Here is a 138,093-nt window from a genome sequence, read left to right on the forward strand (position 1 = left end):
CATTGACTGCCAAGGATTAGAGGACAGCCGGGAGGAGGGAGTACGGCCAACACCAGAGTCCCCGTTTTACAGGTGTGGAAACCAAGATTCCACCGAGAGAGTAATCTGCCCAAAGTCTCAGCTCCTTCTTTCCATTACCCCCTCATCAGATACCTGGGGAGCGCCCGCTACATGCAGATGCTGTTATAAACGAGGCATACCCAGTGACAGAGCTGAACCAGAACCCAGGGCCAGTCACAGGAGCCCCCATTGTAAGACCGCTGTGAAACCTCCCAGGTGCTGCAGGTGATAAGCAGGGATTAAACCGTGTCTGGGGAAAGACACCACCCTGTAAGGATCATCTCCAACCTGTCAGTCTCGTTCCCCAACACGACTGAGAGGGGCACAATGGCGATGCTTCTCCAAAAGGTGGGCAAAGAAAAAGCAAAGTACAGAGGCCCTGAGCCAGCCTCCGCTCGGCCCCTTGGGTACATCTTTCCAGAGCCCAACCACAAAAGCCACAGCTGCCACCCAGAGGAAGACGGCTGTTCTCCCCCAACAATAGCAGCAGGAGCTTCCTCCCGGCCCAGGAGCCGGGACTCCTGACGCTCAGTCCACAGCAGGGCTCCAGAGACTTGGAGTGCACTACAGGACTAGAGGGGTGTGGCCGCTGCGCCCCACCCGCCTTCCTACTAGAGGGGTGTGGCCACTGTGCCCCATCCGCCTTCCTACTAGAGGGGTGTGGCCGCTGTACCCCATCCGCCCTCCTACTAGAGGGGTATGGCCGCTGCACCCCATCCGCCTTCCTACTAGAGGGGTATGGCCGCTGCACCCCATCCGCCTTCCCACTAGAGGGGTAGGGCCACTGCACCCCATCCGCCTTCCTGGGATGACGGAGTGATCTCCTGGCTTCTCCCTCACTGCTCTTCCAATTTCTTCTGCCATGAGGCAGGAGCATCCTTCACACCATGAGGCAGCGTGGGTGAAACACAGGGAGGGGCTTCAGGAGCTGTAAACTGGGCCATGTGTGAAAAAGGTGCTAGCTGAGTGGATGTGCCATTTTCCTAAATCTTATCTATAGTTCCACCCATCTACCCACCCATCCATTCATCCACCCATCTATCCACTCATCCATCCACCCATCCACCCACCCACGTACTTATTCATACACCCACCAAACTATCCATACACCCCCCTTCCATCCATACACCTACCCAAGCATCCATCCATCTACTCACTTAACCATCCATCCATCTGTCCACACACTTATCTATCAATCCATCCACCCATTCATCCATCCATCCACCCATCCACCCATCCCACTCATCTACCCACTCATTCATCCAAACATCCATGTACCTACTTACCTACCCACCCCAACCCATTGACCACCTATCCATTCACCCCCCAGTCTATGCACCCAATCACCCACCCACCCACTCACCCTATCCACCCATCTACCCACCCACCCACACATCTACCCCTCCACCTACCCACTCATCATCCATACATCCATCATCCAGCCCATTCGCCCATCCATCCATCCATCCATCTAACCATCCACCGCCCACCCCTCCATCCAGTCCATCTAATTTGGGGTACCTAAAACAAATGCTGACATCTCTCTCTTTCTCTTGCTTCTTTTTCTTCACAAGATCCACAGGCAAGGAGGAGAACTGATTTTTTAAGAGATCATTTGTCCTACCCACTGCCTCTAGGGAGAACCATGCTAACTTCCAAGCAGACGAAGCAAGTCCCCTGCCCTCCCAGCAGCTATGCCCGGAGTGGACGGTCACTGCTGCCGCGAAGCCTTTACCACATTGAACCTGAAGCCCTTCAGCACCGTCCAGGCTCCCCGATCCTTCTGCTCACCCCCCGTGCTGTGCTGTGTTTTATTTGCTTCCATATTCTCGTGGCCTTGCAGAAAAGCTGTGGACTCGGAGTGGGAGGACCTCACTGGGAATCCCAGCACTGTCCTTTACAGGTGAGAGAGCACAGCCTGGTGGGTTGGGTGGGCGGGGGGGGGGGTCAGCTTCCTCATCTGTCAGGGAGCACAGCCACCCCCAGGTGCTGTGAGGATCGAATGAGCTCCTGGGTGGGAAGCAATTTTGACAACTGTGAAGGGCCCAACTCACGCGAAAGCTGGCTGTGAACCCCCCTCCCCATTTCTCTGACACCAAAGAGGGCGGAGCCGGGGAGAGCAGCAGGACCCCAGGTCCAAGCCCGGGCCGAGGCCCCTGGATCCCGACTGCCCCCTGGCTCTGCAGGCGACTGTGGCTCTGGGCCTTGGTTTCCTCACGAGGAAGGGAGGAGCCGCCGGACCCACCTGCCCCACCAGCCACAGAGAAAAGTGGCTCATAAACCGTGATTGCTCACTCTCCATGTCAGAGACGCCCTGAGCTCACCACCCCCAATTACACTTTCTGCGGGCTCCCGGGCGGGTAAACAGACCTCCCAGCAAGTGCACATGCCCCAACCCAGCCCTGCCAAGGAGCAGAGCACGGCGGCCCCAAACATGCATTCCCTGCCTCCTCTGCCTCTGGATGACGACTCGAGCGGACAAGACTGCTGGGCCTCGTCCCCGGCAGAGGCCGCCACCCCCAGCGGGGCCCTGGATGATCACTAAAGGAACGGTTTCCTTCTGAGTGGCCGGGAGCCACTGATCTCTGCTTCTTTTGCATCCGTCACTCTTCCCTGCTTGTGCGGTCCTCCCAGAGGGGTCCCAAGTGGGCCTTGTCGCGCTGGCCTCCCACCAGCTCCCCCCCACACACACACCTTAGGTCTCACTTTGCTCCCATCTATTTCTCTCCCTGCTGTCGGACTGATCTTCCTAAAATGCTGCTTCAGCCTCTCGGGTTCCTGCTGGCCGTCTTCAGTGATTGCCCAAGCACCAAGTTCAAAAACAGCCACTTCAAGATCAGCCTGACCTGGTGCAAATCCTGGCTTTGCCCTTGATGGCCAGGTTACTTCAGCCTCTGGGGGCAACGGTTTTCTCAGCTGCAAAATGAGGCTGAGGGTACAGCTATCAGCTTACTGTGTACGGAGTGAAGCCCTGGGCCTGGCTGCTGGAGGCCGCTCAGGGCACCTGCATCCTTCTGCTTCCCCCGCCTCCTTTCCTTGCATAGTGTGAGCCCACCGCTGGCCCACTGCGGAATTCTGGGAAACCAGTGCCGGCAACAAGTCCATCCCGTAGATAAGGGCTAGGAGGGCCCTGGGGAACAGGTAAAGGGCTTTTGGACTGAGGATCAGGCTCCTGACACGTCCAGGCATAAGACTTCAAGCAAACAGGGCAACCTGCCCCAAGCCCTGCGTGCATGGGGAGTCCTGGGAAGGTGGTACACTCAGCCTGAGATTACAACACTGCTGTTTTCTATATACAAGAGAGGCCTTCTTGAGATAACATTGAGCGCATCACTTAAACAGCCTTGGCCAAGCCGCTGGGGAACCCACATTCTCCAAAGACATTGTGAAACCCAACTCTCAGCCAGAGAGCTGCCACTCCAGCAACCGGGAGCCTTGAGGTAGCACAGGCACAGGGCCACAGGTGCAGCAGAAGAACCAGCAACAACCGCAGGATGACTTCATTTACTGAGTTATCACCGCTGCAGCGCCGCGAGGAAGGGGATGAGTCAGCAGGATTCACAGGGACGGCCGGGGGTGGGGGGGCGCGTGGTGGGAACAGCTGGCGCTTGGCCACACCGTGGCTCTGGGGCCCTTGGCTCTCCGAGTCTTGGCCTCCCTATCCTTGAGCGTGGGGCACTTGGTGGGCTTGTTTAAGGACTGGGAGAGCAAGCGTGCCCAGAAGAAGCACTCGTTCATTCTTATTTCTTTCGGTGGCCACGTCCTTGGTTTTCCCCAGCGCTGGAGAAAGAAGCGTCACCCGCTTGCCTCCACTTCCCCCGCCCCTGGCGGGAGCCCTTGGCTTCCACTTTGGCATTCTTGGGGAATTAATCCTCTAAGGCTCAGCTGTTCCCTGGGAGGCCAGGCCTGGTCTGGATCCTCACAGCCTTCAAGACCCCACCCCAGTGCTTGGTGGGCTTGCCTACAGCCCCGGTGCCTCTCTGCACACCCACGGCACCTCCCCTCCACGCCACTACAAATCACAGACCATTCTGGAGCATTCTGCCATCATTCACACCTTGCTTTATCACGTTGTTAATTCAACAGCCATGTTGTTGAGTCATGGTTAGTTCTTCTTGAGTGTGCATTTTTACACTTGACCACCCCATAGCCTTTTCATAACTCTTCTTGTAAGTAGTACAAAGCCTGGCACATACCTACTGTGAAAACCGCTCTTATTTTAAATGAGCTTCGCTTATTAGAACATTGTGGGCCGGTGCCATGGCTCAATAGACTAACCCTCCGCCTGTGGCGCCAGCACACCAGGTTCTAGTGCCGGTCGGGGCGCCGGATTCTGTCCCAGTCACTCCTCTTCCTGTCCAGCTCTCTGCTATGGCCCAGGAGTGCAGTGGAGGATGGCCCAAGTCCTTGGGCCCTGCAGCCGCCTGGGAGACCAGGAGAAGCACCTGGCTCCTGGCTTCGGATCAGCACAGTGCGCCAGCTGCAGCGCACCGCCGGAGTAGCCACTGGGGGGTAAACCAATGGAAAAGGAAGACCTTTCTCTCTGTCTCTCTCTCTCTCACTGTCCACTCTGCCTGTCAAAAAAAGAAGAAAAAGAAGAAGAAGAAGAAGAAGAAGAACAACAACAACAACAACAACATTGTGGAGCGGGTGTCGCAGTGCAGCGGGGTAAACCTGCGTCCCATATCAGAGTGCCTGCAGTGGAGCCCCAGCTCTGTTTCTGACCCAGCTTCCTGCTAATTGCACCCTGGCAGGCAGCAGGTGAGGGCCCAAGTACTTGGGTCCCTGCCACCTCTGTGGGAGACCTGAACGGAGCTCCTGGCCACTGGCTTTGGCCTGGCCCAGCCCCAGTTGTTGCAGGCATTTGAGAAGTGAACCAGCCAATGGAAGATCTCTCTCTCTCTCTCTCTCCTTCTGCCTTATTTATTTATACATAAATAAATTTTTAAAAGAAGAACATTAGGTTAACACTTAGGTCAATCAGGCACGAGACAAGCAGGTGTGAGTAAGCAGCCCCCCCCCCCCCCCCCCCCCGCCAGCAGCACAGCCAGAACTGAGGCACACGCCCTGCACATCCTGCAGGTGGCTCAGCAACCTTTCGTTCCTTCCCCGACTGCTTCCCACGATACCGATCCAGGTCAAGGTGGCCGGGCCTTTAGGACAAGGAATAACCAGGTGGAACCAGACTGGGACAGCAACACAGATGCAGGTGCAGAGGCTGGGGCAGACCTAAGAGCAACAGGGATAGAGTCCAGGGGGACACAAGTGCTGATGTGGAAACACGTGATGCAGGATGCGTATATTTTACATATTTATTGATGTGAAAGGCTGGTTCACTCCCTCAAATGGCCACAGTGGCTGAGCTGGGCCAGGTGAAAGCCAGGCACCAGGCACTCCATCTGGTTCGCAGGCGTAGGGACCCAAGGAGTTGAGCCATCCTCTGTTGCTTTCCCATGCACATTGGCAGGAAGTTGGGTCAGACACAGAGCAGCCAGGACTCGAATCAGTGCTCGTATGGATGCTGGCAGCACAGGCGACAGCTGAATCCACTGAGCCACAACGCCGGTCCCGGTGCTGGACATGGAATCAGCCTAACAGGGCAGAGCAGTGGGCAGCCCATGGGGCAGCAGGTCGTCCACAGTCTACAAGGGCTGCACCCACGTGGGAGACCAGGGTGGAGCTCCTGACTCCTGGCTCCAGCCCGGCCCAGCCCTGGCCAGCTGTCGTGGCCATTTGGGGAATGAACCACTGAATAGAAGATATTCTCTCTCTCTTTCTCTCTCTCTTTCTCCCTCCTTCCCTCCTCTCTCTCTCTGTCTTTCTCTCTCTCTTCTCTCTCTCTTTCTCTCTCTCTCCCTCTCTCTGCTTTCAAATAAACAAAAAATAGTATTTTCTAAAAAGGAAAGATCAGTTTCTCTCCAGCTCAGAGGTCAGAGGTGGACATGCATTTACTTCTGATCCACTCGCAGGTGGGCACTGGTGGTGGCACCAGCACCCCGGGGATTACCCGAAATGACCTCTATGGATGCCACCGTGAGTCCCTGGCATCCACGCAACCCCACGGGGGGGGAAGCATTTCAATCAGTGCGGACAGGAGAGACTTCCTCCACAGAGCCAAGCAGTCTCATCCTCCTCTGTACCCCGAGTCTTACACTGCGTCCTGAATGAGATCAGTCCATTTGATCTAACTACCCACCCAGCATTCAGGAAAATGGGGGTCTCAATAAAAATGAAGAAGGTTTAGCATATTTATATATATATATATACAGTATATATACATATATATACATTATATATTTATATATACATTATATGTGTATATATATTTTATATATATATATATATAATGCGTAATGCTTCATGGTGGGGTACTCCACCCCAGACTTGCCCTCTCAAAGGTCTCTGAGTTTTCTCACACTCCTGCTGCCCCAGGAGGGAGGGTGCCTGCAAAGCAATCCTGGGTCTCACTCCTTGCTCCTTTGCTTGGTGTCCATGGCATCCAGTGAGTCAGAGCCCCACGGCCCTGCGCAGGCCTGGCAGAAGCCAAGGTCAGCCCAAGGCAGACAGATAGCATCGGTGCTCCTTCCTGAGGGCCCCCGAGACCAGGTTTCTTGGGCTGTCTACCTCTGAGGCTGTGCCCTAAACCCACCTCGCAGGTCCTGCAAGTTCAGTGAGAATTGCAACAAGGAAAATATGGCCATAAAGGGTGAGGCAGATGACATTTTTGGTTCCAAATGCATATGCTTAATCTGTGTAGTCATCTATGAAGTACAAAATAGCATTGCATCTAAAAAGCCTACAACCCTTATTTAAGAAATACTTTGTTGCTAAAAGCACCAGCCTTCCTCTGAGCCCTAGTGAGCTGTAACCTTTGTGCTGGTGGAGGGTCCTGCATCCGGCCCCGGCGCTGTCGGCGGCTGAGTGACCAGGGCGCGGCTGGGGTGGCAATTTCTGAAAGCAGACCACAGGGCGGCGGGCCGCATCGGCAGGCTCTGCCTCTCCCCAGAGGGCTCCCTGCCCCGTGCCGTGCAGCTCGGTGGCACTCACGGGGCCCACAGAGGAGCTTCTTTCAAAACAGGGGTCTGTCCGCCCCCCCCCCCCCGACACCCCGGCCACTGCGCTGTCGGCGAAGGTGGGAGAAAGTTCTAAATCCCTCGCTGGCACTGCAGCGACGCTCAGGGCGGGCGGCCCCCGGGACACCACTCTGCTCATCCCTGAGAGGCAGCCCCTGGTGTTACAGGTGCACCACGGGGTTGCAGCAGGGCAGGGCGGGCCCCTCTGCGGGCTCCGCTTCTCAGCCCCCCTCCCCCGCAGCCCCCGCCTCCACTGCGGTCTGAGAGTCAGCTGTGGGGGCTGGAATCAACTCCTCCAAACGCTGGCCAGGGTCCTGTGTGGACCTCCTCCCGGCATCTCCAGTCCCGAGTGGTGGCGCCCTCCCAGAGGGCTCAGCTCACTTGGCCCAGACCCTTCAGCAGCGGTCGCCCCAGGAGATGCGTCTCTAGCAAGACTCGGGGTGGGGTGGGGGGCACCATTGTCCTGAGCCCTGGGCTGCTGTGCGGCTGGGGCGTCAGCAGGGGGCACGCGGCCTTGGTCTCCTCGCCCATCTCCATCCCGGCTCCTGCGTGACCAGATGCAAGGCACAGTCCTATTGTGAAAGGAATCTTTTTTTTTTTCGTCTGAGCAGTTGGTCTCAACAGTGGGCTTAAAATATTCAGCAAACCGTGTTGTAAACAGATGCACAGTTATCCAGGCTTTGTTGTTCCATTTATAGAGCACAGACAGAGTAGGTTTAGTGTAACTCTTGGGGGCCCTAGGATTTCTGAATGGTGAATGAGCGTCGCCCGCCACACCAGCCCCTAACGAGAGGCGGCCTGAGTGTGGAAGCCTTGAAGCCAGGCCCTGACTTCTCCTCTGCAGCTATGGCCGCGCTACCCGCATCCTCCAGCAGGAGGTGCTGTTGCACGCACACTGCAAATCTGCTGCCTTCATTGGAGATTCTGGATCACTGGCTGCAGCGTCTACACCCGCAGCTGCTGCCTCACCTTGCACTCCTGTGTTGTGGCATCAGCTTCTGTCCTTAAACCTCACGAACCAACCTCTGTCAGCTTCAGACTTCGTGTGCCGCTTCCTCCACTCTCAGCTCTCATGGGATCGCAGAGCTAGGGTCCTGCTCCGGATTGGGCTTGGAGATTTAAAGGAATGTTGTGGCTGGTTTGATCTGTCCACACCACTGACACTTTCTCCACACCAGCAGTAGGCTGTTCCCTTTCTTATCATCCATGTGTTCACTGGAGCAGCACTTTTAATTTCCTTCAAGAACTTGCCTTTTGCCTTCAGAACTTAGTGAACTTAGTTGATGAGAGTGGTCTGGCTTTTGGCCTCTCTGGGTTTGTTTTTGTTTTTGTGTTTGCATTTTGCAAGGCAGAGTTTCAGAGAGAGAGAGAGGGAGAAGAAGAGGGAGAGGGGGAGAGAGAGAGAGAGAGAGAGAGGGAGAGAATTCTTCCACCCACTGGTTCACTCTTCAAATTACCAAAATAGGGGCCAGTGTTGTGGCATAGTGGGTGAAACCACCACCTGAAGTGCTGGCATCCCTTATGGGTGTGGGTTGGAGACCTGGCTGCTCCCCTTCCAATCCAGCTCTCTGCTATGGCCTAGGAAAGCAGTAGAAGATGGCCCAAGTCCTTGGGCCCCTGCAGCTGCGTGGGAGACCCAGAGGAAGCTCCTGGCTCCTGGCTTTGGATCGGCACAGCTCCAGCCGTTGTGGCCAATTGGGGAGCGAACCAATGGATGAAAGACCTCTCTCTCTCTCTCTCTCTCTGGGTGTGTGTGTGTGCCTCTCCTTCTCTCTGTGTAACTCTGACTTTCAAAGTAAATAAATATATATAATATATATATATATATTTTAATTGCCACAATAGCCAGGGCTGGGCCTGGCCAAGGACAGGAACCAGGCACTTCATCTAGTTCTCTCACATGAGTGCAGGGGTCCCAGGACATGGTCCACGCCAGCATCCCATCTTGGCTGCTCCACTTCTGATCCCACCCCCTGCTAATATGCCTGGGAAAGCAGTGGAAGATGGCCCGAATACTTGGACTTCTGTCACCCACATGCAAGACCTGGACAAAAGCTCCTGGCTTTGGCCTGATCCAGCCCCAGTCCCTGTGGCCGTGTGGGGAATGAACCAGTGGATAGATCTTTCTCTCCCTCTCTTTCAGTAACTGCCTTAAAATAAATAAATGCTTTTTAAAATATTTATTTGTTTATTTGACAGTCAGAGTTACACAGAGAGAGGAGAGGCAGAGAGAGAGAGAGATGTCTTCCATCCGCTGGTTCACTCCCCAATTGGCCTCAACGGCCAGGAGCCAGGAGCTTCTTCCAGGTCTCCCACGTGGGTGCAGGGGCCCAAGGACGTGGGCCATCTTCCACTGCTTTCCCAGGCCATAGCAGAGAGCTGGATCGGAAGTGGAGCAGCCGGGACTTGAACCGACATCCACGTTGGGATGCCGACACTACAGGCGGCGGCTTTACCCGCTACACCGCAGCGCCAGCCCCTAAATAAATACTTTTAAAAGCAAAACGAGGAAGAGCGTGTGGGAGGTGGCGTGGTGAGTGAGCCCTTACGGGGGAGAAGTTTGTCCCCTCCTTCTGCCAAATGAGCACTCAGGGAGAAGCTTCCCGGTAGGCAGCGGCCACCGAGCCCTCACCAGACGCTGGAGCTGCCGACGGCCGCACCTTGGACTCCCCAGCTCCAAACCGTGAGCAGAGCACTTCCACTTCCGTCTCAGAGTGCTGGGGTTCTAGTCCCGCCCCTGCTTTCAACCCAGCTTCCTGTTGATGTGCAGCCGGGAGGCAGCAGGTGAGCGCTCAAGCACGCTGGTCCACACCAGTCACGTGGGAGACCTGAGCTGAGTTGCAGGCTCCTGGTTTCAGCCGGCCCAGCCCTAGCTGTTGCAGGTATCTGGGCAGTGAACCAGCAAATCAAAAATCTGTGTCTGTCTCTGCCTTCCAATGAAAATAAAAGGTTTAAAGAATTTTAAAAAGAACTATTCACATGACTCACACAATTCTGCCTGAGTGTTTTTTTTAAAATATTTATATAGCAGAGTGACAGAGAGAGGGGGAGAGACATGGAGAGAGAGAGAGAGAGAGAGAGAGAGAGAGAGAGAGGTCTTCCATCTGCTGGTTCACCTTAAATGGTCACAACACCAGGGGCTAGGCCAGGTTGAAGCCAGGAGCCGGAAGCTCATCCAGGTCTCCCATGTGGGCAGCAAGGGATCAAATACTGGAACCATCATCTACTGCTTCCCAAGCACATTAGCAGGAAGCTGGATCAGAAGTAGAGGAGCCAGAACTCAAACTGGCACTCTGATATGAGACGCAGGCATCGCAAGCAGTGGCCTAACCTCGTTTTTATCTAAACAAACAAACAAAATCCCAGGCTAAGGCATTTTGCTGTGGGCAAGTGTAGCCACCGCTGGCAAGGCCGGCATCCCCTATCATCCCATGTCACAGCACAGCTCTGAGCCCCCGCTTCTGGGTGGAGCTCCTGCGTCCTGGCTTTGGTCTGGCCCAGCTGGGACTGTTGTGGCCATTTTGGGGAGTAAACCAGCAGAGAGAGGATCTCTCCCTCCATCCTCTTCCCCAGAGCCCCCTCCATCACTTTGCTTTCAAAGAAATAAATAAAATGAATCTTTAAAAACTGTCGGCAAGTAGCTCCCTCAGGCTGCCTCCTCTCTTGACTCTGTGGGGGCGCTGCATTTTCACTGTCCTGGGGTCCTGCCTCTGGGGGCTGGCTCACGCGTCTAGACACACCCTGGCAGCCCCTCTGTTCTCTGGGATGGGTCTGGATACCACCCTCTCTCCTGTCCTTTCTTGCCGGAAGCAGAGAGGACCAACCAGAGCCCGCCCAGCTACACAGCCCTCTAACTAACCGGCTTCTCTGAATTTCATTTCCCAAGGAACCAGCATGACACCTGCTTCCTAGGCTTCCCAAAGTGAGAGGGGAGAACGCAGTGCAGCTCGGTAAGTGGGAGCTGGTGCAGCGTTGTCTGTGGCCTCGGAGCGTTAGAATCCCGAGCTCACCGCCGGCGTGTTTGGAAGGGGTCAGGCAGATGGTGTTCAAGTCAGCAAACAGGAGAGATACGAGGTGTCTGGATCTGGGAGTACCCGGCCTGGGTCTGCCCCATTCCCAGTGCAAACTCCACCCTGGGCTGTGGCCTCCTCCCGCTGAGCCCCGGGAGGGGAGTTTCTGGACTCCAGGCTCCCCATCAGGGTGAGACCCAGAAGGGCTGCAGTTCAGTTCCACTCCGCACCCACTTCCTGCCTGCCACCCCTCTCAGCCAGGGCTGCCATCCCCAGCATTGCTGTGGTCTCCCTAGCACTCCGCAAGTCTACGGATCTGGGAGCCGAGAGTGTGGGGGAGCCAGGGAGCCTTCATCCCAAGCTGGGAGGAAGAAGAGCCTTGCACCTGCAATCCAAGGCCTCCTGTCACAGCCCTCCTGGGAACTGTGTCCCACGGAGCCATGCCATGACCGTTCTGAGCCTCAGTCTCCCCAACTGTAAAATGGGAATAGGAACCGGCGGCCTGTTCTTTCTACCATCCGGGACCACTGCAACGATGCAGCTGAACAGCCCACGTAGAACAAACACTTGTCAACAGCAGAGTGCTGTGCAAGACTTGGGGAGCAATTCAAACTCTGGAACGCGGCGAGGGCGACGGGAGAGTCGTAAATGCTTCCTGTTGAGCATGGCGGCCAGGAAGGAGCCTTCCAATCGGGTTCCCTTTGATCTTCATTTGAAACGTAATGAGTACTTAGGGCCATACTGACTCTCTAATTAGGATTAAAAATTAAATTTAAAAATCATCACCCGTTCCCTTCACTCCACACTCACTTCCTCATCTCTACTGAGAGCAGCCATCAACCAAAAACTATTTTTAAGTGGCACTAATTTGCTCTACCCTGAAACAAATGATGGACAAATATTTTGCGAGAAAAATCACAAACCAAGCTTGGATTCTTAAAAAAAAAAAAAATTAGTTAACGAGTTCAAAGTGAAATGAAAACCAAACTAGTGCAGCTTCCAAAACAAATGAACCAGGATGAAATTGGAGCAGCAAATGGACACCGAAGTAAATCAAACTGATTCTCCATGTCACCAAAGGATGCTTCTAGCCTCGCCGCCTCTGTTTTTGTTTGTTTGGTTGGTTTGGTTTGGTTTGGTTTGGTTCTGAAGATTTATTTATTTATGGGGCCGGCACTGCGGCACAGCGGTTTAACTCCCTGGCCTGAAGCACCAGCACCCCATATGGGCACCAGTTTGAGTCCTGGCTGCTCCATTTTCTTATCCAGCTCTCTGCTGTGGCCTGCGAAAGCAGTGGAAGATGGTCCAAGTGCTTGGGCCCCTGCACTCACATGGGAAGACCCGGAGGAAGCTCCAGGCTCCTGGCTTTGGATCGGCCCAGCTCCAGCCGTTGCGGCCAACTGGGGAGTGAAGCAGTGGATGGAAGACCTCTCTCTCTCTCTCTCTCTCTCTCTCTGTGCCTCTCCTCTCTCTTTGTAACTCTGACTTGCAGATAAATAAATAAATATTTACTAAAAATATTTATTTGAAAGACAGAATGACAGAGAGAGAGAGAGGGAGAGACACAGAGAAAGAGATCTTCCATCTGCAGCCTCTTTCCCCAGATGGCCACAACAGCTAGAGCGGGCCAGGTTGAAGCCAGGAACCAGGAACTCCATTTGGGTCTCCCACATGGGTGGCAGAAGCCCAGGCGCTTGGGTCACCTTCTGCTGCCTTTTCCGGGTGCATTAGCGGGGAGCTGGATCAGAAGTGGAGCAGCCCCCTGTATGGGCTGCAGGCACCCCACGTTGCAGCCTTGTGTGCTGTGCCGCCTTGCCTGCCCTACCTCCTCTGCTCCGAACGTTCCCACATCAGACTGTGCACTCGCCGATTTAACAGTGTGCTGTCCACGGGGGTGCAAAGGCGAGAGAGCAAGACGAAGAAGAGACCGTCCCTTTAGGAGCTCACAGGTTTTTCGTACAAAAACAACTCCCAGTGCCCAGCCCCACCCTCCTCTAACTGGAGATGGCAGAGTAAAATGGAACTCTTGGCGTCCTCACTAAGCCTCATTATTGCCAGAATCAGAGCATGAAACCAGCGACACAACAAAGAACCAAAAAAAAAAAAAAAAAAAAAAACAAAAACAAAAAAAAAAAACCAAAGAGAAGTGGAGCCACAAAGGCCTCTGGGGGACAGTGACTAGGTGGTCCTCCGAGACCAGCTCCCCCACCCAGCAGACAACGTGTCCGTTGAAGTACTCCCTACATCCACCCTTCCAGATTCAGACACGCTGCCTAATGATCCCAGCAAAGCTCAGCCCTTCCAGGCCTCTCCACCAGAGCCCCTGCAAGTGGGAGAAATGAAATTGGTGCTTGTCAAGGATAGCCACCCACACTCAGCAAGGGGTGAGCTGGGAGCCAGTCCCCGCCCATCCCCACCCTGCCACCCCACCAAGGGCCCAGCAGGGTCCCTGCTGTGGAGAAGTGGCCCCAGTGAGCGGCTGCTACTTGCTTAGAAGGCCGCAAGGACACATCCTTGTCTTCCCTGGAGTCTTCTCTTCTTGGTTCCTGATGCAGTCCTGACCGTGGACTTGCCACTTAATTGTTTTGATGGTGGATGAGGCTGCCTTGGGCTGGGGGGATCCCAGCTGCGTTCCCACCTGGTTGCAGTTTTCCTTTGTCTCCTCCCTCTCTCAGCCCAGGTCAAGTCCATGGACGTCTGCCTTGCTGCCTCTGCCTAGCATTCTGCCCCCAGGTCCTTTGCGGGAGCTCCCTGCTGTGCAGCAGCCTTTGGGGCCAGCCTGCAGCTACCATAGTTTCCCAAGCCCTGTCTTCCCATATGAACTGTCTTCCCTATCAGAATCCTTGTCTTGGGCTTTGTGCTCTAAAGACAGACAGAGGTCACGGGGGCAGGTGTTACTTGATCAAATGCTTCTGTCTATCCTGCCTACACTACTGGCAAGGTTGACATGCAAAGAAAAACCCTGGGCAGAGAGTTTCAAATTCTCGCTGGCTGGGCCAGCACAGAGGCCTGGTAGGTACAGCTGCCACCTGCAATGCAATACGGGCGCTGGCTTAAGTCTCAGCGGCTCCACTTCCGATCCAGCTCCCTGCGGGTGCACCTGAGAAAGCAGAAGAAAATGGACCAAGTGCTTGGGCCCCTGCACCCAACTGGGAGACCTGGAAGAAGCTCGTTGGCTCCTGGTTTTGGTCCAGCCCAGATCCAGCTATTGCTGCCATTTGGGGAGTGAATCAGGGATGGAAGATTTCTCTCTCTCTTTCTCACTCTCTGTTACTCTGCCTGTCAAATGAATAAATAAACATTTTTAAAAAATCAACGTCCCGCTGGAGGCCCCCGGACTCTAAGAAGCCGTTCTCGCTCCAGCCCTTCCTCGGCCTCCCTTTCACTAAACTTCCAATGGAGTTTGCGCCTGGGCCCTGGTTTTAGGGTTCATCCTGCACTGCCTTCGCCGCTGGCTGTTTTTTTTATAGCTTCACAAAATGTCTCTGAAGGCAAGAACCACGTCATACTTGTTGAAAAACAAAGTTCAACAAGCTCAGTGTCTTGAATGACACTATTTGCCATCCTAGAATCAAGAAACATTTCATTCCATAACATAGAGTGAGTGTCACAGTGAGTCAGGCAGAGGAGCCTGGTTTTAAGACAGAGACGAGCTAAAACGAGCAGAAACAAAGAACAGAACTCAGATCGGTCATTACATTACTGTCCTGTGTAAGGCGAGGAATGGGGAGAGAGAATAAGAGGAAAATAACTGATTGGTTAGCATCAGGGTGCTTTAGGTTATTTTTTGTTTTTTAAAGGTTTATTTATTTATTTGAAAGGCAGAGTTACAGAGAAGCAGAGAGAGAGAGAGAGAGAGATGTCTTTGATCTGCTGGTTCACTCCCCAGATGGCCACAATGGCTGGAGCTGAAGCCAGGAGCCAGGAACTTCTTCCCGGTCTCCCATGCAGGCACAGGGGCCCGAGCATTTGGGCCATCTTCCACTGCTTTCCCAGGCCATAGTACAGAGCTGGATCAGAAGTGGAGCAGCCAGGACTTGAACCAGTGCCCATATGGATGCCAGCACTGCAGGCGATAGCTTTACCTGCTATACCACAGTGCCAGCCCCATTTTTTTTTTTTTTTTGTACAGGATAAAAATAGAAGGACTTCCACAACCCCACTAGCGGAGCCGAGCCTGATTGGGGCATATTGATGATTATTTTCCTCTCCCAATTCCTCGGAAGGTCCGATGACCACTTGGTTTCAGTTTGGTGATGTGGAATTTTAGCATGGGTGACTCCATTTTGATTTTCAGTCTGGTCTGTGGGAGTCCTGGGCAGAAGCTCAGTCCAAAACAATGGGCTCCTGCAATTTTTATGTGACATGCATCACTGGGTCCTATAAAAGTATCTCCTGCCAGGTCTCCCATCCACCCCCCACGCTGCTAACCAGTGCACCAAATCCGGGCCTGATGAGGCTGCCCCAGGCCAGACCCCACCTCCCAGGCTCCCCCTCTGCTCTTTCTCTCCCTGGACCTTTGCTCACATCACTCCCCACCTCCCCGCCCCCTCCTCCCACTCCACTCCAAACCAGGGTAAAGCTCCCTCTTCAAGATTTTTCAGGTACTTCCAAAAACTGTCTCCTTACTGTCAGAAGTCATCACCCCTAGAATTTCTGCAGAAGAGTTTGCATATCTCCTCTTTTTTTTTTTATTTTTATTTTTTTGACAGGCAGAGTGGACAGTGAGAGAGAGAGAGACAGAGAGAAAGGTCTTCCTTTGCCGTTGCTTCACCCTCCAATGGCCGCCGCGGCCAGCGTGCTGCGGCCGGCGCACCGCACTGATCATTGGCAGGAGCCAGGATCCAGGTACTTTTCCTGGTCTCCCATGGGGTGCAGGGCCCAAGCACTTGGGCCATCCTCCACTGCACTCCCTGGCCACAGCAGAGAGCTGGCCTGGAAGAGGGGCAACCGGGACAGAATCCGGCGCCCCAACCGGGACTAGAACCCGGTGTGCCGGCGCCACAAGGCGGAGGATTAGCCTAGTGAGCCGCGGCGCCGGCCCCATATCTCCTCTTTTAACAGATACTACCTCGCCCACAGTAAGCAAGGGTGCCTTCTACTGTGGCTACCTATGTGTGAACACCCCCCACCCCCACAGATGCAAACACCAAACTGCAGATGCATCATCTCCCCACTCCTCCTCTGCACTCAGCGATGCTGAAACAGTAGCCATTCAATAAGTGTGTTCGGAATTAAATAGCAGGTGCTCAACAATACTTCTTGAATGAATATGGTGCAGGGAGATGAGTGCGTCTAAGTGGCAGCCATCCGCTCAAAGGCTTCTATATTACTTAGTACAAATGACCAGAAAACCCAGCTTCCTCTAGCACGTGCATGCGTAACAAGTCACCTAGCTCATCGCAGGAAAGGCAAGGGTGCAGTCCTACAGCGGTGCAAGTGGCCCACTGCTCTGGGCTCTCTCCCTGCCTCTCTGGCTGACACTACTCCTTGCCATTGGCCAGCTCCCTCCATGTGGCTGGGAACTTGGCCTCGGACCCTTTCAGATTCCCACTCTTCCTGCTGTTCACTGCTGGAATCAAGGTTTGCTCTCTCTTGGTCTAAAGTTCAAAAATCCCAAGAAAGGATGCAATGGCTCAGCCTGGGACAGGTCGGGGCGGGCCCTCAAGTCAAATGACAGTCTCCTTCTGCATGGCGAGAAGACAGAGAACTTTCAAGAGCGGGCTTTGGGCCTAGGGAGGATGGCTGCTGCTCTCTCCACAGCCACAGGATGGGGAGCCCTGCAGTTTGCAACAAGGGAGGCGTGGCGAGACTGCAAGGGAGATTTGGGGGACTTGGGTGGGGAATGTGTTCTATGAAGGACGTAAGGAAGCAACAGTGCTGATTGCATTTTTAATAAAAGATCTATTTATTTATTTGAAAGGTAGAGTGAGAGAGAGAGTAACAAAGAGATCTTCCATCTGCTGGTTCATTCCCCAAATGGCTGCAACGGCCAGGGCTGGGCCAGGCTGAAGCCAGGAGGCAGGAGCTCCATCCGGGTCTCCCATGTGGGTGGCGGGGATGCAAGCACTCAGACCATGATCTGCTGCTTTAGCAAAGAGCTGGGGCAGAGGCAGAGCAGCGGAGACCCCAACCAGCCTCCCCGGACAGGATGCCGGCGCTCAAGGCTGAACCCGCTCTCCACGATGCCGGAGCCCGCTGACTGCATTTTCTTCAAGTGAGAGAGGAGAACAGTCCAACCATGAACTCCTGACACCAGGGGCAGTGCCCTCTCTCTGGTCCCATGAGGCAAAACATTCCCACATCTAGTGCTTATTTTTAAGGCCAGATTTAGTTTTACCCCTTGTAGACCTTAAACCTGCTGCTGGAAGAAATCAGCCAGCCACGGTTCTGGGCTTCCAGACAAATGGGGCTGTGGGGGGCTCAGCGACACAGATCAGGGTGCGGCCCTCCCTGGAGACACCTCGGCCACCGCCTGTCGCATCCCTCTCTCCTGTCTGCAGGTGGAGCGGGGTGGGACGGGATGAGCAGAGGGGTTCTCGTCTCTCAGAGAAGGGGGTGCCCTGTGACCACCACAGAGGTCATGACCCTGGGCCAGCCCATGGATCAGTGGGACAGCCTCTGGGCCTCCTCCACCAGCCCTCCCCTGCACAGCCCGTTCCCCCCCCCCCCCCATCCAGGGAGTTTGAAGAACAGATCTTGTCTCTCCAATAACAACCAGCCACTGAACGGCGCGGTTTCCCAGCTGCCCAGCGGCCAGGCAGCAGGAGCAGACATCTCCTTGACTGGGACCACACATCTGGCCTAAATTGTTATTCCCGCAAGACAAGTTTACTGAACGGTTAGGCGATGCCTCCACGCACAGCCTCGGCAGAAAAGCTTAAAATATACTTTAATACATTTAAAGAGCCATTTCAGAGACAGGCTTTCTCATGATAAAGATACAACTGACACTCATTGGGCACTAAAATGTCAAGTTGTTGCTATCCAGCAGGGAGCCTCACAGCCATCAGATCTGAAGCTCTGCTCTGCCCTTCCCCAACAACGGACTTGGGCTCCCAAAACGGGCGTCTTGGAAGGACCTGCACAAATCTTACTAGGCACCGTCTCTTCTTCCAGTGAGGTGCCCTAGGGAGCTGAGGGAGACAGGGGGAGCTGGGAGTGGGGGGCTGGGAGGAACAACGGAGAACAAAAGGCACCTTTGGTATCCATGGGCGCCCTCAATCCCCAAGAAGAAGGAGCTGCTGGGGAAACAGCTGCTAGGTGGGTTCCATAGAGGTGACCCCAAAGCCTCTCCCAGCCCTGCAACCTCCCTTAGCTGGGCTGGGTTGGGCTGGTGGGGACAAGAGGGACACCAGCACAGGCAGGGCCTTGCTTTGGACTGGGTTCCTAGGGCAGATGGAGGCGGGGGAACCCGGCAAGCGCCACCCCAAGGAGCCGTGAGTCCTGAGCCCGGCCCACTGTTCTAAGATAGTTGCTTTACTTTCATCTGTTTGACTTTCCTGAGCTCACAAATAGGGTGTGGATGAATTGCGGAGCAACAGTAGGAGAGGAAAATAAAAAAATAGAAAGGGCCCAAATGTTAGGAAATTTGAGGGGGGGGGGCGCTGATGAATAGAGGGAAGCCGAATCCCGGGCTCTTATTGCTGACTGTCCACGCACACACAACTCGGCATCTGGGGCAGGTGCACTGTGGGTGTCGGCTGGGGTGGTCACACCAAACGGGCCTTTTTGACAAAACCCTGTTAGTTGGGAAGCTGCCCAGCAGAGCCGACGGGGCAACCTGGGGGTGAACACCGGCCTGCCTTCCCTCAGTACATGAACAGGAGTGTGTTTGCTGAGGTGGGTGTGGGAATCCATCAGCCAGTGAAGCAGCTGGTGGTGCGTGTTTGTACTTGACAGCTGTAAGGTTCTATGCAAAATCTAGGGGTGGCACTGTTGCACAACGCAGGTGGGGGTGTGGCTGCGGGGGTGTGAGGAGTAGTTCACAGGCTGTGGACAACTGGGCACGGAGGTCCGAGTGTGTACAAATGAAGACCGAAATGAGTGCAGAGTAGGGGAGAGAGTAATGGGTTTTGGAGTCAGTCTGACGTGGCCCTGACTCCCAGCTCTGTCATTAAGCAGATGCGTAACCTTGGGAGAGCCACTCAATCTTCAATTTCCTCAGCCATAAAGCGAGGATGGCGAGGAGCACCTTTGAAGGTTGCCACGAAGACCAGAAATGACTGCAGGGGCCGGCACTGGCTGCAACAGCTGCGGCTGCCTCCCGAATCCTACAGGGAGTGCCTGGGTGGAGCCCTGGATACTCCCCTCCCCGCTAGTGCACCTTCCCAGGTGCATGGGTCCCTGCCACTCCTGGCTTTGGCCTGGTTCAGTCCTGGCTGCTGTGGGCATTTGGGTAGTGAATAAAACAACTTTTAACAGATTCTGTAGCTCACACGGCTAGGGCTCTGTTCTGTGCATGAAATGTGCGTGTGTGCACGACCAAAGCAAAGCCTTCTCCTCTCCCGCTCCAAGGAGCCGCCCGGTGCCAGTCCACACACACCCCGCAGGGCGCCCGGGTCCCAGCAGGAGGCTGAGAGGCCCCGCAGCCGCAAAGACTTCCTTTTTTTTTTTTTTTTTTTTAAACAGGCAGAGTGGACAGGGAGAGAGAGAGACAGAGAGAAAGGTCTTCCTTCACCCTCCAATGGCCGCCGCGGCCAGCGTACCGTGCTGATCCGCAGGCAGGAGCCAGGTGCTTCTGCATGGGGTGCAGGGCCCAAGCACTTGAAAGTGTGCAACCGGGCTCAGAATCCGGCGCCCCGACCGGGACTAGAACCCGGTGTGCCGGCGCCGCAAGGCGGAGGATTAGCCTAGTGAGCCGCGGCGCCGGCCTAAGACTTCCTTTTCTCCCCTCCGCCCAACAACGGTTGAACGCCGCCACCCGCGCCCACGCCCTACCTCCGCACCCGCCCCCGGCCCGACCGGCGCGAGCCTGGGGTGGGCGATTCGGAGCGCGCGGAAGAGGACTCGGCGCGTATTCCCCCTTAAGACGACCCAGGAAGCGGCGGCCGCCCTTACGGGGCCACCTTAACGGCGGAGTCGCGGTGTGGCCGCGCGCCAAGCCCCGCCCCCGCCCCGCCCCGCCGCGCTCCGCCCCTCTCCTCGCGCGCGGCACAAGCGTTTTCGGCTCGGAGCTCCGCTGCTGACGCCGTCCGGAGCCGGGGGTCGCGAGGCGGCCACGAACTCCCCCGGGGGCCGCATCCCCCCGCCGCGGCGACGCCCGAGCAGCCGCCCGGCTCCCCTGCGCCGCGTTCCTCCAGGGGCGCGGGGAGGAGACCCAGCCCGGTCCCCGGCTGCGCTTGGAGAGGCGCGGCCGCGGCCGGCGGCTCGGCTCCGGGAGCAGCGCGGGGGGCGCCCGGCGGCCCCTTGCAGAGGCGCGCGGAGACAGCGTCCCGCGTGCACGAACCCGGATCGCGGCTGGAGCGAGGTAGGCTCGCCGGGGATGCGGGACTCCGAGCAAACTTTCTTTCCCGCTTCGCCTCGCCGGCCCTCGGGCTCCCGAGCCCGTTTCGCGCCGCGTCGCCTGCAGCGTTTTCGGCGGCGGGCGTGCGCGCGCAGGTGTGCGGGGCGCTGCCTCCTCGCTGTCGGTCCGGAGGAGCCGCGCAGCCGAACGAGGGCTTCCCTTCCCCGGCTCTCGGCGTCGCGGGACCGCGCGGGCAGGGGGTGCGGAGGGGCCTTCTCCACGCCCGGGTGGAGCTCTCGGAGAGCGCAGTTACCCACCCCGCCCCCCGCTCCGCGCCTGCCTCTCCCCTCCCCCTTGGCTTGGGAACGAGACGCAGAATGGAAAACTGTTGCAAAAATATTTTCCGCGTCTGTTCCCTTTCTCGAAAGCCCCAAAGAGAGATTGGAAAAAAAAAAAAAAGAAGAAGAAGAAGAAGAAGAAAAGAAGCAGGAAGGAGGGGCTGCGTGGGGACCTGGGAGAGGGGCTCCGGGGGGTGGGGAGGGCGGAGTGCGCGCCAGACGGCTTTGCTTTGCGGAGAAGCCTCAGCAGTTTCTCTCTGCCGCTTGCAAAAACATCTTCAGACGCTCACGTCTATAATTAGCTGTGGAAAAAGCTGGGAGTTCCCTCGCTCGGCTGTTGTCTGAGTGTGCGTCCAGAACCAACTGTAGGAGTGCGAGGAGGGCGCCGCGCCTCTCGGGGCCCACCGGGGAGGGCGGGCAAGGGGCGAGGCCGAAAAGTTCGCGGTTTCCAGGCTGCGATGCAGGCCGGGGCTGTTCCGCGCTGTCCCCTCGCGACCCTCACACGCTCACGCACACGCCTGGCGCGCGCCTGCTGCAGGGGGCCCGCGGTCCGCTGCCCACGGGGGTGCCCCTCGCCTGCTGCGGCGGTGTGCGTGCGTGCGTGAGTGGAGGGCCCGGCGGTGGCCGCCGCATCCTGGAAGGGACTCGCCGAACGCTGCAGGCGCTGGTCTGGGGGGGGGAAACCGTCGGAGGAGAAATCGGCGGGCACCCTGCTGAGGGCGGTGGAGGGGGAGAGCCAACACCACATCCCGTTCTGCAGCGCCACCTCCTCCTCCTCTGGGTGGGGCGCCTGGTGTGGGAGACTCGGCCCCTCCCCAGAGCTACCCCCCACCCCCGCTTTGGGAGGCCTCGCTGCGCCCCCCTCTGCTCGGGCTCTCTTTACTTGGAAAGAGGGGAGGAACCGGGGTCATCCCTGTCGGGGCCAGGTGATGGCGAGGGGCCTCGGGGTGAGCACGGCCAGGGCCCGGGCTGTTGGTGAGCCTGGCAACCTCCCTGTGCCCAGGGAGAGAGACGAGGCTGTGAGAGTCAGGCGGGGGAGCCCGCGCTTCTGCCTCCAGCCCTGGTGGAGAGTTTGGCTGGGGAAGGAGGAAGCAAGACTTGGCCGGGAGAGCCTAGGGGTGCCGGGTAGCAACAGGAACCAGTGTCCATTTGGGGCCCCAGGTGATGGATCTGCACCCCAAGGCTGACGCAGGTCCCTACCTGTGGGCTTGGCCATGGACAGGGGCCCCAGGACAGAATCCGTGCCCTTGTTCAGCAGGGAGGGGAGGAGAATCCATGTCTACGCCCCTCCTTGGGCGAGCAGTCGTGCCTGCCACCATCTTGCTGAGGTGCAAGCCCCAAACCACGCCGGCCCCCACCCCAGCTCCCTGCTTCTCGTCCAGCCGGCCCCTGGTCCCACCGCCCCTGCGGCCGGCCTGTCCGTTTTCGGAGCTCTGACAGGGGACGATTACGGCAGTCTGGCAGGGCTGCTGGCTGAGAAGCAGGTTCCTGGTGAGCGTGCACCGGGCGCCCGCTCCGATGGCCCAGAGTCTGGGCGGGGTGGGGGGAACGTGTCCCCGCAGCCGGGCCCTTCCCCTCCGGGGCTCAGGGCTCGGGCTCGGGGCTCGCGGCTCCGGGCGGGACCGGGACTGCAGCAGAGCGGCGGCCCCCTGCGCTCTCGGCTGCCTCTGTGGCCGCGCCCGGTTGTCTGCCTCTCCCGCAGCTCGGCTCCACCCTCCCGGGCCCGGCCTCTGCCCGAGAGCTCCGAGCGCGCGACTTCCTGCCCCCTACCGCGCCGAGCCCTAGCCCCCTTGCCCTTCCCACCTCCCGGTTCTTGGATTCAAGGTCAAGTCACGTTCCTAGCGCCCAGCACAGTGCCTGAGACCTGGGAGGCCCTTTACTGGGAGAAGGAAGGGGCGGCTTGGGCGCGTCTGGCAGTGAACCTCAGCCTGGCAGGTTGCTCCCTCTGCACAGCCCGTGGTGGGCGGGGGCTGCCCGGGTCAGATTTGCCAGACTGCTGTGGATTCAAATCCAAACGGGAGGCCGGGGCTGGGCCTGAGCAGAGCAGTTAGCATTGCCCAGGGTGTTGAATGCTGGGGGAAGTAAGGTGGGGAGGGGCTCAGTGGGCAAGGATGTTGGGAGCTTTGCCCTTCCTGCCCTCACTGACCTGGGTCCAGGGAGGAAGGGGGCCGGGGCTGCTCGGCCCAGCACTGCCCCAGCTGCTACCTGTCAGCAAGCGAAGCCTTCCACGGGGAAGTGCCTCTCATTCAAGTTCTCTTCTCTCAGGAACACCGCCCCCACCCCCACACCCCATGGGTCCTTTTCTTTCAAAGCTCCTGGCCTGGAGACCCAGCACCCACACACAGCCCAGCCCCACGTCTGGGCCATGCCCATGTAAGGTAGAACATTCCAGAGCCACCAGGCTTTGGCGGGAGGAAAGGAAGGTGTGCATTCCTGGTCCCCAGGACTCTAAGAAGCCTGATGGGCTTGAGCTTGCAGGGGAGTGGTCCAGCCTGGGCCCCACTGGCCTTCCCTGGGGGCCTTCTCAGACCATCTGACCCCTATTCCGGGCTCCCAGGCATGGATTCTGCCTTTGGAAGGAGGGATGAGAGGCAGGCCCCTGGACCCAGTCGTGATGTGATGGAGCTTTCTCCACTCATTTCCCATGTTCCGTGGGTCGCAGGAGCCGAGCAGACCTGGGGCTGGAGTCCAGAGGCCGGTGTGGAAGGTTTTGTGCTCCGCTTCCTCTCCCAGCGTCTCTCTTTGTCTCCTCTTTCCTTTTTCCCTCGTGTGAGCCATTCTTGTTCCACTGACTGATTTCCTCTGTGCATGTTAAAACAGAAATGACGGGCACTTTCTGCTCTGCCTCCACCTCGGCCCACGAGAAACCAGGCAGGATCTGGTTAGAAGCAGAGCCAGGGCTCCCGGTCAGGGAAGCTGGAAGCTGGTGGGGGGCAGGGCAGGGGCGCTGGTGGAAAGGTCAGGAGCCGGAGGCATCAGGGGTGGGGTCCCGCGCTCTCCTGCCTGGTTCCTCTCTGGCTGAGGTCAGCCTCATCCTTTCCCTTGGCTCTGCGTCCCTACGTTTCACGCACAAATCCCTGGAAGTTTCAGGAGGGGGCACTTAATGCCCTGCCACGTCAGCTGGGGCACAGAGAGGGAGCCTGGGGTGGTGTTTCGTCGAGGCCGGGTTCAAGGAAAACAGCTCAGGACACTTCACAGTGAGGTCTGCCTTGGCTGCAAAATCAGTGCCGGGGTACACACTAGTGTGCCCTCTGTGGAGGGGAAGTCAGCAAAACTACACCCACGTTTACCAGCAGCCTGTGCCGAGGAACTCACCCGGAAGGTGCGCGTTCCCGAGCCCGGAGCCACGGATGCACCTGGTGACTCTTGCAGGCGTATTTGTAATAGGAAACTACTCAGATTCCCATCCTTAAGGGACCGGTTGAATGAGCAGTGGTACGTGCACAGAATGGAGTATTACACAGCCAATAAGAGAGAGAGTGAGTAGGGGTCCTAGGAACTCACGCTGCGATGTATAGAGTGCATTGCTAAAGAAAAAAGAAAAAAAAAAAGGAAGATACAGGAAAGTATGGAGAGTATGGCACCTTTGGGGTGAGAAAGTAGGAGGAATAAGTCTGTTTTGCAAACACATACACAGAAAGGATAAGCCGTAGCTGATTAAAGTGGTTGCTGATAGGGAGCGGATGGGTCCAGGGTGGAAGAGAGACACACGGGAGAGGCTTTTCTCGTTTCGCCTTCTCAGACAGTTTTGATCCAAAAGAAGGAGAAAGCGACCCTAATGTCAGCCACAACAGAAACAGTGACTAACATCAACTTCACGACAAGGGAAGCGGGGATTCGAGGAATTTTTAAAGCTTGGTGCTATCTGTGGACAAAAAGAGCTGCCCAGAAACCTTGAAGCCTGCAGGCCTGTTTTTGGTGGTAGTCTTGGCATCAGAAATCGGAAACTTTGCTGTGTTTGCTGGGGGTTAGAGCAGAGGAGTAACCGTGTTGCTACTGCTGTAAAGCAAGGCCTCCCCAGGGAACAAGAGAGAAACAAGGATGAGGTGGGCTGGGGAGGGGGACCCGTGGTGTTTGTGTGCTCCTAGGTCTGCCCAGCGAAAGGGTCTGGAGGCAGTGCTGCCCCAGGTAGCATTCAACGCATCTAGCACCTGGAGTTTAATTTCTCTTTTTTAAAGATGGATTTATTTGAAAGAGTTATATAGATAGATAGACGGTGAGAGAAAGAGATCTTCCATCTACTGGTTCACTCTCCAGATGGCTGCAACAAGCCAGGAGCTTCAGCCGGGTCTCCCACTTGGGTTCAGGGGCCCAAGCACCTGGGCCATCCTCCACTGCTTTCCCAGGCCATTAGCAGGGAGCTGGATTGGAAGTGGAACAGCCGGGACTCGAACCGGTGGCCATATGGGATGCTGGTGTCAAGGGCAGTGGCTTTACCCACCATACCACAGCGCTGGCCCCTGGGGTTTAATTTCTGAGGACCATTTACCGCTACAAGAAACCAGTGCTGTTTGGAGAAGTGGCTGATTCCAAGCCTGGGCCTGGGGAAGTCCAGGTGAACCATGCTGTGCCAGAAAGTGAAAGCATACGGCACTTCAGAGGGCACAGGAACTGTCTTAATGGGGCTTCCATGGGGTGAGTGGGGTGCACTGAGCATCAAAAAGCCCGACACACGGAGCACAACGATTCCGGATGGAGGCTGGTGTTGCAGCCTGGTGGGTGAAGCTACAGCCTGTGACACTGCATCCCATGTGGTGCTGGTTTGAGTCCCAGCTGCTCCACTTCTGATCCAGCTCCCTGCTGATGCGCCTGGGAAAGCAGCAGAGGATGCCCCTGGTGCTTGGGCCCCTGCACTCATGTAGGAGACCCGGGTGAAGCTCCTGGCTCCTGGCTTTGGCCCGGCCCAGCCCCAGCTGTTGTGGTCACTGGGGAGTGAACCAGCAAATGGAAGACCTTTCTTTCTGTCTCCATCTCCCTCTTTCTCTGTAACTCTCTTTCTTTCTTTTTTTTTTTTTTTTTTTTTTTGACAGGCAGAGTGGACAGTGAGAGAGAGAGAAAGGTCTTCCTTTTGCCGTTGGTTTACCCTCCAATGGCCGCCGCGGCTGGCACGCTGTGGCTGGCACATCGCGCTGATCCGATGGCAGGAGCCAGGTACTTCTCCTGGTCTCCCATGGGGTGCAGGGCCCAGGCACTTGAGCCATCCTCCACTGCACTCCCGGGCCACAGCAGAGAGCTGGCCTGGAAGAGGGCAACAGGGACAGAATCCGGCGCCCTGACCGGGACTAGAACCCGGTGTGCCAGCGCTGCAAGGCAGAGGATTAGCCTAGTGAGCCACAGCGCCGGCCAACTCTCTTTCAAATAAATAAAATAAATCCTTACAAAGTAAAAAAGGTGCCGTGAGGCAGTTCTGACAGGTGACAGGGCAGGGAGGAGCAGGAAGTCAGAGTAATCAGAGAACTTAAAAACAATTTTAATTTAATTGACAAATACTAATTTTATTTATTGGGGTGTAATGTGATGTTTTGATACATGTATATTATGTAATGATTAACTCAAGCTAGCATCTCAATCACATATTTGTGTGTGTGTGTGTACATTTAAATCTCTCTTGGCAATTTTGGAATATACATTACATTTTTAAAAATATTTATTTGTTTGAAAGGCAGAATAGAGAGAGAGAGCAAGAGACACAGAGAGAGTGATCTTTCATCTTCCATTTGGTTCACTCCCCAAATGGCCACATTGGCTGGAGTGGAGCCAGACTGAAGCCGGGAGCCAGGAGCTTCTTCCAGGTCTCCCACATGGGTGGCAGGGGCCCAAGCCTTTGGGCCATCTTCCATTACTTTCGCAGGTGCATTAGCAGGGATCTGGATCTGAAGTGGAGCAGTCAGGACTCGAACCGGCACCTATACGGGATGTAGTCACCACGGGTAGTGGCTTTAACCCGCTATACCAGAGCACTGGCCGCACATTATGTTATTACCACCTGCAGTAGATCTCAAAAACGTGTCCTTTTTGCCTATGTGAAACATTGCACCCTGGGGCCAGCATCTGCTGACCCCCCTCCCTGCTTCTGAACTTTAAATCCACAGATTTGCAGCCCCCACAGTAATACCAGGTTCAGGCTGGCTCACTAATGGATGCTGAAAGAGGGTGGTGTTAATGTGTCTCAGCTCAGGCCGCTGTTGCAGGAACACCGCAGAGTAGGGGCCTTGGACGACAGGCGTCTGTTGCTCACTGCTCTGGAGGTGGGAGGTCTGGGACACGTGGTGTCTGGAGAGGGCCCGCTTCCTGGTTTGCACAAGGCCATGTCCTCATGTGGCAGAGAGAGGGAGAGAGACGCCATCTCTCCTGTTCACAAGGGCTGCACTCTGGTGATCTCAGAGCCCTGCCTCCCCGCACCATCGCCTGGGGACGTTCAGCCCACAGCACAGCACATCCCCTCCCAGGGGACTTAGTCCTTCCGGGAGCCGTGGATGGGGACATCCTGCACTGCCACCTCAGCCGGTCATCGGACTCCAGCACTCCCCGGCCGGCTCACCTTAGCCTGCAGTGTTGCAGTAAGGGTGTTAACCACACCCCTGTGTAGCTGCCAACAACGTTTGTCCTGGACCTCTTTTTCTTTTTAGATTTATTTATTTGAAAGGCAGGGTTAGAGAGAGGGAGACAAGGGAGAGATCTTCCATCCTCTGATTCGCTCCCCAGATGGATGCAACAACTGGATCTGGGCTGGTGCAGAGCCAGGAGCTTCACCCGGGTCTCCCACGTGGGTGCAGGGCCCAAGCACTGGGACCATCTTCTGCTGCTTTCCCAGGTGCATTAGCAGGGAGCTGGACCAGAAGTGGAGCAGCCGGCACTTGAATCAGTGCCCATGTGGTATGCCGGCGTCACAGGTGGCGGCTTTACCCACCATACCACAATGCCAGCCCCTTGTTCTCAGTCTTCATTATAAAGAGATAAAAGAGAAATCTAAAATGTAAGCCGTCCTCAGCACTCCTCTCTTACGGGGATAAAAGGACCATATTGAACTCCCTGCCTCATTGTGACTGGATCATCATGGTACATCAGGAGTGCTGCTTCTGTGCTAATCCCTCCAGCATCATCAAGGACAGGGTCAAGACCCTCCAAGACCTTGCAGCCCTAGTTACCTGTGGTCAGGCCTTGGGGGATGGCTTCCTTATCTCCTCCCCCTTGTGGACCCTTGGTCTCCATTGTCCTTGTAAATTTGTCTAAGATTGCATTGCTGCGGTCCAGTTAATGGTGGTCCGACAACTATATGCCACTCTTTAAGAACTGGGTTATGCCGCTGTTTAAGCACCAGATTGGGAATTCTACATCCGCCCACGGCCACTGCCAAGATGCAGAGATGTAATACATCATACACTGAGTTGCTGAGGTGGTAGCCAATGACGGGTAAGATCCCCTGGCGCAGCCCTTAACAGCTGGAGTAGTAGTCAAGGACGGGTAAGATCCCCAGAGGGGGACAACCCAAGACAGACATGCTCCCTAAAGGGCTGATCCCAGTCAGAGGGGACAGCCTAAGACAGGCACACTCTCCGCTCAGTTCCTCTTCCTCTCTTTAATATAAAACAAAAAAGGGGGATCTGTGGGGAAATTAGGCACACGTGGCAATTCAAAGATGGCGCCCAAAGGAAGTAAGGTGGGCGGTACCCGAAGTCGTTTACCACCAAAGCTGATTGGCCGTGCAGCATCAGGGAGGTGACAACTGATGATGAGTGTACAGACATATGGCTGGTCCTGTAAAAAGTCGCCCTGTAAAATGACCTTTTAAGTAACTGGTCGGTCCTTAAGCCCTGCCCCAGTAATCATGTGGTCTTGTGCTTTAAAAGGCTTTGCCATGTGCCAATAAACGGAGTTCTTGCTTGCTTGACTTGACTCCCCGCTGCGTCTGACTGTCTCCAGGATCGGGAGGCTGGGGAACGGGCGAGCGACGCACTTACCTTTCTTCGGACCCCGTCCATCCTCGTTCGGGTGGACTAAGACCCAGCAAATGTCATAGCCAGGGCAAATTTTAGAGTAGTAACTATTTTTGCTCTAAATGAGGATAACGTTATTCCAGGTTTAAGGTGTGCCTGGATCTGTCTCGTCAACCAGCAAAGCACAGACAGCTTGAAAGCCACTGCCGGCCCGTGCTGTAAATTTAAACATCAGTGTCATCAGAGGCTTGGGGTGGCAGGCTGGGAGCAGCCCACGCAAGTGCTGCCGGCCTGGACGCCGCGGTGGTGCTGCTGTAGCGAGGCCATGTTTCTAAATGGAGCATTGCTTCGGATGATTTTTTTCAGGAATGGTGCATTAACTTATATGAAAAAATTTTACAAAGACATGCAAACAACTTTCATTATACATGCAAAATAAGAAAGAAAAGTGAATGTAATTTTAAAAAATGTTAAAGTTGAGCACTGATGGGTCAAAGGGGAAAGGTGTGGAGGTGGAAACCAGTCTGGAATAAAGGAAGCTAAATAGATGTGACAGCCACATGCTGTGGGTAAACTTTTTTTGTTTTGTTTTAAGATTTTTATTTATTTATTTGAAATGCAGAATTAGAGAGAGGCAGAGAGACAGGTCTTCCATCCGCTGATTCACTCCCAAATGGCAGCAACAGTTGGAGCTGGACTGATCCAAAGCTAGGAGCCAGGAGCTTCTTCCAGGTCTCCCACGCAGGTGCAGGGGCCCAAGGACTGGGGCCATCCTCCACTGCTTTCCCAGGCCACAGCAGAGAGCTGGATTAAAATGGAGCAGCCAGGACTCGAACCAGCGCCTGTATGGGATGCTGGCACTTCAGGATCTGAGTCAAAAATTAATAATGAAAGATATTCTGGGAAATTTTCAAAATAAATATGAAATTATTTAAATTATTAAGTTTTTTAGGTATGAGAATGGTAATGTGGTTTCATAGGAGAATATTCTTAGAGATTATGCAAATTTTATTTAAGGCCAAAGTGTAAGTTATTTCCAGATGACTCAGGGAAAGGTGTGTGTGTGCGTGCATATATGTGAAGGTACTTCAAAATGTCTCGGGAAGTGAGAGTGAGTATAGCCCAGAGGCTGGTTAAGAGCCCACGTCCCACATCTGCGTGCCTGGGATCAATCCCTGGCTCCAGCTTCCTGCCCCAGCAGACCCTCGGAGCCAGTGGTGATGGCGCCTGCCCCCACCATGGGACACCTGGATGGAGTTCCCAGCGCCCTGCTTTGGCCTGGCCCAGCCCCAGCCGTGGAGGGCATTTGGGGGGTGAGCCAGTAGACAGGAGCTCACCCACTTTCGTTCTCTCTCTCTGCCTCTTAAATAAATAAAACAAAATTTAAAGAACTAGCTGAACTATTTTTTTTAAGATTTATTTTATTTATTTGAAAGAGTTACAGAAAAAGGTAGAGAGAGGTCTTCCATCCACTGGTTCACCCCCCCAGATGGCTGCAAGGGCCAGAGCTGCGCTGATCTGAAGCCAGGAGCCAGGAGCTTCCTCCAGGTCTCCCACGTGGGTGCAGGGGCCCAAGGACATGGGCCATTCTTTGCTGCTTTCTCAGGTGCACCAGCAGGGAGCTGAATTGGAAGTGGAGTAGCTAGGACTCCAACTGGTGCCCATATGGGATGTTGGCTCTGCTGGTGATGGCTTCACCTGCTTGGCCACAGCACTGGCCCCACTAAACTTTTTTTTAAGTTCTTGGAACATAGAATTAAAAGATGAATTTATTTTTGGTGCAAAAAAAAAAAAAATTGAAATCCATGCAGTCTTTCCATACGGCGACATTTTCCATTAATTTTTTGAAGACCCTTAAAAGCATAGATTTCAAGCTTTTTTTTCTTTTTTGCACCAAAATAAACTTCCCCTTTAATACTGTTTTCCTGTGGTCTTTATGAAGTATTCTCATATGCCAAGTGGGAGGGCATACAGGATGCTGACAACTACTGAGCCCAAGTGAAGGATCCCGAGTTGTTGGTTGTGCTGTTTCCTGTGTTTCAGGTTTGCAGTTTTACATCCTAAGATAGGGAAGCAGTCAGTGCCAGGAAGGACTCTGCTGTCTCCCAGACCCCTGAGCAACGCCATTGTCTTCCCTAACTCCCCACAGAGCACGCAGAGGGGCTGCCCTCGGGGACTCTCCCTCTCCATCCTCAGTGCCGCTGGCACCAGCCTTTCCTGTCCGGCTCTGCAGCAGGTGCACAGAGACAGCCTGGGGACTGGGGGCTTCTAGAACTCCTCCCTTTCAAAGAGGGGCCCTGGTGGACAGAGGATGGACGGATTCAGCCAGAGGTCGTTGTGGGTCAGCCTTTCTGGTCCGCTTTGAATTCCATAACCAGGTGATTCAGAGAAAACCTGGCTGTTGCCTGTGTGGGCCTTCATGCCTGAGCTGAGCAAAGCCTGCTAGGGGGCCCTTGGCAGGGACAGCACACCTGGCTGCCCACCCCCCCTTCCCAGCCTGGTCCTGCCCCGGGAGAGGGTGAGTTTCCGGGATTCCTCCTCCTCTCTGCTCCCTGGGAACTGCAGGCGAGGTCCGACGTGACCCAGGGCTCTTTCCTGGAGGACAGCGCTTCCGTCAGTTCCCCTTCCGTGCTCCTAGGGAGCCTGAAAGAGCGAGTGCCAGGAAGTTGGCGAGGGGGCAGGTGGAGAGGAGTGTGTTGTCCTGTGCCAGAAGAGCCCAGGGACCGACAGGCAGAAAACTTGGGATCTGGACTCTACCTGCTGTGTGACCTTGAGTGGGGCAGGTGACACCTCTGGGCCTTTGCCTCCCCCGCTGCAACGTGAAACCAAGTTTGGACATTGGACGCAAGACATTTCCGACCTAAGACCCTCCTCTTGTAGGGAAGACAAAGGGCGGCGAGACGCTGAGCGCCTCAGCCTGCAGCCACGTTCCGTGCTGCTGTCTACAATGACCAGGAGGCCAGCAAGGTCCCGCCTGCCTTCGGACTTCCTCCCTTGAGGCTTAGCGATAGGATGTGCCCCTCTGCCTGCCTGGTTCAGTTGGGAAGCATTTCCCCAGTCCTTCCGTGACTCCATCACGTGCCGAGCTGGAAAGCAGGAAGTATTGGCCACTGGTGGAGAAGTCTAGGCCTTCAGGGGGTTTACTGCCTCCTGGGGCGTATGATCCCCACGAAGGGGCTGCTGGATTGAACCAAATGAAATCGTCATAACGTGGCCACTTCTGACCTATAAAAGGCCATTTCATGTGGCTCGTCCCAGAATTAATATTATTAGACATTAGGATTGTGGGCAGTGCTATGGGCTGGGGAGATGAGGTTTTCATTGGAATTGTGGGTTGGATTAGGAAACATGTGCGTATAGCCACCAGCTGCTGGGACAGCTTGCCCTCCCTCTCAATCCAGACTTTGGCCCCGGAGGTAGACATGTTGGCCGAGCCCTTGTCCAGACTGGCTGAGATTCCAGCACTGGCCTTCCTGGGGACTGGCCAGGGCAGCTGTCCACGGGTAGGGAGAGAAGTATGGTCCGTCTATAGACCACTGTTCCTGCATCCTACATGCCCTGTTTTCTTGCCTTGGAAGCTGACGATGAAGAAAGGAGGAAGTGGGAAATGCCCACCCTCTTTCTGGGGGCAGCCGAGAGCAGGAACACACACGTGAAGCCTCGTCTGGCACAGGGACGCATGACCAAGTGGCGGTGGGGAGCTGCTGATGGAATCGCTGGGAGCTGAAGAGGTGTTAGTGGGAATGGGAAGACCAGAATTTGGCAGGACCCAACTGGAAATTATTCTTGGAGGAGGCGATTGCCAAACAGGATTTGAAGGAGGAGAAAGGCTAGAGGCTGGGATGGAGAAGAGGCTGGAGGGAGGCAGCGGGGCTGGGGAGGAGGGGCTGGACTGCCCCTCTGGCTGATGAGCTTCAGATGCACTGGCAGGTTGGGGGGAGGCTGTATGTGCCCCCTCCCCCGCTGGAGCGCCTCCAGCCTCAGCTGAGCCAGCGCCCATGTCACCCGCAGGGTGGCATCTGGCCTGCACGGCGCCTGCTGCCCGCCTGCTCCTCTGCTGCCCGTGGGCCATTAGGATGGTTCTTTAGACGTCTCCTCCCTGCCGTCTGTGCTGCAGCCCTCCTATGGGGAGCGCTCCTAGGACATCTGTTAGGGCCCGAGGACAGGCACGGCTGGCATGCAAATTTGCAGGGGCTTTCTGACCTGGAGCAGGGCGCCGAGCATTTGAGATGGGTAACACTGGACACCTGGTCCCTTGTCTCTCCCGAGACACTTGCCCAGGGACATGGGTTAGAGGCAGAGCCAGGGCTGCAGCCCCATTCTCCCCACTCCAAGGACTGTGATTGGGTGCTTGATCCCATCACTGCAGCAGGCTGACCTCCGCGGGGGCCGGGGGCCGTGTCTCTCCCCACGCCCACAGGGAGACCATTCCTGGCACACGGGGATGGTGGGCGGCACAGTGGGCTCTCGCCCCAGGAGCACTTGGAAAGACGGATGTGTTTTTGCTGTTGCTGAGGTTACTGGCAATCAAGGTCTTTAGTTGAAACCGATGAATGACGTAGTGAAAACGCAAAGGGGAAGCACCGTTGGCACCACCCTTATCTCCGCGGAGAAGTTTATCTGCCTAGTGGATCTGGAGCTGGGAGACGCAGGGCGTTGCATGGGGAAAACAGGGGTCCAGGAAAGGGATCGGCAGGGTCTTCCTCCCGCCTGGGTATCCCTGGCCCTGCCCCTTCCTGAGGGCGTGGCTCCTCAGAAAGGGGGAAGCTAACGAGCCTGGCTGGTGCTGAGCTACGATTTGGGGTCTGAGAGTCAGCAGGGCGGAGCCGCCGTGATGTGACAGCCCAGGCTGATTTTTATCGCCAGCGCCAATCTGTCATTCATTTGTGTGTTTGCTTGTTCGCTTATTCATTTATTCAATCAGCGAGTCTGAAGTGAACGCAGACCATATGCCAAGTGTTACGGCAGGGCTTGGGGAGGCGCAGTAATCAAGGGGTAGAGAGGGGGCGAGAATTGCTCACCGCCAGCTCCCGGGTGCGCTCCCCGAGCCTGGGGGCTGGCGATACTCCGGGAGTTTGCATTTGTCTCCCTGGAGAGCACCTTCCCCCCTGCCTTCAGACCTGGGCAGCACCTTCCCCCCTGCCTTCAGACCTGGGCAGCACCTTCCCCCCTGCCTTCAGACCTGGGCAGCACCTTCCCCCCTGCCTTCAGACCTGGGCAGCACCTTCCCCCCTGCCTTCAGACCTGGGCAGCACCCGTCTGAGCTGGGAGTGGGCATTAGACACCATTGCAGGGCTGCCCTGCCGCTAGCCTGGCCTGAATGGTAAAGCCTTGAAATGAAAAGGTAAACTTGAAACGAAAAGGTAAAGTTAGAGAGAAGCCCCCCAGTTTCCGTTCCTGTCTTTCTCACTTCAGGCCCTCCACCCTGCATTCGGGGCTGGTGTGGCATAAAGGGTGAAGGAGTGGCCTTAACTTCGGGCGTGCGTCCTGCACGTACCTGAGTACGCAGTACTCAGCACCTGCACTGAGCCTGAGTTCTTCCATCTACAGAGGGCGTGGAATGTCACCTTTCCTTGGCCACCTGTGGGATGCTGTGAGAGACAGATGAGTTACTGTAGGTGACAGCACTGCATCGACATCAAAGTGTGGCATACACCTGTGACTTATTATTCCACTGACCCTCCCTGTTAAGGTCTGTTTGTTTAGTTGGAAGGCAGAGTGAGCTGAAGCCAGGAGCCAGGAACTCCATTCAGGCAGAGACTCAAGTACCTGAGCCATCATCCAGTGCGTCCTAGGCACATTAACAGGGAGCTGGATCAGAAGCAGAGTGGCCGGGACTAAAACCAGCACTCTGAGGGGATGCTGGCCTCGTGGCTTAACCTGCCGGGCCACGGTTTCTGCCCAACTGCCCCCTGTCCTGTTCCCCACTCTCCCTCTCTGTCCCTTCCCTGTCGTCTCCCTGCCTGCTCCAGATCCTGCTCCCACTGTGTCCTCCGTCCTGGCCCAACTCGAGACTTTTTAAAAAATTTTTATTATTATTTTAATTTGAGAGGTAGAGTTACAGACAGAGGGAGAGGCAGAGAGAAAGGTCTTTCATCCTCTGGTTCACTCCCCAAATGGCCGCAATGTTTCGAGTTGGCCGATCTGAAGCCAGGAGCCAGGAGCTTCTTCCGGGTCTCCTGGATGGGTGCAGGGGCCCAAGGACTTGGGCCATCTTCTACTGCTTTCCCAGGCCATAGCAGAGAGCTGGATCAGAAGTAGAGCAGCCGGGACTCGAACCGGCACCCATGTGGGAATGCCAGCACTGCAGGTGGCGGCTTGGCCAGCTACACCACAGCGCCGGCCCCTCCTAGCTCAACACTTTAAACAGCACTTGCTATGTCTTAACCAACAATGTCCATGGTAGAAGTAATAATCCAGGCTCGGAGTTAAATTTGGATCATCCTGTTTAAAACTCCCTGCAAACAGTGCCGTCAACATTAGCGTTGTGTTCACTCCACAGCTGAATAGAGATGTGTTCATGGAATGTGAGGCTGAGAGGCAACCCCATCCAGTCCAATGCTGGATCTCCTCTCTCCGTTGCTGGGTGACTGACTGGTTGACAAGAACGTCAGGAATTCAACAGCCGTCATTGGATGTAGGCTAAATGGCAGCTGCTTGCAAATTATGTCATAACAGCCACCTTCTGGGACAGGTGCAGGATGTGCGTTAGAGATCGTCTGGGTGTGGGAACAGAAGTTCCCTGCACAGAAGCCAGAGTCAACGGGGACTTTCACAGCGGTTACAGGGAACTAGCACTGAGCTTGGGTGTGGGGGCCACACCTTCTCCCTGGGGCTATGAGCGTCCTCACCCCACAGAAGGGCTCCTGTGCTCCCACAGGACCTGTCATGCTTAACCAGGCAGCAGGCTTCCTCTCGAAGTCTCTGTGGCCTTGCCGCTTAGCTCTCCCGAGGGTCTCACACTCCCAGTGCCCAGAGCTGCTGGTTCTGGCTCAGCTCTCCTGTCCGCCCTGCTCCAGTGGTCTGTGGCCCCCTAGGGGGGCCATCAAACCTGCCCCCAGCCCCCAGCCTGTGTCTTCCACAGGGTCCCTGGGTGGGAGCCGATGTTTCCAGAGGAGAAAGTCCTTGGCTGCAGGTGGATTTGGATCCGACTTGCTCCTCTCACCAGCCTGACCCTAGGATGCTGTGCAGATAACGCCCCGTGGGCGCCTTGTCCCAGAATCTGTGGGTTCGGTGGGGGGGGGGGGACTGGGAACATAATATTGCAACTTTTGAACCCTGCTGTAAGCCAGGCATTTTATATACATCATCTTTAATCCTTCCAACACTCCTGTTTTTGTCCCCATTTCACAGGTACAAAAGCTAACGCTCTGGGTGGGGTCATCTTTCTGGTAGGGGTCGGGGCTGATGTTTGACCCCGCCTGTCGCCCCCAAGGCCCTTCCCTTACAGTGCGGCATTACCTTCTAATCAGGTTTCTTTTCCTTTGACTTGTCTGGAGTGTGTTGTGCACTGAGACATTCCTGGTACCCAGGACAGTACCTGGCACATACTGAGAGCTCAGTGAGAGGCTGCTGAGTGCATTTTGCTTCTGTAACGTCTGCACTCCCGGGCATCCCAAGGTCAGAAGGAAACGGTGGTATTCTAGACACCCAGAGTATGAGCCACTGAAATCAGGGGGTAACCCTTGGCCGTAAAACCCAGTGGTCTACATTGATGGAGGACACCAGGAGCAGTTTCTTCATGTGGAAATGTCTGAAGGAAGGTACGACCCTAGACCCCCTGTGTTTCCTGTTCTGTAATCTGACCTAAGACAGAGCCCTGGGAGGGGAGCAGGTGCAGCGGGGTTTCCCTAATGCTGGAAAATCCATTTACTAGAATTGGAAATAGGATGCAGAGCTCCTGAGTGATAGAGAAAAGAATGCTGGTTTCCACTGGCTTTTCAACCCCTGGGGTCAGAGTTTGCCAGATCCTGGATCCCTGGTTCCAGGAAATGGGATGGAACTGGGTTCAAGTGTGCCTGACCAGCTGTGTGACCATGGACAAAGGTTTTAGCGCCCTCCAGACTCACTTTTCTCTGGAAAATGGGAGTATATGAGTCCATCAAGAGTGGCACATGTTCTGAGGGGCTGGCCCAGAGTGGGTGCTCATCAGATTCTCACTTCCTCTTCTGTCCCTCTTCATCCTCTTTCCTTCTCCATAGATGCTCGCATCAGTGTGCCTCCCCACCCCCTGCCAACCTCTGGGCTCAGGGCATTCATAAAAGGCTCATGGCTCATTATCTCTCAGTAACTAAAAGGCGCACAGGCCGCCCCGGCTCTTGCTATTCTCCAGCAAAGGACCTGTAGGGCCCGCCAGGAGTGCCATCATTTCCAAGTGACAGGTGACCCTGTTGGCGCCAGCTCTAGGGTTTGGCTTGACATTTGAGCTTGATATTTGCTTGAGTCCTGACAAAACGGAAGGCAGAGTGGAGGGTGGGGAACTGCAAGTAGCCCGCCTTGTTTGCTCGCTCCCTGCTTTCCTCCCCAGGGAGCAGACGCTGTAACAGCAGTGCTGGGAAACCTCTTGTTGACGAAGAGACTCAGACAGGGAGGGGAACGCTCCACCCGGCTTTCGTAGAAGCTGTGGCTCGAGGGAGTCATCACTGTTTGGTCACCAAGATCAGCTGCCAGAGTTGCCACTGGGACGGAGCAGGCCACGAGATAAAACAGGCAGGAGAGTCCCAGGCTGGGATCTCCCCTGGTTGCCCCAGTGCACACCCACACGGAGGCGTGATAGCTGGAATGCAGCGGCAGCTTGGCCAAGATAACACATGAACCAGAATGTGGCTTCCGTGTGCTAGAGAGGGCATGGCGGTGAGCATAGTTTATGTTCCTGCTACCCGGGGATCACTTAGGTGCCCAGGGGTCTCGTGGAGTGAGGGAAATTCTCCAGTCTTCTCCCAGTTTCTCAGGGGTAGCGCCCCACGATGGGAAATGCTTGCAGAGGCCGTGACTTACGGACGAGGGCGTGACTGCTTGCCTAGAGTTCACAGGAATAGGCATGGGCAGCGCGATAGCTGGGACGCGGTGCCCTGGCGCTCTGGCTGCAGCATTTTCACCGGGCCCACTCACCCAGCCAGGAGCTACTTGAAAGGAGGGAGTGGTGCCTTAGTCACGGCTGTGTACCCAGTGTTTAGCACTGACTTACAGAGTGATCTGTAAGGGATGGATACATGGGTGGGTGGGTGGATGGATGAACAAATGGAAATGTTTCCTTAATATTCAAAGATCACAGTAAAGTTTACCCGCTTCGTTCCTGGGGCTGCCATCGCAGTTCGACATTTCCACCTCTCCGGCCTGAACAGTTGCTAAGGTCTCCTGATGACAGGCACAGCAGTCTGGAGGGGTGAGTTCTACACTCAGCGCTTGAAAGACCTGGGGTTTGAGCCATTGAAGCCGCTCTGTTGCTTTTGGGAAATCGCTGAGCCTTCCTGGGCTTGCAAGGGTTCGTGCAGGAAATGAATAGTTTGGGCTAAATCTACTTCAAGGACATTTCAACTCCAAAATTCTCTGCTTCCTCCCACCCAAACAACCCTGCAGGTTAATTATAGTTGGTTACCAAAATTTAAAAGTAAGATTTCACATAGAAATCCAAATTTCTTGCTTCTTCCCCCAAATCAGAAGCTCTGACAATATTGGCCTACCTTGTTTTCCATGGCAACAGCCAGCAGGAGCCGCGGAGCTGCTGCCCGGCTCCGAGGAGCGTGCACTTCCTCGTTCGTCTCAGTCCTCCTCCTCCCCTGTCGCCTACCGCCCAGGCGGCGTCACTCCTGTTTGACACCTGCCTGGTCTCTGTAGGCATCTGAATGTGTGCACACCTAGAAGGGGGAAAAGAAGACTTGTAAGGGCAGAAGAGGGGATACCCAGGGCGTGGGGACAGCCTGGGGACCAGCTGAGTGTCAGCAGCAGAGCCTGGGGAATGGGGCTGTGGCCAGTGCCCCGTGAGACCGTGCTGAGGGACCTGAGGGACTCGGCTGTGGAATCCTGGTCTGGGCAAGAGCTCACGAGGCTCCCACAGTCCCGCTTTGGAATACCTCTGTGGCCACTGCCCCAGGATGGAGAGGAGGGCCTGGGCTCCCCTCCGAGGACCTTGGCAGTGGTGGTAACTCCCCTTCCTCTGCTGTCCGACCTTCTCTTGTATCGGGGCACAGAGCAGGCCCAGCTCTCTTGAGACTGCTGAAGTGCACCTTTTCCGTGAAGGTGCCCCGGTTGTCTCATGCACCTGTTGCCATAGACAGATGCATTTCGGAGCTCCCTGGGGCTGACAGAATCCGTAACCTTGACCCCCGAAGTCCCTTATCCAGCTTGGGCTAACTTCTGTCCAGTGGAAGCGGGGGCTGTTTGTCACTCAGGCCGAGCCCTCACCAGCACTGCCCCTGTAAGGTCCTAACACCTCCCCTGCTGCACTCTGTTTCTGCGCTTTTCTTACCCTTGTGCTTGATATGAAGCTGGAGTCTGGAGTCTGATCTGCTAGTTCTGTGGAGGGTTTGCCTTTCACACTGTCTATGGGGCTGGCGCTGTGGCACAGCAGGCTAAGCTTCCAATCCAGTGCTCTGCTAGTGCATGTGGGGAAAGCAGTCATCTGGGGCGTGAGTGAGTGAGCGGATGGAAGAGTTCCCCCTGTCTGTCTCTGCCTTTCAAATAGAATGAAAATGAACAAAATTTTTAAAAAGAAAGATACTTTTGATTTATTTGAAAGGCAGAGTTACACACACACACACACACGCACACACACAGAGAGGAGAAAGAGAGATCTTCCATTCCCTGGTTCACTTTCCAAATGGTTGCAATGGCCAGGGCTGGGCCAGGCTGAAGCCAGGAGCCAGGAGCTTCATCCAGGTCTCCCACGGGGTGGCAGGGACCCAAGGACTTGGGCCATCACTTGCTGCCTCCCAGTGCATTAGTGGGGAGCACTGGATCGGAAGCTGAGGCAGGACCTGAACCAGACCCTCTGTTATGGGATGCAGGTGTCCCAAGAAGCGGCTTCACCAGCTGTACCACACCTACCCGCCCCGTCACATCATGATGGCTCTCGTTCCATTCACTTTAGAGCTACTCTATTTTCAGGGGGAGCTTTTGCTGTTTTCTGAGTGCCCTTTAATGCAACTGGTGAAATTTTTTTTAATATTTATTTATTTATTTTTTTATTTTTTTTTATTTTTTGACAGGCAGAGTGGACAGTGAGAGAGAGAGACAGAGAGAAAGGTCTTCCTTTGCCATTGGTTCACCCTCCAATGGCTACGTGACCGGCGCACACCGCGCTGATCCAATGGCAGGAGCCAGGAGCCAGGGGCTTTTCCTGGTCTCCCATGGGGTGCAGGGCCCAAGCACCTGGGCCATCCTCCACTGCACTCCCTGGCCATAGCAGAGAGCTGGCCTGGAAGAGGGACAACTGGGACAGAATCTGGCGCCCCAACCGGGACTAGAACCTGGTGTGCTGGCGCCGCTAGGCGGAGGATTAGCCTAGTGAGCCGCAGCGCCGAAGATTTATTTGTTTGTTTATTTGAAAGGCAGAGTTACAGAGAGGCAGGACCTTTTTTTGGGTCTCCCATGCGGGTGCAGGGGTCCAAGCACTTGGGCCATCTTCTACTGCTTTCCCAGGCCATAGCAGAGAGCTGGTTGGAAGAGGGGCAGCTGGGACTTGAACCGGCGCCCATATGGGATGCCGGCACTGTAGGCAGAAGATTAACCTACTGTGCCACGGCACCAGCTCCCCCATAAATATTTCTGAAAAGAAGAAGAAAGGGACTAGACAGTGATGCCAGCAGCCCGTGCCTTGAAAGCTGACTGTCGGGCAGGAGCCTGGGTGGGGTGTGGGGCTCTGAGCCTGGCTTAAGAGATCACAGGTGAGAAAGCTTGGAGCTCGTGGTTTGCCTCGGGAAAGTCCCCTCCTGCCCCTTTGTGTGTGATCCCACGTAGGATGTGAGGAGTGAGCAGCACAGCCTGTGCTTGAAGTGGGAGCTGAAGTCACAAAATGGCTTTTATACAGGCTCAGCTGAGGCTGGGCTTTCCGGAAGAAGAAGTGCGACGCCCTGAACCCGGTCCCTGTAAACCAGCCAGTGGGATTACTCACTGGGGGTGTCCTCCTGCCCGGTGTGGCTCTGACCCACGCCTCGGGCTGGAGAGAACCTGGGGCTTTCCTGCTTCCTCCTCTCAGATGTCTGTGAGTGGAAGAGAAGCTGAGCGCAGTTGTAAAGAAGAAAGGTCCTTGAGAAAAAGTTCATCTGAGAATGCAGCAGGTAGGAGCCCGGAGGCTACAGGGCAGCTAGCCAGTGTGATGGGGACAGAGGCCCAGAGCTTGCCCAGGCCCCTGCGTGCACTCAGCACGGAGGGTGCCCCGGAGTGGCTGTAGGGCACCAGCCGCTTGGAGGTTGTGCCAATGGCTGCTGTGAGTTCCAGAGTGGCAGAGGCCTGGTGGCCTGCGTGGCAGATCCAGGCTTGCGCAGGGAATGTTGGCACCTGCTTAGTGCAGAATCCAGGGACCATGGGTGAGCTGGTGCCACCTTGCTGTGTGACTCTGGGGAAGCCGTGGGCCATGCGGTGCCCATGGTCTGCCCCCTGGCCCATGGGGAGGTTTCACTCCTCCACCTTCCTCCTTCCTGGGCATCTGGGGACTTGGAGGAGGAAATAGGGGTGGGGGTAGAGGTGCTTTGGGCTTCCCTTAAGGACGTAAAGGGAGGGCGGGTATGGTGGGAAGAATCACTGTATTCCTAAAGTTGTACTTGTGAAATTTGTACTCCTTAAACAAAAGGTTTCTTGGCGGGGAGGAGGGGGAGACGTACAGGATTCTTACTGCCACGGCTAACCCAGAACTCCTGTAGCAGCACAGGAAGGGAACAGTGCTACCTTTAGCTGTGAACTTGAACCATCAGATGCTGCGACCTTGAACACCTTACAGGTTGTTACAGATCACCTGAGATGAGGGGTGCGGAAGTGCTGTGTGCACAGGGGCTTGCCTACCGATTGGTGGGTTGCTATTTGGCGGGTTCTTGAATGGCAAGCCTCCCTGGCTCTCCTTCGCCCTGGGATGGGGGAGGCTGTTCCGCAGCTCCCCTGCAGCCGAAGACCTTAAGCAAGTCAGAGCCGCTGGCCCCCCCCCCCCCCAGTTTTGTGGTTAGTCCTTTATTTCTTTTCTTTTTTACTTTCTTTCTTTTTTTTTTTTTTTTTTTTTTTTTTTTTTTTTTTTTGACAAGCAGAGTGGACAGTGAGAGAAAGGTCTTCCTTTGCCGTTGGTTCACCCTCCAAGGGCCACCACGGCCGGCACACACCGTGCTGATCCAATGGCAGGAGCCAGGTGCTTCTCCTGGTCTCCCATGGGGTGCAGGGCCCAAGCACTTGGGCCATCCTCCACTGCACTCCCTGGCCACAGCAGAGAGCTGGCCTGGAAGAGGGGCAACCGGGACAGAATCCGGCACCCCGACCGGGACTAGAACCCAGTGTGCTGGCACCGCTAGGTGGAGGATTAGCCTAGTGAGCCGCGGCACCGGCTTCCTTTATTTCTAACCACCAAGAACTGTTAGGGCCGTCTCTAAGGGCAGCGCGTGGAATCCACATGGAAATGCCCGGAGGTGCCTGTGCCTCCCTGACCATGCAGGGCACCTCTGAGCCTAGCCCTAGGGCATAGGTCCCCCACCCAAGCTCTCCAGGCCTCAGCCCCCTCCTCCCCGAGCTGGGCAGGGGTCACAAGGCCACCTGGTCCGTGGACGCCGCGATGTCCATCTGCTGTGGGGCGTCTCTGACCCACCAGGGCTCCTTCTCCCCTCGCTGTCCTGGGCCATACTGGGCTCTTACAGCCCGCATCCCCTGATGCCTGGCTCAGCGCCACTGGGCAGCTTAGGGACCGAGGCCGTCCAGAGGAAGCAGTGCTGAGAAGTCGCTGAGCCACGGAAACCATAGGGTTTTGTTTAAGGGAGGCCGGGTGAGGGACAGGGCGAGGGGCAGGGCGGGCCCTGGAAGGGATCCCAGGGAGCGCTGGTGCCGGGGTGGGGCCGGCCGCCTCCCTCGGGGCCTGGAGGCCTGCCAGAGGTGCCCAGGCGGTCCCTTCCCCTCAGGTCAGGCTCCTGCCCCAGGCAGCTGCTGTGGCCTGGGAAAACAGTGGAAGATGGCCCAACTCCTTGGGACCCTGCACCCACGTGGGAGCCCTGGAAGAAGCTCCTGGCTCCTGGCTTCACGCCGTTGTGGCCAACTGGGGAGTGAACCAGCAGATGGAAGACCTCTCTCTCTCTGTCTCTACCTCTCTCTGTAACTCTGTCTTTCAAATAAATAAAATAAATCTTTTTTAACAAGATTATTTTTTGAAAAAACTCTTAAAATCATATATACAAGGAGTCTTCAAAAAGTTCATGGGAAATGTGTGCTGTGAAAAAGCTATGCATGGATTTGCAAAAAAATAAAAATTGCACGAAAATAAACTTACCTTTTAATTCCATTCCCACCATCTTTGAGGAACCGTCCGTGGCCCATGAAACTCAGACAGAAGTCTTGGGGCCTTCCTGCAGCTCACATAGGGTCACAGATGTCGCAAGTGGAAATAGTGAACCTGTTTGTTTTTTTTATTCTTCTGTCTCCTTCCCTCTCTCATTTCTAGCTCTTTTTCCCGTTTGCTTTATTTTTCAGGTGCACATCATTGAACGAATCAAATACTTATACACTTGAACCCACCACCAAAAACCACAGCCTGAGGTCACCACCTGGTGTCCTTCCTCAGCCTCCATCCCAGTCCCTTCTGTCTGGAGTCTGTGTTCCCCATGCCCTTGGTAAATATGCATATACCGAAAGAGGTGTTCAGTCCTGCTCCACGTGCGTTCTTACAAATATACCACATACAGTCTCCTGGGTCTTGGTTACTGGGTTGGGGGTTGCAGTGCTGAGACCCAGGCCTGTTGACAGCAGCTGTCGCACGTCCAGTGGGGCCTATTGGGTGATGGTGCCCTGGGCAGCACTGCAGCCTTTTTTTTTTTTTCTTAATTGATTAATTAATTATTTGAAAAGCAGAGAGAGAAAGAGAGGTCTTCCATCTGCTGGTTCACTCCCCAAATGACGCCAGAGCTGGGCTGATCTGAACCCAGGAGCCAGGAGCTGCTTCTGGGTATCCCACGGGGTGCAGAGACCTAAGGACTTGGGCCATCTTCTACAGCTCACCCAAGGCCAGAGCAGAGAGCTGGATTGGAAGTGGAGCAGCCGGGACTTGAACTGGTGCCCACAAGGGAGGCTGCTTTACCCGCTAAGCCGCAGTGCTGGCCCACGGCTGCAGGCTTTCCACCGAGATAGAACAGCACAGCCACAAACATTCCTGCTCCTGCCTCCTAGCGTGCATGTGTGTTTCCCGGGTTCGAGTCTTGGGAGGGGGTTGCTGGGTCTTGGCATGTGAATCTTCGACTTCCCACGTTTGTAGTAGTTTCTGTTCCCGCCAGCGATGTGTAGATGATGCTGTGACTGCATCTTCTCACCTTCTGGGTGTGGCTGGACTTTCCCATTTTTGCCATCCGAGTGGCAAATACTGGCATCCCATGCTCTGGTCACCACGGAAGCCGAGCAGCAGGAGTAGCTCTTCGCAGATACTGGAGATCCAGATGTAGACAATAAAGCAGCTGTTTAATAGGTTAAATAGGAGGGCACTGAAGAATGGAGGACTGGGAATTCAGCTGACCAGGGCACGCGTGTGACAGCCAGAGACGCTGAATGAAAAGGTCGGATGAGGAAATTAAAAGTGGTAACATGGAAGGTGTTTCTAAAGAGATGGTGTAGAAGCTGGAAGAGAGGACGGTGTGGTGGAGCAGTAGAGGTGGGGAGAATGAGCAGGGCGTGGCAGCATTTGGTTGAGGGCCGCCATGTCCCTGTTTGTTAGGCTTCATCGCCTTCTCGTTCTCTGTTATAACTCAGCTTTCCTAGGCTCACATGTAAATGAACGGGTGTGGCTCTGTGCTGATAAAACTTTATTTACAAAAACAGGCAGTGGGCCGGATTTGGCCCACACACGATAATTTTTGCTGACTCCTGGGATGGAATAAAAAGGCCCCGGCATATTTTAATGAGCGTTCTAGGTGATAATAGTGTAGGATTACAATATTTGAAGAAGCAATGATCAAGCATCGATTGAATACGATCATATTTATGAGATGACTTATCCCAATTGACAAGTAAAATTTCACCCGTTGATCTATCATCATGAGACTATAAAACACAAAAGATAGATAATTTTAAAGTAAACCCAAAAGGTAGGTTTCCTTCAGGGCAGCTAACTGATGGTTGCTTTTGCAACATTAACAATTAAAGACTGAAACAGTGAAATCATATCTTCAGAGTGCTGAGAAACATCACTGCTAAATACAAAATTCTGCCATCAGGAAACACCTCTTCAAGAATGTAGGCCGAATAAAGCCGTCTGCAGGCAAACAAAAGCAGAGGTTTCTATCAAAAGAATCCGCGCAGAAGAAACTTCTGAGAGAGAGCTCAAGAAGAATAAAAATAAAAGGAAGGGCACAGATTCAAGTAGGAATGGTGAGCGACTCCAACAGTAAGTGTAGAACGAATCTGAGTGCTGAGAGTGGAGAAAATGCAAATGACAGTGTCTAATTTGTGTGGGGATAAATATGAAGCTGCAATTAAAATCTTTGGTAACTACAGTATCTACGTTGGAAGGCAGATAATCAGAGTTTAAGTATATTGAGATCGTTATTGTTTGGGAAGAGGTTAAAGATACTGATTATCTGGGTCGGCCGGTGCTGTGGCACAGCAGGGTAAGCTGTTAGGAAAAGGGAGCCCAAGCCAGCGCCGTGGCTCACTAGGCTAATCCTCCACCTAGCGGCGCCGGCACACCGGGTTCTAGTCCCGGTCGGGGTGCCGGATTCTGTCCCAGTTGCCCCTCTTCCAGGCCAGCTCTCTGCTGTGGCCAGGGAGTGCAGTGGAGGATGGCCCAAGTCCTTGGGCCCTGCAACCCCATGGGAGACCAGGAAAAGCACCTGGCTCCTGCCATCGGATCAGCGCGGTGCGCTGGCCGCAGCGCGCCAGCCGTGGCGGCCATTGGAGGGTGAACCTGCGGCAAAGGAAGACCTTTCTCTCTGTCTCTCACTGTCCACTCTGCCTGTCAAAAAAAAAAAAAAAAAAAAAAAAGGAAAAGGGAGCCCTTGTCTCCTCATACACGGCACCAAAATATTAGGAAAAGAGGTGCAGAATAGAGAGGAGGCAGTGTACGAATCTACAGCCAGACCAAATTTATTCAGAGAAAATAAATCCGTAGAGTGGGTGATCAGCTGCCTGCCTGCACACTGATGGAGCACGTGGCGGAAGGCTCTGACCCCTGGGGGGGGGGGGCGGGCCTTTTTAAGGAGGGCTGGGGCTGGGGCTGGGGCTGGGGCTGGGGGTGGGGGGCAGCAGGTGGAGGGGAATTCCTGGAACTGGGTGGGGCCTTGGGAACCAGGGAAAGAATGCAGGGTGGGGTATGAAGGCAATAGGGTGTGAGACCCAATTGAGATTCAAGGGCAAGGAATACATTCCACTGCTTATCTATGTTTTGGGCAATGAGCAAAAATGTCCTTGTTCCATCATAAGCCACCACCTGCAGCACCGTCATCCCTTAAGGGCTCTGGCTGAGTCCTGGCTGCTCCACTTCTGATCCAGCTCCCTGCTAATGCGCCTGGGAAAGCAGCGGAAGGTGGCCCAAGTCCCTGAGCCCCTGTCACCCACGTGGGAGACCCAGAGGGAGCTCCTGACTCCTAGCTTCAGCCTGGCCCAGCCCCAGTCATGGCAGCCATGTGGGGACTAACCGGTTAGTGGATGGAAGACCGATCTGTCCCTGACTTTCAAATAAATAAAGAAATAAATCTTTTCTAAAGAGATATTGATCATCAGGAGTCTTTAAGTTACATATACACGTTAAGATTTCTAGGCAGACACTAACAATTTAGCCACTATGTCATTTCCAAACTCATAGAAAGGGAGGAAAAAGAAAACACAAATGAATAGGAAATGGGGAGCTTTAATAATAAATTTTAAGAATATGATAGAGGAAACAAGAATTGCTATAACCATTCTTGAGCTACCTTGTCACTTTGCATCAATAATCTTCATAATTTCATGTAAAATAGGTGAGAGAGGCAGACACAAAGCAGGCAGTAAAACCTGTAGGTTCTATTACTACTCTAACTGTACCTAAAACAAGACTGGAGCTTATACAGGCTACTCACACTCATTTGTTTATTTTTGAAGATTTACATATTTGAAAGGCAGAGAGACAGAGAAAAGAGTGATCCTCCACCCACTGGTTCAGTCCCCAGATGACTGCAACAGCTGGAGCTGGGCCAGGCTGAAGCCAGGAGCCGGGAACGTTATGCAGGTCTCCCACATGAGTGGCAGGGGCCGAGCACTGGGGCCATCTTCTGCTGTTTTCCAAGGTGCATTAGCAGGGAGTTGGATCAGAAGCCGAGCAACCGGGACTCTAATATGGGATGCCAGCATTGCAAGTGGTGGTTTAACCTGCCACACCACACCGCCAGCCCCGCCATTCATATTTGTTGAAGAATAAATTAAATGGGTGAAAGTATTGATTCCAATATAAAGATGATCGGGCCGAGGTTCTGCTAAAGAAGAAAAGAGCGTGTCAGGACGCAGCTGAGGCTTACCTGCTGTATTTGGGGACTTTGTGGTTCTGAGCAGAATTCCACAGCACTTTTAAAAGTTTGTGGAAACTGGAATTAAAAGATTACAGTATTTTAGTGCCCAAAAAACCTGACTTGAAATCCGTTCATTCAGGGGTCTTAAAGAAGAACATGAAAAGACATAATATGAAAAAATTGCATGGATTTTTAAAAAAAATGTTGCACCAAAATAAATCTGTCTTTCTGGGGGCAACACTATGGCACAGCGGGTTAAGCTGCTGCCCGCAATGCTGACATCGCATGTGGGTGCTGGTTCGAACCCCAGCCACTTCACTTCTGATCCTTCTCCCTGCTAATGGCCTGGGAAGCAGATGACCCAAGTGCTTGGGCCCCTCCATTCACGTGGGAGACCCAGAAGAGGCTCCTGGCTTTGGCCTGTTGCAGCCATTTGGGGAGTGAACCAGCAGATGAAGATATCTCTCTCTGTAACTCTTCATAATAAACAAATTGAAAAAAAAGCTATCATTCCATTTTCCCATGACCTTTTGAAGTCCCCCTGTGTATTTTGCCCACTCAGCTTTCTCATCTCTAAAAATAAGGCGGATGATGACACAGAATAGTGCCCCTTAAATGCTGGGTGACCGCAGGGGTAGGTGGTACTGTCAGGACATGGGCCCAGTCACAGAGCTTGGACCGTATCCAGGTATCCATAATGCAACTGCAGCCTCTGCCCTCTGCCGCGAACCTTCTGACCCGCGAGCCCATCCCTCACCTGGACTGAACCTGTGAAATGGGCTGACTGGGAGCATCCAGGAATAACAGGTGTTCTAATGGGAGCTTGCTGGCTGAGGCACGTGGGTTAGCAAGTATCTCAGGATCTCGTGGAATCGGGGCTGTTACTGTCCCCCCTTTATCAGTGCCAGGGTTGAGGAGTGGAGGCGCTATCTTCCCCAGTGCCACACAGGTGTGCCATATATGGTGACTGGTCCCTGGGCAAGGGCACCTCAAAGGCAGTGCTATGGGGAAAGGGTGGCCTGTGCCCAGTTAGGGTTTGGATTCTGGCTCTGCTTCCCACTGTGTGGCTGTAGAGGAGACACACAACCAGCTTTGCCTTCTGTTAAATGGGAGTGGTCTGACCCATTTCCCCAAGGTGGTTGGGAAGGTCAAGTGGAATCACAGGTGAGGGGCTCGAAAAACCTGCAGATCTGGGGCTCAGAAGGCCTCAGCTGTCCCTGCTCTGGCCAGGCGCCTGTGCGCTCTGTGCGGACGACGCGGCAACCGTGGGAGAGTGGGCAGATGAAAGCTGACCTCCTGCACCCGCTCCCTGTCTGCCCTCTGCCCACTCCCTGCCACCCAGGCTCACTGCACTGTGTTCAGAAAGCCCGGGCTGCCTCCCTTCCCCCGCCTGCTGCGCCTGGCCGGGTCACCTGTTGAGCTGTTTGCTGTGGACTCGCAGCCCTGACCTCACCTCCGTGCTGCTGGCCGCTGCTCCGTGACCACGACGGGCTGAGCCCCTTTCCTCCCCCACCCCGTCCCTGCCTGTCGCAGTACTGCACATCCAATTGCTCTCCTTCCTCCTCCTCTTATTGTGATGAAGTCTACCAGGAATGAACTTGACCCCAGGAATGAACTTGACCCCATCAGGCATGCTAAGTACATTCACTGTTGTGCATCATCTTCCCAAACAGAGACTCTGTGCCCATTAAACGGCAGCCCCCGTTCCCCCTCCCGCCAGCCCTGTACCCTCTGAGTTACCCTATCCCAGGTCATTCATATACATGGGATTAATGGTGTTTGTCCTTTTGTGTCCAGCGCATTTCATGTTTTCAAAGTCCATCTGTGTCGTAGCAGATGCCGGAATTTCCTTTGTCTGTTCATCTGCCCGTGGAGCTCTCCTTTCTCCTATTCACTCACTCACTCACTCATTCACTTTATTTGAAAGCAGAGAGAGAGAAATAGACCTAACATCTGCTAGTTCACTCCCCAAATACTCCCAACTGCCTGGGCTGGGCCAGGCCCAAGTCAGGAGCCAGGAACTCCCATCTGGGTCTCCCCTGTGGGTGGCAGGGACCCCACTACTTGGGCCGTCACCTGCTGCCTGCCAGGGTGCACGACAGCAAGGAGCTGGGTTGGAAGCGGAGGTGGGACTTGTCCCAGGCACCCTGAGGTAGGATGTGGATATCCCAGTCAGCGGCTCACCCCGCTAACCACGATGCCTGCCCAGCTCTTCTCTCTTGAATCAAACTTCCAGGGTGGGCGTTTGGCCCAGCAATTAGACACCACTTGGAACACCTGTGTCCCATATCAGAGCGCCTGTGTCCAGCTCCACTTCCTGCTGATGCACCCCCTGGGAGGTAGCAGGGGACGGCTCACTGAGCCCCTGCTGCCTAGGTGGGAGGCATGGACCAGGCTTCGGCCTGGCCCAGCATTGGGGGAACTGAAGGCATTTGGGGAATGAACCAGCAGATGGAAGTTTCTCTCTCTCACACTCTCTCACTCTCACTCCCCCTCTCCCTCTCTTTCAAAATAAATAAAGGAATAGACTTGATCAACTGTGTTTGGGCATATCATAATGTGCAGTAATAGGGAGAAAAGCGCCTCCTTGCCTGAGGCAGGTGCTGAAAAGATCACTGGGGGGCGGCATGGGTTGCAGGGCGTAGCGGGGCAGGGGGATGTAGGCGCCTGTGCTGTTTGTGAAGCCGCCTGAGGCTGCCTCTGCTCCCGGGGCTCCTCCCTCACAGAGGTCTCTGTGCTGGGCAAAGGTGGCCACTGGGACCTCAGCCTTGCCTCCGCCTGCCTTCCCCGGGGATCCCCCGCTCTCCCCGCTGTAGGATCTGGAGACAGAGCAGCCGCCTTCCCTGTGTTTATACTTCGGGGGGCTTTGTTTGTTTTGGTTTCTGTATTGTTGCCCTGGCTGCTTGGCTTGGATGCACTTCAGTGCTTCTGTAGGCACTGGGCTATAACCTAAGGCCTTCTTCACGCGGGTGTGTCCGCCTTCTTTAATTAGACTGGGGTGGCCTGGGACTTCCCCTGGGAAAAGGCCTTCGCCCTCCCCTTCTGTTTGGTCTCCTTTGTTCCTCTCCTTCTCCGCCCGCCCCTCAGTCCACCAGGAGCTGCATCGCAGCCGCCTCTGTCTACACCATAATCTGTACCTCCAAGGCGTCCCAGCTGAAGACGATGACACAGACACAGACACACACACACACACATACACACACTCAGCGTGTCTCATCGTCGCCGCTGGGAGGAAGTAGGAGAAGCCGGATGAATCCTCTGAGCTCATCGGGACAGGAATTCCCCCGTAGCAGTGGCCTGGGTGGGCCTGCAGGGATCTGCTTCACACAGGCTGCTCCTTTGTTCTCTCAGTGCCGCTTAACTCCGCCTGCTCGTGGGACCTCCGCACAGGGAGCCTGTCTCAGCTTCGCCCGGCTCCTCCTGTGGTGGCAGGGCCTTCGCCGAGTGAGTCATTCCACCTTTATGTGTTATAAAATCTGTCGAAGGAATGATAGCGTCAGAGCTCTCACAGGGGCGTCACGAAGATCAAACAGCAGAGCCCCAGAAACTGTGAGTTCTTAACACAGCCTCCGCCTCCTTTCATGAACTCTGCCTTCTGCTTGGTCTTGCTGATGGCCCCTTAACTGGGGGCCTCAGGCAGACGGATTCCCCAGGTCCTTGGAAGTCTGTGAATGGCAAATGCCCGGGCTAAAGCTCAGAGAGAGAGAGAGAGAGAGAGATCTCCCATCTGCTGGCTCACTCCTTATGTGGCTGCAACAGCCAGCGCTGAGCCAGGCTAAAACCTGGAGCTTCATCTGGATTTCACACTTCGTTGGCCTGGGCTCAGGCACTTGGGCCGTCTTCCGCTGCTTTTCCCGGGCTGGGGAGCTGGAGCAGAAGTGGAGCAGCTGGGACAAGATCCAGCACCCGTTTGGGATGTGGGCATTGTAGGTGGTGGCTTTACTTGCTGCGCCATGACCCTGGCCCCCAATCTGCATCCTCAGGAAGATGGATTGGGAAGGACTTGGGGAGACCTTGTGAGGTGCAGGAGCTTGGCCAGCAATGGGCAGCCCTGGCCCCATGGGCAGAGCTCAGGTGGGCCTGGGGTGGGGGCTCATGGCGACGCTGATTTGGCAGACTTAGCCCTGCTTTCCCGGCACCCCTGGCCACACTGGATGGGCTTCCGGTTTTCTTCCTTAGCTATTTCTTAGGCCGTAGTGACTGAGGCGGCTGTGCCAAGCTGACAGCCAAGTGCGGCTGCGAGCCCATAGGCACCTTTTCCTGGGTTTTGGAAGGATGAATATAGCCCGGGGCTGCCACACTCATCCAGCAAAATGTAGAGAGGATTTTGTCTCCCAGCCACCTCCTTACAGGCCACACTCCCCGTCGTGCGCGCGCGCACACACACACACACAATGGTATAGCAACTCTGGAAAAACCTAAGGAAGCTCCCGTTGGCTCAGGGTACAGGGCTGAGCCCACTGCAGGGTGCGAGTGGGTGGCCTCCTGCAGCAGCTGAGGTCGCTGGGCTGCAGGGTTCTTTCCAGAGCCATTGAACACACGCAGGTGAGCGAGTCAGGGAGGTCTCTGGCCCTCTGCTCACGCTGCACTCAGACTCCCTGCGTGCTTTGCTTCTGCTCTGTCCTGCCTGTCTGGACTGCACAGCGTCTCTGTGCGGTGCCCAGCACAGTGTGTGACTGACACGTACTTAAGTATAAGTTCAGGGCGGTTGTATTAGACTTTGCCCAAAGCCCTCTACAAGGCTGATTCTTGGGCTTTGATGAGTTGTTTGATATAATCAGTAGGAAAAGCAAGGGGTCTGCTTCCTAAAAAGGCCAGGAACTTAATAGCTAGTGCGTTTATTAGTAACGAAACTCTGATGCGTTAGGTTTGACTGCCTCCTAGCCTGTGGCCGTCCAAGGCTGACCCCGCTCTGCCCTGAGAAGGTGGCAGGCCATAAATGGAACGTAACCTGCAGTGGTGCCCAAGTTGCTGCTTCTGGGCATAGCAGAGTCCTGAGCGGCTCGGTCTCCCTGCCATCTCCAGGAGGAGCCACGCTGGCACCAGCTCAGCAGGGAGCCTCCAGGGGGGCTCTGCCGAGAGCTGTCCTTGAGTCGGAAAGGGAATTCCTTGGCGACAGCGCCTGCTGGGAGGACCTGGTAGCACGTTGGCACTTCCCGCTGTGCCACTCGCCCATTTGGAACAAGAGCTGAAAGGGACCTGACAAGGGGATGCCGCTGGGGGGAATGGGCAGCGGGACAGCCTCCGTCCTGGGGAGAACGGCACCTCCACACATCACTTCTGGGGTTCCTGACTCACCCGCCTTCTTGCAGGCAAACCTCAGAGCCTTTGGAGGCCCGTGGCTTTTCCCAGAGCGGCTCGGCTTGGGCCTCCAGGTTTGGTTGGTGGGTTTTGGATTAAATAGGACCTGATCATCCTGCCGATGGGGCCTTCCACCCCGTGCTCCCCAGGGGGAGCGGGAACTGTTCAGACTGTCCGATTCCTTCCCGCGCTGCGTACCTTGTTCCTCCTTCTGTGGAGTCCAGCCCAGCCCATCCCACCCCTTCTTAGGGCCAAGCCTCGTGCTTGGTCTCTTGGAAACCATGGCTACCGTCTTGGAAGCTCCTATGCCAGAGCTGTGCACTCACACCTGCACGCTCTCCAGCACGTGTCCCCAGAAGCAGGACAGCAGTCTCCGCCTGCTCAGAGCTGCTACAAGGAGAAGGTTCAGAGACCCAGCCCCTAGGGGATCCTCTCCCGAGCCGGGTAGCAGTGGTGTCTGCTGGGAGTCCGGGCTGTGGTCTATACCCGGCTTCCTTCTGCTCCCTGCCTCTCCCCCATCTCACTGTCACTCCGACGGCTGCTGGCGGAGGTGGTATCTTTCGGCGTGCGCCAGCTTTTTTTCCTTCTCTTTGCCTTGACATGTTTGTCCTCCTTGCTCTGGCGCTACCTTTTAAAGCCCCGAGTTGGGAGTCCAGGGAGCTACAGTGATTAACTGCAGGAGCCCAGGGGAAGAATCCCACAGCCTTAGATGGTGAAGTTCCCATGGCTTCCCTGCCCGGGGCTGCCTCCCCCATGAAGGAGAGGCCTCTGTCTCTCGGGCTGGCCCTGGAGGAGGGAGGAGAGGGAGCAGGCCGGCCTGTCCTCAGCTTCTCCTTGGCTCCGACCACCCCCCACTCCCCCACCCGCTCCCACTTGAAAAGGATTGCCCTCTGGTGAGAGGCATCTTGCTAATTTGGAACAGCTGGTGGGGGTGGGGTGGAGCAACTGGGAGGGGGCTCACCCTGGCCAACTTCTGCAGAAGCAAACGTAGGAGAAATAGCATGTGAGACCCGCGGTGGCTTGGCTCAGCTGGGTGAGGATGCCCCTTGAGCCCCTCCTCGGCTCCCTCTGAGTCCCTGGGTATTGTGGTGGGAGGAGTTAGGAGGCTGCACCCAGGGAGTTGGATTTTAGCCTTGGTACACCTATGCCCTACCCAAGTTCCGTAGGCTCAGCACGGGGCCGAGGTGGGACGTCGGCGCCATCTTGCAGCGCGTGGTTGGATATGTCTGGCTTTTCAGGTCCCCGCTCTTGCTCGGTCGGCCTCCTTGGGAGCCAGGGTCAGACGGTAGCCTGGGGTGTCTGCGCCACCTGTCTGGTCTCCCAGCCCCTTCCTCCTCCTTCAGGCCACTCCCCTATTCATGCTGTACTGGGAGCTTGGCTGAGCGTCCCAGATCCTGCCTTTTGTTTTCCATCCTCAGGAATCTTCTCCTACGCCTCCCCTTCTCTGTTACGGCTCCTCACCTCTGGGTCCACACCGTGAGAAATTTGCCTCTGCTTCAAGCCGAGTTAGATGCTGCATAAATCCATGGGTTAGCCAGGCGAGCTCCAGATGGCCTTGGGAGAAGGTAAATTGACTCTGTGTGCCTCAGGCTTATCATCCAGGACCCCAGGGACACAGAAGGGCTCTGTGCTGCTACCAGCCGGGTGGCCCCACACAGCCCGGCTTGCACATCCTGCTCTTTCTGCTATTAGAGCCAGTGGGCCTGGGGCAGAGCTGATTGCTTGTAGAAATAGAATCGCAGGTAAGGAGAACTAAATCCCATCCAATTACGCCGTCCCCGGAGGGCTGGTAAAAGAGCATGAGAGACAGGTTAGAGTGTGGGGTAGGGATGTAGACGGACCCCAAAGATTAAAGCCGGGGGCTTGGGAATGAGGTGTGGAGAGAAACGAGAGGAAGCAGTTTCGTGCTTCAGAAATAAAATAATACGGAAAAAGTCCTTTCCTGCCACTTCTGCAGCCCTCCTCGCCACCACGGCCGCCACGCCGCGGCTCTCCCAGGTGTCTCCTCCAAGGCGTCGCAGTAATGGTGCGATGCTAGGAGGGGTGGTGGTTAGAATGGAGGGAGGTTCCCTTGCCTCTTCCTCTCTGCTCCTCGGCCAGCCCCACTGCACCCCCAGCCCTTTCAGTCCACCAATGTCAGGGCTCACAGAATGGCAGGGGCTGGGGATGGAGCGAGTGCCGGAGGAATGGTGCCACTCCTAACCGGTGCACCTGGCAGCTGGAGCCCTGCCTGGGACTTCCGTACTCTTCCTCCCTTTGGAGACGGGAGCAGAGAAGGGAGGCACCGTCACAGATTCCACATGTTGGGCAGGTGCTGGGGCTGGGGCTAGGACAGAGAGGAGATCCCACCTTTCTGCTCACTCGGAAGACAAATCCATAGTGCCCTCCCCTGAAAGGCTCTGTCAACAGTGGCCAGCTGGGCTGAGTCAGCCCTCACCTGCCCTTTTTCTGCCTCCACAATGGGCCTGCGGCCGCCACCAAGAATCCAAGCCTATCTAAATAGGTGCTCTTTATATATAGCTCGTGGTTCCTGGAAGCTTGCGCTACCTCGGCCTTCCGAAACACGCCTGTGTGTCTTTGTCGTCTTACGTATTCCCAAGTCACGAGTGGCCGTTTAGCTTGAGTTCATACTGGGAAGAGAAGCCCCGGTTCTCTGGAGCGCTGATGGGCTGGTAGCTGGTGTCTTGCTCTCAGCCCACTCCCAGCTGTCCACGACTGCCCACCGTGTCCCCCGGGTCCTCCCACAGGGGCTGGGGCGCTGATGGCAGTCAGCTTGACAGGGTTAGAAATGAGGCCTGCTCTGCTCTTGACCTCAAGGTGCTGCCAAGGCTGATTTCTGTCCCAAGACCTGATTTTTTCCAGCAAGTCTTTATCAGCTAACCGGGGCTGTCAGTTAGGCCTTTGACCTCTCCTGAGGCGGCAAAAGAGAGTCGGCAGCATCTCCAGGCTCGCGTCCCCGTGGGGTTGTTGTCCCTATACTTTCTCAGCCGCACTGGAACGGGGGAGATACTCAGCTATCACAGGAGATGGGAAGAACTAGACCGGTCTGTGGGATTTGCTCTGCAACACTGCCCTAACTTTATCTGTTTCTGGTTGATACGCCCGTTGGTGGTGGGAGGGTTATTTTGTTTTGTTTTGCAGAGGGAGCTGGAATTAGATGGGGAGAGAGGGACAACAAAGTCCCCACATGTCTTTTGGATTGCAGCCAGCTGCTTCTGCAAGGTCACTCTCTCTTCCACACTGTTTAGTGATTGACGTCCTAGAGCGCATTTGTCAAATCAGGACATTTTCAGCTTTGGGGTCTGTGTGTGTGCGTGTGCGTGTGCGTGTGTACACATGACAGAATGTGTGTGTACGAGTATCATAGCCTCATGGGCTGGTGACTTTTTATTTATTTATTTAAAGATTTATTTATTTGAAAGGCAGAGTAACAAGAGAGGCAGAGAGAGAGAGGTCTTCCACCCACTGCTTCACTCCCCAAATGGTCACAATGGCTGGAGCTGCACCGATCCAAAGCCAGGAGCCAGGAGCTTCCTCCAGGTCTCCCAGGCAGGTGCAAGGGCCCAAGAACTTTGGCCGTCCTCTACTGCTTTCCCAGACCATAGCAGAGAGCTGGATCGGAAGAGAAGCAGCCAGGACTCGAACCGGCACTCATATGGGATGCCGGCACTGCAGGGGGCATCTCTACCCACTACACCACAGCGCTGGCCCCGGGCTGGTGACTTCTGTTCTCTTGGTCTTCTCCAGCTGACATGGCCTGGAGCCCAGTTCATGTTTTCTTATTGCTTGGATTTTCAGCTAGGAGAGTGGACAAGGCAGAGGGCGTGGCGCCTCTGATCACCCCTACCTCCTCTGCCAGAGCCACTCCCACGAGCCAAGTGACAGGGCTGTGGAGACAGGCTGTGTCCAGGGAGACCCAACCTTCCTTTCGGTGGCCCTTCAGCCTCTGAACCTTGCACGCAGGCCCCTGTTGCTGGCCAGGGGTCCTCACCACCCTGACTACCATCTGAAAGTCGTGCACCTGTACCCTTCGCCCCCGCTCCCTGGGGAGGGGAATTGGATGAGCGCCCTCTGCACACGTGGAGGAAATGGGCCCCTCCAGCATGCCCTAGGGGTTGTCCCCCATGAGCCTGGAGCCCTGGTGGCACTGCTGCCCACAGGAGGTGGTCCTCTCCCTGAGGGGGAGCTGATTGAGCAGGAGCGTGGGAGGGAGGCTGCTGGCTGGGGGGAGCAGATGAGGTGAGCGTTGGCCCTTAGGGAGCCGCACAGAGGCGGGTCTGGCTCCGGAGTGACCAGGCCTCTGTGGCCCAGGGCCACACCTTCCCAGACTCCTCACCCACTCGGCTCGGCCGGAAGCTCCGTTTTCTGGCTATCCACTCTTTTCGTTCCTGAGAAAGTTGTGGTGGCTAAGTTTTTTTTTTTTTTTAAGCTGTTTTAGGGGGTTGGGAAAGGAAAACTCTAAAAGTAAAATAATAAAAAACAGCCCACTGTGCCATGACAGGCACATAAATAGCTTCCCCCGTAGCCAGGCCGCACACTCACTTTGCCATAGCAACCTAGAACGAGTGTTTATAACAGCCTGTCGACCGGCTGGAAAACAGCAGCTGCCGCGGTCTGCAACCCTTCTCGGGCAGCTGCCCTGGCCTTGGCCCTGGCCTGGGGGCAGTGGGTGGGCGCTCCCTGGAATGGTGAGGGGGTGGGGGATGAATGGGCGGGGCTGGCCCTCTGCTGGGGGTGGGGGGGGATGGCAGACTTGCAGGGGCCGGGCAGTAATATCTGGGGAGCTGTGAGTGAGCTGTGAGTGTCGGGTTTCTATGCTCCCTCACTTGTGTGCTGCCTCTCCTCCTTCTGAGCTCCCTGAACCTGAACGGGGCCTGGGTGTCCCTGCGATCCTCGCGAGGCAGCCGGCTTTAACTTCCTGAAGCACTCGGGCTTCTGCCGCGGTCTGTTCCGTGACCGCCTCTCCCATGTGTTTGCCCAGACTGGCAGGCGGGCTGTCCTTGGGAAGCACTGGGGTCCCCCTGGGGAGGCAGGGACCAGCCTCCAGGAGGGTGGAGGGAGAGGGAAGAGGGGAGGGGAGAAGCACGGAGAGCTTGCTGTGCCTTCCGCCTGCAGCCCGGACGGGGTGCTTGCTGCTGGGCTGGGCTCCGTCCTGGGCTTGGAGAGCCTCACGGGGCTGAGCGCAGAAATGCTGAGCTCTGATCTGCAGTGCTGGCAAAGCGGGAGACCAGGAGCGTAGGCTCCTCTTGTTTAGGAACCTGTAGGCAGGCCCATCCCCAGGCCTCTTGGGGCTTTCACCAGCCCTGCAGGAGATGCCCACTCTGATGCCCCCTGCAGGTGCAAGGGAGCATGACCAGCCCCCTTTCTAGAGCCCTGGGCTGGGGCTGGCATTGTGGCACGATGGGTTAAGCCACCACCTCTGACACTGGCAATCCGTATCAGAGCACCAGTTCTAGTCCTGGCTGCTCTACTTCTGATCCAGCTCTCTGCTACTGCCCCTGGGAAGGCAGCAGACGACAGCTCAAGTGCTTGAGTGCCTGCCACCCACGTAGGAGACCCAGATGGGATTCCTGGCTCCTGACTTCAGCCTGGCCCAACTTCTGTTGTTGCAGACACTTGGGGAGTGAACCAGCAGGTGGAAGATCTCTGCCTGCCCTCTGCTCCTTTCTCTGTCACTCTACCTTTCAAATAACTGAGTACATCTAGAATTAAAAAAAAAAAAAAAAAAGCCATGGGCTGGCACCGAGGCTCCTGTCTGTGGAGTGTGTCCCAGGAGGAGGCCCTGTGGGCAGAGAGGTGATGAGCTATTAGGGAGTGGCCCTGGCCCTCGCCCTCAGTGAACACCAGCTTCTCAGCGTGGAGCCCTTGCTCGTTTTCTGTGATGTCCAGGAAAGTCAGGCTGAGCAAAGCCTGGAACAGGCAGAAGTGGGGAGGGGTCTCTGTCCTTTGACAGGTGAGCCTGTCATGGAGTCAGAACAGTCATGGGCGCGGCCAGGTGGGATGGCCAGGTGTGACAGCCTGTGTAGGCTGGTGTTTTCCTGCCTCCTGTCCTGCTGAGCCCCTGGGGACAGAGCAGCTGCCTGGGCCCTCCCTGGTGGGGGATGAGCTGTGGCCTCCCGGGGCTGAGGTCTGGGAGCAAGCAGGTCCTGCCTCCCACAGCCAGGGGAGAGTGACCCTCCTCTCGCTCTCCCGGAGCAGGACACAACTCCTCTGAAATTTGTTTCTAAAAATAACCCAGGATGCCGTCCAGCTGCTAAAAAGCCCCTTTGTTCCCTTGGAACCGAAATGTGGAAAAACCACAGCCGCCCCAAGAAAGGCAATCTGTGTAGTCTGAGGGCGTGCCCACATGGAGGGCGCGCGCCGCTGCCCAGGCTGGGCGTCCTGTCTGTGGCCCGTGGCTTCCTGTCCCAGTTCCGAGCAGAGAGGAGCTGATGCCCTCGCTGGCCCTCCTCCTGAGCTCTGCCCCCCATTGGGCCAGGGGGCTGGGGGAGCCTGCCAGCGCCCCTCGCATGAAGCGCCCACTGCCACCTGAAGTCAGCTCCTGGCCTCACCCTGTCCGACTGTCTGAGCTTTGCCTGCTGTGAGCACCCCACGTCCCCTCTGAGTCACAGGACGATTCAGTGGTGACCCACGCCAGGGTGACTCAGAGAATTTGGAAGAGGGTGCCTTCCCCGAGGCCCTGGGCCGCAGGGACTGCCCATGTCATCTTGATGACATCGACGCTGTCCTAGGACGGAGACCCGGGGGTGACGTCGCCCTCCGGGGACCAGTTCCTGCTTCCTCCCCTACTCATGCCATGGAGCTTCCTGGGTCTCTGACGTGGGCTGGATCTTTTTTTTTTTTTTTTTTTAAAGATTTTTCTATTTACTTGAAAGGTAGTTGCAGAGGGAGGGAGGGAGAAAGAGAGAGAATCTTCCATCTGCTGTGAGAGAGGGAGAGGGAGAGAGAGAGAGAGAGACAGAGAGAATCTTCCATCTGCTGTTTCACTCCCCAAAAGGCTACAGTGACTGGAGCTATTGGAGCTGGGCCAAGCTGAAGCCAGGAGCCAGGAGTTCACCCAGGTCTCTCATGTGAGTGCAGGGGCCCTAGGACTTGGCCGTCCTCCGCTGCTTCCCCAGGAGCATTAGCAGGGAGCTGGATTCCTAGCGGAGCAGCCAGGACTTAAACCGGCGCCGTGGGCTGCGGCTTAACCCGCGGCGCTGGCCCCCGCGGGCTGGATCTTGCCAGGCCGTATGGGCAAGGGCTGGCTGGCAGACTTGCGTGTGCCCTCTGAGGGCTTGTCCTTCTCCCTGCCTCCTGCAGGCGTCTGGTCACGGCTGATGAGCCCTGCAGCTGCTGTCACAGCGTGTCGTCGACACTGTGGAGCTGTCAGCCTCGTGTCACGTTTCCTTTTTGCTTTCTTGATCCTCAGGTGCAGAGCAAGTGCCATTGTGTGAGGCCCTTCCTTTGCCTCCTGTTTCTGTTCCCTTCTCTGCCCGTGGACAGCAGGCTAGTAGTGCTACTGATTGCAATGCGTCCTTTAAAATCCACGGCACTGCTTTAAATGCATGTGTGTGTTTTGTTTTTTTTTTTTTTTGACAGGTAGATGCGTGCTTTTTTTGACAGGTAGAGTTATAGACAGTGAGAGAGAGAGACTGAGAGAAAGGTCTTCCTTCCGTTGGTTCACTCCCCAAATGGACGCCACGGCCAGAGCTGCACCGATCCAAAGCCAGGAGCCGGGTCCTTCCTCCCGGTCTCCCGTGTGGGTGCAGGGACCCAAGCACTTGGGCCATCCTCCACTGCCTTCCCAGGCCACAGCAGAGAGCTGGACTGTGTCGTTCCCCGTCTTCGTGGAGGAACGACACAGAACCCTGCGTTGTTCTTTCGTCTGCTCGGCCCTCCCGGGTTTGCTGCTGGTTCTTCCCGGGTTGGCTACTGTCCCTTCCACCTCCGTGGAAGGACGGTTCCCCCTGGCCACTTTCCCCACTTCCGCGGGGGAGCGGCACACCGCCAGCCGGCTCTCTCGGGGGCTGCACAGGTGTTCCTTCAGATAGATGTTCCTGGTGCATGTTGTCTCTCTCCTCCTTTATAGTCCTCTTCCACCAATCCCAACTCTGCTACCCACACGCCGAGTACGCTGCTCTCCTCCAATCAGGAGCAGCTCCTGCAGCTTGTCAAGTTGGTGAAAGGCAGCTGTGTAGAAGCTGTTTCCTCCTCTCCCAGCGCCATATTGTGGGAGAGCAGATGCATAGAATAAGTCTTAATTCCAGTAACTTAGTCTAGTCCGGGTTGCTCCCCACAGACTGGAAGAGGAGCAACCGGGAGTAGTACCTGGTGCCCCAACCCGGACTAGAACCCGGGGTGCCAGCGCCCCAGGCGGAGGATTAGCCAAGTGAGCCACGGCGCCGGCCTGATGCATGTGTCTTTAATTGATATAAATACTAGCCAGTTTTCCGCCACTAGGCACTGTGTTCTTGAGATCACAGTACTATCACGTGTGCGTCGACTCTTGTTTCTAACTGTTGCATGATATCGCGTGCTATCTAGCTCCGTGTTTTACCTGTCCAGCACGGGGAAAGTGCATCCCCGGGGGCTTCCGACTTCCTGTCACCCCAAAGAGTGCACAGTGAGCATCCTTGCCCCGCTCCTTTTCGGGCCCTGTGCAAGCGTTTCTTTGAGGATCGCATACAGGAGTGGGTCGCTGGGTCAAGGGTGTGCATAGGCTTGACCTACCGGGGAGTACCAGGTGGCTGTGGGGCGGGGCGATGCAGTCGGGATCCCCGCGGCCCAGGGGTTCAGCGTGACCCATTTTCTCCGGCTGGATGCTTTGATTCTGGTACTACATCTCTGCTGCTGAACTGAAGCTGCCCTCAGGGTCGCAGACTTGGGGGGGGGGGGAGGGAAGGAGCCTCCTGCCTGGGAACCACCTGCTAGCAGGAAGCAGCCTGCCCTTTTCTGTATGTAAGAAACATGTGCCTGGAGCCGGTGCTGTGGTGCAGCGGGTTAACGCCCTGGCCTGCAGTGCCCGCATCCCATATGGGCGCTGGTTCAAGTCCTGGCTGCTCCACTTCCAATCCATCTCTTTGCGATGGCCTGGGAAAGCAGTAGAAGATGGCCCAAGTCCTTGGGCCCCTGCACCCATGTGGGAGACCAGGAAGAAGCTCCTGGCTCCTGGCTTCGGATTGGCTCAGCTCTAGCCGTTGCAGCCATCTGGGGAGTGAACCAGCAGATGGAAGACCTCTCTCTCTCTGCCTCTCTCTGTAACTCTGTCTTTCAAATAAATAAAATGAATCTTTAAAAACAAAAAAGCAAGTGCCCACCCAGAGACTCGCGTGTAGGAACCAGCTGAGCATCAGCACCCCGTTCCCGGGCCAGGCCCCAGCGCGCCATCCTGTGGTCAGGGCACGGGCCTGGCTTGGGTGCCGCAGCCCCCACTTGGCTTCCTGGCGAGGGTGTGGCTGCTGAACGATGATGACAAACGATGCCACCCACCTCCTGAACTTTCGCCAACGCACTGAGCCTCTGACCTTCTTCCCATGCCTGCACAGGGCCCCGTGGCCTGGAGAAGGGCGTGTGCTCTGCTCTGCTGCCAGCCAGCAGGCTGGGAGGAGCAGTCAGGGCGAGGCAGGCACGGTGGGGGCGGGCAAGAGCCGGGGGCCGCAGTGAGGGTGGCTGCTCTGCCCGAGTGACGGGAATCGGCCAGGGTGGCTCTGGGAAACAAGGGGTCTGTAATGAGGGGAGTGGAGCGACCCCTGTGTGGGGCTCCTGCCTCCCGTGAGAGGGGCCGGCCAGGGAAGGCTCAGGCCGGGCAGCCAGAGTGTAAACCACCCCAGGTGATGCACAGGAAATAGCCCTGCTGGAGTAGGGGCGAGCACCTGGGGCACACAGGGTTGCAAGGCCAGGGCTGCGAGGTGAGAGTGGAGGAAACGCTCACCCCCTCTCCCAGGCTCTCCTGCTGGGGTCAGTGCAGAGCTTAGTACCTCTGGCTGGGGGTGGGGGGACGAGAGAGGGGAGGGTGTGTGCCCTGATCACCCGGGTCTAGCTCTGCTCCCACCTGGGTGGTTCCCTGACCTATTGCAGAGCCTTTTAGGGGTCAAGTGCGAAGGGCCCGTGGGGTTATGTGGGCCCTCCCATCAAGGTGTAGGAAGCAAATACGCGGCTTGGTTTCCATCTTCCTGCAACGCTGTTTCTTGTACTGGAGGCAGGCCAGCTTGGGATTTGGGCGAGGGCACAAATCCTCTCTCTGAACCTGTCTGCCCCTGCTATACCGGGAATGTGGGGTGGGCGTTGTGGTGCAGTGGGTTAAACCTCTGCTCGGGACACCCTCGTCCCATGTCAGAGGGGCAGCTTGAGTCCCAGTTCCCCTGCTTCCCACTTGCTCCCTGCTGACGCACCCTGGAAGGCAGCAGACTTGGGCTCAGGTGCTTGGGTCCCTACCACCCATGTGGGAGGCCTGGGTGGGGTTCCAGGCGCCTGATTTTGGCCTGGTCCAGCCCTGGCTCTGGTGGACATTTGGGGAGTGAACCACTGAATGGAAGAACTCTCACCTTTTCTCTTTCTCTCTGTCCTCTGCCTTTCAAGTAGAAGAAAATAAGTAAATTTTTTTTTTGACAGGCAGAGTTAGTGAGAGACAGAAAAGTCTTCCTTCCATTGGTTCACCCCCCAAATGGCCACTACAGCTGGCGCGCTGCGCCGATCCGAAGCCAGGAGCCAGGTGCTTCCTGCTGGTCTCCCGTGCGGGTGCAGGGCCCAAGCACTTGGGCCATCCTCCACTGCCTCCCCAGGTGCATGAGCAGGGAGCTGGATGAGAAGGAGAGCAGCTGGGGCTCAGATCCACGCTCATGGGTGCTGATGTCACAGGCAGCGGCTTAACCCCACTGCACCACAACACTGGCCCCAAACTTTTTTTTAAAGTGAGAACGTTCTTCTAGGGTTGGTCATTGGTGAGGATTCAGTGAAATGGGACAAGTGTTCAGAATGTTCATGGAAAACTTATGTGTGAATTAAAAAAAAAAAATTCTTAAATAAACTTAGCTTTTACTTCCATTTTGCCATGAACCTTTTGAAATACCCTCATCTATGCAATAATGATGACAGGTTTTGCACTTGGACCAACGAGTATGTTGGGTAGTAACACACACACACACACAAACACACACACAATTTCTAGTTTTTACATCAAGTGCCTACTGTGGCACCTGGCGCATAGTGGGTGCTCAGCACAACAGGCCTCACATCCCACCCCTCTGCATGGAGGGAGAGGTAGGACTTCTGGAGAGGAGCGAGGCTCTGGATGAGAAACGAGGCGAGAAGTGTGCCGAGGGCCCGACCCTCGCTCCGCGTTGCAAGGTGCTGGGTCTCCCTCCCCAAGGTCTCCCTGCCACTCTCACCTCCTCCCCGGCGGTGGCCAGCGTGTCCTCTGAGTGCTGCCAGTCTGCTCCTGGGCAGAGGCCCTCAGCGCCAGGAGCACAGGGCAGGGTGGGACTGAGCGGCCCCCGCCTGCAGCCCAGCCCGGAGGCCAGGGCTGACCGGAGCCACTTAGTATTCCAGGCAGGTCTGTCTGCGGCGCTGCACCAGCCTGCAGCCCTCGGCCCGGCCCCCCCTGTTGCCGTCTCCTGTGCCTCCCACCACAGTCAGTAGGTGCCGGTGGAGGGGGAGATCTGTGGCGTGGGCTCCGCTCCCGACGTCAGCTGTGCCTGCGTCTGCTACAGGGAGATGCCCTTTGCTTCTCCCCGGCTGAGGACCAGTGTCCTCCTTAGCACCCTGGGGAGCATCCATGAGCAAGGGACTCCTTGGACAGAACTGCAGGGACAGGGTCACACAGTCGATGACTTGCTGGCACAGGGCGTGACGCTCTAGTCTAGGGAGCCCAGCTGCAGGTTGGGCTGTCGGGAAGGGCAGGGTCTGGGTCGTGGGCATCTCGGGAGTGGATGAAAGGGGCACGGGGGCGGTTCTGCTCTCCCGGGTCCAGGACTGGCGTAGCTGATTCCGAGAGAGAAAGAGGAGGGGCAAGAGCTGGCTCCTCCTCACAGTGGGGGTAGGAATCTCCCGTGCCCTAGAGGTGCCAGCATCGGAAAGGGCCTCTTAGGTGTTTGTCAGAGAACGCAGGGGTCCAGACTCAGGAGAGGAGTGAAGCGGCACACGGACGGCATGGGGCAGTCACAGCCGCTGACTTGCCAAAGACCAGCCCACTTTTTTTTTTTTTTAAGATATATTTGTTTATTTGAAAGAGTGACAGAGAGAGAGGGGTCTTCCATTCACTGGTTCACTCCCCAGATGGCCACAACTGCCGGGACTGTGCCAGGCCAAAGCCAGGAGCCGGGAGCTGCTTCCGGGTCTCCCACACGGGTGCAGGGGTCCAAATGCTTGGGCCATCTTCCACTGCTTTCCCAGAAGCATTAACACGGAGCGAGATTGGAAGTGGAGCAACCGGCACTCAACAGCGCCTGCATGGGATGCGGGTGCTGCTGGCTGCGGCTTTCCCCACTGTGCAACAAGACCAGGCCCCCAAGACCAGACCACTTTTGATCTCCGTGGAGCTGTTTTCCCCTGTAACGTGGGGGTCCCCGCAGTCCTCCCTAGAATTCACACGGCATTGCCTTCCCACGCCGTCTGGGGTGACATCTCTCAACTTTGGAAGGAAAACCTTAAAATGGGCTTGTGGGCAGACAGCGTCACGTGGGGACGCAGTGGGAGAGCTTGCTGCTCCCTCCTCTCCTCGCTGGGCTGGCAAAATGCTAGAAACAGGGAGTGAGCACATACCTCGCCCGCCCGGAACGCCCAGGCCGAGGGACTGACCCGGCCTGGTGTTCCCCGGCATCCAGCCTGGCCTGGCTCGGGCAGCGGCGCCGCCGTGAGTGTCTGCGGATTGCTCTTGGGCAGTTGCCTAATAAGGTCAGGGGCCAGGCGAGCCGGCAGTGGCGGGGGATGCACATCCAGCTGGGCTCAGAGCAGCGCGCAGGGAAGCCTGGGCAGTGACGGGGACTCCTGCAGAGCCCACCCTGCGCCCAGCCCGGCCATGCGCCGACCCTGCTGTGTGTGCCGGCCTACTGTGTGTGGGCCCCTGCATCAGCCCGGAGCTGCCACATTCCTCGTGTCTCCGCGTGTGGAGCCCCACACGTTCTCATCTTACGTGACTTTCCCGTCGCCAGCCTTTGTGCGTGGAGGACCCTCTCCCCTCTGGTGGCCAGAGGGACCCAGACCCTGTCAGTTCTTTTCCTCTAGTGACCCAGTGGTGACTGTGAACGAATCTGCCTTGGGATTTTTCCCCTTCCTGGAGGGGGGTGGAGGGGAGGGAGTGGGAGCTGCCCCGGCTGAGACACGCACGGACCGTCCTCTGCTTGTAGGTAACAGCGGCTGGAGAGCAGGCCAAGCTTTGTCCCCGCCCTTGAGCGTCCTGAGCCGGACCCTGGGCACCTTTCGTCAGAGAGTCCCCAGCCCCATTTCTGTCGGTAGCCTCATTCAGCGAAGGCTGGGGCTCCTCTTCCCCCTGCATTCTAGCTGGGAGGACCTGAGCCGCAGGGAGGCGAGTGTTCACTTAAGAGGTGCCCAGGAGGCGGTGGACCCAGCTCTGATGCGCTCCTGGACCATGAACAAAAGAAGCTTAAATGAGTGCCCACTGTGTGCAGGCTCTCCTCCAGGCACAGGGCACAGAGCAGCCAGCGAGAGAGGTCAAACCTCCTGGGCTCCCGGAGCAGCTGTTGGAGGGGGCAGGGACTGAGAAAGCGCAGGGTTTGGCCTCCCAGTTTTAGACTCTTCCGGCTTTGTCCCAGCATCCTCTCTGAAGGTGAAAGAGCTCTACTTAGGGGTTGGGAGGGGTTTCCTGCTGCTGTAGCCTCCCCTCCCCCTGCCCCCACGCACACACCCTAACAGGCTTGAAGGAGAGACTAGAACATCTGTGGCCCTTGTCCACGGGAACGTGTTCCGAGGCCCCCAGAGAGAGAAAGCCTGAGAGCTCACGGAAGACAGAGCCCTGTTTTTTTCTATCCATCTGATCTATGATAAAGTTTAATTTATAAATTAGGCAAGAGGTTAACAGGAGTGACTATTAATTTAAAGAAAGAACAGTTATATCGATACGCGGTAATAAAGTCATATGACTGTGGTCTCTCTCTCTCAAAATACCTTAAACTCTACTCCTGCTTCCCTGCATAGCTAGGACTGCACAAATAAGGGGACCGCCTGCTGCCTGGTCCCGTGCCAGCCTGCACGCAGGGGGTCAGGCCTCTGCCTTGCCTCCTTTTCAGACCTCGTCCCCCAGGACTCCCCATGGCCTGCGAAAAGAGAGTGTGATGTTTCGAAACAGGTGAATCCTGCTTACTTCCCTTCTGTAAACCAGAGTAGTGCCAAGCATCCATGGCAGGGGGAGGCGGCAGGCGGCACCTGGGAGAGGAAGGGCTGTGACACCCGCCATCCCATTGCATGCAGTGGAGTCACAGGGGCTTGGACACCTGTGGCTGATAAAGGACTCGAGTCCTTATCTGATGGTCCTGGTGTCTCCCGGCTCGCCTGGCATCTTGAATAGAGGGCGGCCGAGCTGAGGTCCTTGCCACCCCTGCTGACTGAACTCGGGTCGGGGGCCGGGCCCTGGAATCTGGTGCTGCTCCGGGAGGAGCCCTTCCTCATCTGAACGCAGGTGTGTGGCAACGGCTCCTGCAGGACACGCGCTGGCCACTCTGGGAAGCTGAGAACAGGACTCAGGAGCAGAACTCCCCCTTCAGCCCTCGATACCTGCACGTAGCCCCGGCCCCACACCCTGCTGCGGGAGGGGGAACCCAGGCAGCTCCAGCCATCGCCTCTCTCCCAGGTGTCTGAACCGAGACCTCTGGGGCTCACTCACAGGCAGGCAGACTGCCTGGTCCTGCCGCGGGCAGTGCCGGGGCCCCTCTGCCCTATCTGAATCGGTTGCCATCTTATCCCTTCCACCCGGAGAAACGTCCACACGCACGGGCTTCCAGTGCACTATCTCTCCTGCTCACAGGGCCTTCGGTCCCCTCCAATTAAAAGAAGAGGGGCCCGCCCTGCGCTGCCAACTGCTAAAGAGCTTTACTCCGCCCTTCCCCCCAGAGCCTCGGGACCAAAGCTCGGTGCCTGCCCCGCTGGCAGCCGGAACAGGCTGCAGAACATCTGTGCAGCCGGCGCGGCTTCCCGGGGGCCCTGGAGGGTTCAGGCATCTCTCGGGCCATCTTGCTGGTGTGTGGATGTGTGCGTTGGGAATGGGGAAGGACGTGGGGCGTCGGGGAGGGCAGCAGGCCGCAGGCCACTGGCCAGCCCGCTGGGGCCTGGACTCCTTTCTCTGATCTCCGTTTACAGGTAAGATCAGACTAAAGCTTCCTGGGACAGGTCTCTCCAGTCCACAGGGAGAGCACAGAGCTGTGGCCTTGTGGAGTTTGCGTTGCTTGGTTTGGGAGCCGTGGAGGCTGGGTGTCTGAAATAACTTACAGGCCTTGGAATTTCCCGGCTGCTGGGGTCTCCCAGGGAGGAGAGGGCCTCCCGTGAGTCAGGTGACTCAGCTGGGCCCCAGCTATCAGTCCAGCTCAGACACCAACTGTCACTGCAGCCCTCGTCCCGGCGTGGCTGCCTTCTGCCTGTGCAGTTTCTGGGTCCCTGTGGCCGCTCTGATCGTTTCTTTTTGTCCCCCTTTGAATCTTGATTCCAGAGACCCAGTCGTCCTCGGTATCCAGGGAGCCCTCCTCATCGTCCTCCTCCTCCTGCTGCCACTCTACCACCGCAGTTGCTGGGTGTTGCTAAGGTGGCCTCCATGGTAACGTGCACATCCTGTTTGTACCTCCATCTGGGCAAGTCAGTCTAAGCTAGGAACCTACCTACCCTGGTCAACCACTCCATCTCCACCTGGGGACCCCAATCATTGTGACACGACGTCCGGCTTCTACTCCGTTCCCCCACCTTCTTCCTCCTCTCAACTGCCAGCCTCACACAGAAGAGAAGATCTGGACTTGGCGTGGCTCCTCTGAAGCGTGTTGCACAAGATAGAGTTGGTCTGTTTCCCGACGGGGCCCCCAGAGAAGCAAGAAGGAGGAAGAAGCGGGAACAGGGGGACAGGAGACGCCCAACAGTTAAAGGGAACCCCGCTTCCGGTCTGGTAGAGGGGCGTGGTAACAGCCGGCAAAATGACGAACCCATCAGAACACGCCTTGCCGGCCAACTCGGTGGCTGAGACTCACGAAGGGGACTTTGGCTGCACACTCATGGACCTGAGGAAGCTCATGGAGCAGCGTTCGAGCGATGCGGTGACGCAGGTCAACGTGCAGTACGGAGGCGTGCAGAACCTCTGCAGTCGCCTGAGAACCTCCCCCGTGGAAGGTAGAGGCCGGGCAGGCTGGGCTGGAGGAGGGCGGGGAGGGCGGCGTCCGTGGGACGTGTTCCCGGCTCCCAGAGGGGACGCACGTCTGCAGGCCCGGCCGGTCTGGTGGGCAAAGCATGGTGTCTGAAGTGCTGGAAGGCTGTGCGGCCTGGAGGGGCCCCTGTGCTCCCACGCGCGGAGCTGAGGCGCTGTGGCGCTCTCCGAAGGTCTCTCGTCTCGCCGTTCCGTGTCCGTGTGCAGGAAGGAGGCGGGTTTACCTTACCGATGGTTGTGGTTCATTAGTAAGGCATCAGGTTCCTGTTCTGCGCCAGTCGCTGGGTACAGCAGTTTTAGGTGGAATTCTTACCCTCACGGTCTTGGAGGGTGATGGGGGCGGGGGGGGGGAGGGCACGAGTAAGTCCCTTGACGCCCAGGGTGGGCGCGTAGTGGTGCCCGCCGCATCTCCGGACACTCGGTGTTTGCTTTCAGGGAATTACCGGTGGGTTGGTTTGTTTGTTGTTGTTGTTGTTGTTGGTTTTTTTTGGTTTGTATTCCGCGCAGGCGCAGACGCGCTCGCCGCCAACGGCTGGGCCGCCGCGAGACCAAGCGCTGCCACGCGTCTCCTGGGCGCTGCCCGCCGCGCGCGGGGCGATACAGGCACTGCGGGCGCTGCTTCCTCGCCTTCCCGCTGCAGCACCCGCGCTTGAACCAGCCGCCGCCGCGACCCGAGCCACGCGCCACGCGAGCAACCGCCTGCCCGCGCGCCCGCGCTTGGAAGGAGCCGCGGCCTGGGGCGGGGCAGAAATAACTGGCCACGGAAGGGTTTTTTCCAGCTACACCTGAGGCACTTTTACTGCAGCTCTCCTTGGCCAGCGCCGCGGCTCACTAGGCTAATCCTCCGCCTAGCGGTGCTGGCACACCGGGTTCTAGTCCTGGTCGGGGCGCCGGATTCTGTCCCGGTTGCCCCTCTTCCAGGCCAGCTCTCTGCTGTGGCCCTGGAGTGCAGTGGAGGATGGCCCAAGTGCTTGGGCCCTGCACCCCATGGGAGACCAGGAGAAGCACCTGGCTCCTGGCTTCGGATCGGCGTAGCTCCCGCTGTAGCGGCCATTTGGGGGGTGAACCAATGGAAGGAAGACCTTTCTCTCTGTCTCTCTCTCTGTCTACTCTGCCTGTCAAAAAAAAAAGGAAGAAAAGAACCAAAGAACCAGCTCTCCTTAATCTAATCACAGCAGAGGATGAGACGTCCAGCCCCATGCCTGCCTGGCTCAGCCCAGCTGCCAGGTACAGCACGGCATTACCAAATTTCGCCTTGTGCACACGTAGGGAGAATGAGAGGGAAGTTCTCTCTCACTTCCGCTGATTCTGGCACCTGCGTGCAGTCTTGCTTGGCAAGCGAGAGGCAGCGGAGACCCTGCCCTTCGAGACCTGCAGCCTCTCGCCGGCTCCTGCTTCTGAGCCTTCCTTGGAGCCTAGCCTCTTCAGGATGAAAAAGAATTACTGTTCCCTCCCTATCTGTACAATGCCCGTGTCTTTGTCTTTCTTCCCTACCTAAGGGAGCATCCCTGTGTAGTCTCTCTACTTCTAGAATTCAGTTTCCTGTCTCCTAGGCTTTGCACTCAAATGCCAACTCCAGAATTCACCGGGTAGCTTCTCCCTCTAAAATAGTGTTGGTGATGCCGAGCTCGCGGAGTTACTGGAACCAAGTCACCCCGAGTGCGTCCGGTGCCTGCGCTTAGAAGAAGTGTCCCGTTCATTAGCTGTCTCAGGAAAGCAGGGTGTGTGTGTCTGCAGACATTCCCCAGAACTCACGCGCCTATGGGGTACAGTCTGCCGTTACGTCTGCAAAGCGGCTGCATGTGGACCTCATCCCCGTCTGTCTCCCACTGTCCTTCTCGGGGACAAACAGACTTGGTGAAGACGGCAAATGGTGGCTTGCTGTAGTGTGGCTCAGTCCCCGCCTTCTCTCTCTCTGATGCCCGTGTTTCAGGCATGGCCCGCTTCTCATCAGCCTGATTGTTCTGTTTGGTCACTTGTGTAGTGTAAGCGGCCTCGGAGGGAATCTGTTTTCCCGGAGACCGAGCCCCAGCACTTGACAAACGCCCGTCAGGATCTCAGCAGAGCCTTCCCCTCTCCGTACCCTGGGTCTCGCGGTTCTCGCCCCGAGCAGAACTCAGCTGCAGGCTGGGGAGCTCCTAACGGCGGGAGCCCGCCTGCCCTCCGCGTTTCCAGTTTTCCAGCTCCTTTCCCGTAGCCGCCTCGGGTCGCTTCCTGCCTGCCAGGGAACTTCCGATCCCGAAGGCCAGCAGGCAGGGCTGCTTCCTCTTAGCACTGGGCACGCAGTGTGGCAGGCATAGCTAATGCTTTCCTTCCTGGTCCCGGTGTCAGTCCCTCACGTGGAAGCCACCCCTTCTGGTGACGGGAGCCTCTCTCGCTACAGACCCAGGCTGCGACCACATCCCAAGACTCCCACCCCCGGCACGGCTGTCTGTGGCCACTCGCTGCTTCTGCGGGTCACATATATGTAGGTGTCCTGCATCGTTTTCACCTAAGGCTCATCCTGAGGCTCATCCTGGAGCTGGGGCAGCAGGGTGTTGGAAAACAGCATCTTTTTTACCCCCAGTGCCAACAGTGACTGCCGTGTGTGTGCGAATAATAAAGGGACAGGAGAAAGACACTGAGCAGCCAAGCCCCAGGCGTCTCCACACAGACAAGGGTGCTGCTGAGCTGGGCAGGCAGAGGAAGAGCAGCAGCGTCCAGGTGCTGATGCTATAAAAAGCAGCTGTGCTCAGAGGACCACGCCGAGGTGTCTGGCAGCGTGGCGTGACTCTGTCGCCCATGGGAGGCCCCTGCAGACACATGACGGGAATAAAGACTTCTCCCTGGTGCCTGAGGCCTGTGGGTTGGAAACCTAGGAGACGTGGGCCCGGGAAGGTTGGGTCCTGGAGTCTGACCCTTTGCCTTTATTCTCTGGACCGGAAGCATCTTCCCTGTAGATCGCAGTGTGGGTTTTACCATGGACGGTAGGGAACCGGTAACGTTTCTGACACTAACGAGGTTTTGTTTATCCAGATTTCCACAACTGGAAGGCAAGTGCCAGTTCATTCTCCTCCCACCCCCGTCTCTCTTCGGGGTGACAAGGTTTAAATGACTTGCCTAAGGTCTTTTATTTAAGATTTATTTATTTATTTGAAAGGCAGAGTTAGAGAGAGGCAGAGAGAAAGAGAGAGAGAGAGAGAGAGAGGTCTTCCATCTGCTGGTTCACTCCCCAATTGGCCGCAACGACTGGAGCTGTGCCCATCCGAAGCCAGGAGCCAGGAGCTTCTTCCAGGTCTCCCACATGGGTACAGGAGCCCAAGGACTTGGGCCATCTTCTAATGCTTTCCCAGGCCATAAGCAGAGAGCTGGATCGGAAGTGGAGCAGCCAGGACTCAAATTGGCACCCATATGGGATGGCGGCACTGCAGGCGGTGGCTTCACCTGCTACACCACAGTGCCAGCCCCATCGCCTGAGGCCTTACCACTGGGTAGGAGCTGACGATGGTTCACGTTTGCTGGCTCATAGTGCCCTTCTGTGAGGGTAGCAGCACAGGGATTCTCAGAAGCACAGGTCACGCTTGGCTGAGTTTGGTACAGTGGATAAGCTGCCACGTGGGGTGCTTAGACCCCGTGCAGGAGTGCCCGGGCTCCAAGTCTCAGCTCTGCTTCCAGTGCCAGCTTTGGTCTGCCCTAGCCTTGGCTGCTGCATGTATTTAGAGAGTGAACCAACAATTGGAAGATTGATCCCTCTCTCTGTGTGTCACTTTCTCTCTACCTTTCAAATAAATAAATAAAATTTTCAAAGCTTCTTTTACATTTTAGTGCCAGATAAAATGCCCCATTGTGACCCAGTGCTTGTGTGGCTCTCGTGTCCCTGAAAATACGTTGGTTATGGTTGGGGTAAGAGGAGTGGCCCCAGTGTAAAGACCTGGTTAGAATGAAGAAAGCCTGGGGCCCACGTTGTTGGCATAGCAAATAAAGCCACTGGCTGCTTCGCCAGCATCCCATATGGGCACCAATTGGTGTTCTGGCTGCTCCACTTCCAATCCAACTCCCTCCTGATGGCCTGGAAAAAGCAGTGGAGGAGGGCTCCTTCCACCCTCATGGGAGACCCTGATGAAGCTCCTGGCTTTGGCCTGGCTTGGCCTTGGCCAGTGCAGCCGTCTGGGGAGTGAACCAGCAGATGGGGGATCCCTCTCTCTCTGTAATTCTGCCTTTCAAATAAATAAATCTGGAAAAAGAGGGAAAAATAAAATCTTGGAGGTATTCAGCTGCCTCAATGTTCAGTAACGACCCAGAAAGAAGGCCGAGAGACAGAGAAAGAGATTTAGGGAAACAAGACAACGACGCAGGGGTGAGGCTGTGGCTCCTAAGCAGGCCATGTTGCCTTGGGTTTCTTGGGAGGGAAGATCAAGCATTCTGTCCCATCGGAAGCCTTCGCGTTGGCTTCTTCCCCGTTCCAGTGTCTTTACCCCCCTCCTCCTGTTGTCTCCTCCTTTCCCTGCCCCCAGTGCCATCCCCAACCCTGCTCTCCAGTCCCCCAGGACCAGGGAAGTTTGGTTGACACCAATTAGAACATAGCCTTTATTATTACTGTTATTATTAAGAGGCAGAAGGGCAGACACAGAGAGATCTTCCATCCACTGGTTCACTTCCCAAATGCCTGCAACTGCCAAGGCTGGGCCAGGCCAAAGCTGGGAGCCAGGAGCTCCGTCCAGGTCTTCCGCATGGGTGCCAAGGACCCAAGTACTTGAGCCATCACTTGCTGTCTCCCAGGGTGCCTGTTAGCAGGAGGCTGGAGCAGGGCAGGCTCCCAGGCACTCCCATATGGGTTGCGGGTGTCCTAAGACGCAGGTTGACGTCTGCACCATAATGCCTGCCCCTGTTGCTTGTCTTCAGAGCTGTTCCCCAGGGTGTCTTAAGGCTTTGTGAGCAGAACTCCTTGGTGCGTCTGGACTGAGTCACCTCTGGCTTAAGGGAAGGAAAGGAGAATGGTTGCCCTCCCTGTCAGTCTCCCTTGTGTGCAGGAAGAAGGGATGGTCTTAGGTAGGTGAGAGATTGCTCCTGTAGGTATTCTTTCTTCCCCATAAGACTTTTCCACGTTGGTCCTCTGCGGTGCTACACTTTAAGGAGGAAGAGTGATGTTTTCTGAGCAGAAGCTGGGCCAGCACTTGGGTAGTTCCAGGTCCAGACCAGAAAGGGCAGAGGAGGGGACTCTTCTTCCCAAAGGCTGCTTTGTGGAATTTGGATCCGAAGGGTGTCGATGGGACTTTCTAGTTCATGTTCCCTCTGTGCCTTTCTACTTCTGCTCTCTGCAGAGTTGAGGATGGGACCGTGGGGTACTGAGGGCTTCCACTTCCCCTTCAACAACTGTTTAATGCCCACTAGGTGCCTGGGACACGGGCTGGACATGACAGGCACAGTCCCTCCTCCCCGGGAACTCACAGGCTAAGGAGATGCGTGAGGCTGAAGGCAGTCTCAGAAGCACTGGCACAGGGCTCCGAAGGGAAGAACAGGGTGTTGTGGGAGCACCGTGTGGGGACCCGAGGACCAGCAGGTGAGCCTAGGACCCTGTGTCGTGTAGGGATTACCTGGGGAGGCGCCAGCATGGCCGAGCTATCCCTTTCAGAATGTTCTGGTGAGAAGATGCAAGCCTCTTTGCCTTCCATGATTGATACAAGGTTTAAGGAGCTGGGATTCCTGGGGGCGGGGGAGGGATCTGTTCTAAGACAGCCCAAGTTGCAATTTTGATGATTTTGGTTCATTAACCTCAGAGTTCACATTAACTACTGTGTCACCTTAAGCTCTCTGGGGTTTAACTGCATCTTGAGGGCAGTGGTATGTTCTACCAAGAATTGTCTCTTTTGCCACAAGCTGGGACAGACAGGAACTGGGCCCTTCCTTGGCATAGAAAATGGAAAGTTCTGGTGGCATCATCAGTCTGGAAAAAATTGAGCACACATCCCCAGCAAGTGTATCACAATTAGTTCTTTTTTTTTTTTTTTAAGATTTATTTATTTGAGAGGTAGAGTTACAGACAGAGAGAGGGAGAGACAGAGAGGCTTTCCATCCGCTGGTTCACTCCCCAGGTGGCAGCAATGGCCGAGCTGGGCTGATCAAAGCCAGGAGCTTCTTCTGGGTCTCCTACGCAGGTGCAGGGCCCCAAGCACTTGGGCCATCTGCTGCTGCTGTCCCGGGTGCATTAGCAGGGAGCTGGATCAGAATTGGAGCATCCAGGACTCAAACTGGTGCCCTATGGGATGCCAGCCCTGCAGGCGGCAGCGTTACCCACTAGGCGACAGCACCGGCCCCTACTATTAGCACTTCTAACACTAGTGCTGTTTATATACCGTGCACAAGTGTAGACATGCATGAGGTGATACAGAGAGTTCTGGAGGCGGGCATTTGGCTAAGTGGTTAAGAAGCTGCTTGGGATGTCCACGTCCCATGTTGGAGTTCCTGGCTTGAGTCCTGGCTCCCCCGCTTCCAATCCAACTTCCTGCTAACACGGACCTGGGCGGGGCGGGGGGGAGCAGCAGTTGATGGCTCCAGTTCCTGGGTCTGTGCCACCCATGTGGGAGACTCAAAATTAGGTCAGACATTTGGGGAGTGAACCCTTAGAAGGAAGGTCCCTTTCTGTCTTTCAAATAAGTTGAAAATGAAGAAATAAAAAAATTTGTTTAAAAAGTTGTAATATTTTCCCAAGTGCCAACAGATAGCTGCCCCCTCCCCCCTTAGAGACCACTGCTCCAGGGAGTTCCAGGAGGGGAGATGGGGCGGGCAGGAGGGGGTGACCAGGAGGGGGGATGGGGTGACCAGGAGGGGAGATGGGGTGACCAGGAGGGGAAATGGGGCGGCCAGGAGGGGAGATGGGATGGCCGGGGGGGGGAGATGGGGTGACCGGGAGGGGAGATGGGGTGACCAGGAGGGGAGATGGGGTGACCAGGAGGGGAAATGGGGCGGCCAGGAGGGGAGATGGGATGGCCGGGGGGGGAGATGGGGTGACCGGGAGGGGAGATGGGGTGACCAGGAGGGGGAGATGGGGTGACCAGGAGGGGGGATGGGGTGACCAGGAGGGGAGATGGGATGGCCGGGGTGGGGGGAGATGGGGTGACCAGGAGGGGAAATGGAGTGACCAGGAGGGGAGATGGGGCCGGCAGGCGAGTGAACAGGAGGCACAGGCAGCCGGGCCTCTGCCTTCCTGGAGGTTTCCTGCCCTGTCCTCCACTGGAACATCTGTTTTTAGGAGCTTTCGGATCAGCAGGTGGCAGCGTAGCTCCCATCCACCTTTCCTCCTCTCACCTTGAACTCTCGCCCCCGCTCCACCAGAAATGATCCTCACAGCACCCTGGGCGTGCGCCTCGCTGAGCTTTCTGCGGTCACTCTGGCTGCCGCAGCTCGGGCACCAGGTTAGGAGGGAAGGAGGCTCCGGTCAGAAGGAGGTCCTGGGGGGTGGGGAGGGGTGGTGGTGGACAGCTGAGCCCAGATAGCCTGGAAGGGGCCCAGCCACGCTGCAGTGCGGATGGTCAAGGCAGGGCCCGCCCTTATCAAGGGAATGCCTAGGCGGGGTCGGGTGGGGAAAGTCCTCATCAGCGTGGGGGAGGCAGCCCGGCTGAGAAGGGCGCTGGTCCTGGCTCGCCTCCCTGCGCAGGGAACTCCAGGCGGCACCCGGGACCTCCCTGTCTGGTTTGAGTGACAGGCCCAGGGCTGCGTGAGGGACAGCTGTGGGCCTTCTCTTTCCAGCCCAGCCGCCCCAGAGGCTCCACAGAGGCCTTTCTGAGAGCCGGGCCTCTGGGTAACCGGCGTGACAGGGAGAGCGTCCCTGCGTTCTCCCCTCGCACTGGGCCTGGACCCCCATTGCTGCGTCCCCCGGGGCTCAGCAGCCACGCTTGCTGGGCTCGGTTTTCAGCCTTCCTGTGCTGCCTCGCATGGAACCAGCGGCTGGGGGTGGGCAGAAAGATGGCTGGGGCGGACAGTGCATCCACCCTTGCAAGTGGGGCTTTGGCTCTCTTTATTTAGCTCCAAGGTGTGAGCGCCGGTGGTGTGACACTGGCTGGTAGCACAGGCTTGCATTGCAGGAGAAGGTGGCAGAGCAGAAGGCGAGAGGAGGGCATGCTGGGAGCTTTCTCTGCCCTGTGCCAGAGTTGAGGTTTTCAGAAAAGGCAGAAAGCAGGGGGCTGGATGCAGGGAGGTGTACCCCGAGGGAGCTGCCCACGGGGCCCTGTGGACCAGAGGAGGAAAGGAGGCTGGTCTCCCAAGTCCCCCTCCTCCTGCTGTGACCTTGAGCGGGCAGCTCCATCCCTCGGGACTGGGAGTCTGGCGGGTAGAGGAGCACTTCTCCAGGCCGTGGGCGTGTTAAGCTGGAGCCGCTGAAATGGGGAGACTGCTTTGCACCGCCTGGGAGGAAAGTACTTGGTTAGCAACAGCAGCTGTCTGCATGCCGCAGGGATTTGAAGGAATTCCTTCCCCTCGTCCCCGCTTCAGGGGTTGTTCAGGCAGGACAGGAAAGGCGTTCTCCTGCCCGTTCTTGTGTGCCAAGAGGGGACCGCCTTCCCAGCCCGAGAAACTGCTGCCTTGCAGGGACAGCTGGGAAGTCCCGCCCGAGCCCCACCCTTTCTGGAGCTGAGCCGGTGCTGATAAGGGGTACCCCTGCCCCCTGCCCTGGGCCCATCCCCGAGGGCTGGGCCCCACTTCTCTTCCCAGGCCCTGGGTCCTGCGTAGGCTCTCAGCACACACAAATGTCCTCCCGCGCCCCCTGTGCCGGCAGTGACTCCCCGGCCCCCCAGGCTCGGGTGGGGGCAGTGACTTCACCGCCCAACACTCTCTGCCTCTCCCGGGCAGGGGTTCCGTGGGGTTCTCAGAGCCAGGAGTCCTCCAGGGCTGGGTGGGGCCGGCGCCCTCCCACTCTGGGGGCCAGGCTTCCTGTCTTCCCGGTGGATTTCTAAGAGGGGAAACCCTCTCCCCTCTCCGGGATTCCCGGGGCGGGACAAGCATGTGTGTGAAATGACAGCTGCTGAGACCGGGCTGGAGAGCCTCCTGGGGCAGAAAGAATTGGAATGGAAAAGCCCAAAATTGGGGATTGGCCGGGCTCCCAGGCCCACATGGCTTCCCCGTGCAGGCCACATGGCAGAGAGGATTCCCAGGGCTCCACCTGCCCTGCCCTGCTGCAGGGCAGGCTGGGAACTGGGCGGACACTTGACTTCTTTAGGCAGCTGCGGTCTGAGCGCAGGACGGCTTAAGGTGGAGCAGAGATGAGAAGACATGGCAGAGAGGAAGCAGGGGTGTGACTGGGGGCATCGAGGCAAGGGCGAGGCTGACCCTAAGGTCTCGCTTCGTTCTCTCTCTTAAGCCCAAAACAGGCCTACAGGTTAGATCCGACCGCCTAGATGTCCCCCACCCCTGAGACAGGAAGACAGGACCGACTGCCCCCAAAATGCGTCCAGTGGGGGCGGCGTGGGGCCTGCCCCGTGGAGTGAGGAGTGGGGCGAGGGAGGGCGGCTCCCAGCAGGCAGCAGCCTCAGTGCAAAGCCTGGCAGGTCTGGGGCCGGCTGGGACAGGCTGCTCACATAAGACCGAAGCCTCAGCTGAGCGCGGCTGCCCCCAGTGGGCATCGAGCCACCTCCCCAGGGTACTGACACTGCCGCTCCCTAGCCCGCGGAGTGGCACCGCCTCGCCAGGCCTCGGCTTGCTTCCATGTAAAGTGGGTTTGAGAGCAGCTGCCCTCGTGGTGCTTGAACGAGAGGCACGGGTGTGCCGGAAGCGTCTGGCACCCAGTCTCCACTTTGTTACTCATTCGCTCCGTTCATTCAGCGATCTGCGTGTGCGTGGCGGAGGAGGCACTGCTGTAGGCCCGGGGAACCCAGGCTGCCTGCCCCCGTGGAGGGCTCAGACAGACCCCCAGAGACCACATCATGTCACCTGCGAGGTGACAGCCCTTGTCGGGGGAAGCAGCCGCCAAGATGGGGGTGACTGGGGGTGCTGGGTGGAGCAGCTCAGAGACCCGTGGGACGGCGCAGGGATGGCTTGTGCGGTGCGTTCCCACAACAGCAGGAAGGCCAGCTGGCCGGGTGGCAGTGAGCCAGGGGTGAGTAGGAGGGGGCCAGGGCTGAGGGCCCGGGGACTCTCGGGGGGCTGGGAGGGCATCACAAGGTCCCTGGTGCCCAGTTTCACCCCCCAGTAAAAGCCACCACATGGCTCTGAGCGGACACGTCACATGTCCTGCCTTGGGTCTTTTTATTTTTATTTTTTTTTTTTTTTAAGATTTATTTTATTTATTTGAAAGACAGAGTTACAGAGAAAGAGACAGAGAGAGGTCTTCTATCCGCTGGTTCACTCCCCAGATGGCTGCAATGGCCAGAACTATGCCGATTGGACACCAGGAGCTTCTTCCGAGTCTCCACGCAGGTGCCAGGGCCCCAAGGACTTGGGCCATCTTCTCATGCTTTCTCAGGCCAAAGCAGAGAGCTGGATGGAAAATGGAACAGTCAGGTCTCGAACTGGCGCCCATATGGGATGCCCGTGCTTCAGGCCAGGGCTTTAACCTGCTGTGCCACAGCGCCGGCCCCCTGCCTTGGATCTTAGCAAAGCTCCTCTGGCCACGGAGTTGATAACAGGGGTACAAGGGTGGAGTGGAGGCGAGGAGAAGTTGCCTGCCATAATTTGGCCAGAGTGACAGCAGTGGGCAGGGGAGGTAGCCGGACTTTGGTTGTACTTTGAAGGTAGAGCTGGTGGGACTTCCGCCTACAGCACACGGGGCTGGGAGAGAGAAGGAGGACACTGCATGTCTTTTAATATCTGCCGTCCTGGTTTGCCCCACCATCATCCACTGGCCGTGTGAGGGAAGGAAGGGCGCCCCTCCCTCCACACGGGGGTCCGCTTCAGGAAGAAGCCCAGGTGCATTAACAAGTGACCAACCCTGGCAGTCGCCACTCGTCACAGCCTTGCCAGCCCAGTCCCTGGGGGGCATGAGGCGGCCAGGCCCTGGCCTCGGGCCACTCGGCCTGCCCCTGCCTGCCTGGGGACCCTGAGGCCCTGCCCCATTCTCCTTTCCCAGGCCCTTGCTTTCCCTCCCGACTGGGAACCTGGCTTCTCAGGGCAGCGGAGGCAGGGGCGCCTCCCTGCGGGACTCAGGCCAGGGTGAAGGACTCGGGCACCAGGGAGGGGGGGCCACCCTGGGGAGGAACACGGACTCCACCCCCTCACCCTGCCCAGCCCCTGTGTCTCCCCCTGCCCCCCCAGCACTGGCCAGTGAGAGTTCTCCCAGCAAGGCATCCAGGCGGCCTCCCCCGCGACTGCCTTCCCAGACAGGACCCCTGCCCGTGGCTTTTGCTTTTAGGGTGGGGCCTGGGGGCTGTCGTAGGCCCTGCAACAGTATTCCTGTGAGTTCCTGTTTTCCCATTTTCAAAATCTCGTCTGGCCTTAGATCTCACCCACATCCTTGTCCTTCGAGTTGCACCCTTGGTTCTGTGCTCGCGCCCCCACAGCAGGCCGTCCGTGAGGTCCTCTGTGTCACCCTGGGCTGCCAGCCCTCTGCTGGTGTTGCCTGGTGCACGCCGCCTGGGAGAAGCCCAGCAGGGTGTGCGAATCCCCTCCGCCGACCAAGCCTGCTCAGCTGCTGACCTGTACTCAAACACGCGGCCCCACCCTGCCTGTGGGGAACCCATCAGCCGGGCAGCCAAGAGCTCCCAGTGCCAAACCAGGACTCATTCGCTGCTCTGTGTAAACAGCGTGCTGGAGCCGGTGGGCGTTAGTCACTGTGCGAGGGCTTCCCTTAGAGAGGAGCCCCCCCGCCCGGGGCTGGGAGAGGGGCTCGAGAACTCTTAGGACATGTGTGCCGGGGTGGGGGTGTTGTGGACCACGTGTGTGTGCTGTGTGGTGTGCCGGGTGGGGATTGTATACAGTGAGATCCCAAGCGCTGTGCAATGGTGTGGTGTGGTGTGTGTGATGTGGGGTGTGTGTCACTGGGGAGGGTGTGCGCAGTGCTGGCCTGGGGGGTATCTGAACAGGTCACGGCCTCCCCTCTCTTAGCGGTGCTTCTCTGTAGCTGTTGAGCACATTCCGAGGGCTTGGGACTTGCTGGGACATTGGACCTCTCCCCGGCTGTGTGTGGCCGAGCTGCAGGGCTGACGGTCTCGGAGCCTCTGCCCCAGTGAGTGAGCGCCTCGGGTCTCGAGGGCCGGCGGCACCTGCACCGCCCACGGCCATGGGCAGATGGCCTCGGCGTGAAGCCCGTGGACGGAGGCCGGCCCTGTTCAAATCCTGGGCAGCGTCCTCATGTTAGCCTGAGAACCGTTTCAATGTTGCTGTTCCTGGGGTCGGCGCCCAGAGGGCACCCGATGAGAAGCCGGAGAAGCCCTACGCCTGGGTTGGCCTCTCTGAGATACGGGAGGTGTGAGTGGCACCTGCGGCCAGCCAGCCCCACTCCGCCCGTCCTGAGCTGGAAGGTTCTAGACCCTGTGGTCCTGGGCAGATTGGGAAAGTTGGCCACACTCACTGGGCCTCCTGGGTGGGAAGACCAGGAAGCAAGAGGCGCTTTGTCAAAAAGAATTCTTTAGCTGCCCCCTCCTGTGTCCCCCCCCTCCCCTTCCTTCTCTGCAGGTCTCTCTGGGAACCCTGCCGACCTGGAGAAACGCAGGCAGGTGTTTGGGCAGAACCTGATCCCCCCCAAAAAGCCCAAGACCTTCTTAGAGTTGGTGTGGGAAGCCCTTCAAGACGTCACCCTCATCATCCTGGAGATCGCGGCCATCATCTCCCTGGTCCTGTCCTTCTATCGCCCGCCCGGCGGAGAAAATGAGCGTGAGTGCCACCCACGACCTGGCCGGGGTCCCGGGGTTCTCGTCCCCACCACCAGGGAGCCCCCCGGGTTTGGTGGTCAAGGGGCTGCAGCGTAAAGCTTAACCCCCGCTGCCCAGAGACAGGAAGCTCTTTCTCCAACCCATCCTCCCGCTCGGAGGTCTTTCCCCCTCCCCCAGAATGTCCAGGGTCCCCCCACCCACCAGCTTCCCAGCCCTGCCTCTCCGAGGGCCCCCGGCAGCTGGTGGCACGCCGGGCAGCAGCCCTGGGGCCCCCACCGTGTTGGGAGTCACCAGGTCTGTCTATGTGACTTGCCTGTAATTTGCATGGGATTTTTTTTTTTTTTTTTTGCCGTTCGGTCCTGTGCTTCTCTCGGATAAACATTGTTACCCTGGTGATGAGACACCCCATGATCCCACTGCCCTGTGATAGCCTAAGGGTTCTACTTTCTTCCTCCCCCTCCCTGCCATGCCATTGTGGGGGGATGGTGCCACAGTCCCCCCCCAGCCCCTTGGTGACCCTCTGTCTCCCTCCCCCGGCACAGTGTGTGGTCAGATTGCACAAAGCGCGGAGGATGAAGGGGAGGCGGAAGCCGGCTGGATCGAGGGGGCAGCCATCCTGTTCTCGGTGATCATCGTGGTGCTGGTGACCGCCTTCAACGACTGGAGCAAGGAGAAGCAGTTCCGGGGCCTCCAGAGCCGCATCGAGCAGGAGCAGAAGTTCTCCGTGATCCGCAACGGCCAGCTCATCCAGCTGCCGGTGGCTGACATCGTGGTGGGCGACATCGCCCAGATCAAGTACGGTAAGAGCCCACTCGCGCCCAAGGGGGCTTGGGAGTGGCTGAAAGGTGAGACCCCCCCCATACACACACACACACACACACACACACACACACACACACACACATGTGCTCGCTTCCCTGGGAACGGATTCTCTGTGGGTAGCTGGCAGGCCCACACTGTGTCGTGGGGTTGTGAGTGGCTCTGTGAGATTCAGGCCTGGGAAGGTATAGGGAGAGCGACGGGAGCTGGGGTCACCGACTGCAGGCAGGGGGTCTTGTCCTGCTCTGCACAGAGCTGAAGCTGGCTCTGAGGGGCTCCCCGGGTGCTCCCTGGTGATCGGAGAGCTGAGCGGGCGTGGAGGCGCTGGGGGCGGCCCCCGCCCTCGCCTCCGGCTCCGTCACTGCTCCCCTGTGCGCGCCAGGTGACCTGCTGCCGGCTGACGGAGTCTTGATCCAGGGGAATGACCTGAAGATTGACGAGAGCTCTCTCACGGGGGAGTCCGACCACGTCCGGAAGTCCCTGGACAAAGACCCCATGCTGCTCTCAGGTAGGGCCCCTGCCTCAGGCCGGGATCCAGACCCTGCCCCCTCCTCGGGCTCTGTCCCGTGCCCCGCCCTCAGGGTCGCCTCCGTCCGCCTCCTGCGCGTGCTCTGTTCCTTCAGTCAGGGCTGCCCTGGACACTGCTGAGTGTCTCGTGGGCGTTACTAACGTGGGGGGCGTTGGTGTCTCGTGCCACGTTGTGGCTGGATCCGGAAGCCCAACTCCCTTCCCGTGTAGGGACCCACGTCATGGAAGGCTCTGGCCGGATGGTGGTGACCGCTGTGGGTGTCAACTCGCAGGCCGGGATCATCTTCACTCTGCTGGGGGCCAGTGAGGATGACGAGGAGGAGAAGAAGAAGAAAGGTAAGGGGCCTCCCGGGGGAGGGGGGCTCAGAGTGAGGGGGCTCATCTCGACGGACGCCTGGCAGGAAGAGCCCCGCTCTGATGGACGCCAGCTCCTGGCGCTGGGCGCCCAGGGCAGACTGCAGTCGGGCCTCGAGCCCGGCGCCTTTGCTGGGTCGGGAAGGGACGGGTTCCTGAGCCTGCCCAGGTGAGCCGGCCAGGCGCTGTGGGCCCAGCACTCCCCCGCATCGTCCTCCTGCCCGCGCTGTCTCCCTCTGGGCGGGGCCGGGCGATCCAGTGGCTGTCAGTGGGAGAGCAGATGCAGAGGCCCCGCGAGGTTAGGCCGGTCTTGGAAGGAATCGCAGGAGGAGGAAGAGTTCTCTCGGGCAGAGGGGACTTCTGCCCCCTGGCTGGAGCCGCTCAGGGCAGCCCACTGCTTTCCGGAGAGACTATGTCTTCCTGCACCCACCACACGGATAAGGAGGAAGCTTCCTGCACCCCCACCCCCACCCCCTGGGCTGCCACCATCCGCGCAGACCGCTCGCTCACACCCCTCTCCCCAACACCCTGCCGCCCCCGTTTTCCCAGGCGGTGCGATTCAGCCCGGGCACACTCCTGGAGCAGGTGGCTGGGCTGTGACCTTGCTGGTCAGTGTCCCCAGGCTCCGGGACAGCCTCTGCGTCCATGGGGATCAAACGAAGGCCCGGCTGTGACCCGCCCTCCCCCCAGCCCCATGGCTGGTACCTTTCTGGGCTCGGAGCAAGGCCAGCCGGCTGGACAGCAGATCTCTTCCTGGCCACTTTGGGTCTCCACCCCACTTTGTTCTTTCTTGTTCAAACAGGTAAAAAACAAGGAGTCCCTGAAAATCGCAACAAAGGTAACCTCTCCACACACTCATCTGCCATTTCTACCTGTCCACGCTCAAACCAGACCTCTCAGGCCATCCGCCTTCTCCCTTCCCCTCTTCATACACCTGTTACCTGCTGCTGCGGCCCGGACGCCTCACCCAGAGGAAGGTGCAGAGATGGGGTGGGGAGGCGCCCAGGCTCAATCTAAGATGGGGCAAGAGCGCCCTCTGCTGTTGGCTCCTAGAACCTCACGTCGAGGTCTCACCCGGCACCGGGAGGATCTGCTCTTTCCGGGGTGCCTAACTCTGCTTCATCGCCCTCAGCTGGATTTTTTTTTTTTTAAACACCAAGGGCCATCCTTTTGGAGTCGGGAGACTTCCAGGGTCCTCCCGGTGGAGGGAGTCGGGGTGGGCAGTCCCTGCACCCTCCTCTTGCTGGCTTCCTCACCGGGGTCTTCTCTGCTGGTCTCCGAGGGGCGCTGGGCTACAGCCTCCCCCAACCTCGCTCTGCGTTCTCTCCAGGCTGTCTTCCTCCTGGTCCGCTGTGTGTCTCTATTGCGGTCGCCGTGTTTGCACCGTGTCTCCGTGGTGTGTGTGGGCGTGACAACGTGTCGGGCGGGTTGGCCTCAGTGCGGGCTGAGCCACGCAGGGACCACAGCGCCAGGGGCGGGGTTGCTTTCCTCTGTACCCCACGTCACCGTCGTCTTTAGAAATAAAAAGCATTGCATTGGAGAACCAGGGCCAGACACGACCATCCGTCATTGCTGGTTTTCCTTTACTCTTCTTTTAAAAGCAAAGTGCGTTTATTTCTGCGTCCGTCTTAGTCCCAGCTTTCTCTTACTCCAGGGACACCCCTCACACCAGCGACTTCCCTCTCCCCCAAAACACGGACCCCCCGGGGGGGCCTTGGTCAGGCAGGGCAGGGAGGGGTCCTCCTTCCCCCTCCATCTGCTCATACAAAGAGCTGGAAGATAATACAGGATCTGAGATGTTAAGCCCTGGGTTCCAGGCAGGATGGCTACTGGCATCGGCACTCAGGGCCGCGATGCATGGCCTTGCTGCACTCAACCTGGCCTGGGGCTCCGAGGGGCTGCCAGGAAGCTGCTTCCGAAAAGGAAATCCAGGACCCTCAAGCACCCCCGCTCCAGTGCTTAGACGCTCACCCTCAGGCCCTAACAGGGGGTTGACGGCAGGTTCCGTGTCCAGCACAGGCCGGGCGTGGTCAGAGCAGATGTCAGGACACTGGGGTCTGTTCCCTTCCTGCCTGCCTGCCCCTTGCTCCGTGCTGCTCCCCTGCCCGCTCACGTGTCCTGTTTGTGCGCCCTAGCAAAGACCCAGGACGGCGTGGCCCTGGAGATCCAGCCACTCAACAGCCAGGAGGGGGCCGACAACGAGGACAAGGACAAGAAGGCCAGCAAGGTGCACAAGAAGGAGAAGTCGGTGCTGCAGGGCAAGCTGACGCGCCTGGCCGTCCAGATCGGGAAAGCTGGTGAGCCGGGTGGGGTCTGGCTGGCTGGGGCCCTGTCTCTGCCGCGCCTCGGACATCCCCTGGGCTTTCTGAGAGAGCGGCGTCTCCCCGTGTGTGAGGCCAGCGGCCCTCATGGGAAGACAGACAGATGCCTGCTCTCCTGCCCTGTGTTGGCTTCCACGTCCCGAAGGCGAGGAGAGGCTGCCGTGGGCCGAAGTTCGGCTGTTCCCTCGAGCAGCAGCCGCGGCACGTGGCAGAGCCCGGGGCAGCGGACACGCTAGAGGAAGAGGGCAGGGTCGGAGGGGCCCTGTCTGGAGGTCACCTAATGCACTTGTGAGTGCAGGGTGAGCAGGTGGCTTCCCCCACACCAGCCCTGTGTGTGCTCTCTGCCTCTGTCCCCCCACCTTCTTTCAGCAGTGGGGGACAGGGCCAATGGGGGGAGGGAGCAGAAGGAGTTCATTATCTGAGCCCGCCCTCCCATCAGGCACACCTCTGTGTGTGCTGTTCGCATGGGGCTCTCGCTGAGGCGCCGGTGCGGCGGGTCTGCCTCCACCTGGCCTCCCCGTGCTGCCGGCTCACCAGGCGCACCGGGTCAGCTTTGTGTGACTCACCGAGAGCAGTGTGTGGGGCAGGAGGCGGCAGATCTCACAGTTTGGAGGGTCACAGCTCAAGGTCAGGGGGAGGCGGGCCGGGGCAGAGTGGGTGTGCAGGTGCGGTCACGTGGTGAGCCGAGAAGCTGGGCCAACTGGGCTGAGATAACCAACCCTGCCCCTGAGAACTCCCTCCCGGGCGGCCCCAGTGACCCAAACACCTGCTGGGCCCCCATCATCGGTGACCCGTTCACTGCTAACGTGAGGCTTCAGGGTTTAAGCTTCTGCACGAGTCTGGGGAGCCGTGTCCCACTGGACCCGTGGCATAGGCCGCGGCAGCCACCAGCCACCTGTGGCTATGTCCACTGGGATGGATTAAAATGAAAAAGCCAAAAGCTCAGTCCCTAGGTCACAGTAGGCCACGTTTCACTTGGCCAGTGGTCACACGTGGCCAGCAGCGCAAAGAGAAAGCGTGCTAAGCATCATGGGAGGTTCTGTTGTGCAGCGCCGGCCTCGCCCCCTCCTTTTGTCCTGGCGCTGTGGTTCTGACTGCCGTGGATGAGACGAACGGCAGGACGTCACTGAGCCAGGCACAGGCTTATTCTTCTCCAGGGACAAACTCAATCATGGCCAGGATTAGAGTGGGCAGCTGCGGTGCCTCCCACCCCCTGCAGAGCAAGCACCCCCTGAAACTCCGCACCCTCCCTAACCCAGCAGGGTACCAGGAATGTGCTGGAGTCGACCTGCTCACGCGAGCCCTGCTCTGGGGCCCTGGAGTCCGTCAGGGCTCGGGACAGTAGAGCCCAGACCCAGCACGGTTTACAGCAGAGCGTTCCCCAGATCTTTGCCCCCGCCAGGCACAGGTGGGCCCTGATGGTGGCCCCTCCGGCGCTCAGAGCGGCCAGCTGCTGGCTGACCCTCAGCGAGTTCTTGCAGGGACCTCCGTATGTGAGGTGACCAACCGTCCCTGTGGGCTTGGGGCCGCCCACATCCTGGGAAACCGTCGCTCACCAGCGTCGGTACGGCAGACCATCCGGCCTTACTTTCTTTAAAAAGGGGCTAACAGTCACCTGCATCCCAGAGCTGCAGGGAGGGCCTGGCCTGGACGCGGGTGTTTGCTTGGTCAAAGGCACCGTCCCAAGGGCTTCGTTTGCACCGGGAATGGGCTAGCACCCCGGCACTCACAGGTGGGTGGGGGAGAAGTCGGAGTCGCTGAGCTGCCAGGCCGTGGACAGACATGGTAGCACGTCGTTAGGGGAAGTGTGGCGGTCTCAGGTCGGGTGGAGTGGGTCCTGTGGAAGGCTGCTCCAGGAGGCAGACCAAGCCCCGTATTTGAGCGAGGAGCGTGGCCAGGGAACAGAAGCCACCAGCGCTGAGACAGGAGCCTGTGTCTTTTAGAGCGGGGGCCTCCCCCTCCCGCTGTGATGTCCTTGAAGTGGCAGCCGAGGCCGCGGCTGGCGCCGGCGCCCCTGGAGCCTCCCGTGACCCGTCTCCCCGCACAGGTCTCATCATGTCCGCCGTGACTGTCGTCATCCTGATCCTGTACTTCGTGATCGACAACTTCGTGATCCAGGGCAGACCGTGGCTCGCCGAGTGCACCCCCGTCTATATCCAGTACTTCGTCAAGTTCTTCATCATCGGTGTCACCGTGCTGGTGGTGGCCGTGCCCGAGGGGCTGCCGCTGGCCGTCACCATCTCCCTGGCCTACTCTGTAAAGGTGCGGCAGGGCCGACCGGACACGAGGGGAGGGTGTCGTGAGCCCCTGGTGGGAGGACCCAGCTCGCACCCAGCAACTTCCCCAGCCTCCACCGCGGTGGGCGTATCAGTTGGTTGCATCAGCGTGTAAATAACCCAGCAGGATCCTAAGAGAGTCACCACAGCAGTAGCACCCGGGCAGGAAGCTGGCCGGGCAGCGCCCCTGGGTCTGTATCCGGGAGAGTCTGGTCAGCCACCTCCCGTCTCTTCCCCTTTGCAGAAAATGATGAAAGACAACAACCTGGTGCGGCACCTGGACGCCTGTGAGACGATGGGCAATGCCACGGCCATCTGCTCCGACAAGACCGGCACGCTGACCATGAACCGCATGACCGTGGTGCAGGCCTACATCGGGGGCACCCACTACCACCAGGTGCCCAGCCCCGACGTCTTCCTGCCCAAGGTCCTGGACCTCATCGTCAACGGCATTGCCATCAACAGCGCTTACACATCCAAGATCCTGGTAAGTCCTTCCTCCACGTGCACACTCGGGGTGGGGGGCGGGCAGGGGGCGGGGAGGGGACTCCCTGGGGCCACATGGGGGCGGTAGCTGGAGCACCGAGGAGCGTCAGAACCTGGGGCCCAGCGGCCACGTGTAGGCAGTGTCTCCCGGGAGGGACTCACGCTGGTGGCAGGATCGGGCATATCAGTAAATTCCGCACTTCAGAAGCAAAGGGCAGGTGTGGGAATAAGAGCCACACAGGGTGAGACGAGAGCTGGAGCCAGCTGGGGAATCCCGGATGGCCCTGGAATCAGGCTCACTCCTGACCACCGTGCTGCGTGCTCTCCACAAAGACCCCCCACCCCCGTCACCACCGCTGCCCCCACACTCCTCGCCCCCACACTCCGGGTGTGATCGTGCAAGATTTGCAGGGGAGGTCTTCCCCTGCCCGGTGCTCCAGCCCCGGCCGGCGGCGTCTTCAACGGTGCCCTGTGTGTTCTCTCTCCCTCAGCCTCCGGAGAAGGAGGGAGGCCTGCCGCGGCAGGTGGGCAACAAGACCGAGTGTGCTCTGCTGGGCTTTGTCGCAGATCTGAAGCAGGACTACCAGGCGGTGCGCAACGAGGTGCCCGAGGAGCAGCTCTACAAGGTGTACACCTTCAACTCGGTGCGCAAGTCCATGAGCACGGTCGTCCGGAAGCCCGCCGGCGGCTTCCGCATGTACAGCAAGGGCGCCTCGGAGATCATGCTGCGCAAGTGAGCACCGCCCCCTGCCTCCCCTCCCCCGGCCCCGCACGGCCCCGCACGGCCCCGCGAGCCTGCTGGCATTTACTCGGCCAGCCGTTGCTTTCCCACACTCTGCGTGGCCCGTTGCCTTCAGTCCTCACCCCAGTGAGGTCAGGGCCAGTTCTGACCTGTTCTGTGCAGGGGAGAAGCCAGGCCCAGGGGAGTTCAGCTTGCTCAGGGTGATGACAGCCAACAGTGGCACGGCCAGGATGCACCCTAGACAGCGAAGCCTCCAGCTCGCCATCCGAACCCAGGGAGAGGAACGCTCTCCCGAAACGACGCCAGCCGTGCCAGTGAGGTGCCGTGCACACGGCCCGTGGTGGAAATCATTCCCCGTCACACCCGTCCGCGATTCTGATGAAGGAAAGTTGCGTGCTTTTGTTTTGTTTTGAAGATTTATTTATTTATTTGGAAGGCAGAGTTACAGAGGCAGAGAGACAGACAGAGGTCTTCCATCCGCTGGTTCACTCCCCAAATAGCCTCAACAGCCGGAGCTGGGCCAATCTGAAGCCAGGAACCAGGAGCTTCTTCTGGGTCTCCCAGGCAGGTGTAGGGGCCCAAGCACCTGGGCCCATCTTCCACTGCTTTTCACACAGCAGAGAGCTGGACCGGAAGAGGAACAGCTGGGACTCGAACCGGTGCCTGTATGGGATGCTGGCACTGAAGGCAGCAGCTTTACCCGCTACACCACAGCACCGGCCATTGTGGCCATTTAGGGAGTGAACCAGCAGATGGAAGGCTTCCTCTCCACCCCCACAAACTGTCCCCACCCCACCACTGCCTCTCTGTAACTCTGCCTTTCAAATAAATAAATAAATCTTTGAACAAAAAACAAGAGCACAGATGACGTGGGAGAGTCACAGCTCCTGCTCCCCTGGGCACTGCCCCACGCACACGCATCCTGGACGCCTTCAAAAGAGGGTGGCGGCTAGAGGAGCTCTTTGGCCATGAAGCGGTGTCATTAGGAATAAAGCCGAGCAGCCAGAGCGCCTGGCGGGTACGGCAGCAGCCTGGAGTGGGAGGGGGGACCCCGCCTCCTGACCCTGTGCCTCCCCAGGTGCAATCGGATCCTGGACAAGAAGGGGGAGGCGGTCCCGTTCAAGAACAAGGACCGCGACGACATGGTGCGCAGCGTCATCGAACCCATGGCCTGCGAGGGGCTGCGCACCATCTGCATAGCCTACCGGGACTTCGACGACGCCGAGCCCTCCTGGGACAACGAGAGCGAGGTCCTCACCGAGCTCACCTGCATCGCCGTCGTGGGCATCGAGGACCCCGTGCGCCCAGAGGTGAGGCGCTGGCCTGGCCTGGGGCAGGGTGGTGGGGACCATGTGCAGGCCCAGCCGTGACCTAGTGGGAAGCAAGATGCGGGTGATCACCTGCCTCTCGCCCACAACAGGAGGTGTTTCGGGGCTTCCAGTTCCCCAGAGCTGCTCTGGGGTGGTGGGTGGTGGGAGGCAGCACTCGTGGGGTTTATGGCGTGCGAGTCAGGGAGAAATGGAGCTATCAGCGGACACACCATTGGTGTGATCAACTGGAACACCAGCCTTGACTTCTGCCACCGCCTTTCAGCCAACACCCCTGTGGTGCACATCCCCTGGGCGCTGAGCATTCTCCAGGCTCCTAGGGAGCCCTTCATCTCCTGGCACAACAGGGCCTATCCCAATGTGACCGTCGCAGGTGGACGGAAGTGAGGAAACCCCGGATGTAGCAGTGCCCACACTTAGCCTATGCCCGGGGCAGTGCTTGTCAGCGGTCTCTCTGCTGTCCACACTGGAGGCACCAGAGGCCACTGCTGCCACCTCCACCTCTCCTTTCCTCACTCCCCCACAGGTCCCAGAAGCTATCTCCAAATGCAAGCGAGCTGGCATCACTGTCAGAATGGTGACCGGGGACAATGTCAACACAGCCCGAGCCATCGCCACCAAATGTGGCATCCTGACACCTGGCGATGACTTCCTGTGTTTAGAAGGCAAAGAATTCAACCGACTCATTCGCAATGAAAAGGGAGAGGTGGGTCCTGGGTGGGAGGCACCTGGGCCTCCCTGGGGGCGAAGGCAGGGCTGAAGGTGGGTCCTGGGTGGGAGGCACCTGGGCCTCCCTGGGGGTGAAGGCTGGGCTCGAGGTGGGTCCTGGGTGGGAGGCACCTGGGCCTCCCTGGGGGCGAAGGCTGGGCTCGAGGTGGGTCCTGGGTGGGAGGCACCAGCCTGAGGCATCAGGGGCACTGGGAGAAGGCATCCAGTTTCTAAACTCACGTCCAGCGTCCCTCTCTCCCAGAGCCACTCACTTGGCAAAACAGGCCATTGTCTTCCTTCTTGTTGGCATCGTTCACAAGCCAACTTTTTGTGTCTTTCGGCTTCTTCCGTCGCCCCTGCCATGTGACCCCCAATGGCTCAGGCTGTGAGAGGCCGTGGCCCAGGTGTGGAGCAGAACAAAGCTTCCTGGTCTACGTAGAAATCAAACCTAAGACCCCGAAGCACCACCGTAGCCACCGGAGCCAGCAGCTGACCCCGGCGGCCGCCATCCATAGCTCTGTCCTTGGAGACTAAGTTGGCGTCACCTCCTCCAGGGCCGGGAGAAGCGCTCCCTGTCTGCCCCAGATCTCTCAGAGCTCGGCGTGTGTGGCACAGACAGATCTTCCCAGGTGGCTTTGCGTGTTTGGCTGAGCCACGGTGTGTCTGGCGTTGGCAGGTAGAACAAGAGAAGCTGGACAAGATCTGGCCCAAGCTTCGGGTCCTGGCCCGGTCCTCGCCCACAGACAAGCACACGCTGGTGAAAGGTGAGCTGGTGCCGGCGGCCACAGGCAGGAGGGGGCTGTCTCCTGTCCCGAGAGCACCAGGCGGATGGGGAGAGCAAGCAGCCGAGCCCTGGGTGGCCAGATCCTGCGGCTGTGTTGGGTTTTTGAAGCCTTCTCACGTCTTGTTTGCCGGTAGCCCTGGGAACAGGTCAGGGCAGGGCCACGCTTCTGGGATACAACAAGGGACGTGTGAGGCCGAGGAGACAGGACCCCTCCCGGCCTGCCCACTCGTGGGGGAGAGTGGCGCAGGCGACTCCCAGCTGTCTGCCTTCAAATCCTCCCCGTGTTGTTCTCCTCGGCACAGGACAGCCTTTCCCAGCTGGCGGCGCCAGCCAGCCGCAGCTGAGGGCCCTGGGAGGTTCCTTCCAGCAGGGGGAAGGGAGAGAGGATGGAGAGGGGCGTGCGGGGGCGGGGGCGGGGAGGCAGCGCCGGGCGGAAGCCACCAGGCAGCCTCGAGCTCACCGGGGCGCGTGTCTGCTTTTCAGGCATCATTGACAGCACCGTTGGGGACCAGCGGCAGGTGGTGGCTGTCACCGGTGATGGCACAAATGATGGGCCAGCCCTCAAGAAGGCAGACGTTGGTTTTGCCATGGTAAGGTCAGCGCGGTGTCCCTGTCCCATGGCAAGCTGCCGTCCCCGTCGGGAGGCCGGGACACGCTTCCGGTGGCCAGCTGCTTCCTGTTCCTCTGTGTGCTCCTTCCCCTGACTACGTCTCTCCCACCCACCTACCTGGCCCCTGCTAACACGTGTGACGGGAGACCCGCCGGGCTTGACGGATCAGGCACAGGCAGGGAAGTCACGGAGGATCGTGACCCGGGACAGCAAGAGCAACTGAAACATGGTGATGTCCGCCTGGGCAGGCTATAGAAAGGCCATGTTCCGTGTGAGCGTGAGCCGCGTGCCCGGGCTACAGCCGTGTTCCGTGTGAGCATGCGCCTTGTGCCCAGGCTACAGCCGTGTTCCGTGTGAACGTGCGCCGAAAAGCAGAGTTGGCTAGCGTACCTCCATGTCTGTCTGGCATCTTCAACGATCCACATGTGGCCAGTCCCTGTGGCCTGTCCACACCTGAGGTTTTTGTTGTTGTTGTTGTTGTTGTTGTTGTGTATTTACTTTGAGAGGCAGAGTGAGAAAACCCGTCCTCTGGTTCACTCTCAGATGCCTGCACCAACAAGGGCTGGACGAGGCTACAGCTGGGCCCTAGGAACCCCGTTTAGGTCTCCCACGCAGGTGGCAGCAGCCAGGCGGTCGAGTCTTCCAGGGTCTGCTTTGCAGGAAGCCGGACTCGGGAGCCAGAGGTGCTCTGCTGGGGGACCGGCCGGCGCAGCTCTGAGGCCAGCAGCCTGCTCCCAGCTTACTTACTATTTTGAAGCCAAGCCAAGACATCAGTGTCATTTGATCCATAAAAATTCCAGACCATGTCCCTTCATGATAAGTGTGTGTCCGTAAAATGTGTCTAAAGGAAAGATAACGCCATTATTGCCTAGCAAGACTGACCCTTACTGTCACGTGGCCAGTCTGCTCGCGTTGCCCCAGCTGGCTCCTAAGTGTTGTTTTGTAGTTTATTTGTCCAAATCACAATCCAGTAAAGATCCATGCACTGCAGCGGTGGGTACATCACTCGCATCTCAGTCCACAGCTTCTATCTGCTGGTTCTCTCCCCCAGTGGCCGCAACAGCCAGGTCCGGGCTGGGCTGAAGCCGGGAGCCAGGATCTCCATCCTTTTCTCCCATGTGTGTGGCAGGGATCCAAGTGTTTGGGCCATTTCCTGCTGCCTTCCCAGGCGCATTAGCAGGGAGCTGGATTGGAAGTGGAGCAGCCGGGACTCGAACCACCAGCATTGCAGGCAGTGGCTTAGCGTGCTGTGCCACAACCCTGGCCCCAGAAATATGTGTCTATAAAAGCCCTCTCGTTGATTCTGATGCACTCAAAAGTTGAAAACCACCAATTCTGTGGAATCCTGTGTCGAGCGTCCCAAAGACCACTCTTGTATTCATGTACTCATTAGGACTCAGCATATGGTTGTACTCGTGGTTAAGATTTACTGCAGGGGCCGGCATTGTGGCACAGTGGGTACAACCACCGCCTGCGATGCTAGCACCCCATAAGGGCTTGGTTGGAGTCCCAGCTGCTCCACTTCTGATCCAGATCCCTGCTAATGCACCTGAGCGAGCAGAGGTCGACCCAAGGGCTTGGGTCCCTCCACCCACCTGGGAGACCCAGAAGAAGCTCCTGGCTCTTGACCCAGCCCTGGCCGTTGCAGCCATTTGGGGAATGAACCAGTGAGTGGAAGACCTGTGTGTGTGTGTGTGTGTGTGTCTCCCTCTCTCTCTCTGGAACTCTGCCTTTCAAGTAAATAAAATAAATATTTAAAACAATTTATTATAGCCTGAGGCAGGTGTTGTAGTCCAGGGGGTTAAGCCTGTGCTTGGGACACCTGCTTCCCATACCAGAGAACCTGGGATCAAATCTCACCTCCCCGTCCTCTCTGGCTTCTTGGTAATAACGTGCACCCTGGGGGGCAGCAGAAATAATGGCTTCAGTGTTTGGGTCCCTGCCACCCACTCGGGAGACCAGGATGGAGCTCATGGCTCCTGGCTCCTGGGTGCTGTGGGCATTTGGAAAATGAACCAGTGGGTGAGAGATCTCTCTCTGTCTCTGTCTCTCTCCCTCTGGGGATGATGCTTTGGTGTCCGAGTAAAGCCGCTGTCTGTAGTACTGACAACTGACATCCTATGTGGGCACTGGTTCTAGTCCCGGCTGCTCCACTTCCGATCCAGCTCTGTGCTGTGGCCTGGGAAAGCAGTAGAAGATGGCCCAAGTCCTTGGGCCCCTCCCTGCACCCACGTGGGAGACCTGGAGGAGGCTCCTGGCCCCTGGCTTCAGATCAGCCCAGCTCTGACCGTTGAGGGCATCTGGGGAGTAAACCAGCAGATGAAAGACCTCTCTCTCTCTCTCTCTGCCTCTCTGTAACTGCCTTTCGAATAAATAAATCTTTTTTTTAAAAAATCTCTCCTCCCTCTCCTTATCCCACTTCCTCTACCTCTCTGTCACTCTGTCTTTCAAATAAATAAAAATAAATAAATTTTAAATAAACAGAAAGATGGTGCCAGTGACGTGGGGAGGAGCCTGGCAGGGTGTGGGGACCCAGGCCTGGCTGCGCTGTCCTCCCGGGGCATCTCTCGGAGTCCCCTCTTCCCGCCATCTGCAGAAACCCCGCAACGTGCGCGTGTGATGCTCCCGCCCCCGGGAGCCCATCCCGGTCTCCGCACACACAGTTCTTTTAGGACTGGTCACACGGGCCCCTCCTGCCCGGCAAGCACCAGAACCGCAGGCCCCCGGGGGGGAAGCAGGTGCTCAGATGAAGCACGCCGTCTGGGCGCGGCCTAGACCCAGCGCGCCTCCCTTGCCAGCTAACTCACTGCCAGCATTCGGAGAGCCAGGCTCCCGGACGCCGGCCAAGCGCCCGCCTTGCAGACGGGCCTATCTAAGGACAGCAGTCCCAGGCCAGTGATGTCAGCTCCTACACAACCCCTTCCGTCCTTTTCCCCCAGCGATTCAGCGTTGAAGGAACTGTGTTGCTTGTCTACACAGGCTGTCCCACAGTGTGGATTTTGTTGGTCGTATCCCTGGAATGTCCCTTTACATTTCCCCTCACCTCTTGTAATCCCTGTAAGTGAGTAGTTCTAGAAGCAATCAGATTCTAGATCCCTCCTCTCATTAGGGGCTGTGAAAGGATAATATCGTAATTTGATGGGTTTACTTCCATTAATAATTATTTGCTTTCCTTCTATACGAAGCAAGCTTACTGTGTGGTTCAGTTCTTACGTGAAAGGCAGCTTAGCTGTTCCGCTCCCCAGTTTTCAAGATGACGAGTTGGTTTTCTTAGGAACCTCCAAGGGTGACTGATGAGTGTTTTTCTAAGCACGATTTTACAGCCTCGTGGATTTAAGCGTAGCCGGTGTGTTTCTCTCCGGTGTGTTCCGTGTGTGTTTGGCGCTCAGGCTGCCCCACCCTCAGCCAGGAGAAGCCCCCTCAGCATCGCGGAGCCCCTGTGCCGCTGAGTGCGGGGCCCCCACAGCTCTCTCCAGGCCTTAGCTCAGATGCCTGAGCCTGCGCCCGGCGTCACACGTTTCTCCTGGGAGTCCCCGTCCCGTTCAGTGGGGAACAGAGCCGGAGCCAGAGGGTGTTCCTTGCTTCCAGGCCTTCTCGGAGGCAAAGCCAAGAGTTACGCTCTTACTGTCTCCTGTTGGGTTTTGCCCTTGTTTATTTTCAAGAATACTTCAAGTTTAAAACAAAAACAAAAACAAAAACAAGCTCCCCTTCACATTCGGAAGAGAGAATTCTCACTTCCCAGTTTCTACCCTGCTCGTTTGATTTGACTCCCCCTGGTTTTATATTTGTATGTCGTATGCTCCACACTTTGACTTGTGGCATTAACATAATCATCGTTCGCTTTATCCTAAACTATATGTCATCCTTTCCAAACAGCAGTAACAATACTGATCCACTGAGTCAGCTAAAGCCAGCCGGCTGCCTTCTTCCAGGTCTTCCGCCCACAGGTATATTTGCTAGGGCTGCACATCAGGTTCTGTGAAGGCATCGAGCCACTTCGCTTTTGCGTAGTTGTGCTCCCAACAGGCCTAGGCAGGGAGAATGGGCTCCCTCCCTCTCGGCCCTTCTCTGTAGGGACCCTGGCACAGTGTGTCACCCCCACCCCACCCCCGTTTCCTCTGGGGTGCCCTCCAGTGTTCACACCCAGCTCGGAAGTTTCCTGGCCATCAGGAAGTGGAGTCTGGCTTCCGGAGGTGCCCAGCCCTCACCGGGTTCCCTCCCGCCTTCCCCCCGCCCCCCCCCCCCAGGGGATTGCAGGCACAGACGTGGCAAAGGAAGCCTCGGACATCATCCTCACCGACGACAACTTCACCAGCATCGTCAAGGCCGTGATGTGGGGGCGGAACGTCTACGACAGCATCTCCAAGTTCCTGCAGTTCCAGCTCACCGTCAACGTGGTGGCCGTGATCGTGGCCTTCACGGGCGCCTGCATCACTCAGGTGAGTGGGGCCTGGGGTGGGCTCAGATGAGAGAGACAAGGCAGGGGCCGGGGAGCACGCCGTACACCGGGCGTCCCCACGATGTCGGAACCCCCGGGCCAACTGTCTCCAGTGAAGATAAACTGTCCACCCTTCATAGCTCTGATGTGTTGACCAGCACCGTGGGCACCAACACGAGGGTGCACCATGTCTGTTCTCCAAGAACTGCCGTGCCAGGGCGGTGTTGCCGGCCCATCTGCGGCCTGGAGGTTAGGTGCATTTCTACAGCACGGCCAGGTTGGAAGTCTAGGTGGACAGTGGGAGCGAGGCCACCCAGCTCGGGGGCGGAAGGGGGTCTCCTGAGTGGGCAGGGGCCGCTCCTGGGGCAAGCTGAAGGGACCGCACCTTCCTCCCACCAGGACTCCCCGCTGAAAGCCGTGCAGATGCTGTGGGTGAACCTGATCATGGACACTTTCGCCTCGCTGGCCCTGGCCACCGAGCCCCCTACCGACGCGCTGCTGCGGCGGCGCCCCTACGGCCGCAACAAGCCCCTGATCTCGCGGACCATGATGAAGAACATCCTGGGCCACGCCGTCTATCAGCTCACCATCATCTTTTTCCTGGTCTTTGCTGGTGAGCCAGGGCCGGGGGCTGGGGCAGCGGTGGGGGTGCTGGAGGGAGATGGAGGCCGAGAATGGCCCCTGGAAAGAGGGTGACACAGATCCGGAGTGATGGCGCCACCTGCTGAGCACTGCCTGCATTGCCGCTGCCCGGCGCACTGAAGAATTTCACAGGGGTCGGTTTTTATACCTTTCCATCCCGCGAGAACACTGTGGCTCAGGTCATACAGACGATGATTCTGTAGGATGAGTCTGTAGGGGCCCTAAAATGCAAAACTATGTCAGCCCTACTGTGGTCGGCTTCATTTTCACCAGAAGGCAGATAGATACAATGGAACAACGGAAGATCCAGGCAGGCAGGCTGAGTGCAGGGCTGGCTGCTAAAGTAGGAGGAGCCAGGACGGCTCACTGCTGCCCACCTGGGGTGCACACGAGCCATACGCTCCCTGGGTAGCCATGCCAGCGTGTTCCCACTCAGCCTGCCCTCGCCCCACAGGTGAGAAGTTCTTCCACATCGACAGTGGGAGGAAGGCCCCGCTCCACTCGCCGCCCAGCCAGCACTACACCATCGTCTTCAACACCTTCGTGCTGATGCAGCTCTTCAACGAGATCAACTCCCGCAAGATCCACGGCGAGAGGAACGTGTTCGCTGGCATCTACCACAACCTCATCTTCTGCTCGGTGGTCCTGGGCACGTTCATCAGCCAGGTGAGGGCCCATCGGGAGCAGGGCGGAGGGCGGGGACCACAGGCTGGGAGCCAGGACGCCCTAAGTACTTCGGAGAGGGAGTAAGGGAGCAGCTGGTGGGGCTGCGGCCGCAGGACAAGCACTTGGGGCTCCCAGTTTAGCTCCACGCGCACCTTGCTCTAGAACGGGAGCCCAGTGTGCCCAGTGCTCCAGCGCAAGGCAACGTGCTGCATGCAAATAAGACAAGATGGATCCTTTCATTACCTTCCTAAGTACACGTCTTCCACAGAGTGACCAGGGGACGGTCAGTCAGGCTGTTCCAGCCCACCTCCGTGCCTCCTGGCAACGTGGCGTGCTGCACAGTGCTGTGCAAGGCACGGAGAAAGAGAAGTGATGGGAGGGGCACGGGGCTGGCAGTGAGTCCAGCCTGGGAACTGGGGTCAGGGAGATGGGGACCCTTGAGATAAAAGGGTCAGGCCCCTTCCTCCCTGCCCTCTGGGGGTACCAGGGACTGGGAGCCCCCTGTCCAGCCACAGCCTCAGCAGGGTCCCTCCCTCGCTGCCCCCCTCCATGCTGTGCACTCTCCTGGTCGCCCGCTGGCTTTAGCCCCAGGACGCCCCCACGCCCCTGCTCTGACCTTACGGGAGTCACGAGCACAGCACGTGTGCCTGCCTGCCCGTCCAGCTGCTCTGTGGACTCTCCCTGCCTCCCCTCTCCCCACCTCACCGCCTCCCCACTCCCCTTCCAGGCTTCCCTCTCCTCCCGCAGCGAGCCAACCAGAACTCCCGGCGAGGGCAGGGGGAGCCGTGGCATCTGCGGCCGTGTCTAGAGGGCCGCCACTCTCTGTTCTAGGTTCTCATTGTGGAATTTGGGGGCAAGCCCTTCAGCTGCACAAAGCTCAGCCTGTCGCAGTGGCTGTGGTGTCTCTTCTTTGGGATCGGAGAACTCCTGTGGGGCCAGGTGAGTAGCCGCATGCCTTCCCCACGCGTTTGCACGGCCTGCAGACCCCTCTCCTCTGTGTGAGACGGGACGAGCACCTGCGGGGGCTCCCAGCTGCCCTCAGCCTCCCCTCCCGTCTCCTCACCCAAGTTCTCGAGTCCCCTCCGTCTTCCGGGGTGAGAGCATCGGGGCCCGCGCGTCGGAAACTCCTGGCCTCCTCTCTACCTGTGCTTGGGCACAGGCAGATCCCTTAGCTTCCTGAGGCGGGCGTGGGACTTTGCGGTGGAACTCAGCTTTAGAAAACCGAAGGGTCTGGGGCCGCATTTGATGCAGCCCACCTGCCGTAACAGAGCACCCGGCTTCAAGCCTGGCTCCGCTTCCGGCCAGTGCTCTCCCTGGGAGGCCGCGGATGACGGCCCAGGTACCTGGACCCCTGCCACCCAAGAGGGAGACCTGGATGGAGTTCCAGGCTCCTGGCTTGAGCCCTGCCCTGCCCGACTGGTTGCACACATTTGGGGAGTGAAATAGTGGATAGAAGAGATATCTCTCTTTCTTTGTCTTTCAAATAAACGATATTAAAAAAAAAGATTGATTCATTTATTTGAAAGAGTTACAGAGAGAGAGGGAGCGAGATCCTCCATCCACTGGTTCACTGCCCCAGATAGCCACAGTGGCCAGGGCTGGGCCAGACTGAAGCCCGGAGCCAGGAGCTTCTTCCATGGCTCGCATATAGGTGGCAGGGGCCCAGCACCTGGGCCATCTTCCTCTGCTTTTCCCAGGCCATTAGCAGGGAAGCTGGGTCAGAAGTGGAACTACCAAGACAGGAAGCTGCGTCCACGTGGGATGCTGGTGCGGCAGGCGATGGCTTTTACCCCCTGTTCCATAACACCGCACCCAGTCCTTGTGGTTTCTAATCGAGGCTCTTAGGAGTAGGAGAGTTCTTCCTCTGTGTGTATTGGAACACAACAGCAGCCCGGGCCCCAGGCTGCCCTGCTGCCGGCCCCTTGTGTCGCTCCCTTGCTGCCGGTCCCCCGTGGGGCCGCCCCCGGGCCTTGATGCCACGAGGCAGCTTTCCTTCGGAAGCCCCCAGCCCCTCCCAGCATCGCAGCACAAAGCCCAAGTGTTCCTCCCTCTCAGCACGCGGTGCCAGCCCCACCTGCCCACGCCCCCAGCTCGCCCAGTGACTTGTTCTGAGTCGCACACAGTCTGCTCGGGTGCTGCACGCCGTGGAAGTGTGGAGTACCCCCTCCCCGAGGCTGACCACACAGGCTGCGGTGGGAGTGGGAACCCAGAAGATCCTTCTCACCCAGGCCTTGTCCCTGTGCCTTGGCCGTGCGCATACCACGTGCCCAGCTCCTCCCACATCCTCTCTCCCCCAGCTTGTCACTGCCCGCGGGCCGGCCCCCACGAGGTGGCCCCCACGAGGTGACGGCTCTTCTCGTCCTCAGATCATCTCTGCGATACCCACGCAATCCCTGAAGTTCCTGAAGGAGGCCGGGCACGGCACCACCAAGGAGGAGATCAGCAAGGACGCCGAGGGGCTGGATGAGATCGACCACGCCGAGATGGAGCTGCGCCGAGGCCAGATCCTCTGGTTCCGGGGCCTGAACCGGATCCAGACCCAGGTACTCCGCTCGTGGTCTCTGCTTGCCCCAGGGGAGGACACCACCCCATGCTGGGAGAGGGTGGCGGGCGGCCGGCCTCTCTCCCCGGGCCAGGGCAGCCCCAGCTCCCGAGCTCCAGGACAGAGATGGGGGTTTCTGCGTGGGCAGCTGTGGGAGGCAGGGAGTCCCGGGGCCTGGGCCCTGGGACCTTGTCTGCCAAGCCTGAGAGCTGCGGGCTGGGGCTCGAGCGCTCTCTGCCGCCCTCTGTTGGATGGGCAAGCTTCCTGCAAGCACTGGACCAGACCCCAGGGTAGAAACTGGGCAGTGTCCCTACCCCTTCGGAGGAGGAAGTTAGATCCTGGGCCAGCATCCCCCGCAGGCCGCGTGGTGGCCCCCGCGCTGCCGTAACAGAAATCGCCGTTCTCTGGAGGGAGCTCAGGAAAACCAACTCGTGCCCTGACCTCCCACTCAGACCTCCCGCCCTGTGACAGCAGCGTCCCCACGCCCGAGCATCTCTTGCAGGGTTCCGGCTTGCTTCTCAAAAAGGAAGAAGCTGTCATTTCTTCAAACCTCTTCCCTTTTTGCCATTTCTGAAGTGGGATTAGGAAGCGGCTCCTGCTGCTGCTCCCAAGTCCCTGCCTGTCACCTCGGAGTGGCTTCTTTCCTGCCACCTTCCACGCAGCAGCCGAGGCTCCCTTCTGGATCGGGCTGGTCCGTTCCGCCTCTCCCTGCCGTCACCCCACACACCTTATTGTGCCGATCCCGAGGTTCCCCATCTTGGGCCTGTCTCCCTCCGCTGATCCCAAAAATCACGCTCAGCCTCGAAACTGGCCTTGCAGCTGGCTCAGAGAGGTCCCCGGTGCGGCCCGCCTCCCAGCAGATGCAAACATCCAGCCACACACCCAGCAGGCCCGGGCCTCCCACGGGCAAGACGGCAGACGGGGAAGTGGATGAGGGCCGGGCAGGGGAGCCCTGCGGCTGCTCTCCCCTCACTCGAGTCCTCCTCCCAGAGGGGGCTCCCCAGCGGGACCCGCACAGGCCCCTGGGGGTGTGCACAGTGCCCACCCCAGCCGCCAGCTGCCGAGTCCGTCAAGTGCCCCTAGAACCTGGGGCCCGCGGCTCCCATCTCTGCCCCTGTGCTTTCCCAGGGGTCTACTCTTTTCCAAAATAACCTTTCTTTGCTTTTCTTCCCTTCAGGAACACCCGCCTCCTCTTCCATTGCGTGGTTTTTTTCCTAACCAGGAGCCCCTCACTGCAGTGCCTCCTCGCTCCCTCCTTGCCCGTCTCCTCTCCTGGGGGGCTGAGGCCCCCGGCTTCTCCTCTCCCTCCACTGCCAGGCTCTGTCCCCTTGACCATGCACCTCTCTGTCTGGTGGCACTGGCTGCCTGGCTTTGGCCTACGACCTTTCTCTGTTGGAGCACCAGGCAGTCCGGGCCACAGAAACAACCGGCCAGGGATGCTGCAGTGACCACGGCCATGCCACCCCCTCGGGCACCTGCCCCTGTGAGCAGCTGTGTGTCCCCTCGTGGCTCCAAACCCTCGGCCCCAGGGGGTGCTAACAGGATCCCTGCCAGCCAGTTGCTTCTCACTGTCATGGTCCTCGCAACCCCTGGCGACTGGAGGTGTGCCAAGCTGTTATCCAGTCCTGGTTCTAGATTATTCTCCCTGAACTCTGAAAGCTCTAGAAAGCAGAAGTTTTGAGAAACTTAAGGGCCAGAGTCCCGGGAAGGTGAGCTGGCGTCCAGTTTCACTGTCAAGGTTGGGACTCAGCTGCCCGAATGAGTACTGAGTTAGGGGGTCCCTGCAGCACCCCGCCCCCCCATGGAACTGGAACCTCCCCTGTGCCAGGCCTGCCCTCCCGCAGTTCCCTGGAATCCGAATCCAGAAACCAGCCCAGAACACTTCACGGCTTCTCAGGAAGCTTCATAAATGCAAAGGTACTTCAAAAAGTTTGTGGAAAGTGGAATTAAAAGGTAACGTTTATTTTGGTGCAAAAAATCTTGTTATCCATGCATCATGGCTTTTTCATCATTTGCATTTTCCATGAGCTTTTTGAAGGCCGCCCCTCCATGAGAACAACCCTTTGTTCACAAGGTGCCCGCTTTCCGGCCTCCACTCCCGGGGAGGTGCGGCGGGCGAGAGAGGCAGCACCTTTCCCGGTGCCCCGGTAGATGACCCTGGGCGTTAGCTAAGCGTGTGGGCGCGCCAGGCACGATTCCTGCAGGTGCACGACAGAGCAGGGACTCCCCTCTGGTCTGTGCCTTGTTCCCTCGGGTTCAGGGGTGACCACGGCAGATCAAGGCCATTGTTGGGAAGCGAATGCGTTCACTGCCCTGCCCATGAGGAGACGTTGGCACAGGCCTGGAGCCTCGGCTGCCACACCCCGGGCTAACTGCTGGACGCTCAGGAACTCCAGCGCGTTCCCTGGCCACGGGCACACGGGCCCTGTCCCCCTCAGCCTGGGGAAAGGGGATCCCAGGAGACTCCGTGATCCCAGGAGTCTCGGGTTCGGGCGCCTTTCCACTCCGGCCGCCTCTGTACGGCCTGCCACACCCCCTGGGTTTTTCCTGAAACACGTGAGTTATTTCCCTGGAGAACCTGCAAACAGAGGCTGCGGTTGACTTGGTGCAGGTGCTGAGCGCCTTCTGTTTCACAGTCGGGGTCAGGACGATGCGCAGGCTCCAGGCCCTGCCTAGTGCAAGGAGGGCCGGAGGCGGGGCAGCCCGCTTTGAGCTCTGAAGACGCAAGGACACCTGCACACTCAGATGCCCAGCACAGCCGGGCTCTGAGTCCTGAGCGGGCATTTGGCTCCATGGTAACCGTTCCTTAACTGAAGTGCCATATGCAATGAGCACCCCCCTCCCCTCACCACTGCTGTGTGTGAGCCACTCTCCTCTCTCTCTCTCTCTCTCTCTCTCTCTCTCTCCTGTGCCCTCCCCAGCCCCCCACCGCCCGCCCTCGCTCTCCTACCCTCTGCTGACTGGGGAGCAAAGCTGTCTCACTCTCTGATTCTTTGCAGATCGAAGTAATTAACACATTCCAGACGGGAGCCTCTATTAAGGGAGTCCTAAGGCGCCAGACCATGGGGCAGCACCTTGACGTAAAACTGGGTCCTAGCTCGTCCTATGTGTCGGTTGCGCCAGTCAGAACCTCCCCCACCACTTCTGTTGCTGCTGCCGCGTCATCTCCTACTGTGGGCAGTGAGTGAGAGTCTCTTACGATGCATGATTTGCTAAGATGACCACAAGAGAGCACGCGGCCTCCGCCCTAACCCACCGTGGTTAGCTTTTCCTTTTGGTTTTTCCCTTTGACCTTTGACCCAAGGGAAGAAAAGACAAAAGTCCCACTCTAAAACCAGGCTGTGTGCCCTTTGATTATTATTTTTCAATGTTGAAAAGCTATTAAACCTTAAGCATTTTAAAGACCAGAATCCTGTTTTCCGCCTGTGCCTCTGCGTCGCTTGTTTCTTCCTTTCCTTGTGTTTTTGTTTTGCTTTGCCTCTTTGTTTTGTTTTTGTTGTTTTCAGGGTTTTTTGTTTGTCTCTTGCTTTGTTTGGCTATGTCGCTGCTCCTCTACTCCCTCTGAGTCTAAACTCTCCCTCCTAAGCTCAGACGCAAGGTGAGGCTGAGTGGACACCCAGGGAGTCTGTTCACTTGAGGGTGACGCGGGGATTGCTTGAGGAGAGGCACACAGAGAGCCACCGTGCCCGTGGGTTTTGACGGCTGCACCTGCCGTAGCCCAGCTAGTTCTGGGCTTGCTCAGACAGCCCTCCTGCTGGCACGCCCCCGGCGGCCATAGCGGGGCAGGTAGCTCAGGGTGGAGGGTCCTGGACCTTTTACCTTGCAGGGCCCATAAATAAAGCAAGCTCTCACTTTAAGAATCTACTGGGCTGACGCCGCCGCTCACTAGGCTAATCCTCCGCCTTGCGGCGCCAGCACACCAGGTTCTAGTCCCGGTCGGGGCGCCGGATTCTGTCCCGGTTGCCCCTCTTCTAGGCCAGCTCTCTGCTGTGGCCAGGGAGTGCAGTGGAGGATGGCCCAAGTGCTTGGGCCCTGCACCCCATGGGAGACCAGGAGAAGCACGTGGCTCCTGCCTTCGGATCAGCGCAGTGCGCCGGCCGCGGCGGCCATTGGAGGGTGAACCAACAGCAAAGGAAGACCTTTCTCTCTGTCTCTCTCTCTCACTGTCCACTCTGCCTGTCAAAAAAAAAAAAAAAAAAAAGAATCTACTGGCCCACTTCTGGGCACGTGGAAGGATCAAAACAACATGTTTTACGTCATCGACTAAGCTATTTTTTTTTTAGGAGTTTCTGGAAGAGCAACCCTCCTTTGCTTCTCTCCTCTGGTTCGATTGCTTCGCCGGTAGCCAGCCCTTCCTGTCTCGTTTGCACGTGCAGTCTAGGAGCCGCTCTGCCAGCCAGCCTGGCGCTGCAATGCCATCCACTCTCGGGCTCAGAGCAGGCGGTCCCGGTGGTAGATTGTCAGACCCTGGCTGACGCTGTGCTCTCCTCTCCCCGGTCACTGGGCCTTTTCCCGGAGGGGAACGCAGGAAGGCAGCCAGCTCTTCCCCGACAGGGCCGTGAAGGAGTTTCTCGGTAGTGAGTCCCTCGTGGGGCTTCCCAGATCTGCGTGTCGAGTCGAGTCCGCGCCTTCAGCCACCCCGCCCAGCCCCGTGCCCAACCCCGGCACAGAGCCGCAGGAAGAGCCTTTGCGTTGTCTGTGGCTTGCCGCATTATGAACCGGGCAGGTTGACCAGAGTTGGATTCGTTTAGATTTTTGAGCCAACCATAAGTGTTCTGGTGTCAGACTTGCGGGGGTGGGGCTTGACAGAGACACGTGCTGCGTCCACAGGCTCAAAGGCAGGCAAGAAAGAACAAGTGTCAGCCCGCGAGTATCCAAGAGCCTCCCCCTCGGGCCTCCCACGTTCCTGTCTTAATCCCGCCTCTCTTCCGCATTTGCTCTCCCTGCTAACTGGTGTCTGTTCCTTCCCTCTCTGGCGGGAAGGGTGAGTGTCGGGAGACTGAGCGGGAGGGAGCCCGCATGCTGGCTCCAGTAGACGCCCGGAGCACAGGCAGGCCGCCCCGGCCTTCCTCCTGGGAAGTCCGGGAAGTCAGGGTCAGGCATTTTCCCATTCCAAATCTTACACGTTGGAATATCTGTCCCACCCTCACGGGACGGCTGTGCAGGGCCTCCCTCTCCAGGGAGAGCCCGGGCCTTTCCTCCCCTGCTTTCTGGAAAGGAAGCAGAAAGCAGCTGAATTCCAGCCGAGGAAAGGGGGTCTCCATCTGACCCCAGAGTGTGCCCGGGCACTGCTCGGGGCTCCTGGGACAGGAGCAGGAGTTGTCCTCAAGGAGCCCCCTTCCCGAATGAGCAGGGAGGGTGGGGGGTCGGCTGAGTGGGCGGGGCTCAGAGCTTGCACGACGCCCGCCTGCTGCGTTAGCCCTGTCCTGCCTCCACTGCTGTCCCCGCACCACACACCACGCTGCAGGGAGGGTGCGGACCTGGGGCGGTGATGTCCCACGGGCGTCCCCTTCTCTCCTGCCGCTGGCCCGGTGGGGGCCCTAGCTTTCTGACACTCAGCTTCCCTTACAGGTGCCCGGTGTCCCTTTAGATCCCCGAAGGTCTGCAGTCTAGGCTGGATGGCTCTTCCTTGTTCCCCCAAAAGCCTCCCCTACCTTTTCCATCTGCTTATCCCCAAATCACTTTTTATCTCCTATAACAATGCTTGGCCACCCAGCAGGTGAGAGGAAAAGCCAGCAAGCAGGACTCCAGACCCTCATTCCAGCCCCAGTTTGTTTAAAAGTCTGTTTTCCACAGTGGATTTCCCATGGACTTGTCTCAGGAAGGCCTCACCTGCGTCTAAAACAGAAGTAGGAAGTCTGACGTCACTGACGCTGAGGGCGCACGCCGTCCTGTAGTGCTCCCCCTAGAGGTTCTGAGATCCCAAAAGCAGATGAGCAGGGTGGGCTGCACTTCTGCAGCAGGTGGGAGCGCTGGGGCCTGTCCATCTGCCCGGGTAGCCCCCAGGGCCAAGAGAGAAGGCGTTGGTTTGGGCCCACCTGACCCCACTTGCCTCGCTCGAAGATCTGACGTGGAGCCGTGGGAAGCGGGAGCTCGCTGGACGCCAGTGGAGCTTCCACTCCCCCGGCTCACCGGGATCGGGAGCAGAGGCATCGTGCAGGTACAGTCCACCCTCGGGTGCACAGCAGGAATCCTAGGAGGGCGAAACATGGGTCCTCAGTCCTGTGCAGTCAGGGGCGCGTGTGGCCCGGCTCCTTGAGTCTTCCTAGCTGAGGTGTTAAGCTGCTTGATCGCACTGAGCGGCAAGAAGTCCTTGCCACGTCCCTGCTGAGGGGGGCTGCAGGCCGTGGTGGGGCGAGGAAGAGCAGAAAACTTAGCCAGTGGACGTGCAGTGTCTCCAGGGAGGAGGGACCAACCGTACTGACGGTGAGCCTTCTTTGCCCAGTATTCTGGAAGATTCTACACAGTGGCAGAAAGCCCTAGGACAGGAGATTCAGCTAATTTATTTGGCTTTCTTTTTAAAAGATTTATTTTCTTTATTTGAAAGATAGAGAGGGAGAAACAGAGAAAAGTCTTCCATCTGCTGGTTTGCTCCCAAAACGGCCACAACAGCCAGAGCTGGACCAGGCTGAAACCAGGAGCTTCTTCCAGGTCTCCCACGAGGGTGGAGCACTTGGTGCATCTCCTGCTTCCCCAGGTGCATTAGCAGGAAGCGGGATCAGAAGTGGAGCAGCCCGGGACTGGAACCAGCGCCCATACGGGATGCCAGCACTGCAGGTGGCATCTTAGCCCGCTAACGCCACAGCGCCGGCCCCGGGGCTGACTGCTCTGCTGGCTCCTCCACACTCTTAGGTCCTCTCCATGAGTGTGCTCTGCCTGAGCAGCAGCAGAACGAGAGAGATGCCCTGCCCCAGTGTTCAGCACTTCGCCCCGCCCCGCCCCAGCCTCAGCAGCTTCCCCTGCGGAGGAGACCAGGATCAGCCACCTCCCCGCAGCTACAGCTGCCCTGAGGCCACGCCCCTCCAGGTTCTCTGGCATCCAGTCCTCTCCCCCTACCCTGATTCTCCCAGCCCAGGCTCAGAGAGAGGGAGGGAGAGCGAGAGAGTGAGCTACAGGTGAGGACAGCGGAGCTGCCCAAGGAGCAGATCCTGGTCCCAGACATCAGTCCACATCAGCTTCTCCCTCTGGACCCCTTCCTGTCGGTGCAGGAGGACAAAGGCTGACGCGGGCTGGTGCAGTCCCCTTGCCCGCCCTCTGGGATGCGCCACTCGTGTGCAGCACAGCTTCCTGGACTGGGTTCCCCGCCCCGTCTCTCCCTTTCCCTTCTCCACGCGGAACCGTGTTCCTCTTCACAGTTTGCAAACAGCTGGAGGCAGGGGCTTCGTTGGGCGCAGAGACAGGGACATGGATTTGGGTTGTGGGAGCCAGGCCTCCCCTCGTAGGCAGGAGGAGAGCGTCCTTTGACACCTGTGTTTTAGCCTCGTCCAGGGGAGCAGTGAAGGAGTCGAGTCCCCTTTTCTCTCGGGGAAGGGGGCCCAGCGGAGGCTATGGGATGTGACCCCGTGCATGCCTCTGACCGCGAGGGCAGCTCACTCGGTTGGAGGTTCTCGTTGCCTGCATGCGGCCCACACAAGTGAACACTGGTTTGTCTGCCTGGCTGTGTAGCGGTTACAGTCACTTGTCACTCAATGTGCAGATCGGTTTCCTCTTGGCCCTTGGAGGGGGGTTCAACAAACAATGAAGCTTAGATGTATCATTTTTTCCCATCCCGCATTCACGAAATGTTTGGCCTCGACACAGAAGTCCACACGTGTGAATCTTTTTTTTTTTTTTTTAACGTTTGGCTGTTAACTTGCGCCCAGTTCCAGCGTCTTTGCCCTCCATCCGAAAGAACTAATGACTCATTTTGTTTTCTGTTTCATTTTAAAAATGGATTGTTTGGGAATGCTGACTTTGCTTTGGGTTTCCTGTTTTTTTTTTTTTTTTAATTCAGCTTCCGATGCGTCACAATTGTCTGCCATCACTCACCCCCACCCTGCCCCCTGCTTGACATTTGAGCCTTGCGATGTTTCTCATGCCCCATGGTCTCTTGGTTTTTGGTTGTGGAGCAGTTGTTTGTGTCTGGGCTTTGTTTCTCTCCTCGCTGGTTGCCTTCCTGCTGGCCGATTCTCACTGTGCTGTTTTCTCGTCCTCCTCCTGCTTCCCCCGGTGCAGATCAAGGTGGTCAGAGCGTTCCATAGCTCCCTCCACGAAAGCATTCAGAAGCCCAGGAACCAGAACTCCATCCACAACTTCATGACCCACCCTGAATTCGCCATAGATGAGGAGTCGCCACGAACACCCTTCCTAGATGAGCAGGAGGACGACAGTCTGCACGAGGCCCTGGACTCTGGGTCCAAGGTGTTCCCGCCGGACGGCGAGGCTGCGCCCTACGCCAACAAAAACAACAACGCGGTGGACTGCAAGCCGTCGCGAGCTGCCACGTCCCGCTCCGACAGCCCTCTGCACAGCCTGGAGACCTCCGTGTGAACACTCGTTCTAGGACCCCCACCCCTGCTTCCCCTGCGCCCCTTCTCATCTGCTCTCCCCGTAAGGCGACGATGCAACTTGCCACTGTCACGTCAGCTGCTCCCAAGTGTGTTTGAACCCCACCCCACCCCCCACCTGAGCACAAAAAAGATGAATAAACAAGAGACCTACCAGGATGGCAGCCAAAACTTGAGCTGGGGTTTGTAGCAGGATCCAGTCAAACCCCGGGCAGGTACTGGCAGTCTCCTCCTCGGGGTGTCCGCTGTCCGTGGTGAAATGATGACAATCCTCTGGGCGTCACCCCAACCCGAGCCCCGCCCCCGACACCCCCACCCCAGTGTTCACAGCTGCGTGACCTTCTCCTGACTTCGGGATGCTGCCCTGCGGGTCTGGGCCGGTGATCAGCCACGCTGAGAGCTGAGACAGACAGACAGCCCGCCCCAGATGAAATGCGGAGAGGTGTGGAGTCAGCCGGCTGAGTGAGCGAGCTCACAACAACTGTCCCGTTTTAAACGCTTCACCTGAGGGCCTCTGGCTCCTCCTGCCCTTCCGGCCCCACCTGCCCGGCATCCTCTCTGTCTCTCGTGAGCCCCATCGTCTCCCTCCCCCCGGCTTGTTTCTGTTTTAGCGCTGTGTCTGTTGAGAGACTAGAGAGGACGTGGGTGCATCGCGCGGACCGGCACCGTTCTCCCTCCTGGCCCGGTAGAAATCTCGGTGTAGTTGCACAGGCAGGGAGGCTCCCTTGAGGAAGGGTCCTGTGGGAGCAGCTAGGGGCTGCCGAGGTCACCTGCTGTTGCCGGGCTACCTTCTGCTTCTAAACTGCCATCCGGCGGGCGGGGCTGGGGAGGCTCAGGTGCAGGGGGAGCGCGGCCTCCGCTGGGGCGCCTGCACACATCCGGGAGAGTTTACCAGGGGCCTGAGTCCTGGCCTCGTCCTCAAGGGATGGCAGAAGGGGGAGCTGGGGGTGCCCTGCCCCCTGGCTGGACTTGCAGCCAGGAGCTGGCAGGCCTTCGGAGCAGGCTCCCGGGCGCTCCTCCTGGGGGCAACTGCTGCTTTCAAAGCCATCAGCCAAGGGTTGGGCGAGTGAGCATCCCGAAGCCTTGAGGGAGCCCCCGGGCCCTTGCAGCAGGACTCCAGAGCACCTGCCCACAGGGACCAGAAGCCCCGCACTTCCAGCCCACGCATCCCCTTTGGCTCTCGGGTCTGCCTCTTACCCGTGCCCCATTGTTCCTCCCTCTCTGAGAAGATCCCAGCCTTTCTCAGATATTCTTACCTTGAAAGATGTGTATCCAGAGTGGGGGAGCCTGTGGCATTGACCGGCTCACAGGGGCCAAAAGGCCCACCCCGCAGCGCCCCCTTGCCCTCGCCTTCCTCCTGCACGCCTGCCCCCCACCCCCCCCACGAGCCCCCTGCCAGCAGTGGGTCCGGCTGCCATGGGGGAGAGCCCGGTGCCTTCTCTCCCCAGCGCTGCCCTCCCCACCTGCCCCTCAGGAGCTGGGGGCTTTGCGAGGGGGTGTCTCAGTGTTCCTCCCTGGGGCAGGTGGGGGCACATGGGAGGGGGCCCCCCAACTTCATTCCGTCCCCTGTAATAAATGAAGCCCACTCCCCTCCTCCGAGAGCAATGGGAAGAAAATGGAGAGGGCTCCAGGGCGTGTGAATCCCGCTGGGGGAGGAGGTGACCTGAGCCACCTGCTCCAGCCCTTCCCAGACCCCTGTTCCCTCTCCCCACTCTCCTGCGCTGTCTGTCGAAGGCGGGACCAGCAAGGAAGCCACGCCCACCGCACCCCGCACTGCTGCAGAATCCATCCTAGTAGGGAAGAGAAAAAGCACACTTGGCTTTGGTTTTGTGCAGGTTCCGTGCTTCAGCGATTTTTCTCTGTCTTCAGTACCCACAGGGGGGTAATAAACAGCTCACCCAAGGTGTAAGGTGTTCACATAAATATTTATTAAGTACATCGGAAGACTGAATTCTGTCAAGTCTTTTAGTACCTCAGATCATTCTAAAAAGCCAATAAGAAGCTCGGAGGCTCCTCTCCTCCTCGACCATTTCTGCTCCTGAGACTCGTGCCTGACAGGTGACCCGGGAGGGAGAGCTCAGGTCTAGGTTTTTAAAGTCAATGGTTTCTGTGTGTGTGTGTGTGCGCGCGCGCACGCTAGTTTCCATAGGAGAGAAAATACAGAAATATTATGCAAAAAAACAGAGAGTCTTCTTTAGATTAGAAACTGATATTTTTGCGTCAGCCATATGTCTTGTATTTAAAGGATTCACAATCCAGTGCCGTCACGGAACCCGGTGGAAGGAAGTGCGCACCTAGCTCTTGACACGAGGGGTGACCTCGTGTCTCCGCCGTTGGTTTCAGAGCCAGCGCACTGTATTTCCTTTCGCCAAACAGCCATCCTTGTACTTAGGGGGGAAAAATCTGTCGGGTTCTAGACTTTTTTTAATATAAATTTTGTTGATATGGAATTAAGTTTCAGTGTTTATGTGCATATATTTTGTTTTATGTAAGTTTTTTCTATTGAGTTTCAGCGATCCAATTGGCAGTGAGCAGATACGGCACAAGTTCCTAACGCTTCTCCCCAAAATGGCGCTTTGGGTCTGAAAGGGTCTGACGGGGAGGGGAGAAAGCGCCATCCTAGCATCCTCTCCCGTGAGCTTAGGGAACCCGGGCTGGCCGGGAGGAGCACAGCCTGGCCCGCACAAGCCACAGGCTCCTGGCAGCCGGCCGTTAGAGCCCGGACCTTCTGCCCGCGGTGTGTTTCTCAGAGAATGGCAGGCCAAGTGCTCCCCAGGCCAGCACCACCTCCCAGTCCCTAGGATGCTCCGGTCTGGGGTCCGCTGCTTTTTATGGCTGTCTCACTTCCTGTTCCCCTGGGAGTTTTCCGCGAGTGAGTCTTGGTGCGCGCACCTGATTTGAGGCTCCTTCCCTCCCCTAGAAAGGTTTTGTGCTTTGTGCTGGGTCGGGGACAGCGGACTCAGCCTCAGGGCAGCAGTGACTGGTCCTGGCCCAGGGCTGAGCCCTTCCCGTAGGGGTCCCCCATCTTTGAGGGGTCCAGGGAGGCTTCATTACTTGGCTTTCTTCCCCCGGAGCGTCAAGAGGGGAGCGTCTGCCCAGGTCAGTCTGAGCGATTCCCTCGCTGCCCAAAACCCAGCGAGGCCGGGCACACTCGCACGCCCCCTCCCGGGACCATCCCCCTTGGCGCACTTCCTCACCTGTCCCGCGTGGGGACCACACGGAGGCCATGGCGCTGAGGAACGCCCCAGAGTAGACCAGGCCCTCGGTTCCGCGTGGCTCCGTGCCAGTCCTGTTGCCCTCCCACCCTGCCGTCGGGCCTGCTGTTCCAGGAGGCGGAGGGAGATGAGCCCCCCGTGCCCAGTCGGCCCGGGGCTCCTGTCTCGTCCCCGTGTGTGTGTGTGTGTGTGTGTGCCACGTGTGCATACGCCCTATGTCCGTGCCAACAAACCTGTGTGCGTGTGCTCTTGGAATGCGCACGCAGGTAGACTTGGAGTTCCACCTTGTCCTTTTTGTTAGCTAGTAGAACAAGCGCTGGTATTTTTGTACAAAAGAGAAAAACACAAGGTTGACTCTTGTGGCCTGCATGACACAAACAAAGGACGTGTGCCCAGTGTTTGCGGCTCAACTGCAGCTCAGCACCGGCCTGTATCGCATCTTGGTATCTTTAAGCTCTGTGGACAATATTTCGCATGTATTTATATGGTTCTTGGGGTGGGAGGGGGGTGCTATATATTGGCAGATGTGCCATTCAAATGTGGTGTTCCACTGAGAAGGTAAAAGAGCAAAGGAGTTTTCAAAGGGATTTTTTTTTTTTTTTTGGAACGAATAATTCTTGCTGATGAGCAGAAACCAGTACTGCCATGCACTGAGAATAAAGGCCCGTGCCCACTTGTAACTGCGCTGTCCTCCCTGTGTCGCCGCCTCTGCGTACGGCCACCGCTCGTCGAAGTTGAGGAGGGAACTGCCCTAGCCACCCCATCAGAGCAGGTGCAGGCCTCGGCCTGTCGCTGGGCACGCACGGCCCTGGCTGCTACCCTCGCTGTCTCTAGATCGGGCTCGGCTCTGCCCGCGTGGTTAGAAGCCACGTCCAGGAGCGGGACGCCGGAGCTTCTGGAAAGGTAGGGACGAGGCGGTCTGGGCAGGCCTGCCTCTCTCTGTCCATCACGCCCTGGCTCTGATGGAGCATGACTGGCCCAGCTGACAGCTGCCTCCTGGAAGGTCATCTGTGCTCCGAGCCCTCCCGTCTGGCTCAGCCTTCCTGTAGCCGTCACGCAGGCGCACAGTCAGGTCGCCTCTCTGCTTTGAAACATCAGAGACAGGAAAGGGCCGTGTCCCCCCCTCCAGCTCTTTCAGGAAAGGACCCCTGAGAGGCCTTGTCCCCGCCGGCACGGTGCCTGCTCCCCTTCTTTACACCAAGGGCTGGGATAGAAAATAAATAAATAAATAAATAAAGCTACAGGCAAAAGTGAAAATTTTTGTGAAAACGAGCTGGGGTTTATTTGCTCCCAGGAGTCACAAAATCATCACAGACAGAACGAAGGTCCTTTCTGCTGAAGCCCCGCCCTGTGTCTTCCGCTCTCAATGCCGCCTGTCTCCGTTGGGCCTCAGTCTGTGCCTCTCGGCTCTGCCAAACAGGCTCCCACGGCTCCCCGCCTCCTGACCCCAGCACATGGTGCGGAAGCCTCGGGAGTATCCCGGAGCCAGCGCCCGGCGCAGCGGGTTAGACCTCCACCGCCTGCAACACCAGCACCCCAGACCAGAGCACCGGTTTGAGTCCCGGCTGCTCTGCTTCTGATACAGCTTCCTGCCGATGTACCTGGGAAAGCAAATACTTGGGCCCTTGCCACCCACCTGGGAGAGCCGGGTGGACTTCCTGGCTTCCGCCTGGCACAGCCCTGGCTGTTAGCAACCATTCAGGGAGTGAACCAGCAGATCAGCAGATGGAATCTCTTTGTCACTCTGCCTTTCAAATATTTTTTTTTTTCAAAAAAGTATTCTAGCAGAAACAACCGTATCCCTAAGACTAGTTCAATGGACAGTCAAATCCACTCGTGGGGGCGGTCATTTGGCACAGGGGTTAAGACACTGCTTAAGGCACCCGCACCCAAGCCTGGATCTGCTTCCTTCCCTGGGAGGCAGGGGTGATGGCCCAGGAACCTGGGTCCCTGCCCCCCATGTGGGAGACTCCGATGGAGCTCCAGGCTCCCAGCTGTTGCCTGGCCCAGCCCTGGTTGGCGCAGGTGTTTGGGGAGTGAACCAGCAGATGGAAGATCTCTGTCTTTCCCTCCCTCCCTTTCAAATAAAAACGTTTAAACAATTTGTGAATTACAAAAAAGAAGGCCAACTTGACCCCTGGCCAGTCCTGTGTGTGAAGGAAGGAACGTGCCCCCCCTTGTCCCCACCCCCAGCTCTGCAGGAGAAGGCTCCCTTGCCCTGCGCCTTTAGGGAGCGTCCGTGTGTCCCCTTTCCCAGCCGCTGTCTCCTCCCCTGCCTGTGTACTCCCTGAGTTGACTCAAAGCTGGCCCCCAACCACTGGCTCCCTGCCAAGTGCACACACGGCCAGGCAAATCCAGAGAAGGTTACCAGCCCCTGGCCTGAGGTCTCTGGGGAGGGAACCAGCAGGCCTGAACAGGTTGAGCTGGAGGGGGGCGGGGTGTCGGGGTTCCGAGCCTGCCTATACCTTGCTGTGGGACCCAGGTAGACAGATCTGTCCTTCAAATAATGGCCCTTGGCCAGCATGGCCTCCTTGTCCTCAGAAGACCTCTGGTCGCCTCCCGAGAGAGGCTGGTGTCAAACCTGGACTGCCCCATCACTCACGATGAGAGCTTACAGGGTCCACACTCCTGGCTGCCATCACGTTCGCGGGGGCGGGGGCGGGGGCGGGGGCGGGGGCGAGCGCGTGCCTGCGGCGGCCACATCAGCCAGGCCCCGTGTGCTAGGCGGCCTGGGACCGAGGCCACATCCGTGAGCCGTCCTCCAGCACCTGCCCGGTGCCCAGCAGCACAGCGAGTCCACGGTGCGTCCCTGCGGCCCGGCCGGGATCACGGCAGTGACGGAGTCGGGGTTTTAGCTCCGGGTCTCCACGTCTTGGCCCCTGAGAATTGAGTGCACAGGGAGACCTGTTTGAAAGAGCTGGGGAGCAAAGGACAGCAACCAGTGCTGGCTCCAGCTGCGCTTGGGAGGCGGAGCAGGTCCGTGGCGGCCCAGAGCCCCGCGCTGCCCGCAGTCAGGCGCCCCTGCCCCCGCCTGTGGGACCTTTCAGCTGAGCTGTCCTGTTTCTCTCTGAGCCTGCGCTGGAGGAGCTAAGGACCCCACCACCGGAGAAACGGAGCCGAGACTCTGCTGTGTGGCAGACCGGGAGGCAGGAGGTGCACGCTACCCTGGTCCCACCCCACCTGCTGGCCTGCTGGACTCTGGCTACGAAGAGACCATCGAGCCGCACTGATGATTTCCCAGCTACACAGCGGAGATCAGGAAAGGGCCCCTCAGAGAAGATTCGGGGCCCGTGTGTGTGCCACCAAGATAGCACTTTTTTTTAAGACTTTTTTTTTTTTTTTTTTTTTTGCCTTTCATGTCACCTGACTTCAAAGCACTTCAGCTAGCCCAGCTCTGAGGTCCCTGCTGGCCCTGGAGGGCTTCGATTCCAATTAACACGCAAAAGAACCTGTGCTGAAATCAGGCAAAGCCGGGTGGCAACGGAAGGAGCAGTTGTGCCTCGTTTGCGTCCTGTCTCAGTTCTGGCCCGTTAGAATTATCAGGGTGCGCACAGGTGAGACGGAACAAAACCTCGCCGTGAGGAGCAGGGGCTGCTGGGGGTGACACCCCGTGCCTTGGACCGCCTGTGGAGCGGGCAGGGTCTGGGAGTGGGGGTGCAGGAGACCGGGGAGGAGACGCAAGGTGCCTCACGCGAGAGGGGGTGCTAACAGCCCGGCATCTGACGGCTCCTGTCCCAATCCTGGCCCTGCCACAGACAGAGGGCTCCACGCCCTCGAAGCGCAAGAAATAGGTGCCTTGGCTCTGCTAAGTCAAACCCAGCACCGGACAAGCTCACACCCAGCCACGTCATTGTTTGTGACCGTGTCCCTTCTTCACCGAACAAGTGAAATAGCCATCATGACGGTCACACTGTGTGCGCTCTGAGGATAAACAAGACAAACAGGTGACGTGTCAGGTCAGGTGCGGGCAGCAGGGCTGCGAGGTGGGAATGCAGAGGGGTCAAGGCAGCTGGCTCTGATGGAGACGCCCAGGACGGACCTGGGGGAAGTGAGAGGGCGAGGAGGACAATTACATGGAGGCAAGGAGTGGCCGGAAGAGGGCGCCACCCGGGCCAGGGCCCCGCCGCAGATCTCGATTTGTTCCAGGGCGTGGAAGGAGGCCAGGGTGACAAGTGAGAGAATGCCCATGATTTCAGGACCTGTGTCCCACTGTGAGATCGGCTTCTGGGAAACAGGAATTCACTGGAAGACTGAACCGAGAACCACAAGACTCCAACAGGCCAGCAGGGCCATGCGGGCTCCAGCGCGGCTGCAGTCTGGGCAGAGTGGAAGAGCAGTGAATCGGTAGCCACACACGCAGCTCGTGTGGGCCCAGCCTGCTGTGCAGAGCCCAGGGCAGGCCAAGCCGCACAAACGGGCGTCCTCTGACACACACAGTTGCCCAAGGCGGCTGGCTGTTCAACTCAATGATTAGGTCACTGCTTGGAACACCCACGTCCCATACCAGAGTACCTGGGTTCAAGTCCTGCCTCCGCTTTTTTTTTTAAAGACTTATTTATTTATTTGAAAGGCAGAGTTAGAGAGAGAGAGAGACAGAGAGAGCGCTTCCAGCTGCTGGTTCACTCCTCAAATGGCTGCAATGACTAGGATTGGGCCGTCCAGGTCTCCCACAGGGGTGCCGGGGCCAAGCACGTAGGCCATCCTCCACCGCTTTCCCAGGTGAATAACCAGGGAGCTGGATTGGAAGTAGAGGTCAGCCAGGGCTTCAACTGGTCACAGGCGGCAGCTTCACCCACTGCCCCACAATGCCAGCCCCTGGCTCCACTTGGGATCCAGCCTGCTGCCTACACACACCCTGGGAGGTAGCAGCTGATGGCTCCCGTGCCTGGGTTCCTGCCTGCAGCCTGGCCCGCTTCCAGCTGCTGCGAGCATTTGGGGGAGTGGGAGTGAGGTTGAATCAGCAGATGGAAAAATCTCTGTCTCCATCTCTCTGTCGCTCTGCTTTCCAAACACACAAACACAAATTAAGAAAGTGCAGTTAAAGAGATCAAATGAAGACACACTGTTGGCACCCCAGGCAGGTCGGGATGCCTTGGCCGGTGAGGTAGCACCCTGGCTGGTTGGAATGGTCTGCTCCCACCGGAGGGCACAGAGAAAGCCAGCTTGCCCTGTGTGCCCCCCGGGCCGGCCTTCCGCTCCTGCTGGCCCTGTGTGCCCCCCGGGCCGGCCTTCCGCTCCTGCTGGTGCGTCCGCTGTTGTCCCTCTGCCCTTGTGCTCCCTGGAGACAGGCATAGCCCCTCTGATTCCTGGTGCGACCACCCAGCCCACTCCTGCTGCTGAGGGCTCGGTCTCCACTTCCTACCACAGACTGCCGTGCACCCCGGGCCTGGCGCAAGGCTTTGCACTGTTGGCAGACCGACCCCTGACGGCCCCTTCCCCGGGGGCGCTGGCCGGGGAGTCCCAGGGGACACTGGGGGACGCTGTCTGGCAGAGAGCCCAGCAGGGAGCCAGGGCGGAGCCCCCTCTGCCCGCAGGGCCCCAGGATGCAGGGGAGTGTTCTGCCGCCACTCCCGCCTGTGGGCAACACCAACCCAGCCCCTTGAGGACTCAGCCCGCGCAGGCGCTTCCTCCAGTCTGCTCCCACCCCCCACCCCCCAAGCCCCTCACTCTGCCTAGGGTTCTTGGGGGGAGTGGGCACGGCCCTCGCTACACCCTCCTGTTCTCACCTGGGAGGAGGAAGGAGTGTGCCGCCTCTGTTCCAGGCTCAGACGTGTCCAGACTTGGGGGGCCTCCGGGCAAAGGGATGGGGGCGGGGGCTCCCCCACAGAAGGCTGCCAGGGCTGCTCCTGCGTGCCTGGGGGGGATTGTCTTTGGGGCAGCTCGTGCATTCTCAGGGCTCAGGACACCAAACCCAGGAGCCCAGGTTGGCCTTGCTGGGAAGGCAGTTGGGGGGTGGGGGGTTGCCCTTTTCCTTGGCGGATGAGGGCACACAGGAAGAAAAGACCAGCCGCGAATTTGTTTCTGGGCATCTCACCCTATCCCACAGTCACGTCGCAAATTCACAGCACCAAGGTCACCTAGGTCACAGCTGGCACGCTGCGCTGATCCGAAGCCAGGAGCCAGGTGCTTCCTCCTGGTCTCCCATGCAGGTGCAGGGCCCAAGCACTTGGGCCATCCCCACTGCACTCCTGGGCCACAGCAGAGAGCTGGACTGGAAGAGGGGCAACCGGGACAGAATCCGGCGCCCATATGGGATGCCAGCACCGCAGGCAGAAGATTAACCAAGTGTGCTAGGGCTCTGGCCCCAATCTTCTCTCTCTCTCTTTTTTTTTTTTTTTTTTTTTTTAAGAAAAAGAAGTGTGAGTTAATTTTTGGCACACAAAAAAAATAGCTTTTTGTAGTACGTGGAAAAAGTCTTATAAAAAACCCTAAAGGTTGGATTTCAAAAAATTGCACCATAATGAGCTCATAGTTCTGCTTTTCTGTGAACTTTGCGTAGAACCCTGGTCTAATCGTACGTGGCGTTCAGCCCCTAAGATCACGAGAAGTGGTTAAAGGGAAACAGCAGAGCAACTGGATTTAAAGTGTACCCAGCTTCCTCTCCGTTAGGGTGAAGCATTCCAGAGAGTCCGGCTCAGTGGGCTCCAGCCCAAGGAAAATGGGACAGAGGGGCCTGGAGCAAGGGGGCTCGCGGCCACTCCCAAGGGTGTCTCCCCAGACGTGGTGGGAGGGAGTTAGGACACCCGGGGCGGCAGCTGGGTGGAGAAGCAGAGGAGGCCTTGAAGGGGTCGCCGTGGGGGCCATGCGCTCTGAGGAGCGACAGTCTGCTCGCTGCCCGCCAGGCTCCTTGTGCACACACAGCCCCTCCGTCTCAGGTCCATGGCTCAGGGCACCCATCCTGGACACCAGGGCGACAGATCCTTATTGAAGGCGAAGAGGGCGGCGAGCCAGGCTCTAGCTCCAGAACTGGCTGCCAGGCCGGGCTCCTGGGAGCCATCCAGGACCCGCCTGCAGCCTCGGGGCCTGTGCTGGACACTTGTGGGACAAGGCCTGCTGGCCGCAAAGCTGAGGTCACCAGTGTCCAGGGTGGGGGAGGCACTGAGACGTCTTCCCTTTCCCCACTAAGGGAGGCGGCTTCCTCCTGCAAAGAGAGGGCTCTGCCCGCCCAGGCCAGCAGTCAGGCAGGGCGGGTGGGCGGGGCAGGAGGGCAAGGATGTTAACAACACCTGGGATGTTTCCGGTGGCCCCTGGGGACACTGTGACTATAAGAACCAGGATGGTGACTGCCGACCCCAGCGTTAGCTCTATTCCTGAAAGCAGAAGTTCTCAAAATGCAAAACACACCTGCTCTGTTAAACACTTAGAAAGCCTGCCCCGCCCCCCCGCCGGCCCCGGCTGCACCTGCACCCACTTAATCACAAGGGGGTGCATCTGTGCTCCCAGGCTCTGCCTCCGAAACACCTTGACCCCAGGTAGCTCAGAAAGCCGGGGTGCAAATGCCCAGTGCTGGTCCCACTGCGCACAGGGCACAGGGCCCCCTGGCCCACCCAGGCGCTGCGGGTGGGGGCTGCACCTTCTGCTATCTGCGAAGCATTTCCTGCCTGGCTTCATTAGCACGTTGGTGGCGTCGCTTCCTGTGGCTGACTCTCCGTTTCCATTCTGGCAGAGAGTGGTTTGTGTTTTTTTTTCACACAGTTTTGGGGGTGAGAGGAAGATGAGCTTCACACGGGGCCTCTCCTGGGCCTCTTGGCAGCCTGCCCCGCTGTGCCCCTCGCGTCTGCTTGGGAAGACAGAGCTGGGAGGCTGGGCCTGAGCCTCCTCACTCCGGGAGCCCCTGCGCCCAGGCAACCATCACCACCGACGGCAGACATCGCGGCCACAGCCAGGTAGCACCAAACCTGTTGTCTGTGACGTGGGGTCAGCTGGGCCTGGCACTTCGGGGGCAAGACAGCATGTTGGGGGCGGGGGAGAAAGTTCTAGAACAAAAGATGTTTAGGAAGAAAGTAAAACCGAAATACTGCTTTCGTGAAGGACTTTGGGGAACAAAGATTTAAGAAGAAGAGGTTTTGCAAGTTTTGATGGTGTGTCCGGGAGTATTGGGAAGACGGGGTGACCAGGAGGTCTCACTCTACGTGATCTGCTGCAGAACCAACAACAAGAAGTGGTTACATGCAAAATACAAACCCATTTGCCTTTTCTCCTGGGAGTCAGCCCCAGAGGAGGAGTGGGAGTGTGGCAGACACGCCGGCTGGCGGCTGTGAGCCAGAGCAGGCCGAGAAGCTGAAGACGGGGCGTACCTCAGAGGCTGCTGGACGATGGGCGCCATCACCCCGACCCTGTCAGGAATGCAAGGGAGCACCCTGGAGGCCAGCAGCCTGGAAGGGTGAGTGACAGCATGGGGCTTCCCCGCCCCCCCCCCCACCTTGGGGAGCCTCAAACAGGCTCGGGTCCCCCAAGGCCACAAGCTCTGGGCTCGGAGGCATTTGCTCGGGGCTGGCGGGAGGACGGGCAGGCGATGAGGGGTCAGGAAGTCCAATTACACGGGTCCTCTTTGCTGGTGGCCTGACTCCCCTGGACTTCCCTCAGGGCCCCTGCGCCCCGTCCTCCATCTTCCCTAACTCAGGTCCCACCAAACACCCCTCAAAAAAAAAAAAAAAATAGGAAGTGGGCATGTGGCGCAGCCGTTAAGATGCCCTTGGGATACCCGCATCTCACATCCTACTCCTGAGTTCAAGTCCCATCTCCACATCTGATGCCAGCTTCCTGCAGGCGTGCACCCTGGGAGGAAGCAGATGCTGTAGCTGGCTCCCCACCACCTGTGTGGGAGACCCAGATTGAGTTCTGGGCTCCTAGCTTTAGCCTAGCCCAGCCCTGGCTATTTCAGGCTCGTGGGGAGTGAACCAGCCAGTGGGAAATCAAACTTTCTCTCTTTCTCTTTCTCTTCCCTGTGTGACTTTTGAATAAATAAAAGTAGAAAGTGAAGCAAACATGATCCTACCATGATAGAAACAAAAGCCGTTTCCCAAGGATGTGTCTTTAGGTTCTAGAAACCTGCCATGAATGGAAAATGGAATCCTATCAGCATAAAGACTCATCTTTAGGACATAGCCTCTCCCGGGACTAAGGGGGCATCTGTGTCACCGCTGCTACTCTCGGTCTCGCACCAGTAAAGATAAGTCCATCAGCCATTGAATCTTTAGAAACACTGCTAGCAAGAAAGGTCAGTACCGTGAGAAAAATACAAGCCCATGATAATACATTTTAAAATCGCTGTCATTTTGAGAAATGCGTTTTTACTGTGGCAAACATATGTCGCTTGAGAGTGAGACGTGGGTGCTGATGAAGAATGAATTCCTGAAAGTTGTCAGAAGCCTGCTCCCCCACCAAGCTATTTATTTTTAAGATAATTTTGTTTTTTAATTGTAAAGAACAATCATGTATGGTGCATAACATGTTTTGAAATATTGTATACATTGCAGAATGGCTATGCACTAATTCACTTACTTCCTTTCTCATGGGGAGAACTCTTAAAATTCACTCTCTCTGATTTTTAGGGCTATGATACATTGTTATTAACCACAGTCACCACAGTGTGCAGTAGACCTCTTGAGTTTATTTCTTCTTTTTTTTAAGATTTTTTATTTATTTATTTGAGAGACAGAGCAGAGCTACAGACAGTGAGAGGGAGAGACAGGAAGATCTTCCTTCCATTGGTTCATTCCCCAGACAGCCACAATGGCCAGAGCTGCACCGATCTGAAGCCAAGAGCCAGGAGCTTCTTCCAGGTCTCCCACGTGGGTGCAGGGGCCCAAGAACTTGGGCCATCTTCTACTCCTTTCCCAGGCCATAGCAGAGAGCTGGATCAGAAGAGGGGCAGCCGGGACTAGAACTGGCGCCCATATGGGACGCCAGCACCACAGGTGGAGTATTAACCTAGTGCGCCATGGCCCCGAGTTTATTCCTTCTAACTGAAATTTCGTATCTGGTAACTGTTATCCCTACAACCCCTCCCCCACAGCCCCTGGTCCCCGTCTACTCTCTGCTGCTGTGAGTTCAGCTGGCTTAGACTCCAAGTCGCATGGGAGATCATACGTGTTTGTCTTTCTGGCCTGGGTTATCTGCTCGACACAATAGCCTCTCATTGCATCTGTGTTGCCCCAAAGGACAAGATGCCCTTCTTCTTCAAGGCCGAACAGTACAGCTGGGTGTGTACAGCACATCTGCGTTGTCCATGTACCTGCTGAGTGGCGCAGGGGTGGAGTCCACGCCTTGAGTACGGCAAACAAGGCTCAGCAAACACAGCAGTGCACGCGTCGCTTTGACACACTGACTTCATTTCCTCTGAGTCCGTGGGACTGCTGCATCAAACAGGAGTTCTATTTTAGTGCTGTTTCAATAATGCTACTAAAAATAGAACTGCTGGAGAGAGAGAGAAGGAAAGAGATCTTCTATCTGATGGTTTACTCTCCAAATGCCTGCAACAGGCTGGGCTGTGCCAGACCAAAGCCAGGAACTTGAAGCTCCATCCGGGTTTTCTGCATGGGTACAGGAAACCAAGTACTTAGGCCATCACCTGCCTTCCAGGGCGTGCATAGGCAGGAAGCTGGATGGGAAATGGAGGCAGGACTGGAACTCAGGCAGTGCACTATGGGACGTGGGTGACCCCAGGGGCAGCTTAACTTCTGTGTGGGCAAACGCACACCCCTAATTTTAATTTTCGAAGACCCTTCACACAATATCCCACATTGGCTGCACTACTCCAGAAGTATTTCTATGTTTGTTCATTTGTTCATGTGGTCACTCACTCACTGAACAGGCCCCTACCAGGTACCAGGCAGCCTGGAAGGCAGTAGGTGAACAGGAAGCTTACAGACAGGTGGGAGCAGAGGCTGATGCCCAGACCAGTAGAGACCGCTCACTAGGATGGCAGTCAGCCGGAAGCTCTGTGAACACAGCAGGGCAGGACAAAGGGCCTGGGGGTGACAGGGTGTGGCCAGGGAAGCCCCATCTGCGGAGGTGGCACTGCAGAAGAAACCTGAAGGAGGTGAGGGACAGCGGGGAGGGCGAGGCAGGCTGAGGCATGGGCGGGGACAGCAAGCAGTGCTGGTGGGCCAAGTCCAGCTCTGGGGAGCCCTCCCTGGGTGGACCCCCGGCTTGAGTCTGAGTGTGATGAGAAGCCACGGAGGGCTCTAAGCGGAGAGGGACACAGTCTGATTGGCTCTTTAGAACCATCATCCCAGCCCATGTGTATAGCATCACACCCTGGAGCCGGGTGTGAAAGCAGAGACCCACTGGGGAGGTGGGCGCATAGGTCAGCGGGGTCAGCAGCGGAGGAGGAAGAGAGGGTTGGGCTTGGGACAGACGCCCAGGCTGGGGCAGACAGAACCTGCTGGTGGACTGGAAGTGGCACATGGAAGCAAAACAGAGGCCAAGATTTTCAAGCCGGCCGCTGGATGACGGTGCGCACCAGCGCGGAGCCGCCTTGTGGGACAGCCGGAGTTCTGTTAGGTAGCTTGGAGGAACCATCCAGCAGAAAGCAGGAATACAAGCCTAGAACACAAAGCTTCCCTGGCAGACGGCCAGGCTTCGAGGGTCTGGGGCCAGCAGGTCAGCTGCTGATTCCTGCTGCCACTTCCCCGGCTGCTTCTGGGTCCCATATGCGCAGCCACCTGGGGCTATGATCGGCTGGACGCGCTTCCGCACCCTTGCAAAGCCCAGCAGTGTCTCCCGCCCTGCCGCAGGAGTCACAGGGTAGACAGGTTGCCTTGGTCAAATTCCACGCAGCAGTTGAGTGTTGCTTGGAGACCAGCTCCACCAGTTAGTGCTGTGGGGGTTACTGGAGTTCCTGCAAGCTGGCCTCTGTCCCAGCGCCACTCCCTGCTGTGAGCTAAGTGAGCCTCTCCTCTGAGCAAGCCAGGAAGCCCAGGAGCAGGGGGCGGGCCGATTCCACTCTGTGAGCTTGGAGAGGGGTGTGCTAGAACGGAGAGAGCGTGATCTGTGGATCCAACAGACCTAGAGCCACCTTCCGCCCCTGCTCAGTCCTACCTGTGTCATCCGGGACAGGTCCTTCTCCTTTTGCTTTATCGTGAGAGACAAAGAGAGAGAAACAGATCTTCCATCTGCTGTGTGATCCCTCAAATGCCAGGACTGAAGCCAGGAGCCTGGAACTCCATGTGGGTGGCAGGGGCCCAAGTACTTGGGCCATCCCCTGCTGCCTCCCAGGGTGCACGTTAGCAGGGAGCTGGATCAGAAGCAGAGGAGCTGGGACTTGAACCCGCACCCGGGTACAGGATGCAATCGTCCCAAGCTGTGGCTCAACACGCTGTGACACACACCCGCCCCTACTTTTCCTTTCTGACTCAAAATCTCAGGTTGCTCAGGCCACAGAAAGAGACAGAGAGATAAGGTTGTCGTAATGTTGAATACAAAATCCCCACCCCCAGGCAGGCGTCCAAGAGGGACAGCTCCCTTGTCCCTTGGGCATCTCGCCTCTGTGAGTTGCTGCTCAGAGAGGGCCTCCCCCAGCACACACCTCGGCTTCCCTTCCACCCCGCCCCGGCCCACCGTGGCTGGAGCGCGCTGCGGTTTTCCTTGTAGAGGTCAGGACCAGAGCAGCGGCATCATTTTTGGGTTCGCGGCGCTCCTCGCTCTCCTGCTGGTCATCACGGCTTCCTGCATCCTGTGCACCTGGAACAAACGGAAGAAGCGTGAGTCCCTTGCCGGTCCTGGGTTGAGACAGAGAGAGAGGTCTTTCATCTATCTGCTGGTTCGCTCCCCAGTGGCTGCAATGGCCAGAGCTGAGCCGATCTGAAGCCAAGAGCCAGGAGCTTCTTCCAGATCTCCCACGTGGGTGCAAAGGCCCAAGGACTTGGGCCGTCCTCTGCTGCTTTCCCAGGCGCATCAGCAGGGAGCTGGATCAGAAGCAGAGAGGTCGGGACCCAAGCCGGCCCCCAGATGGGATGCCAGCACTGCAGGGGCCTTAACCCACTGCGCCATGGTGCCAGCCCCACACCGTGGGATTCATGACCTCGCCTGGCAGTCCTCTAGAGCCCAGCTCGTTTTCCAGGGGTGCGCACTTCTGGGCTGGGGAGCCCTTGGCACTTACCTGACATACTAGCCATGGCCTTGCTCCAAAGGCCCAGCTCACTGAAGGCCTGTGAGAAAGACTTTGCTCTGGAACCCCTGGGCCCAGTTTCCCCTCTCAGCTTCTATCCAGCGAGTCCCCTGTTCCTCCGGGAAACGATTCCAGCCCAGGTCTGCGGAGGGTGGGGAAGGTGCCCCGCTCTGCTCGGCTGGCCCTTCCGTGGGCCTCCTGTGGCCCTTCAGTGGGCCTCCTGTGGCCCTCCCGTAACCTGCGCCCCCTCGTTGTCTTGCAGGTCGTGTACCCTACCTACGGGTCACTGGCATGCCCTCACTGACTCTGCCTCGGCCTGGACAGCGAGCCAAAAATATTTACGACCTCTTGCCTCCAAGGCAAGAAGACCTGGGTAGGTTTTTCTTTCTGATCCCTGAGGCCAGACTGCCCCACGTTCTGCACCCAGAATGCACCTGGCACCTCCCAGAGGTGACCTTCTCTAAGCTTCCGGTCTTCCGGCCCCCCTGAGCGCTTGGTGGAGAACAGGCTGGAAAGACCATCAGCTGCGACTCCGGAGACAGGCCGGCAGGGCTCTGGAAAGGGTGCAGCAGGTGGTCTGGGCTGGGGGCTTTGTTTCTTCTTGAGGAAAGCCGCTGGGGGAGCGCTGCAGCAGGAGAGCCTGGCACCAGCGTCCCAGGCAGGGCTGGGGGCCCCTCGGCAGGAGCTCTCTTCCCAGCCTGCCTCCATGCCCGGTGCCAGCATCTCCCAGCACCGCCGGGTCTCCCAGTGCAAGCTCCCTGGGCCTCTGACCCCCTCCCCACAGGACGTCGGGGCCCACAGGAAGAGGGCCTTGCTCGGGCCCAGGTGCTCCGAGGACAGGCCCGCTGTCTTCAGGAGCCATTCTCTGTTCTTCCAGGAAGATGTCAGTCCAGGAGCATCCGTGTCTTCAGTACCGAGAGCCTCCTCTCCAGAAACCCTGACCCCCCCGGGCACGTGGTGAGTGCTGAGTGACAAGACGAGCCCCTTGGGGGATGGCAGGGCGCTGGCAGGAGAGCCGAGGGGAAGGACTTCTGGGTACCAGAGCCTTCTGGGGCAGACGGGCAGTGTGGCCTCTGGCACTCGCCCTGCAGCCCTCTTAAGTTGGGAAGACGAGTCTCAGCCTCCTTCCTGCCCAGCGGGAAAGCCTGAGGAGACAGGAGCCAGCGCTGGGGATGTCAGAAAACCAGCGAGGCACGCTTGGCGAGCGCACGATGCTAGAACCGGCGCGGACGGGTTTTAGCAGACATGGCGATTCGTGTGTCCACGCTGGTGCTGTTTCCTCCCCAGCCGCCGACTCGGAAAGGTTCCTATGTGGTCCAGCCTGCTGCTGGGGCCTCACGCACCCTGAGAGCCCCACCTTGGGAACCCCCCAAGGGGCCGTGTGCATTGATTTCAGTTACTCTGAGCAGCAGAGACGCCCATTCATCTCCGTGGCTGGAGTAAAAAGCGTTGGCTCAGATGGGGACACCGCAGGCCGGGTCACGGGTAATGGGCAGTATTGTAGTTGGCTCCCGGTCATGGAGGCCAGGCAGTCCCAGATCCAGGGCCGCACCATCACCCGGAGGAAGGCAGCACATGGGCAGGTGCGAGAGAGAGCCAGAGCCAGAAGGCCCGAGAGAGGAGCGGGCCAGCCTCTCATCAGAACCCACTCCTGCAGCATCGCACGGAGCGTGGGGGGACTCTCCACGGCCCCTCCCCCGAGGCTCCACCTCCCAGCGCTGTTTCGCTTTCCAGCATGTGAACACAGTCAAGCCCCTGGATGGGGATAGCATTGAGGTCGCAAGGGCTGTGTGACAACTCACACCGATCATCCCGAGGGTCTGGTCATCCGGCGCTAAAGGCACCTGCCAGGCAGCAGCCCGAGGGCAGCCGGGTGCCGAGGCACCAGGGACAGTGAAGGGACTGCTTTGAAGATCAAGGTTATGCTGCTTTCCTTTCCTTAAGATGTATGTATTTATTGGAAAGGCAGAGTTACAGAGAGAGAGGGCATGGCGGAGGGCTCACTCACCCACTGGCCCACTCCCCAAATGGCTGCCACGGCCAGGGCTGAGCCAGGCCTAAGCCAGGAGCCAGGAGCTTCATCTGGGCGTCCCGCATGGGTGCAGGGCCAGTCTTCTGCTGCTTTCCCAGGCACCTTAACAGGGAGCTGGATCAGAAGTGGGCCCATACAGGATGCCAGCGTCGCAGGCAGCGGCTTTACCCGCTACATCGCGATGCCCGCCCACCCCAGGCTGATTTTCACAGATAAGGTCTTTGTTGAAAAATTGGTCCCTTTGGCTTCATGGTCACCCTGAGGAGGGGTCTGTGGTCTCTCAGCTTCTCGTACCCAGAGGTTGAGGCTCAGTGACTACACAGAAGCCTCTGCTTCCCCCTCCTCCCTCTCCTCACGTAGCTCCTGCCCCACGATGTCCTCAGGGAGCAAGACGTGTGACAGAGACAGGGCAGCAAGCAGGAGACCCACTGCCAGCGCTCGTCCCAGGGCTTGGCTGGGCCGTGACGGACGGTGGCATTGACAGCACGCAGGCCCCCGCCGCGTGAAGCGCATTGGGAACCAGTGGCCAATCCTTAAAAATGGAAGGCGTTTCACACAGGAAGTCCAGACCCTGAGCTTTTCCTAAAAACCCAGACATTCTGGAAACATCAGACCAGCACCCCTCAGGGCCTGTGTGCCAGCTGCCCCTGTACAACAAGGAGAGCATTGCTAAGCATTTCTAGGCACCAGGAGCTGTTCAAGTGCTCAGACTCGATCAGCACTCAGCGGGGGAGCTGGGGTCATCACCTCCCGTCCTGACCCCAGCCTCTGCCTCCAGCCACCTGCAGCCCTTCCTCTCCACATGCTCTGCGGAGCCAAGCTCCCCCCAGTTTGTAACATGCCCCCACCCCCCACTCCCAGTGAAACCGCTGCCAGTGGCCAAAGCCCTTTCACTCACACCTCCCTGGAGGCCAGCGGTGGGGACCAGCGGGAGGGGCCCGTGTGGCCCTGCGCGCAGGGAGCAACAGACACTCTGACCCCTCTCTGCTTCCCTCTCATCACCGGATGTCTCTGCTTCCCCGTAGCCCTCCCAAGGGAGCAGCACCCTGCAGGGGCACGGAGCCCGCATCCCCACCGTGGGGTTCGCAGTGGGTATCTATGACAACGCCCCCGTGCCCCACGTGTGCCAGACCCTGGTGCCCTCGGCGCACTACGGCAACGACGGGGCCCCCGGACAGCGGACAAGCTCTGCTTCGGAGGACGCCAACGATTATGTGAACGTCCCTGTGGCCGACGCGGCCGCTGAGCCCCCCGCCTCTGCCTGCAGCGCCGCCGAGCCCCCCGCCTCTGCCTGCAGCACAGCCAAGCCCCCCGCCTCCTCCTGCAGCGCCCCCGGGTACTGCTTCGCTCACCAAGGCGCCCAGGGGCTGGGGTTCACCGAGGAAAGCCACGAGGACTGTGATGGTGCCGGCGACTACAGCACTCTCTGGTGTCCAGCTGACCCGCTGAGCGAGGCGGACAGCTCCTCCCAGGCCTCGGACGACTACGTCAACATGGCCAGGCTGGAGCTCGCGGGCAGCCAGGAGACTCAGCTCTGGGCGGCCTTGCAGCGCTGCGGGGATGACGGAAATGTGGCCCCGGCTCAACCGGACGGCAGCCAGCAGCGGGCTGGGGGAGAGGCCACCTCCCCCAGCCCAGACAGCGCAGCAGCGGGCAGGGCGCAGGGTCCAGGGACCCACCTCCAGCCTGTCTCAAGGAGGCTGCTGGCTTCAGAGGAGGTTGTGGCCTTTCAGCCACCCGCTGAGAGCCAGAGCTGTCAGCTGCAGCGTGAGAGGACGTGCAGCGAGGACTCGAGTGACTATGAGAATGTGCTCGCTGTCCAGCCGGGAGGCCAAGACACTGGCACCTGGCTCCCTCCTGACCAGTTAAGGCCCAGGCCCCCGACAGGAACGCCCCGTGACACCGTCTGTCCTGCCAGCTCCTTAGCTGCCGAAGAGCCTCAGGGAGACTCTGGGCCACCCTAGGAGTTCAGTAGATTCCCTCGGTTTGGCTAAAAAAAAAAGTAAAAAAGTAAAAAGCAAAAAAATTAATAAATAAAAAAGCTGCCTGGAAGCAAGGGTTGGGAAAGCCAGACAGGAATTGTCCCCAGGCGGGATGCCGCTGTCTCCGTACAAAGCTGAGGACATTCGCACGAGCGCCTCCCGGGACTGTTGGGATGCAGTGGGCCTGAGGGGTTCACCAGCCCCAGTGGGCTGCAAGCCAGAGTACAGACTGTTTTGTAAGCCGGGCAGGAGCTGAAGGAAGGAGGAGGAGAGGAGGGAGCAGGCAGTCTCCATGGCAGCAGGAGGACGGCCACCCCCTGCCCTGAGGATACAGGGCAGGAGGAAGCCCACTTGCTGCCCCCACGGAGCATCTACAGCCACCTGGAAAAGTGTCTGCCATCTCCCAAAAGCAGGCACTTCCGTGGCCCCCAATCCGCTCCTATGAACTGCTGCAAGTTGACTGAACACCGTGTTCACTCAAAAACCTATGTGTGGCCAGTGCCGCGGCTCACTAGGCTAATCTTCCGCCTTGCGGCGCCAGCACACTGGGTTCTAGTCCCGGTCGGGGCGCCTGATTCTGTCCCGGTTGCCCCTCTTCCAGGCCAGCTCTCTGCTGTGGCCAGGGAGTGCAGTGGAGGATGGCCCAAGTGCTTGGACCCTGCACCCCATGGGAGACCAGGAGAAGCACCTGGCTCCTGCCATCGGATCAACGTGGTGCGCCGGCCGCAGTGCACCAGCCATGGTGGCCATTGGAGGGTGAACCAACGGCAAAGGAAGACCTTTCTCTCTGTCTCTCTCTCTCTCACTGTCCACTCTGCCTGTCAAAAAAAAAAAAAAACCAAAAAAAAAAAAAAAACAACTATGCGTGACTCTTTCTAGCAGCTTCATTCATAATTGCCAACAAGCAGAACACACCTTCTATGGGCGAATGGCCAGGGGAACTGGCTATCCACCCGAGTCCGTCATAGCCAGCAGGAACGAGGAATGGACAGTTGGCTCACGCAGCAACATGGACACGGGTTAACTTGGTTTTGTTCCATGAACAGAGTTGGATTTAAAAGTCTGCATCTGGTGTGATTGCAGCTGCGTGATATTCGGGAAAAGGGAAACTATAGGAATGGAAAGAGACAGTGGTGGCCAGGTTTGGGGGAGGAGAAGGGTTGACAGAGGGGCTGCTCGCGGGCATTTTTTAGGATGGGGGCGCTGTTCTGTGCGGTTCTGCAGCAGCAGATGAACAGCTGCGTGCATTTGTCAAGCACACAGAACCGTATGCAAATTTTTAAAAAGTTAACCAGGTTCTCAGGGGACCTAGGATGCTATACAGATTGTGACAAATAAATCTACTTGTATATCGTGTTATAAATGAATGACATAACTTCACAGGAGAAGAAGGAGCTGACCTAATTAACTTTGGAAAACAATGCTTTGACTTGAAACTGTAAGATACAGATGCAAACAACTGGACACCCACTCTGCACTCCCACTGGCAAATCTGCATCTTGCAGTCATTTGAGTTAGCAGTTCCCAACTATGTACCTCCTAGGATGGAATAAAAAAGTCAAATATCGTAGATAAGGAAAAGCTGGGACAAATACGCCAATAAGAAAGCCTGTAGGCCGGCGCCGCGGCTCAATAGGCTAATCTTCCACCTAGCGGCGCCGGCATACCGGGTTCTAGTCCTGGTCAGGGCACTGGATTCTTTCCCAGTTGCCCCTCTTCCAGGCCAACTCTCTGCTGTGGCCAGGGAGTGCAGTGGAGGATGGCCCAAGTACTTGGGCCCTGCACCCCATGGGAGACCAGGAGAAGCACCTGGCTCCTGCCTTCAGATCAGCGCGGTGCGCGGGCCGCAGCGGCCATTGGAGGGTGAACCAACGGCAAAAAGGAAGACCTTTCTCTCTTTCTCTCTCTCTCTCACTATCCACTCTGCCTGTCAAAAAAATAAAAATTAAAAAAATTTAAAAATAAAAAATAAATAAAAAAAGAAAGCCTGCAGTGAGCCCCGCGGTGCTGATTTGGAGGTGGGGATTTGACACAGTGGCTGAGCCACTGCTTGTCAAGCTGGGTTTGAGTGGCAGCTCCTCCAGCTTCCTGCTGATCACATCCTGGGAGGCAGCTCCAGTCCTCGGGTCCCTGCCCTCCCACAGCGGAGACCTGAATTGAATTCTGTGTTCCTGGCTTCAACTTAGCCTCGCCCCTGCCTCTTGCAGGCATTTAGGGACTAAACCAGCACGTGGAAGATCTCTCTCTGTCTCTCTCTCTTCCTCTTTGTCTCTCTGCCTTACAAATAAAAAATGAAAATAATATTCAAGAAGAGAGTTAGAGACACAGCATGAGCTCATATTTATATATGCAAATAGAGAAATATATAGGTAAATTGTGTATATGCACTGTCTAGTATGCATACGTGTTTCCTAGTTCTGAGAGGACCCAGGAGCAAGGACACCCAAGTAGCAATAAGAACACCTGGCACTCAAGTCTGGGTTTCTTTCTTTCTTTCTTTCTAAGCAGAGTTAGATGGTGAGAGAGAGAGAGGCAGAGAGAAAGGTCTTCCTTTTCCATTGGTTCACCTTCCAAATGGCTGCTACGGCCGGCACGCTGCGCCAATCCGAAGCCAGGAGCCAGGTGCTTCCTCCTGGTCTCCCATGTGGGTGCAGGATCCAAGCACTTGGGCCATCCTCTACTGCCTTCCCGGGCCACAGCAGAGAGCTGGACTGGAAGAAGAGCAACCGGGACAGAATCCGGCGCCCCAACCGGGACTAGAACCCGGTGTGCCGGCGCCACAGGCGGAGGATTAGCTAAATGAGCCGTGGCGCCAGCCCAAGTCTGGGTTTCTAAATACGATTCTCCAATATAAGGAACCACAGCTTCTTGGAGAAATGGCTGGTTTTACACTAGGGCAGGGAAAATCCAAGATGAACATCTTGTGGAAAAGAAAAGCAAAGCAGAGAGAGAAAGGGAGGGAGAGAGGATATGGAAAGGAGCCATGAAGGAACAATGAGAATGAATGATTGTCGTACTGATTAAGAACCCAACGAACAGAGCAGATATCCATGAATCCTTACCAATGGTTGAATAAATACAGAAAAAAGGACGGCTATTCCTTACAGATGAATTCCAAATAGCTGTAGGAAGAATGAGGGAAATTGAAAACTCACTGTTAAGATACTGCAGTTGGTGTGGGCAGACCCCCTGACCAATGCTAGAATGAGTAGTGACTTTTAAGGAGAGGCAAGATAGTCGCGTGGCCTCCAAGAATCGCCCCCAATGTGTGTTCATCACCACGGGGGTTGTAACACCCGCCCTCAAGTCACATGATGCCTCGCTCGGAGCTTGGCTCCCTCCCCTCCAGTGTGGGCTGCACTCAGTGGCTTTTTCTAATCAGTAAAATATAGGAAGAAAGAGGAAAATTACAAACTTACAGCGGAGAAATCCGGCAGACACCACCCTCACCGAGGGACAAAGTTAAGTCTGCAGAAATCAGTCATGTTGCATCATGCGCCTCTGATCTGATCAAAATTACTTCCCCAAACCCATATAACTCCAGTCTTATCGGAAAACCCACACCGAATGACATTGCACAAGCAGAACCCTTGAAAATGTCAAAATCATGAAATTCACGGAAAGACGGAAAACCTGTCACAGATCAGAGGAGACCAAAGAGAAATGATGACGAAATGCAACATGGTGCCTCGGGTTGGATTCCAGAACAGAAAAAAAAGAGCTTTAGAAAGACTTGTTTAATGTGAAGTGTTTAAATGTCCATGTGTTAGCTACTGGTGTTGCACCCATGTTCATCGCCTGGTGTCTACGCCTAACATGAGGGAAAGTTGAGGAAAGAGTTTAGAGGAACATGGCACTGTTCTGTGACTCTTCTGTAAACCTAAAGCATCGCAAAACAGAGAATAATCGTGAAGACGGACAGTGGTGAAAGTGAAGGAAAGCGGGTTTGTCCCACGTGAGCAGATGTCAGCCATTTGTGTGTGTGTGTGACAGAAAGCAGTGCTGGTGGGGCTGCTCTGGCTGTTAGCGTGCGTGCCCCTCTCCCCAGCAACCTGCTGTCCCGCCCAGCACACTGAACGTAGCTAGTTCTGGGAGCTTTTCACCTGCTCAAGGAAGAAAGAAATATACTCAGTTCTCATTCTCAGTGGCTCTAAAAGTTGGGTTCCTGGCTTCGGTGTTCTGTAAAATCTCTAAGAACACTGGTTTAGAAAAGCACGTGTTGTCCTCAAGGGAAACCCAGAGTTGGCTCTCTGTCAGCTTTCGTCCCAACCTCATCAGCCAACCAGTACGCAGCTCGCTTTCTCCATGTTTCTGCCTAAAGAGACACTGACTTTATTTACTGCCTTAACGTTGATTCATTCACCGAAGCCACAACCAAGCACACTCGCCTCTACCTGGAGGACACTGACCTGGAGCCCATTCTCACTGAACACATCACAGTCTTTGTATTTGGGAACCCCAGATTCCACTATGCTTTGGAGGCCATCAGAAACATGAAATTACCAACAAAAAGCACAAACCTGCAAAAACTGGCACTAAATGGTCCACTCAAAGGACTTGACTTGGCTTTGCTCAGCCGTGAGCGGCGCGTGTGCGAGGGTCCAGGCAAGAGTTCCCGCTTCAAGTCTGCACAAAGACCACAGGTGCAGACAGCACTGATGCTGGGGTTGTAAAAAATTTTAGCAAGTGGGTGAATTCACCGAGTCGACAAGTAGTATCCATGGTGTTTACACAACCTACAGAACAAGAAGTGTGCAATTGTGGCGGTTCCACACGAGCAAGCGCTGTTACGTTTGCGTTTAAAACTGGCTTAGTGGCCGGCGCCAGGGCTTACTTGGCTAATCTCCACCTGCAGCGCCAGCACACCGGGTTCTAGTCCCAATTGGGGCGCCAGTTCTGTCCCGGTTGCTCCTCTTCCAGTCCAGCTCTCTGTTGTGGCCCGGGAAGGCAGTGGAGGATGGCTCAGGTCCTTGGGCCCTCCACCTGCATGGGAGACCAGGAGGAAGCACCTGGCTCCTGGCTTCGGATTGGTGTGGTACACCGGCCACAACGTGCCAGCCGTGGCAGCCATTTGGGGGGTGAACCAACGGAAAAGGAAGACCTTTCTCTCTGTCTCTCTCTCTCTCACTAACTCTGCCTGTCAAAATAAATAAATAAATAAATAAATAAATAAATAAAAATTTAAAAAAAAACTGGCTTAGCACGATATAAAGACAAATGACAAAGTCCATGCTAATGATCGAAAATGTGAACTGTACCTACAATCACATTAACCAGAAAGGACAAAACACTAAGACAAGTTAAGAAGCTGGAAGAGTGGAGAAAACGTTCTATTATAGCACCTTCAATGATGCTGTATTTTTTTTTTTTTTTAGCAAGGGTCTCCCATTTTCACTTTGCACTGGCCCCATACATCATGGAGCCAGCCCGGTGCCCACAGGCCCACCTTGCCTGCACACAGGTGTCTGTGCTCACCTGAGATAGGGAGGTCTGAGCTCCCCATTGCCACCGAGAACACGTGCCTTCTCGCAAGAGCTCTGGCTCCCTCGGCCCTTCACCCTCCCCCAGCGCACTGCGCCCCAAGTCTAAGTGATGGCATCTTCAGTGTCCGCTTGACTGACAGTACATGGCCACCCCCACCTGGGATAGCAGACCCCTGGGAGGCGACACAGGCCCGGCCCAAAGGGCAAATGGGTGGCCGTTCTTCCACCCACGTGTCCGTCTTGCTCTTCTATCAGTTTAAGATGTGGATCTCAGTTCCCAAATCTATTGAAGTGACACAACCATGGGTGTTCCAGAAGGAGACGCAGGAGAAAGTTGTATAATCTCAGAGCAGTAAACAGCCTTCCAAACACGCACCCAAACACAGACTGCTCTCCAAGGACGGACTGATAAATCTCACTGCTGTGTTAGTTTGCTGTTGCTGCTGTAAAAACTTAACACAGGGACCAGCGTGTGGCTTACCGGGTTAAGCCACTGCCTGCAGCGCCAGCATCCCCTATGGGCACCAGTTCAAGTCCCAGCTGCTCCACTTCCAATCCAACTCCCTGCTAATGGCCTGGGAAAGCCTTGGAAAATGGTCCAAGTGCTTGGGCCCCTGCACCTGCGTGGGAGACCTGGAAGAAGCTCCTGGCTCCTGGCTTTGGCCCAGGCCTGGCTGCTGTGGCCATTTGGGGAAATCAATCTCTCTCTCTCTCTCTCTCTCTCTCTCCCTCTATCTCTCTAACTCTGCCTTTCGAATAAATAAATACATCCTTTTTAAAAAAGAAGAAAACTTAACACAAACCGCAAACTTAGTGACTTAAAACAGCGCTACTGTTTGCAGCTCTAGACTTGGAAGTCTGGGCTGAGCCTGCTGGGGCTCCCCCAGGTGCTGGCAGAGCTGTATTCCTTCCCAAGGCTCCAGGGGAGCAGGCCTCGTCCAGCCTCCCAGCCGCGGAAGGCGGCCTGCGTTCAGAGCTCACGGCCCCTTCCTCCCTCTGCTCCTGTCTTTACACCCCTCTGTAGCCTCTCACTGTCTTGCCTCCTTGTAAGGGCCCTGAGATTACACTGGGCTGGCGGGGATAACCCAGGGGGAGTCCCCCATCTCAAGGCCTTTACTCCTACCTGCAAAGTCCTTCTTTACATGCAAGGTGACAGACCCACTGATTCCAGGGATTCGGAAGGGAATGGCTACCAAGAAAATGTAGCATCTCGGACGATGGCACCTGATTATGCCTGAAGCTCTATCGTGAGATTCAGAGCAGCACAAAGACATGAGCGCAGGCAGGCACGTGCATGTGTCTGGGTTTCAAGAGAAGAAAGGAAGGTGTGGGAAGAAGCTGCTAGACCTGGAACATGTGCTGGTTTCCTGATAACGCTTGTTCCGATTATCTATCAGATTACAGCATTTATTTAGGGGAAGTGCTTCTTCCTAGAAGTCCCTGCTCACATCAAAGCAGAGCCAGCCCCCAGCGTCCTGGGAAATCCCAGGCACACAGATGGGGGGGGGGGGCGGGGGGCGGGGCGGGGGCGGGGCCTGTCCTGCTGGGACGTAAACACCAGGACCCTAAGCAACCTGCACTCGGAAGCTAGGATCTCCCATAGAAGTCCAGGTTTGTGCCCGGTGTCCTGGAGAAGCCTGGCTCTCTGTTAAGAAGGAAAAGACCCTTCCTGAAAATCCCGGATCAGGACAGAGTGTTCCAAGTGCGGGATTTCACAGGAAGGGAATGCGCGCTCGCTGGGCCTGAGAGACGCGCCGGCGGACGGCAGGCGGGCCCATTCGGCTGAGGGCTGTGGTTCCGGTCATCGTGTCCTGGCTGCTTTGCCGTCGGTGACTGGGAGAGGAGTGCTGACCCTTCCCCTGCAGCTGTGGCTTTGTCTGTCTCTCCTTGCAGGTCTGCCCACACTGGCTCCAGCGTGCGTGGCGTGCACTGTGGGAACGCCTTGTCTTCCCGGCCCGTGGGCTCTTTCCTAGGAGTGAGCTGGATTGGGATCAGAGCAGCCAGGACTCAAACCCTTGCTCTGGTGGCTCAGCCCACTGCACCGCAGTGCTGACCCCAGAAGTCTTTTTTTTTTTTTTTTTTTTTTTTTTTTTGGACAGGCAGAGTTAGACGGTGAGAGAGGGAGAGACAGAGAGAAAGGTCTTCCTTCCGTTGGTTAACCCCCCAGATGGTCACCATGGCTGGCGCGCTGCGCTGATCTGAAGCCAGGAGCCAGGTGCTTCCTCCTGGTCTCCCATGCGGGTGCAGGGCCCAAGCACTTGGGCCATCCTCCACTGCACTCCTGGGCCACAGCAGAGAGCTGGACTGGAACAGGGGCAACCGGGACGCCGCCCGAACCGGGACTAGAACCCGGTGTGCCGGCGCCACAGGCAGAGGATTAGCCAAGTGAGCCACGCCACTGGCTGAAGTAATTTTTTTACATATAAATAACATGCAAAAACAGGGACGGGTGTTGTGGTGCAGCCTGAAGCTCCTGCCTTCAGCCTGGCCCAGCCCTGGCTGCTATGGCCATTCGGGGAGTAAACCAGCAGACGAAAGATTCTCTCTCCCC

General features: G+C 57.5%; 2 protein-coding genes and 2 long non-coding RNA genes across 13 annotated transcripts; 2 read left to right on the forward strand and 2 right to left on the reverse strand.

Annotated features, from left to right (window-relative positions):
• The first annotated feature begins 20,304 nt into the window (after positions 1 to 20,304).
• ATP2B4 (ATPase plasma membrane Ca2+ transporting 4) lies at positions 20,305 to 109,887 on the forward strand. 4 transcript variants are annotated; one of them, XM_051821144.3, is made up of 22 exons: positions 20,305 to 20,612; positions 68,452 to 69,116; positions 81,730 to 81,927; positions 82,469 to 82,726; positions 83,128 to 83,253; positions 83,484 to 83,609; positions 84,430 to 84,465; positions 85,763 to 85,924; positions 87,996 to 88,210; positions 88,469 to 88,711; positions 89,202 to 89,443; positions 90,531 to 90,762; positions 91,307 to 91,486; positions 92,165 to 92,252; positions 92,756 to 92,862; positions 97,130 to 97,321; positions 97,720 to 97,933; positions 98,417 to 98,628; positions 99,460 to 99,567; positions 100,995 to 101,171; positions 104,170 to 104,350; positions 109,385 to 109,887. In XM_051821144.3, exons 2-22 carry the CDS (start codon positions 68,924 to 68,926, stop codon positions 109,408 to 109,410), a joined length of 3,516 nt encoding a protein of 1,171 aa, XP_051677104.2. In that variant the 5' UTR covers positions 20,305 to 20,612; positions 68,452 to 68,923; the 3' UTR covers positions 109,411 to 109,887. The 4 variants fall into 4 exon arrangements, with proteins under 4 accessions (XP_051677104.2, XP_089167458.1, XP_002717626.2 ...); XM_089311332.1 differs by having other exon boundaries at positions 104,170 to 104,277; XM_002717580.6 differs by lacking the exon at positions 104,170 to 104,350.
• On the reverse strand, positions 79,355 to 80,759 carry LOC149122502 (uncharacterized). Its single transcript, XR_016218837.1, has 2 exons — positions 80,562 to 80,759; positions 79,355 to 79,596 (listed from the first exon to the last, which is right to left on the reverse strand). It is a non-coding gene; the product is annotated as an uncharacterized LOC149122502 (long non-coding RNA).
• Positions 109,888 to 120,348: 10,461 nt separating the features above from the next.
• Positions 120,349 to 130,918, forward strand: LAX1 (lymphocyte transmembrane adaptor 1). Of its 6 annotated transcripts, XM_051821148.3 has the most exons (6): positions 120,349 to 120,817; positions 121,143 to 121,314; positions 125,529 to 125,638; positions 126,308 to 126,418; positions 126,923 to 127,002; positions 129,103 to 130,918. In XM_051821148.3, the coding sequence occupies exons 2-6, from the start codon at positions 121,247 to 121,249 to the stop codon at positions 130,039 to 130,041; spliced, it is 1,308 nt and encodes a 435-aa protein (XP_051677108.3). In that variant the 5' UTR covers positions 120,349 to 120,817; positions 121,143 to 121,246; the 3' UTR covers positions 130,042 to 130,918. The 6 variants fall into 6 exon arrangements, with proteins under 6 accessions (XP_051677108.3, XP_089167460.1, XP_069911223.2 ...); XM_089311334.1 differs by lacking the exon at positions 125,529 to 125,638 and having other exon boundaries at positions 120,621 to 120,817; positions 126,927 to 127,002; XM_070055122.2 differs by lacking the exon at positions 125,529 to 125,638 and having other exon boundaries at positions 120,654 to 120,817.
• Positions 122,525 to 129,808, reverse strand: LOC103350999 (uncharacterized). Of its 2 annotated transcripts, none has more exons than XR_011381354.2 (4): positions 129,430 to 129,808; positions 125,496 to 125,618; positions 123,169 to 123,289; positions 122,525 to 122,788 (listed from the first exon to the last, which is right to left on the reverse strand). It is a non-coding gene; the product is annotated as an uncharacterized LOC103350999 (long non-coding RNA). The 2 variants fall into 2 exon arrangements; XR_016218836.1 differs by having other exon boundaries at positions 125,464 to 125,618; positions 129,430 to 129,568.
• Positions 130,919 to 138,093: the final 7,175 nt, after the last annotated feature.

The sequence above is a fragment of the Oryctolagus cuniculus genome, chromosome 13, assembly GCF_051225735.1.
Source record: "Oryctolagus cuniculus isolate XC-2025 breed Fujian yellow rabbit chromosome 13, ASM5122573v1, whole genome shotgun sequence".
Lineage (NCBI taxonomy): Eukaryota > Metazoa > Chordata > Mammalia > Lagomorpha > Leporidae > Oryctolagus > Oryctolagus cuniculus.

Excerpts from the sequence above, each read along its gene's own strand:
- ATP2B4 (XM_089311332.1), top strand. The coding sequence starts at position 68,924 with ATGACGAACCCATCAGAACACGCCTTGCCGGCCAACTCGGTGGCTGAG. Across the intron at positions 69,117-81,729 it reads GAGAACCTCCCCCGTGGAAG|GTCTCTCTGGGAACCCTGCC; the intron begins GTAGAGGCCGGG and ends CCTTCTCTGCAG. Across the intron at positions 91,487-92,164 it reads TTCGCAATGAAAAGGGAGAG|GTAGAACAAGAGAAGCTGGA; the intron begins GTGGGTCCTGGG and ends TGGCGTTGGCAG.
- LAX1 (XM_089311333.1), top strand. The coding sequence starts at position 125,347 with ATGTTGAATACAAAATCCCCACCCCCAGGCAGGCGTCCAAGAGGGACA. Across the intron at positions 125,639-126,307 it reads CTGGAACAAACGGAAGAAGC|GTCGTGTACCCTACCTACGG; the intron begins GTGAGTCCCTTG and ends GTTGTCTTGCAG. Across the intron at positions 126,419-126,922 it reads TCCAAGGCAAGAAGACCTGG|GAAGATGTCAGTCCAGGAGC; the intron begins GTAGGTTTTTCT and ends CTGTTCTTCCAG.